Below are 121,896 nucleotides of genomic sequence, written 5' to 3' on the forward strand. Positions count from 1 at the left end.
TTGTACCAAGCACTGACCAACAATTTTTCAACCGCCCAGTAGAGACACCCCCGGTGGTCTCACCTGTAACTAGCTACTCGCGCGGGCGACGGCGACAACTTAGTGCTTTAATCAAGTAATGGCTATCCTAACAACTATCCGGACAAGTGACTCTCTGACTAATCAAAAGTGAAACGTCGAAAAGTGATCACCGGCTTGAAGTACCGTGTGGGAAACCCGTCTATGTAAACCGTTTTTTATCATACACAGTGAAATATTACCGATAACAAGATGACTGTAATAACATAAATAGACTGAACACTAAATATATTATAAAAATTACATGCACTGCGATACGCACATTGGAACGAAATTTTCATGGATAAGTATTTCCAAGTCGTCTTCTTGTTTTTTTTGTATCCATACAAACTATTGGTTTCCTATTATTAGCTAAATAATGTAAATACATTTTGATAGAAACCCGTCTGTCGTCAGGCTAATGTTACCGTGCACTAAACAACTGATTCTTTGAATTTTCAGCAAAGTACCCGTGTTTATTTTTCAACTAGTATTTAATTTGAATTTTCAGCAAAGTACCTGTGTTTATTTTTCAACTAGTATTTAATTTGAATTTTCAGCAAAGTACCTGTGTTTATTTTTCAACTAGTATTTAAAAGAAGTAATGATAAGACGGAACAAAACACTACACATTTTGGTATGTCTAGCTAATTATTTCGAGGAACTCTGGTAAAACGAAAAAAAGTCAGAAAAAACAAACAAAACTCCTTTAACCCTAACGCCAGATGTGTACAAGCGAAGGTGGGCTACACCTATTTCTCAAAAAAACGTAAAATTAGGGTACGGATCTATTTCTTACATCAAAAACACAAGATGAAACTTTCAAAATTCTATTTCGGTGTTTATAAAAGTCTTTCCAGACCAGAGGTATGTTTAGAACTCTCTGTGTATGAGCAATAATTGGTGTTCTTCAACTATTTTCTGTGCTCTCTGTTGGTTGAGGTCTGACCAATCACATCTAAGTCTGTCAACCAATCAGTGAACGATCTAAAATAGTGAGAATGATTACAATTAATAAAAAAAGAAGACATCTTATTCTTTCTATTCCTTCTGTATTACAGTTATATTTCTTTGTTTGTTTTCTTTTCGTTGGATTTCAACATTTTTAGACGACCTCTCTTAGTGATCTCCTCGATTTCCACGGAACCTCATCGTGACTACATTTACAATGTTTGGATTAGTGAAAATATCATACCTTCTAACGTTTCACATGTAGCTAACACTATAGTAAACATGACTTTCAGACATCCTCCCAGTCTATATTGATATTATACCTTCTAACGTTTCAAATGTAGCTAATACTATAGTAAACATGACTTTCAGACATTCTTCCAGTCTATATTGATATCATACCTTCTAACGTTTCACATGTAGCTAATACTATAGTAAACATGACTTTCAGACATTCTCACAGTCTATATTGATATTATACCTTCTAACGTTTCACATATAGCTAATACTATAGTAAACATGACTTTCAGACATTCTCACAGTCTATATTGATATCATACCTTCTAACGTTTCACATGTAGCTAATACTATAGTAAACATGACTTTCAGACATTCTTCCAGTCTATATTGATATCATACCTTCTAACGTTTCACATGTAGCTAATACTATAGTAAACATGACTTTCAGACATCCTCCCAGTCTATATTGATATCATACCTTCTAATGTTTCACAAGTATCTAATACTATAGTAAGCATGACTTTCAGACATCCTCCCAATCTATATTGATATCATACCTTCTAACGTTTCACAAGTATCTAATACTATAGTAAACATGACTTTCAGACATCCTCCCAGTCGATATTGATATCATACCTTCTAACGTTTCACATATAGCTAATACTATAGTAAGCATGACTTTCAGACATTATTCCCAGTCTATATTATTATCATACCTTCTAACGTTTCACATGTTGCTAATACTAGAGTAAACATGACTTTCATACATTCTCCCAGTCTATGTTGATGCCATGCTTTCTAACATTTCACATGTAGCTAATACTATAGTAAACATGACTTTCAGACATTCTCACAGTCTATATTGATATCATACCTTCTAACGTTTCACATGTTGCTAATACTAGAGTAAGCATGACTTTCAGACATTCTTCCAGTCTATATTGATATCATACCTTCTAACGTTTCACATGTTGCTAATACTATAGTAAACATGACTTTCAGACATTCTCCCAGTCTATATTGATATCATACCTTCTAACGTTTCACATGTTGCTAATACTAGAGTAAGCATGACTTTCAGACATTCTTCCAGTCTATATTGATATCATACCTTCTAACGTTTCACATGTTGCTAATACTATAGTAAACATGACTTTCAGACATTCTCCCAGTCTATATTGATATCATACCTTCTAACGTTTCACATGTTGCTAATACTATAGTAAACATGACTTTCAGACATTCTCCCAGTCTATGTTGATATCATACCTTCTAACATTTCACATGTAGCTAATACTATAGTAAACATGACTTTCAGACATTCTCACAGTCTATATTGATATCATACCTTCTAACGTTTCACATGTTGCTAATACTATAGTAAGCATGACTTTCAGACATTATCCCAGGCTATATTGATATCATTCCTTCTAACGTTTCACATGTTGCTAATACTAGAGTAAACATGACTTTCAGACATTCTCCCAGTCTATGTTGATGCTATACTTTCTAACGTTTCACATGTAGCTAATACAATAGTAAGCATGACTTTCAGACATTCTCCCAGTCTATATTGATATCATACCTTCTAACGTTTGAAATGTATCTAATACTATAGTAAGCATGACTTTCAGACGTTCTCACAGTCTATATTGATATCATACCTTCTAACGTTTCACATGTTGCTAATACTAGAGTAAACATGACTTTCAGACATTCTCCCAGTCTATGTTGATGCTATACTTTCTAACGTTTCACATGTAGCTAATAATATAGTAAGCATGACTTTCAGACATTCTCCCAGTCTATATTGATATCATACCTTCTAACGTTTGAAATGTAGCTAATACTATAGTAAACATGACTTTCAGACATTCTCCCAGTCTATATTGATATCATACCTTCTAACGTTTGAAATGTATCTAATACTATAGTAAGCATGACTTTCAGACATTCTCCCAGTCTATATTGATGCCATGCTTTCTAACATTTCACATGTAGCTAATACTATAGTAAACATGACTTTCAGACATCCTCCCAGTCTATATTGATATCATACCTTCTAACATTTCACATGTAGCTGATACTGTAGTAAACATGACTTTCAGACATTCTTCCAGTCTATATTGATATCATGCCTTCTAACGTTTCACATGTAGCTAATACTATAGTAAACATGACTTTCAGACATTCTTCCAGTCTATATTTATATCATACCTTCTAACGTTTCACATGTAGCTAATACTATAATAAGCATGACTTTCAGGCATTCTTTCAGCCTGGTATATCGACAAGTTTGGATTTGAAAACAGGTTTTCCACAAGTAAATTTCTTTTCAAAAGACATGGTTGTAAATAAACATTTGATATAAATGCTCTAAGGTAGGTTTATTTTTATAAAAAAACTTATATTTTGATGAAAGACATGAAACGATGAATATTGTTCTTAACCTCTAAGACTAAACTATCGTTGAAATGCAATTTTAGAGTCTTTGTTTGTTCTTGAGTTATGATAAACACAGCCAGAAATATATGTACGTTTTTATACAATTATGGCACAGAATGGCCCGTTGGTAGAATCCTCGATTTCGGAATTAGCGAGCTAGGTTTGAACCCCAGCGACAACAGAAAATGTTACTGCACTGGCCCGGCATGGCCTAGCGCGTAAGGCGTGCGACTCGTAATCCGAGGGTCGCGGGTTCGCGCCCGCGTCGCGCTAAACATGCTCGCCCTCCCAGCCGTGGGGGTGTATAATTTGACGGTCAATCCCACTATTCGTTGGTAAAGAGTAGCCCAAGAGTTGGCGGTGGGTGGTGATGACTAGCTGCCTTCCCTCTAGCCTTACACTGCTAAATTAGGGACGGCTAGCACAGATAGCCCTCGAGTAGCTTTGTGCGAAATTTCCAAACAAACAAACAAACAAAGTTACCGCACTGTGTGTATGTGCATTGTAATGACAAATCCCTCAGTGTGGGTAAAGTGTGTTAGGGTGTTACTGATTGGCTACTTTCTCGTCGGAAGCCAGCCTTAATGTATTTGCTTTAAAAACATAAATATAAATAATGTTAGATTAATTCTAGTTGTATGGTTTTTTTATATATATATATAATGCTATCTAAACACGAGTTAGTTGGAACGCTGTACGCATGTCGTAAAACAGACATGTTATATATTCGTTCTCTTAATGTATTGACCGGAAGTACTTCGATGTGGTTAACTCTAATAGCATGTACGCACGTGCAAGGCAAAACTTTCTAATGTTGTTTATTGGAATAGGAATAGATTGACGGTTATTAGAAAATAACAGGCGAATGTTTGAAAGTAACAGTAATTTCTCCAAGACACATTTATGAACACATGCGCATGCATTCACTTGAATAAATGTATACTAAATAATTGCATCTTCATTAAAGTTATGATATAAGGAATGTAAATCTGAGGAGGGGTCGCTTGGACCCCCCTAGTATTCTGAAAGGTTTATCCTATCCAGAGTTTTTGAATAAACACTTAACTTTCATGTAGATAGCTGCTATTGTTTGTTTACCACTTCCCCTTACCACAAACATTCTATACTGCTGAATACTCCCGTTGATCAGATTAGAGACGTTTCATAACACTAAATACAAGAGGCAATCAGTATTGTTTCATTAATTAGAAAAGTATAGTCAGCGTCTGACGTGGCTAATAATATTTTGGGAAACTGTTAAGACTAGCGAAGACGTAACTTCCAAATTCTACAAATACTCCGACAACGCTCTTAAAATAATATACCACAAACCATCTTCCAGATAAAATACCTCGATATCGCCACAAAATACTTCAGATATGAAAAACAAACGACACAAGTAACAGTAAGACGTAGCTATGGACACTCCTATTACAAGTAGATTACACAAGTAACAGTAAGACGTAGCTATGGACACTCCTATTACAAGTAGATTACACAAGTAACAGTAAGACGTAGCTGTGGATACTTCAGTTACCAGTAGATTACACAAGTAACAGTAAGACGTAGCTGTGGACACTCCTATTACAAGTAGATTACACAAGTAACAGTAAGACGGAGCTGTGGACACTCCTATTACAAGTAGATTACACAAGTAACAGTAAGACGGAGCTGTGGACACTCCTATTACCAGTACATTACACAAGTAACAGTAAGACGTAGCTATGGACACTCCTATTACCAGTACATTACACAAGTAACAGTAAGACGTAGCTGTGGACACTCCTATTACCAGTACATTACACAAGTAACAGTAAGACGTAGCTATGGACACTTCTGTTACCAGTACATTACACAAGTAACAGTAAGACGTAGCTGTGGACACTCCTATTACAGTAGATTACACAAGTAACAGTAAGACGTAGCTGTGGACACTCCTATTACCAGTAGATTACACAAGTAACAGTAAGACGTAGCTGTGGACACTCCTATTACCAGTAGATTACACAAGTAAGAGTAAGACGTAGCTGTGGACACTCCTATTACCAGTAGATTACACAAGTAACAGTAAGACGGAGCTGTGGACACTCCTATTACCAGTAGATTACACAAGTAACAGTAAGACGTAGCTGTGGACACTCCTATTACCAGTAGATTACACAAGTAACAGTAAGACGTAGCTGTGGACACTCCTATTACCAGTAGATTACACAAGTAACAGTAAGACGTAGCTGTGGACACTCCTATTACCAGTAGATTACACAAGTAACAGTAAGACGGAGCTGTGGACACTCCTATTACCAGTACATTACACAAGTAACAGTAAGACGTAGCTGTGGACACTCCTATTACCAGTACATTACACAAGTATCAGTAAGACGTAGCTATGGACACTCCTATTACCAGTAGATTACACAAGTAACAGTAAGACGTAGCTGTGGACACTCCTATTACCAGTACATTACACAAGTAACACTAAGACGTAGCTGTGGACACTCCTATTACCAGTACATTACACAAGTAACAGTAAGACGTAGCTGTGGACACTCCTATTACCAGTACATTACACAAGTAACAGTAAGACGTAGCTATGGACACTCCTATTACAAGTAGATTACACAAGTAACAGTAAGACGTAGCTGTGGACACTCCTATTACCAGTAGATTACACAAGTAACAGTAAGTCGTAGCTGTGGACACTCCTATTACAAGTAGATTACACAAGTAACAGTAAGACGTAGCTGTGGACACTCCTATTACCAGTAGATTACACAAGTAACAGTAAGACGTAGCTGTGGATACTTCTGTTACCAGTACATTACACAAGTAACAGTAAGACGTAGCTGTGGACACTCCTATTACCAGTAGATTACACAAGTAACAGTAAGACGGAGCTGTGGACACTCCTATTACCAGTACATTACACAAGTAACAGTAAGACGTAGCTGTGGATACTTCTGTTACCAGTACATTACACAAGTAACAGTAAGACGTAGCTGTGGACACTCCTATTACCAGTAGATTACACAAGTAACAGTAAGACGTAGCTGTGGATACTTCTGTTACCAGTACATTACACAAGTAACAGTAAGACGTAGCTGTGGACACTCCTATTACAAGTAGATTACACAAGTAACAGCAAGACGGAGCTGTGGACACTCCTATTACCAGTACATTACACAAGTAACAGTAAGACGTAGCTGTGGACACTCCTATTACCAGTAGATTACACAAGTAACAGTAAGACGTAGCTGTGGATACTTCTGTTACCAGTACATTACACAAGTAACAGTAAGACGTAGCTGTGGACACTCCTATTACAAGTAGATTACACAAGTAACAGTAAGACGGAGCTGTGGACACTCCTATTACAAGTAGATTACACAAGTAACAGTAAGACGTAGCTGTGGACACTCCTATTACCAGTACATTACACAAGTAACAGTAAGACGGAGCTGTGGATACTCCTATTACAAGTAGATTACACAAGTAACAGTAAGACGTAGCTGTGGACACTCCTATTACCAGTACATTACACAAGTAACAGTAAGACAGACTATGGACACTTCTATTACCAGTACATTACACAAGTAACAGTAAGACGTAGCTGTGGACACTCCTATTACAAGTAGATTACACAAGTAACAGTAAGACGTAGCTATGGATACTCCTATTACCAGTAGATTACACAAGTAACAGTAAGACGTAGCTGTGGACACTCCTATTACAAGTAGATTACACAAGTAACAGTAAGACGTAGCTATGGATACTCCTATTACCAGTAGATTACACAAGTAACAGTAAGACGTAGCTATGGACACTCCTATTACAAGTAGATTACACAAGTAACAGTAAGACGTAGCTATGGATACTCCTATTACCAGTACATTACACAAGTAACAGTAAGACGTAGCTATGGATACTCCTATTACCAGTAGATTACACAAGTAACAGTAAGACGTAGCTATGGACACTCCTATTACTAGTACATTACACAAGTAACAGTAAGACGGAGCTGTGGACACTCCTGTTACCAGTACATTACACAAGTAACAGTAAGACGTAGCTGTGGACACTCCTATTACCAGTACATTACACAAGTAACAGTAAGACGTAGCTATGGACACTCCTATTACCAGTACATTACACAAGTAACAGTAAGACGTAGCTGTGGACACTCCTGTTACCAGTACATTACACAAGTAACAGTAAGACGTAGCTGTGGACACTCCTATTACCAGTACATTACACAAGTAACAGTAAGACGTAGCTGTGGACACTCCTATTACCAGTACATTACACAAGTAACAGTAAGACGTAGCTGTGGACACTCCTGTTACCAGTAGATTACACAAGTAACAGTAAGACGTAGCTGTGGACACTCCTGTTACCAGTACATTACACAAGTAACAGTAAGACGTAGCTGTGGATACTTCTGTTACCAGTACATTACACAAGTAACAGTAAGACGTAGCTGTGGACACTCCTATTACAAGTAGATTACACAAGTAACAGTAAGACGGAGCTGTGGACACTCCTATTACCAGTACATTACACAAGTAACAGTAAGACGTAGCTGTGGACACTCCTATTACCAGTAGATTACACAAGTAACAGTAAGACGTAGCTGTGGATACTTCTGTTACCAGTACATTACACAAGTAACAGTAAGACGTAGCTGTGGACACTCCTATTACAAGTAGATTACACAAGTAACAGTAAGACGTAGCTGTGGACACTCCTATTACAAGTAGATTACACAAGTAACAGTAAGACGTAGCTGTGGACACTCCTATTACCAGTACATTACACAAGTAACAGTAAGACGGAGCTGTGGATACTCCTATTACAAGTAGATTACACAAGTAACAGTAAGACGTAGCTGTGGACACTCCTATTACCAGTACATTACACAAGTAACAGTAAGACGGAGCTATGGACACTTCTATTACCAGTACATTACACAAGTAACAGTAAGACGTAGCTGTGGACACTCCTATTACAAGTAGATTACACAAGTAACAGTAAGACGTAGCTATGGATACTCCTATTACCAGTAGATTACACAAGTAACAGTAAGACGTAGCTGTGGACACTCCTATTACAAGTAGATTACACAAGTAACAGTAAGACGTAGCTATGGATACTCCTATTACCAGTAGATTACACAAGTAACAGTAAGACGTAGCTATGGACACTCCTATTACAAGTAGATTACACAAGTAACAGTAAGACGTAGCTATGGATACTCCTATTACCAGTACATTACACAAGTAACAGTAAGACGTAGCTATGGATACTCCTATTACCAGTAGATTACACAAGTAACAGTAAGACGTAGCTATGGACACTCCTATTACTAGTACATTACACAAGTAACAGTAAGACGGACTGTGGACACTCCTGTTACCAGTACATTACACAAGTAACAGTAAGACGTAGCTGTGGACACTCCTATTACCAGTACATTACACAAGTAACATTAAGACGTAGCTATGGACACTCCTATTACCAGTACATTACACAAGTAACAGTAAGACGTAGCTGTGGACACTCCTGTTACCAGTACATTACACAAGTAACAGTAAGACGTAGCTGTGGACACTCCTATTACCAGTACATTACACAAGTAACAGTAAGACGTAGCTGTGGACACTCCTATTACCAGTACATTACACAAGTAACAGTAAGACGTAGCTGTGGACACTCCTGTTACCAGTAGATTACACAAGTAACAGTAAGACGTAGCTGTGGACACTCCTGTTACCAGTACATTACACAAGTAACAGTAAGACGTAGCTGTGGACACTTCTGTTACCAGTACATTACACAAGTAACAGTAAGACAGACTGTGGACACTCCTATTACCAGTACATTACACAAGTAACAGTAAGACGTAGCTGTGGACACTCCTATTACAAGTAGATTACACAAGTAACAGTAAGAGGGAGCTGTGGACACTCCTATTACCAGTACATTACACAAGTAACAGTAAGACGTAGCTATGGACACTCCTATTACCAGTAGATTACACAAGTAACAGTAAGACGAAGCTATGGACACTCCTATTACCAGTAGATTACACAAGTAACAGTAAGACGTAGCTGTGGACACTCCTATTACCAGTAGATTACACAAGTAACAGTAAGACGTAGCTGTGGACACTCCTATTACCAGTACATTACACAAGTAACAGTAAGACGTAGCTGTGGACACTCCTGTTACCAGTACATTACACAAGTAACAGTAAGACGTAGCTGTGGACACTCCTATTACAAGTAGATTACACAAGTAACAGTAAGACGTAGCTGTGGACACTCCTATTACCAGTACATTACACAAGTAACAGTAAGACGTAGCTGTGGATACTCCTATTACAAGTAGATTACACAAGTAACAGTAAGACGTAGCTGTGGACACTCCTATTACAAGTAGATTACACAAGTAACAGTAAGACGTAGCTATGGATACTCCTATTACCAGTAGATTACACAAGTAACAGTAAGACGTAGCTATGGACACTCCTATTACAAGTAGATTACACAAGTAACAGTAAGACGTAGCTATGGACACTCCTATTACCAGTAGATTACACAAGTAACAGTAAGACGTAGCTGTGGACACTCCTATTACCAGTAGATTACACAAGTAACAGTAAGACGTAGCTGTGGACACTCCTATTACCAGTAGATTACACAAGTAACAGTAAGACGTAGCTGTGGACACTCCTATTACCAGTACATTACACAAGTAACAGTAAGACGTAGCTGTGGACACTCCTATTACCAGTACATTACACAAGTAACAGTAAGACGTAGCTGTGGACACTCCTATTACCAGTACATTACACAAGTAACAGTAAGACGTAGCTATGGACACTCCTATTACAAGTAGATTACACAAGTAACAGTAAGACGTAGCTGTGGACACTCCTATTACCAGTAGATTACACAAGTAACAGTAAGACGTAGCTGTGGACACTCCTATTACCAGTAGATTACACAAGTAACAGTAAGACGTAGCTGTGGACACTCCTATTACCAGTAGATTACACAAGTAACAGTAAGACGTAGCTGTGGATACTTCTGTTACCAGTACATTACACAAGTAACAGTAAGACGTAGCTGTGGACACTCCTATTACCAGTAGATTACACAAGTAACAGTAAGACGTAGCTGTGGACACTCCTATTACCAGTACATTACACAAGTAACAGTAAGACGTAGCTGTGGACACTTCTGTTACCAGTACATTACACAAGTAACAGTAAGACGTAGCTGTGGACACTCCTATTACCAGTAGATTACACAAGTAACAGTAAGACGTAGCTGTGGACACTTCTGTTACCAGTACATTACACAAGTAACAGTAAGACGTAGCTGTGGACACTCCTATTACAAGTAGATTACACAAGTAACAGTAAGACGTAGCTGTGGACACTCCTATTACCAGTACATTACACAAGTAACAGTAAGACGTAGCTGTGGACACTCCTATTACCAGTAGATTACACAAGTAACAGTAAGACGTAGCTGTGGATACTTCTGTTACCAGTACATTACACAAGTAACAGTAAGACGTAGCTGTGGACACTCCTATTACAAGTAGATTACACAAGTAACAGTAAGACGTAGCTGTGGACACTCCTATTACCAGTAGATTACACAAGTAACAGTAAGACGTAGCTGTGGACACTCCTATTACCAGTACATTACACAAGTAACAGTAAGACGTAGCTGTGGACACTCCTATTACAAGTAGATTACACAAGTAACAGTAAGACGTAGCTGTGGACACTCCTATTACCAGTACATTACACAAGTAACAGTAAGACGGAGCTATGGACACTCCTATTACCAGTACATTACACAAGTAACAGTAAGACGTAGCTGTGGACACTCCTATTACAAGTAGATTACACAAGTAACAGTAAGACGTAGCTATGGATACTCCTATTACCAGTAGATTACACAAGTAACAGTAAGACGTAGCTGTGGACACTCCTATTACAAGTAGATTACACAAGTAACAGTAAGACGTAGCTATGGATACTCCTATTACCAGTAGATTACACAAGTAACAGTAAGACGTAGCTATGGACACTCCTATTACAAGTAGATTACACAAGTAACAGTAAGACGTAGCTATGGACACTCCTATTACCAGTACATTACACAAGTAACAGTAAGACGTAGCTGTGGATACTCCTATTACCAGTAGATTACACAAGTAACAGTAAGACGTAGCTATGGACACTCCTATTACCAGTACATTACACAAGTAACAGTAAGACGTAGCTGTGGACACTCCTGTTACCAGTACATTACACAAGTAACAGTAAGACGTAGCTGTGGACACTCCTATTACCAGTACATTACACAAGTAACAGTAAGACGTAGCTGTGGACACTCCTATTACCAGTACATTACACAAGTAACAGTAAGACGTAGCTGTGGACACTCCTGTTACCAGTACATTACACAAGTAACAGTAAGACGTAGCTGTGGACACTCCTATTACCAGTACATTACACAAGTAACAGTAAGACGTAGCTGTGGACACTCCTATTACCAGTACATTACACAAGTAACAGTAAGACGTAGCTGTGGACACTCCTGTTACCAGTAGATTACACAAGTAACAGTAAGACGTAGCTGTGGACACTCCTATTACCAGTACATTACACAAGTAACAGTAAGACGTAGCTGTGGATACTTCTGTTACCAGTACATTACACAAGTAACAGTAAGACGTAGCTGTGGACACTCCTATTACAAGTAGATTACACAAGTAACAGTAAGACGGAGCTGTGGACACTCCTATTACCAGTACATTACACAAGTAACAGTAAGACGTAGCTGTGGACACTCCTATTACCAGTAGATTACACAAGTAACAGTAAGACGTAGCTGTGGATACTTCTGTTACCAGTACATTACACAAGTAACAGTAAGACGTAGCTGTGGACACTCCTATTACAAGTAGATTACACAAGTAACAGTAAGACGTAGCTGTGGACACTCCTATTACAAGTAGATTACACAAGTAACAGTAAGACGTAGCTGTGGACACTCCTATTACCAGTACATTACACAAGTAACAGTAAGACGGAGCTGTGGATACTCCTATTACAAGTAGATTACACAAGTAACAGTAAGACGTAGCTGTGGACACTCCTATTACCAGTACATTACACAAGTAACAGTAAGACGGAGCTATGGACACTTCTATTACCAGTACATTACACAAGTAACAGTAAGACGTAGCTGTGGACACTCCTATTACAAGTAGATTACACAAGTAACAGTAAGACGTAGCTATGGATACTCCTATTACCAGTAGATTACACAAGTAACAGTAAGACGTAGCTGTGGACACTCCTATTACAAGTAGATTACACAAGTAACAGTAAGACGTAGCTATGGATACTCCTATTACCAGTAGATTACACAAGTAACAGTAAGACGTAGCTATGGACACTCCTATTACAAGTAGATTACACAAGTAACAGTAAGACGTAGCTATGGATACTCCTATTACCAGTACATTACACAAGTAACAGTAAGACGTAGCTATGGATACTCCTATTACCAGTAGATTACACAAGTAACAGTAAGACGTAGCTGTGGACACTCCTATTACCAGTACATTACACAAGTAACAGTAAGACGTAGCTGTGGACACTCCTGTTACCAGTACATTACACAAGTAACAGTAAGACGTAGCTGTGGACACTCCTATTACCAGTACATTACACAAGTAACAGTAAGACGTAGCTATGGACACTCCTATTACCAGTACATTACACAAGTAACAGTAAGACGTAGCTGTGGACACTCCTGTTACCAGTACATTACACAAGTAACAGTAAGACGTAGCTGTGGACACTCCTATTACCAGTACATTACACAAGTAACAGTAAGACGTAGCTGTGGACACTCCTATTACCAGTACATTACACAAGTAACAGTAAGACGTAGCTGTGGACACTCCTATTACCAGTAGATTACACAAGTAACAGTAAGACGTAGCTGTGGACACTCCTATTACCAGTACATTACACAAGTAACAGTAAGACGTAGCTGTGGACACTTCTATTACCAGTACATTACACAAGTAACAGTAAGACAGAGCTGTGGACACTCCTATTACCAGTACATTACACAAGTAACAGTAAGACGTAGCTGTGGACACTCCTATTACAAGTAGATTACACAAGTAACAGTAAGACGGAGCTGTGGACACTCCTATTACCAGTACATTACACAAGTAACAGTAAGACGTAGCTATGGACACTCCTATTACCAGTAGATTACACAAGTAACAGTAAGACGAAGCTATGGACACTCCTATTACCAGTAGATTACACAAGTAACAGTAAGACGTAGCTGTGGACACTCCTATTACCAGTAGATTACACAAGTAACAGTAAGACGTAGCTGTGGACACTCTATTACCAGTACATTACACAAGTAACAGTAAGACGTAGCTGTGGACACTCCTGTTACCAGTACATTACACAAGTAACAGTAAGACGTAGCTGTGGACACTCCTATTACAAGTAGATTACACAAGTAACAGTAAGACGTAGCTGTGGACACTCCTATTACCAGTACATTACACAAGTAACAGTAAGACGTAGCTGTGGACACTCCTATTACAAGTAGATTACACAAGTAACAGTAAGACGTAGCTGTGGACACTCCTATTACAAGTAGATTACACAAGTAACAGTAAGACGTAGCTATGGATACTCCTATTACCAGTAGATTACACAAGTAACAGTAAGACGTAGCTATGGACACTCCTATTACAAGTAGATTACACAAGTAACAGTAAGACGTAGCTATGGACACTCCTATTACCAGTAGATTACACAAGTAACAGTAAGACGTAGCTGTGGACACTCCTATTACCAGTAGATTACACAAGTAACAGTAAGACGTAGCTGTGGACACTCCTATTACCAGTAGATTACACAAGTAACAGTAAGACGGAGCTGTGGACACTCCTATTACCAGTACATTACACAAGTAACAGTAAGACGTAGCTGTGGACACTCCTATTACCAGTACATTACACAAGTAACAGTAAGACGTAGCTATGGACACTCCTATTACCAGTAGATTACACAAGTAACAGTAAGACGTAGCTGTGGACACTCCTATTACCAGTACATTACACAAGTAACAGTAAGACGTAGCTGTGGACACTCCTATTACCAGTACATTACACAAGTAACAGTAAGACGTAGCTGTGGACACTCCTATTACCAGTACATTACACAAGTAACAGTAAGACGTAGCTGTGGACACTCCTATTACAAGTAGATTACACAAGTAACAGTAAGACGTAGCTGTGGACACTCCTATTACCAGTAGATTACACAAGTAACAGTAAGACGTAGCTGTGGACACTCCTATTACAAGTAGATTACACAAGTAACAGTAAGACGTAGCTGTGGACACTCCTATTACCAGTAGATTACACAAGTAACAGTAAGACGTAGCTGTGGACACTCCTATTACCAGTACATTACACAAGTAACAGTAAGACGTAGCTGTGGACACTCCTATTACCAGTAGATTACACAAGTAACAGTAAGACGGAGCTGTGGACACTCCTATTACCAGTACATTACACAAGTAACAGTAAGACGTAGCTGTGGACACTCCTGTTACCAGTACATTACACAAGTAACAGTAAGACGTAGCTGTGGACACTCCTATTACCAGTAGATTACACAAGTAACAGTAAGACGTAGCTGTGGACACTTCTGTTACCAGTACATTACACAAGTAACAGTAAGACGTAGCTGTGGACACTCCTATTACAAGTAGATTACACAAGTAACAGTAAGACGTAGCTGTGGACACTCCTATTACCAGTACATTACACAAGTAACAGTAAGACGTAGCTGTGGACACTCCTATTACCAGTAGATTACACAAGTAACAGTAAGACGTAGCTGTGGACACTCCTATTACAAGTAGATTACACAAGTAACAGTAAGACGTAGCTGTGGACACTCCTATTACAAGTAGATTACACAAGTAACAGTAAGACGGAGCTGTGGACACTCCTATTACAAGTAGATTACACAAGTAACAGTAAGACGTAGCTGTGGACACTCCTATTACCAGTAGATTACACAAGTAACAGTAAGACGTAGCTGTGGACACTCCTATTACAAGTAGATTACACAAGTAACAGTAAGACGTAGCTGTGGATACTCCTATTACCAGTACATTACACAAGTAACAGTAAGACGGAGCTATGGACACTTCTATTACCAGTACATTACACAAGTAACAGTAAGACGTAGCTATGGATACTCCTATTACCAGTAGATTACACAAGTAACAGTAAGACGTAGCTGTGGACACTCCTATTACAAGTAGATTACACAAGTAACAGTAAGACGTAGCTGTGGACACTCCTATTACCAGTAGATTACACAAGTAACAGTAAGACGTAGCTGTGGACACTCCTATTACAAGTAGATTACACAAGTAACAGTAAGACGTAGCTATGGATACTCCTATTACCAGTAGATTACACAAGTAACAGTAAGACGTAGCTATGGACACTCCTATTACAAGTAGATTACACAAGTAACAGTAAGACGTAGCTATGGATACTCCTATTACCAGTAGATTACACAAGTAACAGTAAGACGTAGCTGTGGACACTCCTATTACCAGTAGATTACACAAGTAACAGTAAGACGTAGCTGTGGACACTCCTATTACCAGTAGATTACACAAGTAACAGTAAGACGGAGCTGTGGACACTCCTATTACCAGTACATTACACAAGTAACAGTAAGACGTAGCTGTGGACACTCCTATTACCAGTACATTACACAAGTAACAGTAAGACGTAGCTGTGGACACTCCTATTACCAGTAGATTACACAAGTAACAGTAAGACGTAGCTGTGGACACTCCTATTACCAGTACATTACACAAGTAACAGTAAGACGTAGCTGTGGACACTCCTATTACCAGTAGATTACACAAGTAACAGTAAGACGTAGCTGTGGACACTCCTATTACCAGTAGATTACACAAGTAACAGTAAGACGTAGCTGTGGACACTCCTATTACCAGTAGATTACACAAGTAACAGTAAGACGTAGCTGTGGACACTCCTATTACCAGTAGATTACACAAGTAACAGTAAGACGTAGCTGTGGACACTCCTGTTACCAGTACATTACACAAGTAACAGTAAGACGTAGCTGTGGACACTCCTATTACCAGTAGATTACACAAGTAACAGTAAGACGGAGCTGTGGACACTCCTATTACCAGTACATTACACAAGTAACAGTAAGACGTAGCTGTGGACACTCCTGTTACCAGTACATTACACAAGTAACAGTAAGACGTAGCTGTGGACACTCCTATTACCAGTAGATTACACAAGTAACAGTAAGACGTAGCTGTGGACACTTCTATTACCAGTACATTACACAAGTAACAGTAAGACGTAGCTGTGGACACTCCTATTACAAGTAGATTACACAAGTAACAGTAAGACGGAGCTGTGGACACTCCTATTACCAGTACATTACACAAGTAACAGTAAGACGTAGCTGTGGACACTCCTATTACCAGTAGATTACACAAGTAACAGTAAGACGTAGCTGTGGACACTCCTATTACCAGTAGATTACACAAGTAACAGTAAGACGTAGCTGTGGACACTCCTATTACAAGTAGATTACACAAGTAACAGTAAGACGGAGCTGTGGACACTCCTATTACAAGTAGATTACACAAGTAACAGTAAGACGTAGCTGTGGATACTCCTATTACAAGTAGATTACACAAGTAACAGTAAGACGTAGCTGTGGATACTCCTATTACAAGTAGATTACACAAGTAACAGTAAGACGTAGCTGTGGATACTCCTATTACCAGTACATTACACAAGTAACAGTAAGACGGAGCTATGGACACTTCTATTACCAGTACATTACACAAGTAACAGTAAGACGTAGCTATGGATACTCCTATTACCAGTAGATTACACAAGTAACAGTAAGACGTAGCTGTGGACACTCCTATTACAAGTAGATTACACAAGTAACAGTAAGACGTAGCTATGGATACTCCTATTACCAGTAGATTACACAAGTAACAGTAAGACGTAGCTATGGACACTCCTATTACAAGTAGATTACACAAGTAACAGTAAGACGTAGCTATGGATACTCCTATTACCAGTACATTACACAAGTAACAGTAAGACGTAGCTATGGATACTCCTATTACCAGTAGATTACACAAGTAACAGTAAGACGTAGCTATGGACACTCCTATTACCAGTACATTACACAAGTAACAGTAAGACGGGCTGTGGACACTCCTGTTACCAGTACATTACACAAGTAACAGTAAGACGTAGCTGTGGACACTCCTATTACCAGTACATTACACAAGTAACAGTAAGACGTAGCTGTGGACACTCCTATTACCAGTACATTACACAAGTAACAGTAAGACGTAGCTGTGGACACTCCTGTTACCAGTACATTACACAAGTAACAGTAAGACGTAGCTGTGGACACTCCTATTACCAGTACATTACACAAGTAACAGTAAGACGTAGCTGTGGACACTCCTATTACCAGTACATTACACAAGTAACAGTAAGACGTAGCTGTGGACACTCCTGTTACCAGTAGATTACACAAGTAACAGTAAGACGTAGCTGTGGACACTCCTGTTACCAGTACATTACACAAGTAACAGTAAGACGTAGCTGTGGATACTTCTGTTACCAGTACATTACACAAGTAACAGTAAGACGTAGCTGTGGACACTCCTATTACAAGTAGATTACACAAGTAACAGTAAGACGGAGCTGTGGACACTCCTATTACCAGTACATTACACAAGTAACAGTAAGACGTAGCTGTGGACACTCCTATTACCAGTAGATTACACAAGTAACAGTAAGACGTAGCTGTGGATACTTCTGTTACCAGTACATTACACAAGTAACAGTAAGACGTAGCTGTGGACACTCCTATTACAAGTAGATTACACAAGTAACAGTAAGACGGAGCTGTGGACACTCCTATTACAAGTAGATTACACAAGTAACAGTAAGACGTAGCTGTGGACACTCCTATTACCAGTACATTACACAAGTAACAGTAAGACGTAGCTGTGGATACTCCTATTACAAGTAGATTACACAAGTAACAGTAAGACGTAGCTGTGGACACTCCTATTACCAGTACATTACACAAGTAACAGTAAGACGTAGCTATGGACACTTCTATTACCAGTACATTACACAAGTAACAGTAAGACGTAGCTGTGGACACTCCTATTACAAGTAGATTACACAAGTAACAGTAAGACGTAGCTATGGATACTCCTATTACCAGTAGATTACACAAGTAACAGTAAGACGTAGCTGTGGACACTCCTATTACAAGTAGATTACACAAGTAACAGTAAGACGTAGCTATGGATACTCCTATTACCAGTAGATTACACAAGTAACAGTAAGACGTAGCTATGGACACTCCTATTACAAGTAGATTACACAAGTAACAGTAAGACGTAGCTGTGGATACTCCTATTACCAGTACATTACACAAGTAACAGTAAGACGTAGCTATGGATACTCCTATTACCAGTAGATTACACAAGTAACAGTAAGACGTAGCTATGGACACTCCTATTACTAGTACATTACACAAGTAACAGTAAGACGGAGCTGTGGACACTCCTGTTACCAGTACATTACACAAGTAACAGTAAGACGTAGCTGTGGACACTCCTATTACCAGTACATTACACAAGTAACAGTAAGACGTAGCTATGGACACTCCTATTACCAGTACATTACACAAGTAACAGTAAGACGTAGCTGTGGACACTCCTGTTACCAGTACATTACACAAGTAACAGTAAGACGTAGCTGTGGACACTCCTATTACCAGTACATTACACAAGTAACAGTAAGACGTAGCTGTGGACACTCCTATTACCAGTACATTACACAAGTAACAGTAAGACGTAGCTGTGGACACTCCTGTTACCAGTAGATTACACAAGTAACAGTAAGACGTAGCTGTGGACACTCCTGTTACCAGTACATTACACAAGTAACAGTAAGACGTAGCTGTGGACACTTCTGTTACCAGTACATTACACAAGTAACAGTAAGACGTAGCTGTGGACACTCCTATTACCAGTACATTACACAAGTAACAGTAAGACGTAGCTGTGGACACTCCTATTACAAGTAGATTACACAAGTAACAGTAAGACGGAGCTGTGGACACTCCTATTACCAGTACATTACACAAGTAACAGTAAGACGTAGCTGTGGACACTCCTATTACCAGTAGATTACACAAGTAACAGTAAGACGAAGCTATGGACACTCCTATTACCAGTAGATTACACAAGTAACAGTAAGACGTAGCTGTGGACACTCCTATTACCAGTAGATTACACAAGTAACAGTAAGACGTAGCTGTGGACACTCCTATTACCAGTACATTACACAAGTAACAGTAAGACGTAGCTGTGGACACTCCTGTTACCAGTACATTACACAAGTAACAGTAAGACGTAGCTGTGGACACTCCTATTACAAGTAGATTACACAAGTAACAGTAAGACGTAGCTGTGGACACTCCTATTACCAGTACATTACACAAGTAACAGTAAGACGTAGCTGTGGATACTCCTATTACAAGTAGATTACACAAGTAACAGTAAGACGTAGCTGTGGATACTTCTGTTACCAGTACATTACACAAGTAACAGTAAGACGTAGCTGTGGACACTCCTATTACAAGTAGATTACACAAGTAACAGTAAGACGTAGCTGTGGACACTCCTATTACAAGTAGATTACACAAGTAACAGTAAGACGTAGCTGTGGACACTCCTATTACCAGTACATTACACAAGTAACAGTAAGACGGAGCTGTGGATACTCCTATTACAAGTAGATTACACAAGTAACAGTAAGACGTAGCTGTGGACACTCCTATTACCAGTACATTACACAAGTAACAGTAAGACGGAGCTATGGACACTTCTATTACCAGTACATTACACAAGTAACAGTAAGACGTAGCTGTGGACACTCCTATTACAAGTAGATTACACAAGTAACAGTAAGACGTAGCTATGGATACTCCTATTACCAGTAGATTACACAAGTAACAGTAAGACGTAGCTGTGGACACTCCTATTACAAGTAGATTACACAAGTAACAGTAAGACGTAGCTATGGATACTCCTATTACCAGTAGATTACACAAGTAACAGTAAGACGTAGCTATGGACACTCCTATTACAAGTAGATTACACAAGTAACAGTAAGACGTAGCTATGGATACTCCTATTACCAGTACATTACACAAGTAACAGTAAGACGTAGCTATGGATACTCCTATTACCAGTAGATTACACAAGTAACAGTAAGACGTAGCTATGGACACTCCTATTACTAGTACATTACACAAGTAACAGTAAGACGGAGCTGTGGACACTCCTGTTACCAGTACATTACACAAGTAACAGTAAGACGTAGCTGTGGACACTCCTATTACCAGTACATTACACAAGTAACAGTAAGACGTAGCTATGGACACTCCTATTACCAGTACATTACACAAGTAACAGTAAGACGTAGCTGTGGACACTCCTGTTACCAGTACATTACACAAGTAACAGTAAGACGTAGCTGTGGACACTCCTATTACCAGTACATTACACAAGTAACAGTAAGACGTAGCTGTGGACACTCCTATTACCAGTACATTACACAAGTAACAGTAAGACGTAGCTGTGGACACTCCTGTTACCAGTAGATTACACAAGTAACAGTAAGACGTAGCTGTGGACACTCCTGTTACCAGTACATTACACAAGTAACAGTAAGACGTAGCTGTGGACACTTCTGTTACCAGTACATTACACAAGTAACAGTAAGACGTAGCTGTGGACACTCCTATTACCAGTACATTACACAAGTAACAGTAAGACGTAGCTGTGGACACTCCTATTACAAGTAGATTACACAAGTAACAGTAAGACGGAGCTGTGGACACTCCTATTACCAGTACATTACACAAGTAACAGTAAGACGTAGCTGTGGACACTCCTATTACCAGTAGATTACACAAGTAACAGTAAGACGTAGCTGTGGACACTCCTATTACCAGTAGATTACACAAGTAACAGTAAGACGTAGCTGTGGACACTCCTATTACCAGTAGATTACACAAGTAACAGTAAGACGTAGCTGTGGACACTCCTATTACCAGTACATTACACAAGTAACAGTAAGACGTAGCTGTGGACACTCCTATTACCAGTACATTACACAAGTAACAGTAAGACGTAGCTGTGGACACTCCTATTACAAGTAGATTACACAAGTAACAGTAAGACGTAGCTGTGGACACTCCTATTACCAGTACATTACACAAGTAACAGTAAGACGTAGCTGTGGACACTCCTATTACAAGTAGATTACACAAGTAACAGTAAGACGTAGCTGTGGACACTCCTATTACAAGTAGATTACACAAGTAACAGTAAGACGTAGCTATGGATACTCCTATTACCAGTAGATTACACAAGTAACAGTAAGACGTAGCTATGGACACTCCTATTACAAGTAGATTACACAAGTAACAGTAAGACGTAGCTATGGATACTCCTATTACCAGTAGATTACACAAGTAACAGTAAGACGTAGCTGTGGACACTCCTATTACCAGTAGATTACACAAGTAACAGTAAGACGTAGCTGTGGACACTCCTATTACCAGTAGATTACACAAGTAACAGTAAGACGGAGCTGTGGACACTCCTATTACCAGTACATTACACAAGTAACAGTAAGACGTAGCTGTGGACACTCCTATTACCAGTACATTACACAAGTAACAGTAAGACGTAGCTATGGACACTCCTATTACCAGTAGATTACACAAGTAACAGTAAGACGTAGCTGTGGACACTCTATTACCAGTACATTACACAAGTAACAGTAAGACGTAGCTGTGGACACTCCTATTACCAGTACATTACACAAGTAACAGTAAGACGTAGCTGTGGACACTCCTATTACCAGTACATTACACAAGTAACAGTAAGACGTAGCTATGGACACTCCTATTACAAGTAGATTACACAAGTAACAGTAAGACGTAGCTGTGGACACTCCTATTACCAGTAGATTACACAAGTAACAGTAAGTCGTAGCTGTGGACACTCCTATTACAAGTAGATTACACAAGTAACAGTAAGACGTAGCTGTGGACACTCCTATTACCAGTAGATTACACAAGTAACAGTAAGACGTAGCTGTGGACACTCCTATTACCAGTACATTACACAAGTAACAGTAAGACGTAGCTGTGGACACTCCTATTACCAGTAGATTACACAAGTAACAGTAAGACGTAGCTGTGGACACTCCTATTACCAGTACATTACACAAGTAACAGTAAGACGTAGCTGTGGACACTCCTATTACCAGTACATTACACAAGTAACAGTAAGACGTAGCTGTGGACACTCCTATTACCAGTAGATTACACAAGTAACAGTAAGACGTAGCTGTGGACACTCCTATTACCAGTACATTACACAAGTAACAGTAAGACGTAGCTGTGGACACTCCTATTACAAGTAGATTACACAAGTAACAGTAAGACGTAGCTGTGGACACTCCTATTACCAGTACATTACACAAGTAACAGTAAGACGTAGCTGTGGACACTCCTATTACCAGTAGATTACACAAGTAACAGTAAGACGTAGCTGTGGACACTCCTATTACCAGTAGATTACACAAGTAACAGTAAGACGTAGCTGTGGACACTCCTATTACAAGTAGATTACACAAGTAACAGTAAGACGTAGCTGTGGACACTCCTATTACAAGTAGATTACACAAGTAACAGTAAGACGTAGCTGTGGACACTCCTATTACAAGTAGATTACACAAGTAACAGTAAGACGTAGCTGTGGACACTCCTATTACAAGTAGATTACACAAGTAACAGTAAGACGTAGCTGTGGACACTCCTATTACCAGTACATTACACAAGTAACAGTAAGACGGAGCTATGGACACTCCTATTACCAGTACATTACACAAGTAACAGTAAGACGTAGCTGTGGACACTCCTATTACCAGTAGATTACACAAGTAACAGTAAGACGTAGCTGTGGACACTCCTATTACAAGTAGATTACACAAGTAACAGTAAGACGTAGCTATGGACACTCCTATTACCAGTAGATTACACAAGTAACAGTAAGACGTAGCTGTGGACACTCCTATTACAAGTAGATTACACAAGTAACAGTAAGACGTAGCTATGGACACTCCTATTACCAGTAGATTACACAAGTAACAGTAAGACGTAGCTATGGACACTCCTATTACAAGTAGATTACACAAGTAACAGTAAGACGTAGCTATGGATACTCCTATTACCAGTAGATTACACAAGTAACAGTAAGACGTAGCTGTGGACACTCCTATTACCAGTAGATTACACAAGTAACAGTAAGACGTAGCTGTGGACACTCCTATTACCAGTAGATTACACAAGTAACAGTAAGACGGAGCTGTGGACACTCCTATTACCAGTACATTACACAAGTAACAGTAAGACGTAGCTGTGGACACTCCTATTACCAGTACATTACACAAGTAACAGTAAGACGTAGCTATGGACACTCCTATTACCAGTAGATTACACAAGTAACAGTAAGACGTAGCTGTGGACACTCCTATTACCAGTACATTACACAAGTAACAGTAAGACGTAGCTGTGGACACTCCTATTACCAGTACATTACACAAGTAACAGTAAGACGTAGCTGTGGACACTCCTATTACCAGTACATTACACAAGTAACAGTAAGACGTAGCTGTGGACACTCCTATTACCAGTAGATTACACAAGTAACAGTAAGACGTAGCTGTGGACACTCCTATTACCAGTAGATTACACAAGTAACAGTAAGACGTAGCTGTGGACACTCCTATTACAAGTAGATTACACAAGTAACAGTAAGACGTAGCTGTGGACACTCCTATTACCAGTAGATTACACAAGTAACAGTAAGACGTAGCTGTGGACACTCCTATTACCAGTACATTACACAAGTAACAGTAAGACGTAGCTGTGGACACTCCTATTACCAGTAGATTACACAAGTAACAGTAAGACGTAGCTGTGGACACTCCTATTACCAGTACATTACACAAGTAACAGTAAGACGTAGCTGTGGACACTCCTATTACCAGTACATTACACAAGTAACAGTAAGACGTAGCTGTGGACACTCCTATTACCAGTAGATTACACAAGTAACAGTAAGACGTAGCTGTGGACACTCCTATTACCAGTACATTACACAAGTAACAGTAAGACGTAGCTGTGGACACTCCTATTACAAGTAGATTACACAAGTAACAGTAAGACGTAGCTGTGGACACTCCTATTACCAGTACATTACACAAGTAACAGTAAGACGTAGCTGTGGACACTCCTATTACCAGTAGATTACACAAGTAACAGTAAGACGTAGCTGTGGACACTCCTATTACAAGTAGATTACACAAGTAACAGTAAGACGTAGCTGTGGACACTCCTATTACAAGTAGATTACACAAGTAACAGTAAGACGTAGCTGTGGACACTCCTATTACAAGTAGATTACACAAGTAACAGTAAGACGTAGCTGTGGATACTCCTATTACCAGTAGATTACACAAGTAACAGTAAGACGTAGCTGTGGACACTCCTATTACAAGTAGATTACACAAGTAACAGTAAGACGTAGCTGTGGACACTCCTATTACCAGTACATTACACAAGTAACAGTAAGACGTAGCTATGGACACTCCTATTACCAGTACATTACACAAGTAACAGTAAGACGTAGCTATGGATACTCCTATTACCAGTAGATTACACAAGTAACAGTAAGACGTAGCTGTGGACACTCCTATTACAAGTAGATTACACAAGTAACAGTAAGACGTAGCTATGGATACTCCTATTACCAGTAGATTACACAAGTAACAGTAAGACGTAGCTATGGACACTCCTATTACAAGTAGATTACACAAGTAACAGTAAGACGTAGCTATGGATACTCCTATTACCAGTACATTACACAAGTAACAGTAAGACGTAGCTATGGACACTCCTATTACCAGTAGATTACACAAGTAACAGTAAGACGTAGCTATGGACACTCCTATTACCAGTACATTACACAAGTAACAGTAAGACGGAGCTGTGGACACTCCTGTTACCAGTACATTACACAAGTAACAGTAAGACGTAGCTGTGGACACTCCTATTACCAGTACATTACACAAGTAACAGTAAGACGTAGCTATGGACACTCCTATTACCAGTACATTACACAAGTAACAGTAAGACGTAGCTGTGGACACTCCTGTTACCAGTACATTACACAAGTAACAGTAAGACGTAGCTGTGGACACTCCTATTACCAGTACATTACACAAGTAACAGTAAGACGTAGCTGTGGACACTCCTATTACCAGTACATTACACAAGTAACAGTAAGACGTAGCTGTGGACACTCCTGTTACCAGTAGATTACACAAGTAACAGTAAGACGTAGCTGTGGACACTCCTATTACCAGTACATTACACAAGTAACAGTAAGACGTAGCTGTGGATACTTCTATTACCAGTACATTACACAAGTAACAGTAAGACGTAGCTGTGGACACTCCTATTACAAGTAGATTACACAAGTAACAGTAAGACGGAGCTGTGGACACTCCTATTACCAGTACATTACACAAGTAACAGTAAGACGTAGCTGTGGACACTCCTATTACCAGTAGATTACACAAGTAACAGTAAGACGTAGCTGTGGATACTTCTGTTACCAGTACATTACACAAGTAACAGTAAGACGTAGCTGTGGACACTCCTATTACAAGTAGATTACACAAGTAACAGTAAGACGTAGCTGTGGACACTCCTATTACAAGTAGATTACACAAGTAACAGTAAGACGTAGCTGTGGACACTCCTATTACCAGTACATTACACAAGTAACAGTAAGACGGAGCTGTGGATACTCCTATTACAAGTAGATTACACAAGTAACAGTAAGACGTAGCTGTGGACACTCCTATTACCAGTACATTACACAAGTAACAGTAAGACGGAGCTATGGACACTTCTATTACCAGTACATTACACAAGTAACAGTAAGACGTAGCTGTGGACACTCCTATTACAAGTAGATTACACAAGTAACAGTAAGACGTAGCTATGGATACTCCTATTACCAGTAGATTACACAAGTAACAGTAAGACGTAGCTGTGGACACTCCTATTACAAGTAGATTACACAAGTAACAGTAAGACGTAGCTATGGATACTCCTATTACCAGTAGATTACACAAGTAACAGTAAGACGTAGCTATGGACACTCCTATTACAAGTAGATTACACAAGTAACAGTAAGACGTAGCTGTGGATACTCCTATTACCAGTACATTACACAAGTAACAGTAAGACGTAGCTATGGATACTCCTATTACCAGTAGATTACACAAGTAACAGTAAGACGTAGCTATGGACACTCCTATTACTAGTACATTACACAAGTAACAGTAAGACGGAGCTGTGGACACTCCTGTTACCAGTACATTACACAAGTAACAGTAAGACGTAGCTGTGGACACTCCTATTACCAGTACATTACACAAGTAACAGTAAGACGTAGCTATGGACACTCCTATTACCAGTACATTACACAAGTAACAGTAAGACGTAGCTGTGGACACTCCTGTTACCAGTACATTACACAAGTAACAGTAAGACGTAGCTGTGGACACTCCTATTACCAGTACATTACACAAGTAACAGTAAGACGTAGCTGTGGACACTCCTATTACCAGTACATTACACAAGTAACAGTAAGACGTAGCTGTGGACACTCCTGTTACCAGTAGAATACACAAGTAACAGTAAGACGTAGCTGTGGACACTCCTGTTACCAGTACATTACACAAGTAACAGTAAGACGTAGCTGTGGACACTCCTGTTACCAGTACATTACACAAGTAACAGTAAGACGGAGCTGTGGACACTCCTATTACCAGTACATTACACAAGTAACAGTAAGACGTAGCTGTGGACACTCCTATTACAAGTAGATTACACAAGTAACAGTAAGAGGGAGCTGTGGACACTCCTATTACCAGTACATTACACAAGTAACAGTAAGACGTAGCTATGGACACTCCTATTACCAGTAGATTACACAAGTAACAGTAAGACGAAGCTATGGACACTCCTATTACCAGTAGATTACACAAGTAACAGTAAGACGTAGCTGTGGACACTCCTATTACCAGTAGATTACACAAGTAACAGTAAGACGTAGCTGTGGACACTCCTATTACCAGTACATTACACAAGTAACAGTAAGACGTAGCTGTGGACACTCCTGTTACCAGTACATTACACAAGTAACAGTAAGACGTAGCTGTGGACACTCCTATTACAAGTAGATTACACAAGTAACAGTAAGACGTAGCTGTGGACACTCCTATTACCAGTACATTACACAAGTAACAGTAAGACGTAGCTGTGGATACTCCTATTACAAGTAGATTACACAAGTAACAGTAAGACGTAGCTGTGGACACTCCTATTACAAGTAGATTACACAAGTAACAGTAAGACGTAGCTATGGATACTCCTATTACCAGTAGATTACACAAGTAACAGTAAGACGTAGCTATGGACACTCCTATTACAAGTAGATTACACAAGTAACAGTAAGACGTAGCTGTGGACACTCCTATTACCAGTACATTACACAAGTAACAGTAAGACGTAGCTGTGGACACTCCTATTACCAGTAGATTACACAAGTAACAGTAAGACGTAGCTGTGGACACTCCTATTACCAGTACATTACACAAGTAACAGTAAGACGTAGCTGTGGACACTCCTATTACCAGTACATTACACAAGTAACAGTAAGACGTAGCTGTGGACACTCCTATTACAAGTAGATTACACAAGTAACAGTAAGACGTAGCTGTGGACACTCCTATTACCAGTACATTACACAAGTAACAGTAAGACGTAGCTGTGGACACTCCTATTACAAGTAGATTACACAAGTAACAGTAAGACGTAGCTGTGGACACTCCTATTACCAGTAGATTACACAAGTAACAGTAAGACGTAGCTGTGGATACTCCTATTACCAGTACATTACACAAGTAACAGTAAGACGTAGCTGTGGACACTCCTATTACCAGTAGATTACACAAGTAACAGTAAGACGTAGCTGTGGACACTCCTATTACCAGTAGATTACACAAGTAACAGTAAGACGTAGCTGTGGACACTTCTGTTACCAGTACATTACACAAGTAACAGTAAGACGTAGCTGTGGACACTCCTATTACAAGTAGATTACACAAGTAACAGTAAGACGGAGCTGTGGACACTCCTATTACCAGTACATTACACAAGTAACAGTAAGACGTAGCTGTGGACACTCCTATTACCAGTAGATTACACAAGTAACAGTAAGACGTAGCTGTGGATACTTCTGTTACCAGTACATTACACAAGTAACAGTAAGACGTAGCTGTGGACACTCCTATTACAAGTAGATTACACAAGTAACAGTAAGACGGAGCTGTGGACACTCCTATTACAAGTAGATTACACAAGTAACAGTAAGACGTAGCTGTGGACACTCCTATTACCAGTACATTACACAAGTAACAGTAAGACGGGCTGTGGATACTCCTATTACAAGTAGATTACACAAGTAACAGTAAGACGTAGCTGTGGACACTCCTATTACCAGTACATTACACAAGTAACAGTAAGACAGACTATGGACACTTCTATTACCAGTACATTACACAAGTAACAGTAAGACGTAGCTGTGGACACTCCTATTACAAGTAGATTACACAAGTAACAGTAAGACGTAGCTATGGATACTCCTATTACCAGTAGATTACACAAGTAACAGTAAGACGTAGCTGTGGACACTCCTATTACAAGTAGATTACACAAGTAACAGTAAGACGTAGCTATGGATACTCCTATTACCAGTAGATTACACAAGTAACAGTAAGACGTAGCTATGGACACTCCTATTACAAGTAGATTACACAAGTAACAGTAAGACGTAGCTATGGATACTCCTATTACCAGTACATTACACAAGTAACAGTAAGACGTAGCTATGGATACTCCTATTACCAGTAGATTACACAAGTAACAGTAAGACGTAGCTATGGACACTCCTATTACTAGTACATTACACAAGTAACAGTAAGACGGAGCTGTGGACACTCCTGTTACCAGTACATTACACAAGTAACAGTAAGACGTAGCTGTGGACACTCCTATTACCAGTACATTACACAAGTAACAGTAAGACGTAGCTGTGGACACTCCTATTACCAGTACATTACACAAGTAACAGTAAGACGTAGCTGTGGACACTCCTGTTACCAGTACATTACACAAGTAACAGTAAGACGTAGCTGTGGACACTCCTATTACCAGTACATTACACAAGTAACAGTAAGACGTAGCTGTGGACACTCCTATTACCAGTACATTACACAAGTAACAGTAAGACGTAGCTGTGGACACTCCTGTTACCAGTAGATTACACAAGTAACAGTAAGACGTAGCTGTGGACACTCCTATTACCAGTACATTACACAAGTAACAGTAAGACGTAGCTGTGGATACTTCTGTTACCAGTACATTACACAAGTAACAGTAAGACGTAGCTGTGGACACTCCTATTACAAGTAGATTACACAAGTAACAGTAAGACGGAGCTGTGGACACTCCTATTACCAGTACATTACACAAGTAACAGTAAGACGGAGCTGTGGACACTCCTATTACCAGTAGATTACACAAGTAACAGTAAGACGTAGCTGTGGATACTTCTGTTACCAGTACATTACACAAGTAACAGTAAGACGTAGCTGTGGACACTCCTATTACAAGTAGATTACACAAGTAACAGTAAGACGGAGCTGTGGACACTCCTATTACAAGTAGATTACACAAGTAACAGTAAGACGTAGCTGTGGACACTCCTATTACCAGTACATTACACAAGTAACAGTAAGACGGAGCTGTGGATACTCCTATTACAAGTAGATTACACAAGTAACAGTAAGACGTAGCTGTGGACACTCCTATTACCAGTACATTACACAAGTAACAGTAAGACGGAGCTATGGACACTTCTATTACCAGTACATTACACAAGTAACAGTAAGACGTAGCTGTGGACACTCCTATTACAAGTAGATTACACAAGTAACAGTAAGACGTAGCTATGGATACTCCTATTACCAGTAGATTACACAAGTAACAGTAAGACGTAGCTGTGGACACTCCTATTACAAGTAGATTACACAAGTAACAGTAAGACGTAGCTATGGATACTCCTATTACCAGTAGATTACACAAGTAACAGTAAGACGTAGCTATGGACACTCCTATTACAAGTAGATTACACAAGTAACAGTAAGACGTAGCTATGGATACTCCTATTACCAGTACATTACACAAGTAACAGTAAGACGTAGCTATGGATACTCCTATTACCAGTAGATTACACAAGTAACAGTAAGACGTAGCTATGGACACTCCTATTACTAGTACATTACACAAGTAACAGTAAGACGGAGCTGTGGACACTCCTGTTACCAGTACATTACACAAGTAACAGTAAGACGTAGCTGTGGACACTCCTATTACCAGTACATTACACAAGTAACAGTAAGACGTAGCTATGGACACTCCTATTACCAGTACATTACACAAGTAACAGTAAGACGTAGCTGTGGACACTCCTGTTACCAGTACATTACACAAGTAACAGTAAGACGTAGCTGTGGACACTCCTATTACCAGTACATTACACAAGTAACAGTAAGACGTAGCTGTGGACACTCCTATTACCAGTACATTACACAAGTAACAGTAAGACGTAGCTGTGGACACTCCTGTTACCAGTAGATTACACAAGTAACAGTAAGACGTAGCTGTGGACACTCCTGTTACCAGTACATTACACAAGTAACAGTAAGACGTAGCTGTGGACACTTCTGTTACCAGTACATTACACAAGTAACAGTAAGACGGAGCTGTGGACACTCCTATTACCAGTACATTACACAAGTAACAGTAAGACGTAGCTGTGGACACTCCTATTACAAGTAGATTACACAAGTAACAGTAAGACGGGCTGTGGACACTCCTATTACCAGTACATTACACAAGTAACAGTAAGACGTAGCTATGGACACTCCTATTACCAGTAGATTACACAAGTAACAGTAAGACGAAGCTATGGACACTCCTATTACCAGTAGATTACACAAGTAACAGTAAGACGTAGCTGTGGACACTCCTATTACCAGTAGATTACACAAGTAACAGTAAGACGTAGCTGTGGACACTCCTATTACCAGTACATTACACAAGTAACAGTAAGACGTAGCTGTGGACACTCCTGTTACCAGTACATTACACAAGTAACAGTAAGACGTAGCTGTGGACACTCCTATTACAAGTAGATTACACAAGTAACAGTAAGACGTAGCTGTGGACACTCCTATTACCAGTACATTACACAAGTAACAGTAAGACGTAGCTGTGGATACTCCTATTACAAGTAGATTACACAAGTAACAGTAAGACGTAGCTGTGGACACTCCTATTACAAGTAGATTACACAAGTAACAGTAAGACGTAGCTATGGACACTCCTATTACCAGTAGATTACACAAGTAACAGTAAGACGTAGCTATGGACACTCCTATTACAAGTAGATTACACAAGTAACAGTAAGACGTAGCTGTGGACACTCCTATTACCAGTACATTACACAAGTAACAGTAAGACGTAGCTGTGGACACTCCTATTACAAGTAGATTACACAAGTAACAGTAAGACGTAGCTGTGGACACTCCTATTACAAGTAGATTACACAAGTAACAGTAAGACGTAGCTATGGATACTCCTATTACCAGTAGATTACACAAGTAACAGTAAGACGTAGCTATGGACACTCCTATTACAAGTAGATTACACAAGTAACAGTAAGACGTAGCTGTGGATACTCCTATTACCAGTAGATTACACAAGTAACAGTAAGACGTAGCTGTGGACACTCCTATTACAAGTAGATTACACAAGTAACAGTAAGACGTAGCTATGGATACTCCTATTACCAGTAGATTACACAAGTAACAGTAAGACGTAGCTATGGATACTCCTATTACCAGTACATTACACAAGTAACAGTAAGACGTAGCTGTGGACACTCCTATTACCAGTACATTACACAAGTAACAGTAAGACGTAGCTGTGGACACTCCTATTACCAGTAGATTACACAAGTAACAGTAAGACGTAGCTGTGGACACTTCTGTTACCAGTACATTACACAAGTAACAGTAAGACGTAGCTATGGACACTTCTGTTACCAGTACATTACACAAGTAACAGTAAGACGTAGCTATGGACACTCCTATTACCAGTACATTACACAAGTAACAGTAAGACGTAGCTGTGGACACTCCTATTACCAGTACATTACACAAGTAACAGTAAGACGTAGCTGTGGACACTCCTGTTACCAGTACATTACACAAGTAACAGTAAGACGTAGCTGTGGACACTCCTGTTACCAGTACATTACACAAGTAACAGTAAGACAGTAGCTGTGGACAATTCTGTTACCAGTACATTACACAAGTAACAGTAAGACGTAGCTGTGGACACTTCTGTTACCAGTACATTACACAAGTAACAGTAAGACGGAGCTGTGGACACTCCTATTACCAGTACATTACACAAGTAACAGTAAGACGTAGCTATGGACACTCCTATTACCAGTAGATTACACAAGTAACAGTAAGACGTAGCTATGGACACTTCTATTACCAGTACATTACACAAGTAACAGTAAGACGTAGCTATGGACACTTCTGTTACCAGTACATTACACAAGTAACAGTAAGACGTAGCTGTGGATACTTCTATTACCAGTACATTACACAAGTAACAGTAAGACGTAGCTGTGGACACTTCTGTTACCAGTACATTACACAAGTAACAGTAAGACGTAGCTGTGGACACTCCTATTACCAGTACATTACACAAGTAACAGTAAGACGTAGCTGTGGACACTCCTATTACCAGTACATTACACAAGTAACAGTAAGACGTAGCTGTGGACACTCCTATTACCAGTACATTACACAAGTAACAGTAAGACGTAGCTATGGACACTCCTATTACCAGTAGATTACACAAGTAACAGTAAGACGTAGCTGTGGACACTCCTATTACCAGTACATTACACAAGTAACAGTAAGACGTAGCTGTGGACACTCCTATTACCAGTACATTACACAAGTAACAGTAAGACGTAGCTGTGGACACTTCTATTACCAGTAGATTACACAAGTAACAGTAAGACGTAGCTGTGGACACTCCTATTACCAGTACATTACACAAGTAACAGTAAGACGTAGCTATGGACACTCCTGTTACCAGTACATTACACAAGTAACAGTAAGACGTAGCTGTGGACACTCCTGTTACAAGTAGATTACACAAGTAACAGTAAGACGTAGCTGTGGACACTCCTATTACCAGTACATTACACAAGTAACAGTAAGACGTAGCTGTGGACACTCCTATTACAAGTAGATTACACAAGTAACAGTAAGACGTAGCTGTGGACACTCCTATTACCAGTACATTACACAAGTAACAGTAAGACGTAGCTATGGATACTCCTATTACCAGTACATTACACAAGTAACAGTAAGACGTAGCTGTGGACACTCCTATTACCAGTACATTACACAAGTAACAGTAAGACGTAGCTGTGGACACTCCTATTACCAGTACATTACACAAGTAACAGTAAGACGTAGCTGTGGACACTTCTGTTACCAGTACATTACACAAGTAACAGTAAGACGTAGCTGTGGACACTTCTGTTACCAGTACATTACACAAGTAACAGTAAGACGTAGCTGTGGACACTCCTATTACCAGTACATTACACAAGTAACAGTAAGACGTAGCTATGGACACTCCTATTACCAGTAGATTACACAAGTAACAGTAAGACGTAGCTATGGATACTTCTGTTACCAGTACATTACACAAGTAACAGTAAGACGTAGCTATGGACACTTCTGTTACCAGTACATTACACAAGTAACAGTAAGACGTAGTTGTGGATACTTCTGTTACCAGTACATTACACAAGTAACAGTAAGACGTAGTTGTGGATACTTCTGTTACTAGTACATTACACAAGTAACAGTAAGACGTAGCTGTGGACACTCCTATTACCAGTACATTACACAAGTAACAGTAAGACGTAGCTGTGGACACTCCTATTACCAGTACATTACACAAGTAACAGTAAGACGTAGCTGTGGACACTCCTATTACCAGTACATTACACAAGTAACAGTAAGACGTAGCTATGGACACTCCTATTACCAGTAGATTACACAAGTAACAGTAAGACGTAGCTGTGGACACTCCTATTACCAGTACATTACACAAGTAACAGTAAGACGTAGCTGTGGACACTCCTATTACAAGTAGATTACACAAGTAACAGTAAGACGTAGCTGTGGACACTCCTATTACCAGTAGATTACACAAGTAACAGTAAGACGTAGCTGTGGACACTTCTGTTACCAGTTACATTACACAAGTAACAGTAAGACGTAGGTATGGACACTCCTATTACCAGTAGATTACACAAGTAACAGTAAGACGTAGCTGTGGACACTCCTATTACCAGTAGATTACCTTCACAGTGAAAATTCCGACGAGATCGGTCTCAAAACCCTTAACTAAGCTTGAATATTTGTATCTAGTTTGTTGACTATATACACAGAAAGTCCACCTATGAAATAGCGGTAAGTTTTCGGATTTATAAGGCTAGAATCAGCGGTTCGATTCCTTTTGGTGGACACAGCAGATAGCCCAATCTAGCTTTACTGTACGAAAAGCACAAACACACACAGAGATAATCACACACACCGGAGACAAAACTCATGAACCACCTGAAGATGCAACATCCTGCAGTACCACAGCAACTTACATAAAACATTCCGCAATACCACAGTAGTTTATATAAAATATCTTGCAGTATCATAGTAGCTTACATAAGATATCCTGCAGTACCACAGTATCTCACATACAGCATCTCGCGGTACCACAGTAGCTTACATAAGATATTCTGCAGTACCACAGTAGGTTACATAAGATATCCTGCAGTACCACAGTAGCTTACATAAGATATCCTGCAATACCACAGTAGCTTACATACAAAATTATAAAGCCTCCACGGCTGAAAGGGGGAGCATGTTTGGTGTGAGGGGATTCGAACCCGCGACCTTCGGATTACTTCGCCTTAATAACCTGATCATGCCGGTTCTCTACAAAATGAACAAGATTAGTAGCAGCATGCTAATCAGAAAGTAGGAAAAACTGTATAACCTTCCTTAAATATGAACTCCCACAACATTTCACTGAGAAAGCATCAAGAATTATCAGAAAGAAATTACAAAATCAGTAGCAATAAAACCATTTTTATTATATAATTAGGAAATAGTGCACCTTCGAGGATTTTGGTTTATTAACTCTACACAGTGTAATCAGACGTGTACCATATTTCACAGATACGTTAAGGTTGAGACTCTCATCAAACTATAAAAACTAATCCGGACCCTTGATTAATCTGGATCTCAGAAGGATTTTCTGAGACTGCGAAGGTGAAACTTGACAGTATTTAATATAAACACACGAAATCTCGTGAAGGTGTGGTGGGGCGAGGGTATATAATCTCTATGATTGATTTTGTTTTCCAACAGAAGGAAACAGGAAAACATCAATGTCAAGCGTCAGGAATTGACCTTGGAGATAATTCAACTTTATCAACTTCTCAGGAGGGTTCAAGCCCCCCTCACCTCTTGCACCTTCCGATATTTGTTCATCTGGACCCCCTTTTCTGAGTTCTCCAGTGGCACAGCGGTATGTCTGCGGACTCACAACGCTAGAATCCCGTGGTGGGCAGAGCGTAGATAGCACTGGTACAGCGGTAAGTCTACAGATTTACAACGCTAGAATCAGGGGGTTCGATTCCCCTCGGTGGATTCAGCAGATAGCCCAATGTGGCTTTGTTATAAGAAAAACACACATGCACACTTTCCAGTTAATGTAAGAACTTATCTACATTTCAACGTTAAACTTACAAGCTATTATTAATTTCTGATCAGATCAAATTACTTGCTTAAAACAAAACCAAAACACAACTGCTAATGACTATAGCTAACTAAATATACTATTCTTACTTATAAATACCTGAATGTATTGTTTCATCATTTTGGTACCGTTGTTGTCAATGATATTTTATATGGTTATTCTTATGGTAGTTTTTAGCTATTTATACATTCAGTGGTAAATGGTTACTGGTTAATTTTAACACTTTGAATAACAATCTTTCAGTAAAATGACAATAGTTGAACATAGTAGCTCAAAACAGGCAGCAATACAACCCTCATGATTATATACTTATTTCGAACCAGAGAGTGGATATTTATTATAATTAGTTGTTTTTTTTTCTATTTATTGACTTACAACATGTAAGAGGATTAAGTGGGAAATTTTGTTTAATAAATAATTTATTCAAATTTAAAATAACAGTTAAAAATTACGTATGTATAGTTTAATCAAAGGCATAATTTACAGAGAGTATATTTTTGTTTTCAGAAGCAATAATGTTTTTTGTCCCTCAAGAGCATATAGGAACCATCCTCCACAACCCCAATGGATATGTAGATTGTCCCTCCAGGCATATAGGAACCATCCTCCACAACCCCAACGGATATGTAGATTGTCCCTCCAGAGCATATAGGAACTATCCTCCACCACCCCAACGGATATGTAGATTGTCCCTCCAGAGCATATAGGAACCATCCTCCACCACCCCAACAGGACATGTAGTTTGTCCCTCCAGGCATATAGGAACCATCCTCCAAACCCCAAAGTGCATGTAACTTGTCCCTTCAGAGCATATAGGAACCATCCTCCACAACCCCAACGGATATGTAGTTTGTCCCTCTAGAGCATATAGGAACTATCCTCCACCACCCCAACGGATATGTAGATTGTCCCTCCAGGCATATAGGAACTATCCTCCACCACCCCAACGGACATGTAGTTTGTTCCTCCAGAGCATATAGGAACCATCCTTTAAAACCCCAAGGTGCTTGTAACTTGTCCCTTCAGAGCATATAGGAACCATCCTTCACAACCCCAAAGTTCATGTGGTTTGTTCCTCCAGTTATGAACTTTTTTTCGGCTGGGCATGGCATAACGATTAGTATGCTCGAATAATGAATCTGAGGGTTTATGGTTCGCGTCCTACAGCCCCAAAAATACTATTCGCATTTTGGAGCCTTAAGTGTTTTATAAGAATGGCAGTAAAGTCCCAGAATTCGGTCACAAAAGAGCATCCTAAGACAATGGGTTTTGTTGACCAGCTACCTTTCGTCTAGTCCGGAGATTATTAACCAGTGATCCATAAGAGGACTGCAGGGAGCACGTGAACTGGAGGCAGATAAACAATTATTTTTCAAACATTATTTTGTGCATATGCATGCGAATATTTTTATGCGAATTTTTCTGGGAAGGGATGTCCATAGCTTTTGAATTATATTTTCAAATCGGTCCGTGGCTCAAAAAAGTTAAGAAATACTGTTCAACTTTGAGTTCAGAATTACAGACCAGTATGCACTGATAGCCCATTGTGTAGCTTAATATCGAAATCCTGACACCAAAACACAAAAACCTGCACTAAAATAAAAAGAGCTTTGAATTTATAATAGCTTTTGAAATATGGACTGTTTCAAACTAAAATTATCTTAAATAGCTTCCTGCATCTAATATATATATATAGTAACTAAACGCTTAAATGATAAGGCCAGGAATAGCCAGGTGGTTAAGGCACTCGACTCTTAATCTGAGGGTCGCTGGTTCGAATCCCGGTTGCACCAAACATGCTAGCCCTTTCACTCGTGAGGGCGTGATAATGTGAAGGTCAATCCCACTATTGGTTTGTAAAACAGTAGCCTAAGAGTTGGCCGTAGGTGATGATGACTAGCTGCCTTCCTTCTAGTCTTACACTGCTGAATTAGGGATGGCTAGCTTTGTGCGAAATTCAAACTCTCTCTCTCTATTTTTTTTACATTAAATATTAAAGAAAACCTATAACATTTTAATGGACAATTCACATCCAGTTGCCACAAAATCACACTCTGCACTTTGGGTTAGTGGTTGGGCTGCAAGAATGGCCGTCAATTTCCGATATTCTATCAGATAAGACAGGTGCTCTTGACAAACTGCCTGTAATCTATAATTTGTGAATTCGGAATTTGGAACAACCCGTGTAGCTTCGCGTGAGCATTCTGAAACAAACAAATCAAGTGCAACTGACACGATCAATGATTTTGTTACGTTGTCTAATATTTACTATAGTTAACCAAATAAATATCCAATTATATAAACTGCAAGCGCTAAGATCCACATACGGTTTTAGCTAAAATGGTACAGCTGCCATTAGAATATAATATTGAGGGCATGTGAAAGTCTGTTTTTATATAGAGCCATGTTCTATTACAGTGGATCTTAACTTCACTTTAGATTACTGAACATTATTGTTTATTACTGTGGATAAAAATGTTTTAAAACACGCACACATACAGTAAACATTAAAATTAGCACCAGTTCGCATTGTGTCCCAGAGTTGGAGGATGTTCAGTTCTGGGATTTGATTTTACACATTGAACACAGCAGGTAATTTGTTTGTTTGTTTCGAATTTTGCGCAAAGCTGCATAAGAGTTATCTGCGCTAGCTGTTCCTAATTTAGCAATGTAAGACTAGAGGGAATTTCGCTAGCTATCACCACCCACCGCCATCTCTTTGGCTACTCTTTTTACCGAAGTATAGTGGGATTGAACTTCAGCTTATAACGGCCCCACGGCTAAAAGGGCGAACATGTTTGATGTGACGGGGATTCGAACCCAGGATCCTAAGATTGCGAGTCTAGCATCCAAACCACTTGGCCATGCTGGGCTCACAGCAGATATCTCAATATGGCTTTGATGTAAAACAAACAAACATTGCATTACCATGTATATTTGCTTTTTTTCAATGTCCCCGCTGGAAAAGCAATAAGTCTTCCAATTTACAGCTCAAAAAACAAGCATTCGATTCCCCTCGGTGGACACAGCAGACAGTCCGATTTGGCTGCGCTATAAGAAAAGTACAAACAAGCGCTTTTTTAATATCTTGTATATGTATGTACCTACAGTGTAGGAATAGTGTAAAGTGTTGATTTATGACAATCAACATTACTGTACAACACAATCAAAAATAAAGCTTTACGGTTAACATTGTTTTATTAATTCATTCAGAGTGAATCAGTACTGAGCTATGTAAACAACATTGTTGTCTTTCACTAGGTTACTTTTACCTGAAATGAGAACGAATTGGGACGAATTACCGAAACAATGACAAAATGACCTTTCCGCTCAGTCACATTTCATTAACAAAAGCTTGGCATGCCCAGATGGGTTAAGGATTTTGACTCGTGATCTGAGGGTTGCGGGTTCGAATCCCGGTCGCAACAAACATGCTCGCCATTCAGCCGTGGGGGCGTTATAATGTTACAGTCAATCCCACTATTCGTTGGTAAAAGAGTAGCCCAAGAGTTGGCGGTGGGTGGTGATGACTAGTTGCTTTCTCTCTAGTCTTACACTGCTAAATTATGGACGGCAAGTGCAGATAGCCCTTGTGTAGCTTTGTGCGAAATTCAAAAACAAACAAACATTACCGAAAAGGTATAAATGGCTTTTCCCTTCCCATATAATAAATTATTCATGTATACATAGCATTTCATATTTACACACCATTATCACTCACTCGCTTAGCCCCCTTCGTGCCTGATGGCCCTTGGGGTTTCATGAAGCGCCCTCACTCTGAAGTCTGTTCTCCAGCTGATTCCCAAATCAGGTTCCATTCTTTCAATTATCTCTTTCCACTGTTCTTCTCCAGGTCTCTTATGGACAGCTTGTTTCCTTTCTTCACTCGTGGTGTCCACCAAAGGGCTGTTTCAGGGAGCAGGAAGGATGGCTCTTGGCAAAAGTCCCCCCCCCCACACACACATCCATCGTTTTCTCTACATGTGTAGCACCAGAGGTTGTTGACATCATTATGAAGAGAGAGTAAATTAACGCTGTTTTACTAATTGTGCCACACATAGGTGGGTGGGTGTATGACGTCAGAACAGTTTATTAGTGAATAATATATTATTATTATTACTTATTAACATTGGAATATTGCTTGCTTCGTTTAGTGGAAAACTTCACAACGCGTTGTCTGCTCTCAGAGGTCAAGTTTCAACTTCTAGCGTCATAACCGTAAAGTTTAACTCTGAGAACGGGCAAGGAGTGATTCTGAAAAAAACATAAATAAATGAAAACTAGAAATGTTGTGTAAGAGAATTGGTGTATAACATCTTAAATATGGTCACATCTCAGTAAACCACGCAAGATTGAACAAAACCGAGTTAATGGCCTTATTTGGAAATGAGATTCATTCTAAATACACGATTTCAAAGAGAAGCGACACGAGGTGGCGCTATTTATTAAGAAAATAATCCGATAAATAAATCGATATTAAGAATACCTTGAAATATCAAGTTTGTCCTTGTCCACGGTTTAAAAATTCTTCAAATCTTTTCACCCACAGACTAACTTTATTTGTTTGATTCTAATAATAAACAACAACATAACGCTTAATTCTGAGGCAATAACGGGTTTATTATTATTAATGATAACGCATTGGCTTTAGTTTTTACTTCTAAACGTTTTGACGATACCAAGTGTAACATAGTTGTAACAGCTTTCTTACAGTGTTTCACATGATACAGTAATATAGGATTATTTTATAAATCTCTCTACGTCTGTTTGTTTGCAGTTAAACACAAAGCTATACAATAGGCTATCTGTGTTGTGTTTGCAACGGTTATCGATACAAGATTTTAACATTATAAATCTACTGACTTAAAGCCGAGCCACTGGAGTGGTTGTTCTACATCATTATCTTGATTTATGTACATACACACACAAACATATTTTGAAACGTAATTTTCAAAATCACATCAGAGCTTTCACAACAGTTTTGCAGAACATTAATAATGTTAATAACGTTAATGATGTTAACATTAATTATAAACCGAAACGCAATAAAAAGTTTCAACTCAAGAACAAAATATCTTCCCAAATCTATCCATCCTCCTGTGTTTCCCAGATATGTCCATCCTCATATCTTTCCCAAATATATCCATCCTTCTTTCTCTTCCAAATATATTCATCTTCCTAACTCTCCCAAATATATCCATTCTTCTTTCTCTTCCAAATATAACCATCTTCCTAACTCTCCCAAATATATCCATCCTTCTTTCTCTTCCAAATATATCCATCCTTCTTTCTCTTCCAAATATACCCATCTTTCTAACTCTCCCAAATATATTCATCCTTCTTTCTTTCCAAATATAACCATCTTCCTCTCCAAATATATATCTTCCTAACTCTTCCAAATATATCATCATTCTTTCTCTTCCAAATATATTCATCTTCCTAACTCTCCCAAATATATCCATCCTCTTTCTTTCCAAATATAACTCTTTCTAACTCTCCAAATATATGTATCTTCCTAACTCTCCCAAATATATCCATCCTTCCAAATATATCCATCTTCCTAACTCTCCCAAATATATCCATCCTTCTTTCTCTTCCAAATATATTCATCTTCCTAACTCTCCCAAATATATCCATCCTTCTTTCTCTTCCAAATATAACCATCTTTCTAACTCTCCCAAATATATGTATCTTCCTAACTCTCCCAAATATATCCATCCTTCTGTCTCTTCCAAATATATCCATCCTTCTGTCTCTTCCAAATACACCCAATGATCTGCGCTTGGAACTGAATTTTCCTTTTCAACAGTAAAGACTCTACAGACAACTTAGCTAAAGAGAAAAACAAATAAACCAACCACTGAAACAGCCTCGTTCACAAATAGCTTTTTATGTACAAGAATTATTTTATTTTTTCGTCTCTCTAGATCTCTCCAAGGAAATTTAAAGTGAGTGGTTGCACAGAATAGTTCTATACGATTTTAGTGACTCCAACTTCAGCAAGAAAATTCATTATTTACCCGTTACTAAAAAACAAAAAAATTCAATATCAGTGAAAGGAACCGACACTAAATTTATTAATTAGGTATAAAATAAATAGCAAATATACCTCTAAAATAAAAATAATATTTTTAAAGTTATCAACATGAAACATTAAACAGCCCGCTCAGTAAAAAAACATTAAACAGGTCATTTTATATAACAAACTAACGTCAGGAGGCGTTGACTTAGACGTTGTTTAGCGTAAACCTTCAAAATGGGCTAACTTTTCTCTGCCCACCTCAAACATCGAGTTTGTGTGTTTTCTGATAGCAAACCCACATCGGACTATCTGCTCAGTACACCGAGGGGAATCGAACCCTTGATTTTAGCATAGTAAATACGTAGATTTACCACTGTACCAGCTGGGGACTCTCAACCACTGAAAGACAACCAGGAGGCAAAGCTTGAAAGAATAACTGTTAAAAAAAAATACAGCTGTAACAGAAGTAACATGAATCCAGAACATTATTCTGTCTGTCTTAAATGGAAATCTACACTTTGCAATGCGGATAAATTCATTACTTCAGTTCAACTTAAACTATTTATGCCCATTAAATAAAAGTCCTAGAGACATGTAAGAATAATGCAAAAGTCTTTGTTGTCCTAATAGGTGATAATTATAAAATTGATATAGGTAATAATTTGAAAGGCATATCTATCTTAACCGATAGTATAATCAAAACAAAGCAATTGGTTTGTTTTTTGATATCGCTCAAAGCTACACAAGGGCTATCTGCGCTAGCCATCCCTAAGTTAGTAGTGTAAGACTAGAGGGAAGGCAGCTAGTCATCATCACCCACCGCCAACTCTTGGGCTACTCTTTTACCAACGAATAGTGGGATTGACCGTCATATTATAACGCTCCCACGGCTGAATGAGCGAGTATGTTTGGTGCGACGGGAATTCGAACCAGCGACCCTCAGATTACGAGTCGAACACCTTAATCCACCTGAACATGCCGGGCCAAAAGCAATTAGAAAAAAAAAAAGACTTTTACTGTAAAGTTTGCTGGTAGAACTGAAGCCAGAATTGGTAGCTGTGTGTACATTAGATATAGTATTAGCAATGTGATTTATTAAAATACATCTAAACAACTTTTTTATTGAACCAAAACAATGTGAAAAGCATAAAAATGACTTGTTTGTAACTTTGGGCGTACTTGCACACCATTCTAGAAAATATGAAATGTATCGAAGTTGAGATTTTGCAAACCTTTTGTGATATGCAGATCAACTATGCCTTTTCTTCCCCCTAAGATACAGAGTATATATCGGTGTATACCAGGTTTTGTTTTTAAACTGGAAGATCAGACGATTAAGTTTACCTCCACTTATTTACTTACGGTACTGAGTGAGTCATCAAGGACATCACGTATGTTTTTCATTAGGGGAAATCGATGTATCATGAAAGATGCCACCGATTTAAACGTTGCTGGCAAACTCTGCAATATTCAAATATTGTGACACTCTTGTCTATATGAAGTGGCCCCCAGTCACGTGGATGATGCGTGTGCCTTGAGAGAAGAGAGCTTTGTATGTATTTTCATGTTTTCTTTGTTCTTTTATATGTACTTTGATTGACAGCAAAATTACTTTGTTAGTGAATACGACATCATTTGAATCTGTATGAAAAACTGGAAATTATTGGGATGTTTTTTTATTAAAGATAACTAAGCGTTAAAATGATTTAATGCCCTAGTGAAGAAATGAAACTTCCAAAGACGAAAAAATGTTTGAAGTGTTATGCTTGAACGGCTTGCATATTACTTAAATCAGACTATTAATATCGTGTAAAAATGAATACAAGTTATATATGTGTCGGTTTTTGACCTTCTCGTGGAAGGGAAAACACAAGAAATGATATAATACGTAAATATTTCAACAATTAAACAGTTACAAGTCTTAGTTTGGTTTGAATTTCGTGCAAAGCTACACGAGGGTTATCTGTGCTTGCCGTCTCTAATTTTGCAGTGTAAGATCACAAAGAATGCTGGTCATCACCACCCACCGCCAACTTTTGGGCTATTCTTTTACCAACGAATAGTGGGATTGACTGTCACATTATTAAGCCCCCACGGCCAAGAGGGCAAACATGTTTGGTTTGAAGTTGATTCGAACCCGCGACCCTCGGATAATGAGTCAAGTGCCTTAACCACTTGGCCATGCGGGGCCAGGTTGCAAGTCTAAACATAGGTATGTAAAATGTTGAAAATACATACTATTGTTTTTTGTTGTTTTTTTTCAGAGAGCGTCCCTAATAACCACTCAGCAGCACTCTTCCACCATGTACCTGAAGGCATTGACTGTCATTTTTAAACGCGTTTACAGCTGAAAGTGTAAAGGGAATATATTCCATCAACAAGGGTCCAACTAAATTTCAGTCATAATTATACTTTGATCTTTCATGTTGTAACAACAGTCGGTCATATATGTCAAAAATTAATAGTTTTAATTTATTAATAAATGTGTGAATTTATCTATATAAATATACCTGTGTGTGTGTGTTTATGGATCAGTTTGACACGTGGTTCAATTAACCCGATGAGAAATAATCAGAGCGACAGGTAGGTATGGCGACATGTGCAGACATGCTTTTACTGTTCGATGTTTTATAGGCCCGGCATGGCCAGGTGGGTTAAGGCATTCGTTTGTTTTGTTTGTTTGTTTGGGAATTTCGCACAAAGCTACTCGAGGGCTATCTGTGCTAGCCGTCCCTAATTTAGCAGTGTAAGACTAGAGGGAAGGCAGCTAGTCATCACCGCCAACTCTTGGGCTACTCTTTTACCAACGAATAGTGGGATTGACCGTCACATTATACATCCCCACGGCTGGGAGGGCGAGCATGTTTAGCGCGACGCGGGCGCGAACCCGCGACCCTCGGATTACGAGTCGCACGCCTTACGCACTAGGCCATGCTGGGCCTAAGGCATTCGACTCCTAATCTGAGGGTCGCGGGTAAGCATCCCCGTCGCACCAAACATGCTCGCCTTTTCAGCCATGGGGACGTTATAATGTGACGGTCAATCCCACTATTCGTTGGTAAAAGAAGCGCCTAAGAGTTGGCGGTGGGTGGTGCCTTCCCTCTAGTCTTACATGCTAAATTAGGGACGGCCAGCTCAGATAGCTCTCGTGTAGCTATGCGCGAAATTCAAAACAAACCAAACAATTGTACTTCTAAATTATCAGAGACGTTAATTTCAAGTATTATAAACTCATATGCTTTCTGCTGTGTGCTTTGTTCGTGCAGAGTTAAGACTAAGAGACATATTAATGTGGATACAGATATAAGAATTGGAAGGTTGGATCAATTTTTCTGTCCAAATACGTCTTTTCTATGACGTTTATGGTACCACACACTGGTTGGAGAATACGTGAAACATATCACTGACAAAGTTTTTTTTTTTTAGTTTTAGCCAAAGTATCAATTTCATCTACTCTTTCCTATCAGTTTATGACTTTATGTTATAATGACATTTTTCTAACGAATTAGCTTCAACAACGCGTTACCGTACGCGAATGTCGTGATGACGAGAAACGCACTCGAAGTAAAAATGTATTCTCAAGACGTCTTGGGAATACATTTGTACGCGAATGCGTTAACATGAATTGTTAACGTTAACTTACAAGCAGAAACTGTGCGCGAGAGTAATTGGGTACAACGTTTGGGTTTGCTGTTCGTGTTATTATTTCCATCAACTAGTTCCCTGACTCGTTTCGCTAATTTTCAATGCTGTAAGTTATACCTGCAGAAACTCTTGTTACCCGAGTAGATCGCATTGTTCACTTCTTGGGTGGACTTCCTGCAATTGTATACACCCCACGTTACCCTGAACGATGAAGTTAAAGAAAGTCTATTCGATACTTAGATATTTATTTAAGTTGGACAAGGCGTGGTCTAGTGACTAAGCCACTAGGGTGTCAGTCTACGGAATAAAGAGTCCATGGTTCGAGATTTAATATTAATGGATACGCTTTATCTAAAAACTGTGGGTGCATTATAAAGGTGACAGCCAATCACTAGTCTGAGCGAATAATGATAATTTTGTGTCTTATGTAGCTTGATACTGTATAGATGGAGCGAGTGTGAAAATAATAGCAAATTACACAGACCTACGATGGTTTTATTGTCTTTAAATGTTTGTATGTTCTACATTAATTCCTGAACGGTGAATCCGAAGATGATATTCATTTTGCTCAGTCACGTAGAGTTTTTTACAAAACGTTATATGTATTTTTACATGATTGAATATTTGTCGTTGAAATCGGGTCACATTTTGTAACGTTTAAAATGTTGACAACCACTGGCTGTAGATTTCTCTAGACCAATCGCGACGTGAGAATCGTATCGATTGTTCCAGAACCCAAACTTAATAATGTAAAAATGTTCGTTGTGGTAAGTAATAATAGCAATTTGAACTAAGTAAGAGTTGTTTTTGTTCCTGATTTGTGGACAAAATCTTACATGATAGAAAAATATATATATTATTTTCCACATCTACGTAACTGAATTATGGAAAATCCGTTATTAAAACGAAAAGAACTTATATAAGATTTAAATTCACATGACTATGTAATCAACGGATTGACATGAATCGTGCAGTCGTAATTAATACGTGTATCATTTACTGTAGGTGTATCACATTAAACGTTCTCTGTGTGTAAAATGGGTAACCTAGCTAGTTGTTTATAAAATGGATTCGTTTCTGATGTAATTAGATACAATCCAATTGCATATTGTACATTTCTTTGGCCACAGACTCGGATATGTTGTATATACATGCATACAAAGGGGTCCTGCCAAAATATCTGTGATATAAGCATGAATTGATGTTTTAAAGCTTTCTCTAAACCAGCCAATCCAGTTATTTTATAAGAGATTTGACTGTTAGTTTGTAGTTGAGAACAATGCTACATAATGGGCTATCTGTGTTCTGCCCACCACATGTATCAAAACCTTGTAAGCCCACAGACATACGGCTGTGTCTCTAAGAGGCTTTGTACAAAGAATAGCAGAGAGCCCTTATAATGGAGAGTGTTTGTTTGCTTGTTTTTGAATTTCTCGCAAAGCTACACGAGGACTATTTGCACCAGCCATTCGAAATATATCAGTGTTCTTACTAGTCATTACTACCTACCGCCAACTCTTGCGCTACTCTTTTACCAACGAATTAGTGGGATTAAGAGAAACATTATAATGCCCACACGGCTGAAAGGACGAGTATGTTTGGTGTGACAGGGATTCGAACCCGCGACCTTTAGATTGCGAGTCCTAACTACCTGGTCATAATGAAAAGTGATGGTGGCTTTTTTTATGCTCAGTATTTCGTAAAAAGGATCCTCAAGACTTCAGATATAACCGTGTAAAAGGGATCCTCAAGACTTCAGATATAACCGTGTAAAAAGGATCCTCAAGACTTCAGATATAACCGTGTAAAAGGGATCCTCAAGACTTCAGATATAACCGTGTAAAAAGGATCCTCAAGACTTCAGATATAACCGTGTAAAAAGGATCCTCAAGACTTCAGATATAACCGTGTAAAAAGGATCCTCAAGACTTCAGATATAACCGTTTAGCCAACGTGCAAGTCCATCAGTTGAACACTCCAGCGACTCAGTTAATTTTGGAAAAAAAATATTTAGAACGCCGTTTTTTTCCAAGCTGAATAATATTTCAAACATATACAAATATAAATGATCGATAGTTTATTTTTTATTGATAATTATATTGGTACTTTTCTAGCTCAATATTTTAGTTAAACCTGTACGTAGTTGAGATGTATATGGAGTACTTTAATTGAAGAAAAATACTGAAGATTAAATTAGACTTTAGGGTTGCGGGTTTGAATCCCGTCACACCAAACACGGTCGTTCCATCTGCTGTGGGGGCATTAGAATGTTTCGGTTAATCCCACTATTCGTTGGTAAAAGAGTAGCCCAAGAGTTGACGGTGGTTGCTGATGACTAGCTGCCTTCCCTCTAGTGTTACATTGCTAAATTAGGGATGGCTAGCGCTGATAGCCCTCGTGTAGTTTTGCGCGAAATTCAAAACAATCAAACACTTCGAGTTGTTTGATGTGTTCAGATTACAAAATGCGCTCGCCCTAAAATCAACGTACGAAGTTTTTTTTTGTTTCCACGATTTAATATACAGCTCTACTTCAATCTGAAGAAGTTGTAGCAAACGTTTTATTATAATACAATTTTCCATGAAGCTCTTTAATATATTTGCAAATTCCGCAGCTGCAAAGTAAAGGCAAAGTTACGGTTACGAAAGAGAATCCTGCAACCCAAAATCACATTACGGTAAAGTTGAATATATCTGCTTATACCATTAGCAAGATGACAAAGTAGGTTTCGAAGATTACTAAAGCTCACAGTTTTAAAACTTCCAAGTTTTCAATCACATTTAAACCAATCGTTTTATTTTCCATGAAGATGGTGGCCGAAGAAACTGGAACCACAGCAACCATATCTGACCACACATGTGTTGAATTATACAGAATCACACACGTGTTAAATTCCCAGCTGCGATGAACTTTGGTGCGTTCAAGTTACCTAAGTCATCAATGTCCTTGTACAATAGAGGGTCTGCGAAAAGTGGTCATGATACATAGTATAATCTACGACCTACTTCACTGCCCTTTGACACTTGTTAAATTGAAAATTGTAACATCGAGTAACAGCGGGTAATAACAGTCATCGACCTCAGTTTGTTGTGAGGGTGGCTCAGTTAGGCTGACAACCACCTGTAGGCTTAACTTCCAAATTATTCTCAAGTCAAGGAGAATAAAACAATTTATTTAAGGCTGCAAAAGTGAAAGCATCTACAATCAGTTGTAAATGTTTAAGATTGGTGTAGATCGTAATATTAAATGGGCAGATTTTAAAACAAATGGCATTACTTTTAACACAATAACAACTCTTGTTTGATATCCAACAATATTCGGTTTTCCTGGATGACGAGAAACCCACTTGAAATAAAAATATATCTCAGAACTGCCGTTAACCTGGAGATGACCTAGGAAGGTCGAAACGTTGTTCTCTGCTTTTCAATAAAAGTGTTAATACCCATACCAGCCGTTCTGAGATACAAATATCCAGTTTTATTGTTCTCAACGTGCGATTTTAAGGTAAGGGTCTGTCAGAGCCGTTCAGATGTTTGAAACTATGAACACATATTTAGTAACTTATTACAGTGTTCACAGATCCTTAGTGGAAAAATTGAATGAAATAATGTGCGTATCGTCCAAGATCTTATTACATTAACTTTCCATGTTTATTTTCTTCCATATATGTAGCGTACGCATGTGTGATGTAGGAAAATAATTACAAAACGCCCGAGCCTAACTGTATTGCACATTGTATATTATATGGTGTTATTACAAACATTAAATTAGTTATAAGCTATCAATAGACCATTAATTAACAAAGTTATCTATAATTGTATACCACAAATACAATGTTATCATGCTACTGTAAATTATAACGTGTGTTTTTTTCTTACAGCAAAACCACATCGGGCGATCTGCCGAGTACACCAAGGAGAATTTAGCCCCTAATTTTAGCGTTGTAAATCCGTAGACTTACCAGCGGACGACAATTATAATGTAAGTCACTCATAAGATAAAAGTACAGTGACGTAACGAAATAGTTCTTTAAACAGTTTATTTGCTTTCTGGTCTAAGAATAATAATCTAAAACTACACTAGAAGGAGTCAGCAAACATTTGACATGATCTGAAAAACTACACATGAACTGAAGAACACGGGAAGCAAACGACAGTATAACACCAAATGTGTTATTTCTTCTTTAATTAGACACTCAACGTTCCGATTCAAAACTTCTTCAGAAGCGTTCCACTAAAACACGAACCGAAACTTACAGAACACAACTTCACAAATTAAATAATGAGAACATCTAAATGTGCAAATATCAAAACCTCATCACTTATACGGACGTCCACGTGCCCAGTTCGCACGTGCAAGCTTCGAGTTGCGGATTTGAATCTCGTTCTCGAACTTTCTCGCCATTTCAGCCGTCAGGACGTAATAATGTGTCGGTGAATCCTACTATTCGTTGGTGAAAGAGTAACTCAAGAGTTGGCGGTGGTTGATATTGACTATCTGCCTTCCCTCTTGTCTATCACTTCACAATTAGGGACTGCTAACGCCGGTTGCCCTCGAGTAGCTTTGCACGAAATTCAAGACAGCTAACCAATCAGTTCTTACCTTTCAAAGACAGCCAACCAATCAGTTCTTACCTCTTAAAGACAGCCAACCAATCAGTTCTTACCTCTCAAAGACAGTCAACAAATCAGTTCCTACCTCTTAAAGACAGCCAACAAATCAGTTCCTACCTCTTACTCTTATAGAATTTTCAGCGCTGTTAACGGTATGTTGGGCTATTTATTGTAAAATAGATAAACCAAATATACATAGATATGTACAAATAGACTTGATATGTGATATTTTAGCCACAAATTCAACATCACACAAATTAAAATAGTGTTTTTATATCTGTTTGCCAGCAAAACTTTGGCTATTTATACACGTGATTTCTTCGAGTATCTTTTTTATTTGTCAAACTTTGCCAGCTGACAAAACCAAAATGTGTGTCTTGATCCGTCGGCAAGTACTCTGTATTATCAACTTTCTTGATAAGAATGCCCTAAACTATGATTAACGCTAAAATTCAGGACTCGATTCCCCGCGGTGGACACAGCAGATAGTTCAATGTTGCTTTGTTTAAAAACAACCAACCAACCAACTAAATCCACGAAAACACACTTGTTAATATTGGGCAGTGGTTACGTTATAAGAGTGACTGTCAAATCCTGCTATTCGATCAGACAAGAGTAGACAACTGGGGCTGTTAACTAACTGCCTTATATTATATCGGTTCAAAACTAGGGATAGCCCCTTTGTAGCTAATACAGTTAGGCGATAAATGTTTTATACAAACAATAACTTAAGTAAGATTACATTTATATTTTATATTTCGAGGTTCTTGATGAAGAAGTTTAACGGACATATTTATGTGTAAATGAAATTATCGGTCATATATCTTAGATTTTCTTTAAAAGTGTAACAGCCACACGTCACACAAATTTGTCTAACATCATTCTAGTTTGGATGCTTTTATTCAATACAGAACTACACAATGGTTTATCTGCACTGTACTTATTGCATGGATCGAACCTGTAAGTGAGCATTCTTTGATTTCACGTTTACTTTAATTTCATAACTACAAAGCTGTCTAACCATTTTCTTTAAATCATGAGGGTAAACAAACATAAAAACATAATTCTGTCAATATCCAGAAGATGATGTTAATTGAGGAGTACCCGCTGTTTTGTTACAAAATTTGTTTTGGTGAAAATTTAAAATAAACGTTATTAGTATTTGTAAAATTTTGAGTTCTTATTAAAGATGGACCATCTTATATGTTCATAAAGTAAGACTTTTTCATTTGATTAATCGTTACATAACTGATTGTCATCTTTGCTGCTGTTGTATGTTCTAATTTTGAATTCTTTCGGTATAATTAGGCTTACTGCGTACTTTTCGCTTTGTTTGATCTTCCAACTCTCATGAAGCCTACTTACCGACTAGCCTGATAAGAAAGAAGGTTCCGTGTTTGGTTTGTGACGTTTTATCAACAACATTACGACGTCCAAACTGATTCAAATCAATATAAGTGTGAATAGTCTATTATGTTGAGATGCACTTGTTATTCAAAACACTGTGTTTTGCTTCGGCTATTTACCCATCTTTCTCTCTACGACAGCTGGCAGATGGTCGGTATGATCTCGTCCCAGTGGGAAGTCGCGGGTAAAATACGCCATCTGCCACGTGGCCAGTGTGTGTTAGTATGTTTCAAGGCGTGAACGCGAATTTTAAAATTTACTGTTAGCAGAAGAACGAAGATGTAATTCATTCATCTTAATTATTACATAATAAGTTTTCATTTATAATAAAATTAAACCATGAAACTGACTTTTTGATACAGTTAATAAATAAAATCGTGTTTCATGTGATGTTTTTTGTCGATGTTATTGTCGTAACCGCTTTATCCACTGAAATAACAATAATTACAATAAAAAATATTTTTCTTCGCCTTGTCTTTGCACAGTGACAGCAAATTTACCAAACATATAACGAAAACGGCCCACTTTGTTTCAGTATAAAGTAAGTAATCCGTCTGGCGTTAGTTTATAAAATTTATAAGAATTTTATAAGAAATGAAGAAGAAATAAGAAATGTGATGTACCATTGAAATATGTGACATATCTAATATGTGTCACGATGGATACTTTTTAAAGTTAATAAAATATAGTAATTTAATGTATGAAATCTTTATTTTTGTCCAATAGGGTATAAAAATCACAAGACCAAATATAGTTTAAGTGAAAAAAAGACAAAAATATTGATTATGTGAATCAAAAACACCATCTTTGATTTATTCACTTAGCAACAAGTACTTAATGAAATCGTCAGGTGGTTAAGGCACTCGACTCGTAATTCGAGGTTTCGCGGGTTCGAATCCCCGTCACATTAAACATACTCGCCCCTTCAGCCGTGGGGGCATTATATTGTGACGATCAATCCCACTATTCGTTGCTAAAAGAGTAGCCCAAGAGTTAGCGGTGGATGGTGATAACTGGCTGCTTTCCCTTTGTCTTACACTACTAAATTAGGGACGGGTAGCGCAGATAGCCCTCGTGTAGTTTTGCACGAAATTCACGACAAACCAAACAAACTTAATAAAATCTCTGAATTATGACAAATCTTTCTATTTGTATATAAGCACAAGTGCTTAAAATTAAAATTTGCTATTTACACGTAGACGTTTCCAAATCTTTTTATAAAATACTTACGCACTTACGATAGCAACATACGCAATTACCAAAATCAGTTGGTTTCGTAAAAAGTAAGCCCTTAATCTTTAAATTGACTCTTTATATAATAAATAACTAGATATACAACTGCATGTGAAACACGGAAAGCAATCTTCCCTTTGAAATTCTAATTCAGACGGTGTACTAAGTAATGTTATTAATGGTCTTGACTCATTAAGATGGTCATTTTCAAATTGGCACCTGATGTATATTCACTGCTATTTAAACACGTAATATGCTAATAAATATCCCAACTATCTCGAGAACCTGCTTTGAATGTTAAAATACATACACGAAGAGCAGTTGAAATAACGCATTTGTATATTCCCCACTAGATGGCGGCAGCATCCAGCTTCGAAACTGACTGTTCAAGATCCAGTGGATAATCTTGACATTTAGATTAATTATTATATATGTGTTTTGTTGACCGCTGCAAATCTATACAATTTTAATTTAATTATAACAGATTGATACGTTACTAAGTAACCAATCCTTATCATGTGCCATGATACATATATTTCCTAACCATCTATGAATGACGTCTATTCCAGTAAGTTTATTTCTATGCACATTTCGCGGAGTTACCAATGATATGTTAAAAAAACATCGAAGTCTTTTATTACAGTATAGTTGCTGATTGGGTTTATTCAACATTTCGGTTTGTAGAGAGACTGATATAACGACTGTTTTTTGGTTTTTGTTTTTTTAATGTCATTGCACCTAAAAATAACATTTGTGAAATATGGGCCCGGCATGGCCAGGTGGGTTACGGCACTCGATTCGTAATCCGAGGGTCTCAGATTCGAATCCCCGTCGCACTCAATACGCTAGCCCTTTCAGCCGTGGAGACGTTGTAATATGACGGTCAATCCCACTATTCCTTGGTAAAAGAGTAACTCAAGAGTTGGCGGTGGGTGGTGGTGACTAGCTGCCCTCCCTCTAGTCTTACACTGCAAAATTAGGGACGGCTAGCGCAGATAGCCCTCGTGTATATGTATTGTGAAATATGTCTCCCATTTCTTAATATAAAATTTATTGTAAATACAACAATGATTAAGTTGATTCTAAATACCAAAGATACAACTTTAAAATAGGTAAGAAAATATATTTCCACTCATTTGTACAATAGTATTAGTAAATAATAGAGCCCCACGTGTTGAGCAGTGCATCATTTAGTTGTAAACCATATAAATGTTAATAATATATTGCATGTATCAGGAGTAAGTTAGATACGGACTTATTGGTCACTTAATTATGGCCCATCTAATATCCGGTTGGGTGTATAGATAAAAGAAGTTCCTGTTACAAGCAACTGACGATCTATTTATTGATTGGTAAACGTATAACGTTTCGATTGCAACTCTTGGTATACTGTTACTACAGATAAACAACTGGTCGAAACGGAGGAATATAATATATGGTGCTCTTACCAGAGGGATACCATTTTAAAATTCGTGAAACAGCCAACCACTAATTTCATACACAAGTAAATAAAGTGTTATGTAAATATGTATTTGGAAGAGGTGGTCAAGGTAACGCTCAAACAGACACCATCCAACAACACAACATGTCTCGTAAGCTGAAAACTATAATATTTGACAGAAATAAAGGTGGCAGTATGAAATTTTAGCACTTAATCAAATTAATTTATTTACATAAATATGATAAAACTATCTATTGTCTGTCAGTGCAGATAGATCTTCACCAAAATTGATATGGGCGATTCATAAGGCTCATGGGGAGATACATACAATTTTTTGTTTCGCACTTTATTGGTTTTATGGGCATTTTTCGCCACTACTTGGCCCCCGTTGATGGATTATCATCAAATTTCGTGTTGAGATTTGTTAGGTCCAAGTGGAGACACATGCAAACTTGCAGTTACACATTTAGTGTTTTGCAGTTTTTATTGTAGTTTTTACAATTGCTTGTAAGCAAAGCAACTTTTCATGTACTTTCATTATTTATGGTGTTTGGTTTGTTTTGAATTTTGCGCAAAAGCTACACGAGGGCCATCTGCGCTAGTCGTCCCTAATTTAGCAGTGTAAGACTGGAGGGAAGGCAACTAGTCATCACCACCAACCGCCAACTCTTGGGCTACTCTTTTACCAACGAAGAGTGAGTTTGACCATCACATTATAACGTCCGCACGGCTGAAAGGGCAAGCATGTTTGGTGTGACGAGGATTCGAACCCGCGACCCTCGGATTTCGAGTCGAACACCTTAACTTACCTGGCGATGTCGGCTATATATATATAGTGGGAATGAGAGAGACACAAACCAATAAAGCGTTTAGTGTTAGCAAAAACAAAGTTATTTGAGAAAAACTTAGGTCAAAGTAACATCAGAACAAATGGTAATGACAACGAAAGAAACGTGCTATCAGAGGCTGGGTTTCCATTTCTGAAATATGTTGTTAAATGGTAAGCAAATACAGAACCAAAATGACAAGTTTCGCAAAATATTATAAATATCCAGTATTTTAATCCAATGTTTTAATAAAACAGTACGACATACGTATTGAACAAGATCCTTCTACACGGTACGACCCTGAAGTTATTTTCTTCTATGTTTCTTGTTACCATCACCGTGTCAAATAAGTAGACATTACAGAGTAGAAATGAAACATATACTGAAATATGATTTATCCTGAAGGTGGATAGCTTGAAACAACTAGATGTTAAACATTATAGTTCCATACAATAGTTCGTACCATGGTCTTTATTTCATACAAACCTTAGTTCTGTGGATAGCTTGAAACAACTAGATGTTAAACATTATAGTTCCATACAATAGTTCGTACCATGGTCTTTATTTCATATAAACCTTAGTTCTGTGGATAGCTTGAAACAACTAGATGTTAAACATTATAGTTCCATACAATAGTTCGTACCATGGTCTTTATTTCATACAAACCTTAGTTCTGTGGATAGCTTGAAACAACTAGATGTTAAACATTATAGTTCCATACAACAGTTCGTACCATGGTCTTTATTTCATACAAACCTTAGTTCTGTGGATAGCTTGAAACAACTAGATGTTAAACATTATAGTTCCATACAACAGTTCGTACCATGGTCTTTATTTCATGTAAACCTTAGTTCTGTGGATAGCTTGAAACAACTAGATGTTAAACATTATAGTTCCATACAATAGTTCGTACCATGGTCTTTATTTCATACAAACCTTAGTTCTGTGGATAGCTTGAAACAACTAGATGTTAAACATTATAGTTCCATACAATAGTTCGTACCATGGTCTTTATTTCATACAAATCTTAGTTCTGTGGATAGCTTGAAACAACTAGATGTTAAACATTATAGTTCCATACAATAGTTCGTAACATGGTCTTTATTTCATATAAACCTTAGTTCTGTGGATAGCTTGAAACAACTAGATGTTAAACATTATAGTTCCATACAATAGTTCGTACCATGGTCTTTATTTCGTGTAAACCTTAGTTCTGTGGATAGCTTGAAACAACTAGATGTTAAACATTATAGTTCCATACAATAGTTCGTACCATGGTCTTTATTTCATGTAAACCTTAGTTCTGTGGATAGCTTGAAACAACTAGATGTTAAACATTATAGTTCCATACAACAGTTCGTACCATGGTCTTTATTTCATATAAACCTTAGTTCTGTGGATAGCTTAAAACAACTAGATGTTAAACATTATAGTTCCATACAACAGTTCGTACCATGGTCTTTATTTTATGTAAACCTCAGTTCTGTGGATAGCTTGAAACAACTAGATGTTAAACATTATAGTTCCATACAACAGTTCGTACCATGGTCTTTATTTCATATAAACCTTAGTTCTGTGGATAGCTTGAAACAACTAGATGTTAAACATTATAGTTCCATACAATAGTTCGTACCATGGTCTTTATTTCATATAAACCTTAGTTCTGTGGATAGCTTGAAACAACTAGATGTTAAACATTATAGTTCCATACAATAGTTCATACCATGGTCTTTATTTCATATAAACCTTAGTTCTGTGGATAGCTTGAAACAACTAGATGTTAAACATTATAGTTCCATACAATAGTTCGTACCATGGTCTTTATTTCATATAAACCTTAGTTCTGTGGATACCTTGAAACAACTAGATGTTAAACATTATAGTTCCCATACTTGAAACAACTAGATGTTAAACATTATAGTTTCCATACAATAGTTCGTACCATGGTCTTTATTTCATGTAAACCTTAGTTCTGTGGATAGCTTGAAACAACTAGATGTTAAACATTATAGTTTCTATACAATAGTTCGTAACATGGTCTTTATTTTAGTTTCATTTCTGGATGTTCATTTTGATTGGATATAGACACACCCATATAAGTACATTTATGCAAATAGAAAGGAATAATAGTTGATTTCACAAAGTATTTAAACAGCATGCATGGACTGTTTGTTTCTGTGGAAACATCGAGCCAGATATAGCATTACATATGTACATTAGAAAAGAGAAAACATTACAAAAATATTTTTTTTTTTGCATCTATATTTGATTTTGTAACCCTTTAAACCTAAATTAGCCTTTGGTAAAACCTTGAATACAACCACAAGTAAGAAACCAGTAAACATTTTGAGGTTTTCTCAGAGGTGACTTAGATAACCATGTAAACTTGAGTCTATCTACTCTATATATACAGATTCTTTAATACGTACTTATTCTATTATTCAACTTTAGAATATTAATTATTTTAGCTGCTAAAAAGTAGTTAATTAAATATTACTATAACTAAACTAAAGATTATTACATGTAGTAAAATAAAGTCAAGTTGAAAACAAAATATTGCGACTGGTGGTGTTACATGTGATCTGATATTTATATTATATTAAAATATATATTATAAATTATATATTAAAGTTTAATTTTAATACAGACCTACTCATTAAATATCAACATATTTCTCATAAAAATGTAACCTGTTTTCTTTAATTTTTTAAAATAATTAGTTGTATTAATAATTATGTATCTCATCCAGATTCGCTTTCGTCTTTATTATTTTGTTGCAGCTCTAACATAAAAATCAGAGCTAAGTGAAAATGAATCAGATTTATAAGTAATATAGGTCATGAGTAAATATTAAATTAATTAACATAAAATAGTAGCAGGTTTCAGTGCTGTAATCACAAAAACTTTTGATAATTAACTTAAAACGTTATGTTTTTCCTAAAACAAGAAAACCAAGTGTGGTCAAGATAACCTAAGGGTTAACTCAAATAAAGCACAAGTTGTTTTATAATAATAACTGAAAAGACATCTATACATTTTTAAAAACTTAATACTGTTGTCAGTATAGAAATTACCATGTTAGAACTTTATTACGCATTAAAACATCACATTATGTAAATGTTCAGGATTCAGAAATGTTGCAATTTTATTTAAACTGACTTTAAGGAAATGTTCATAAAATTTTAAGAAGAAACTAATTTCATAATTGTAATATTTCGTGAAACGCCAGTAAATGAGCCACTACAAATAAACAGTTTTACCTTAATATTTGAAAATACTTTCAATGACCCCAACAAGACATTATAAAGTTTGTATCCCATTAGTTAAACTTCTGATGACATGTCTTGATATTTAAAATTAAAATGAGGATGAGACTCAAAGGGAACTATACAGCCGTTGATGATACACTGAACAATCCATTCTGTTGACACGAGAGGAATGGTTATTTGATGAGCTGCTTTTACCACGTAATCTGGACACGAAGAATCCGTTACAATCACATCAGTATGGAATATACCTGAGAGGTGTTAAACAAAACTATTCAGAACACACTGTATAAATCATCTAACAAAACTATTCAGAACACACTGTATAAATCAGCTTAAACAAAACTATTCAGAACACACTGTATAAATCAGCTAACAAAACTATTCAGAACACACTGTATAAATCATCTAACAAAACTATTCAGAACACATTGTATAAATCATCTAACAAAACTATTCAGAACACATTGTATAAATCATCTAACAAAACTATTCAGAACACACTGTATAAATCATCTAACAAAACTATTCAGAACACATTGTATAAATCATCTAACAAAACTATTCAGAACACACTGTATAAATCATCTAACAAAACTATTCAGAACACATTGTATACATCATCTAACAAAACTATTCAGAACACACTGTATAAATCAGCTAACAAAACTATTCAGAACACACTGTATAAATCAGCTAACAAAACTATTCAGAACACACTGTATAAATCAGCTAACAAAACTATTCAGAACACACTGTATAAATCATCTAACAAAACTATTCAGAACACACTGTATAAATCATCTAACAAAACTATTCAAAACACACTGTATAAATCATCTAACAAAACTATTCAGAACACATTGTATAAATCATCTAACAAAACTATTCAGAACACACTGTATAAATCATCTAACAAAACTATTCAGAACACACTGTATAAATCAGCTAACAAAACTATTCAGAACACACTGTATAAATCATCTAACAAAACTATTCAGAACACACTGTATAAATCATCTAACAAAACTATTCAGAACACACTGTATAAATCATCTAACAAAACTATTCAGAACACATTGTATAAATCATCTAACAAAACTATTCAGAACACACTGTATAAATCATCTAACAAAACTATTCAGAACACACTGTATAAATCAGCTAACAAAACTATTCAGAACACACTGTATAAATCAGCTTAAACAAATAATGCAGTCCAATTGTCTTATGTCCATTTTTCAAACTTCATGGGGTAATTTTATTGATAGGAATTTGCTGGCTTACTTTTACTTAAATATGAATTGTATATTAAAGTTGGTTATGATAGAGTCTTACATATCTTCACTTATTAATTACATATTTGGATGTCCTCAGTTAAATAATGTTATTTTAATACAAAAGTACACAATGTACTGGTGACTTACCAGAGGACTAACCGAAAAGTAGAAACATATGGTTAACATTGAACATCTTTAATATGGACACTAAGCCTCACATAAAGCCCAAGATAACAGTTTAAATATACCAAGAACAAACATTTAATCTTATATAAAACCTCCTTAAAAATATCTCAAAATGTTCTGTTTTTCTTATACAAGCATAATACACGTAATTATCTAAATCAAAAAGTTCACCAAATATCATATCAATTCTGAAACCTGTGGAAGACATTTCTTTGAAAAATTGTTTCATTACACATATCAATGAACTCTGACAAATATATCACCCAAGTTCAAAAATTACTGGTAGTTATTGAACGTTTTACATCTGGAAACCTAACCAGTAAATTACAGTAAACCCACAACACCTATTACACAGCATGTTCTTATTTTCTTTTCTAAACTGCTGCGTCTAGCTAATAAAATGTACAGATGGTAATTTCTAAAGCTCACCTGAACGATCTTCCAGTTCAGTTAGACACTGTACCACCTCTGATTTTGCTGCCAATAGTGCAACTATCCAATTTGTGATAGACGATCTGTCGTTGGCAAACACAAGAAGTACACGACATCTTTCAAATATTGAAGTCTGGAAATGCCTACAGTTTCAGGAAGGTTTATATTAAGAGATAAAAATGTAAAGTTCCACGTTTCTTAATGATATTCTAAGAAAACTAGACATTTTTTATGAGGGATAAATTGAAGTAAGTGATAAACAGTACTTAATGTAAAAACTCTTGTCACACAATTACACACTCACAATTCTAAGAAAGTCAAGTTGTTGCCCACCCAATATAAAGAGAAAAATTCACATCTTCTTACCATTCAATCAATTTCTTTTCAATGACACTGTAGCCTGTGGGAAGGAGGTAGGAGTGGTAGTCTAATAAGGAATTCTGCATGATAAATGTTCAATAAGAGTTAATTATGACACTGCTATCCAGAGAGTAAATATTATAACACCACAGTTTGTACAGTAGTATCTTACATCTAACAGAAACACAAGGGATATGATTTATAATTACTCTGATACCTATCATGCATATATATGTAACACCTGAAGAAACTTTAAACTTCCCCTAACTTTAAAAATAAAATAGTGTATTCAAACAGGCACGTAGATTGGAAAAAACTGTGAGGGAGATAGGTTTTGTAAAAATAAAATAGCGTATTCAAACAGGCACGTAGATTGGAAAAAACTGTGAGGAAGATAGGTTTTGTGAAAATTATTCAAGATGGTTTTCTTTACTAATTGGTCAAGGAATCTACAAGAAACAATTTTATTTTAGATTCATTGCTAACTTATTATATAGAAATTGTTAAGAAGGTGGAAACTGGAGAACATCTGGGTACAAGTGATAACTGCTTTATTAGGTTCAATGTTTTACTTTGTACGGAGATCAAAAATTTCAAAAGAGCAAATTTTGAAGATATGCAACAAGAACTATCTGTTGTTAGCTCAGTTCTTTGGAGGCACTGATAAAGTGTGGAAGTATTTAAGAATAAGTTTTTAAATATTCAAAATAAATATATTGTTTATAGAAAGAAGAGTGAAATACCAGGTCACATAAAGGATACAAGATAAATTAGAGAAAGGCTTAAAAATGTATATTTACTGGTATGACAGGAGATTTAAAAGGTAAAGAAAGTTGGCAAAACAGGATATTAGGACATCAAAGTGAATGCATATATAAAAAAAAGGTTGGTTGAAAATTAATAGTAAGAATTTCTTTAAGCATATTAAAAATAAACAATGTTAATAAGGTAATGGAAACCTTGATGGATAAAGGAAGGTAAGTATCTCATCATCATGAGATGACTGGGTTATTAAAACAATCTTTTTACTAATGAAAGTGTAAGCAGTATTCCACATTTTTATAAGACTCCTGGGCCAGATAATATTTACCCAAGGGTTTTAAAAGAATCTGAAGATGGGATATGTGAGTCACTGATACTGTTTTTTTTTGTAAGCATTTCAATAGAGGGCAGGTACCACAGGATTGGAAGTTGGTTAATGTAACTCCTCTTTTCAAGGGAGGGGATAAAAGTTGTCCCAGTAACTATAGACTCATTATTCTTACATCAGTTGTGGAAAAGGTTTTGGAAAGTCTGAGAAAAGATGCTTTATAAAATCATTTAACAAAGCTTATAATTTTATCAGATAGTCAACATGGTTTCACAAAGGAAAAAATTCTTGCCTTACAAATCTTTGGACATTCTTTGAAAAGGTTACTACTCATGTAGATGAGGGTACAGGTGTAGATTTGGTGTGTCTGGATTCTTAGAAAGCACTTGACAAAGTGTCACATCAAGAGGTTGTAAAACAAATTACCTCTACATATGTGAAGGATAAGTTACCTCATTGGATAGGAGAGTGGTTGGATGGAAGAAGGCAGAGGGTTGTCACAAATAAGAGTTCAGTCAAACTTGATTAATGAGGATAGATCCAAATCTTTGAAACTGTTTTCTCTTGAGAAAAGAAGAATTAGAGGGGATCTGGTTGAGGTGTTTAAAACTGTGGAGGAAATTGGTAGTGTTGATACATTTTGTTTTCATACTTAATGGTGGGAACTGGGGGTCACAAACATGAACTTTGACAGGATGAAAGTGATCTTCAGCTAACACAGTTTTATTTTTCTAACAAGGTGGTTAGCCACAGGAATGTGTTGCCTTTGGATGTAGTGGAGGCAGTGAACTTAAGAGAAAGCTGTCTTCAAGACTTTTGTGTTATTCAAAATAGTTTAGTTTAGAGGATGGGACAGCCAAAATGGACTAACAGATCCCTTACTGTCTCTGAACATTAAGTTATGTTAAACACTAGAAGAGATAACTGTTCAGCATATGTACGACATGTTTACAGATTGAGTAGAAGCTTAACTATCATATAAAAACTCAGAAAAAGTAACATTCTTGATTTTACTATATTGTTGACTTACAACCATTATACTATGTAACACAAATTTTGTTCCTGGATAGTGTGTCTTAATTGCTTATGTTGTAAAAGTACAGAAAATGGTCATTATTCCCCTCAAACTTTGCTTTTGTGACCTGGATAATGAAATTTAGAAATTAACATATTTTCTATGTAAAAACGGGCAAATTTGCACATTTTCATTTACATAAGGTCTGAATAAAACAACATATGAATCAAGAATTGCATATTTTTATACCAAAGTTATACAAAAATGTTTAGAAGTGAGTAGTTTTTCGAGACTTGAGATAGTAATGTAAATCACTTTTATGTATCAGCCCCCAAATATAATCTCCCATCATGTTTTGTTATACACTCCTTGGTAGCACCATTCAAAGTTCAGTATATCTTGGTAGAAGAGCTTGCCTTGCTCCTCTGAGTATACTCTCAAGTGGTCCTTGAACTTATCAAGATGAGCATCAAGGATATGGACTTTCAGGGACATCCTGCAACCATAGTTCTTCAGCAGAGCCTCAACCATTCCACATAATTTTCAGCCTTGTGATTGCCCAAGAAGCCCTGAACCACTGAACAAAATTGCCCCAAGCTTTTTTTTTCCTTTCTTACTGAGGTTCTTGTGGAATTCTTTGCCTCAGACAACTTAGGGAAGAGGTCTCAAAGGTACCTGAAGGTTGCAGACTCCTTATCAAGACCTGTGACAAATTGTTTCATAAAACCCAACTTTATGTGCAATGGTGGGAACAACACCTTCTGGAGGTCCACTAATGGCTCACACTTGACATTGTGCCTCCTGAACTCGGTCTGTTGTGACCAGTGCTTCCTGTTGTAGTGTGCTGTGGTGTTATTATGAAGAATACATTTATTTCATCCACAACTAATGTGTAAGAGGTTCATGCAAAATATTTTACATGTGATATTTTTTCTATACTATTGGAAATTAAAAAATATATATAAATTAAAGATATTTAAATTTTAAACGATCTAAAATTTGTATAATATAAAATCTTACTATTCAAGCAAGCAAAAAATTGTTTGTCTTACTTTCTAGAGTTTCTTTGCAGTGCTCACAGGTAAAATGAGGTGCCCAGGGTTTATCTTGATCCCGGAAAGGGATGCCAAAATATGTCTTTCCGGCTTCACACATTTTAACAGATGCTGCCAGAGAGTACTCTTGTCTTGATAAATTGGCCACATACATAGCAGAATGCTTGCAGCTTCTTGATGCCATCTCTGATAAAATCAGATAGGTCTATGTGTTCACTTAGGCAGCTAGAACTAAACTGAAGTGGTAAGTAGTGAGCCCCTGTATATATATATTACTGTGGAAAGCTCTAGAAAATTCTTGTAAGTTCGAGAAAATTCTCTATCAGCTACTCGGCACTAAATCTGTCTGGAATGTTTTGAAAAATTGGTAAATTTGGATATTTCATTACCCAGGTCACAAAAGCAAAAGTCTGAAGAGAAAAATAGGTCTTTTCTATTTACTTTAGGCATAAGCAAGTGGGAAATAACACTTTCTGCCCAGGAACAAGAAAAGGTAAAAACTTTGTTACATGGTGTTATTAGCTTCAATATATCATACAAAGTGCCAATAATAATAACAAGAAATATAGAGTTTCTGTGTACAACTCCCTAATAAGAGAACATTAAGTTAGATCCATAGAAAACATTATAATCATAGCTAGTATTTGAGATGATTGTAAGAGTTAAAACAAGCTGAAGTGCAGAAGCCAGCTTACCGTGGAACAACAGTTATCAACCCAGACATGTGATACACAGGGAATACCTGCAGCTATGCTTTGAATGTATTTATATGTTTCTAGATAGGTATCAGCGATGAGAAAGACTTGCTCCAGTTGAACAATCTACAGAATAATAAATATTAGTAGTGATATGACTTTTATTTACTCATTGTGTCACTCTTACTTTCATAAGTCTTATCAAAAAGTTGTCACATCTCTTTAGAACAGGGGTTCCCAACCTTTTGGCACTCGCGACTTGAAAATGTAATTGATGAAATAAAATTAATGTTACCCAAGCTACTTCTAACAAGGCTACGTGACTCCCCTGCCAAGGCTTCGCGACCCCCTGTGGGTCACGACCCACTGATTGGGAACCCCTGCTTTAGAACTATCTTCATAGACTGGAATAAATCAGTATATATATATATATCAGTTATACAACTATATTATCAACGTTTCAAGTTAATTTTGTATACCAGCACCCTGGAGGCTGTTATAAAAACAGTTTTAACAGTATCATTTTTTCCATGTTTGGTATGAACATACTAATGGATAGTATTTCAAGGCTTGTTGAACAAGCCAAGTGAATATAAACTTTCTGAACTGTCTTTTACAATTTTTACCATCTTTGTCACCTACATAGAAGGCATGTTTACACTTTACTAAAATAGTAAAAAAATATCACTGTTTAGGACCCAACAATAAAAAAGTCCTAAAGAGCACATGTGTTTGAAATACGATCCTTTCTTAATAAGAGGCAAAATACCTAACCTTATTAAACTTAATGAAACTGTTAAGAGGTTACTGACTATGTTTGTTGTATAATGCAACAATGACAAGGCTTTAATAAACTACTAAAAGCCTAGAAAGCTCTCCAAGTACACACATTTTTCTATGACTAGAATTAATTACAAACATCATTTTCATAAATATATGGTATGTTATATGTAAAATAATGGAGAGTTTGAGGAACTAATCAACCAAATAATATTTTAATATTTTTCTCAATCAGTTATTTTGTAAAAAATAATAAATAACATAACAAAGACATCTCAGTCGTATATTCAAGAAAACTTGTTTATCACCTTAATTTAACATCTGTACATAGAGATATTTGAAACAATTTAATCCGTAAAATTACTTGAGAAGAAGAAAATGAACTTATGATAACAAAGCTGAATGTACTTAATTTGTTGTCAATCATAAAGCTATATTTGTAATCTGAGGGTCTCAGGTTTGAATCCCTGTCCCACCAAACACACTCGCCCTTTCAGCCACAAGGGCATCATAATGTGGTGGTCATTCCAGTTATTCTTTGGTAAAAAATTTAGCACCAAGAGTGGCAGCAGGTGGTGATGACTAGCTGCCTTCCCTCGAGTCTTTCACTGTTAAATTAGGGACGGCACAGATAGCCCTTATGTAGCTTTGAAAGAAATTCAGGACAAACAAACAGAGCTACGTAACAAGCTGGTTGTGCTCTTCCCAGCGCAGGTACAGAAATTCAATGTTTAGTGCAAAAAGCCTTCAGACTTTACAGATAAGTCATTAGGTGGCATGTACTTAGTATAAACAGAAATCAAAATACTTTGAAATACAACACTTCAGGCAGAAAATAAATATGGAAAACACAATTAAGATTTCACAAAATAGTATTCAATACAAGTAAAGAGAAAAAATACTTTTTAATAAATGTTTTGAACACAAAGAAATATTACAATATCCATCAAATATACCAAGACTGGAGAATTTTGTACCTTCGAAAGCTAACACGAATCTCTGTCTCTTATACACCCACTAGTAACTTATTTATACTTGGTTATAATTTCACTAGAAGCACCTATTAAAGTAATTACAAACCTGTGCTTCTTCAAAGCTGTTAACCCAAATTCCTCCAGACTTTTCTATTTGTTCTACAAGTCTATTCTTGTCAAAAGCTGGTAGATTAGCAAGTGAATCTTCCTCTAAGACAAGCATTATTAAAGATTACAATAAATACATTTTTATTTTCAAGTACTTATTATGAGAAACAAAAAAGTATTAAAAAAACTATGAGTCAACTAAACACAAATCTTCCAGGAAGATGACCCTTCATGTAGTAATGACCCCACAAAGTACATAAAATTCTTACTCATTCTGGTCTTTATTTCAAGAGATGCAAATATTACACTTACAGAATTTGTCATAAATATCTGTTATATTCACGAAAACCATAAATATGAATTTCCATTATGTGATCAACCTTTCTGAAAACAATATTTTTATGAGAATGTTAATTTTATACAAACAGCATATTTTCCATACTCATAAAAAGCTTTAAAGTTTTTAAGACCATCATTTTTAATTAAGAATAAGTAAAATAGAGACATAGCACACATAGAGTTCAAGATACTTGAGTAAGATATGCAAGTATTGGTGTAAGATTTTACAGTTGTCAGATATGTCTTAATTACCCTGAAAGAGAAAACTAAACCTATTTTTAGTAACTGTTTTTTTTTAAGCAAAAGTATACCCACTGGGCTAATTTTGCCCTGACCGTTGCAGGTACCAAAACTCAAATTATAGCCTTATTAGCTTCCATATTTACTGCTAAACCACCAGGAGGATTATTTTGTTAATGAAGATCTATTTATATTCTATGAGAGCTAATTGTCAGTATACACAGTAAGCTGTTGACAAAATCTAACTGGTTCCTACTTATTGTTACTCTTCATCCTTAGTTATTTATCTAATGTTCTCACCTTCTTCATCACTGGTTTCTGGATCAGAGATCTCTAAATGTGATGTTCCACTTCTGTTCTTTCTGGTTTTGTTACCTTCACTGCTACAAGTCAACAAAAAAGCCAAACCTTCAAAGAGCATTCCTCTGTTGGGAGTAGCACATGTATCTATTTTTTTGAAACGATTAAAAATAGAAAAGGAAAATAAATAAACAGTGTTTGTAATTTCCCGTACTACAATGTTTTGGACTTGAGCCATGTTAAATACTCACTACAGTTATATAAAACATATTTCATTTTGTATAACTACAAAAGATAGTGTTTAAATACAAAGAAAACACTTGAGAAAACATTAACTTTTTTGAATCATTTCGTGTTTACAAGGAAAGTGGCCCATGGACAAAAGGCCTGTAACAAGATTGAACATTTTCCAAATGGAAAAAGAAGGCAACCAAGGTTAATCCCTTATGCAAGATAAAAACACGTAAAATAGTTCCCAATCGTATATTTATTTAATTCAAACATTTGAGTCTAATGGACACTGAAGGTTTTGTTAGAGCAGGTCACTCACTGCATAAGTTAGTGAAAAACACATTTAATGTGACTCAAGTTTCTTTACACTATAAAAATGGCATAGTATTTTCTTTATGGTTCATCCATACAACAGTATTTCTATAAATTCATCTGAAAAGTATTTTCCAGGCCTACTGAAAAGCATTTTATATACATCATCACTAGGATAAATTAATCTCAAACTAAGGAGTATATAAAGCATGGTAGAAGCATTTTGTAAATAAATTTTACTGGTACTTAATATATGAAAGAAGTATATGTTCTTAAATAATTGAGGTACTATGATTCAGGCCACCTAGTGGACATACTGTGAACAATCATTGTCAGTTATGCTTGTACGAGATAAAATTTCTCCTTAGCTTTAGAAAAATTTAAAGAAAGTGTTTTCACAACTATTGAATTTAAATATTATAATACAATATATTATAAATAAGTTAAATTTATTTCCATGGAAATTTTCTTTATTTTCCATCAGAGTTTCCCCTTCTCAACTTATTTAAAAATAGTAACATTACAGTAATGTAAAACCTCCATATATTGGATTTAAAATAATTCATAACAGCAGATTTACCTTTCTTTTTCTTATTTAAATCAAATATTTAAAAAAAAATTATTTTTCAACTTTATCAGCACTTTAAGCAACACAAATTACATGGCTACATCAAAAGCCACACGGTTCAGGCATAGCCATCCTTAATTTAGAATCAACTGGTACCACCTTCCACCTTCATGGCTACTCTTAGGTTGTCATTTCTACAAAGCACTCACAAATAAAATGTAGAGCACATTTAGATAAGAAATATTAGACAGACGTGTAATTATTATTCTGTAAAATGTATTAGAAATTGATATAAAGTTTGTAAAAGCACTTTGTAAATGAAGAACATTTATAGACCTATTATCAATGCTCGTATAAGTGTTTTACACTATACACAGAAATCTGGAAATGATAAAACTTATTCTGTGAGAGCTTACCATCATAAACACATGAAGTGGCAGGTTCTTCTTGAAATGAAAGTCCATCAACTTGGTCTTGAGACAAAATTATTAACGATTTTGCAAATCTAAAGGAAGAATACAAAATTCAGTAAAGAGCACAGTGAATATGTTTTTTTAATATTTAAGCTGTTTTTTTTTCATCTTACAAAAGAACTTTAAGCTAAATATTAATCAAGATAGTTAGCCTATCCAAGAAGTGAAACTTCTAAAATCTGACAACAAAGTAAGATTTATATAATTCTTACATACCTAAAATAAATATTAGTATTGAAATATGTACATCCTAATTAATGTTGTGAAAGAAAATCACTCTAGAAAACAATCAGTGTTATTGGGAGATTTTTTTTTTTTGTAAAAATGTATAAAAAGAAATACAAACTGTTGTTTTCTCCTTACTTGATTGACTGTTTGTAGTTAAGCACAAAGCTACACTATGGGCTATTTGTGCTCTGTCTATCACAATTACTGAAACCCAGTTTCTAGAAGTGTGAGTCCACAGACATACCATCGTGCCACTGGAAGGTCCTTACATAGATGGCACTTGTATTACTAAGGCAGTTATGAATAAATATGCTACCACAGGTTTACAACAATATGTTTTGAAGTTAAGGAGAAATTTAAATGTATCTCAGAATGGCTGGTATGGGTATTAACACTTTTATTGATAAGCAGAGAACAATGTTTCGATCTTCCTAGGTCGTCTTCAGGTTAAGAAAAAAAGAGGTTGAATTTGATCATTGACAGACACGTCTCAGGGACAAGAGTATAAATGTGTACAGGACTGTAGAGGGCGTTGCAGGTGGATATTAAATTATTAATTAGTATAGGTATAAATGTGTTCCTTTATATTGATTTAATAACTACAAAAAACACCTTCACACGTTTTTGAACACTGCAAATCAAATAAACACAACATAACCAAAGAAAACTCTCAGATACTAAGTAGGGAAACAAATATAAACAAACGCAAAATCAAAGAAGCCCTACTTATACAGCAACTAAAACCAAAATTAAACCAATATAAAGAAACACCTTTATACCTATACTAATTAATAACCTAACATCCACCTGCAACACCCTCTACAATTCTGTACCCGTTTATACTCTCGTCCCTAAGACGTGTGTCCGTCAACAGTCACATTCAAACTCTCTCTTTCTTAACCTGATGATGACCTAGGAAGTTCGAAACGTTGTTCTCTCCTTATCAATAAAAGTGTTAATACCCATACCAGCTGTTCTGAGATACATTTTTATTTCTTGTCATCAAGAATAAATAGAAACTTATTAAAATTGGTAGCATCTGACTGAATTGTTTTGATCAATAATGACAAAGTATTCCACGTATTTTACTGAATTTACAAAAAACATATTGTTTATTGTTTTTTTCATTTTTTGCATTGAACTGATAGGAAAACAACAGCAGTAAATTAATTTTGTAAATGTTTTAAACAAAGAACAATATTTTAAATATTGTACTTTCATATTAAGTTTAACTAAAGCTAATAAAACAGATTCAACTCCAAAATGTTTATCTCTACAGTTTATGAACATTGAGTTTGGTAACATATCAATTCATATATGGTGTATCTTTATTATATGAATCATATACTCCACAATAGAGTTAAGCTGTATTGGGTTACTCTATTAGAACAGTCACATAAGTTATCACTGTATTTTATGAAAATGTCTTAGACCAATTTGACTGCTATTTTATAAAAAGATACAAAGGAAGTTGACTTTATTTAATTAACTTAATCAAGAAAAAGTCCAATTTTTATTGGTGGATGGGTACTGGGTATGTTTGTATTTACATTCCCATATCTCAAAAACTAACTGTTTCTTTGTTTTTGGAATTTCGCACAAAGCTACTTGAGGGCTATCTGTGCTAGCCGTTCCTAATTTAGCAGTGTAAGACTAGAGGGAAGGCAGCTAGTTACCACCACCCACCGCCAACTCTTGGGCTACTCTTTTACCAACGAATAGTGGGATTGACCGTCACATTATAACGCCCCCACGGCTGAAAGGACGAGCATGTTTGGCGCAAAGGGGATGCAAACCCGCGACCCTCAGATTACGAGTCACACGTCTTAACACGCTTGGCCATGGCGAGCCTCAAAAACTAACAGACCAATATATAAGAAAATTCTATGCAAAAGAGTAAGTCAGTATGGAACAGTCCTCTGCAAACTTGATCGAGATTCAGATCTGGATCCCTTTGAAGCATTATTTTTTTATAATGGGGAGATAGAGGACTGTTGTAGTTTTGGGTAAATGACTTTGTAAAGTGTAATCAGATCTGTACCAAATTTCATGGGCACATTAAAGTTGAGACCCCTAATAAAACTAAAAAAACTACATGGATCATTAATCATTCTAGATCTGAGAAGGAATTTCTAAGCTTTCAAAGGTGAAATTTGATGTCTAATATAAACGAATAAAATATTGAAAAGGAGTGACAGGTGATGGTGTGAAGTTTCTCTGATTGTTCTTGTTATTACATTAGTCTATAATTTTAGCTACAATCGATACGAGAGTACACCATACCAATGTGGTATGTAATTGCACTGATGTCCAACATTAATTTTAAAAGGATCTGGATTCTGGAACGAGGGGAAAATATTAATAAAATTCAAACCTACATAAGGCAGTGACGAAGAAAATTCTGTTTAATAGCACAAAATTCAGAAAAAATATTGAAGTGTCGTATACAGAACTCAACACTGCATAATGTAACCAACTGTTCCAGACAACACTTATAAGGCAGATAAAAACCCTAACTCATACCAATTTGTACAAATACCAGTGTGTTCCCATCAAGATGGGTTTTCCCACTCAGGAAATGAAAACAGGCAGAAAGCCAGAGTAATCAAAGTTGATAACCTGAACCTGAGTAAAGGGACTAGTTCACATTTATAACTTTATAACATATCATTAAAAATAAAGTCACAGTTTATACAGAACACCTGCATGAAAAGTATGTGACACTAAAGATAAATTCCAACGTATTTAGGACAAGATGAAATTTACAACTGAGCTATAATGCCATAACAAACATGCATATAGTATCTGCACTCTAAACTAATTCTAGCTTTATTTAATGATAATCTTATAATAAATAACAATTACAAAAAGACATGTCTCAAAACAAATGTTTCATTCACTTTACTTTCCTTATGTTACTTTAAAAGAAAAAGTCACCAAAATAAGTAACTAAATGTATTATAATTGAAGAGAACTGTTTTTTCATTTGTCTTACAGTTTACACTAAACTTGAAATTTTCCATGTTGTATCTTTTGATGTCTTTATTACTTAGATTACAACTTGAGTGTTTTTATCATATTTGTTTATTACGAATTTTGTACAAAGTTACACATGGGCTATCTGCCCTAACCTTCCCTAATTTAGCAGTGGAAGACTAGAGGGAAGACAGATAGTCATCACCACTCACTTTCAAGTTTTGGACTACTCTTTTACCAGTGCATAGTAGGATTGACCATAACATAATAACAGTCTCATGGCTGAAAGAGTGAGCACGTTTTGTGAGGCAGGGATTTGAGCCCATGACTCCCAGATTGCGAGTCGAGCACCCTAACCACCTGGCCTTGCATTTTTCATATTAAACACAGAATTACTGAAAATATCCAAGTGTACCATATCAATTTTCTGTAATACATTTTACACATCCTACTATTTGAGGGTCCATAGCTTTGTTTCTTACAGGGTTCTTAATAAAATATAAGTCACATACACAAAAACAAGTAAATAAAAACATTGTCGATATTGCTAGTATATCCACTGAGATCCCCTTATGTATTTTATGTAGAGAATAAATGGTTCCGCATAATTTTTTTAATCAGTTTCTTGCAAGTGAATTTTATGAAATTGCTCAATAAATGCAACATGTGAACTCTACCAGAAATGAACAGTATGAAAACTGTTTAACAGTTAATGTCTCAGTATAGTGGTTTAGTGATACTGAGAGGTAAATGGTATGCTGATCTGCTTTTACTATTAATATATCAACTCAGTGTAAATAAGTTTTGCCTGAGACATGCTACACTTGAGTTCTTATGTTTTGAGCAACATATCATTAAATCCAGTAACCACTAAACTTATTACTTGCACATACGAAAGAAAACAATAATACTGTATTTAAATATTAAATATAGCCTTTATCAAACAATTATATCCATGAAAAGACATGTTCACTACATATAGGTACCTCTGGAATGTTTTATCCTCTTGTTTAATTATATAATCAACATTACTGCCATCTCTGAGGTAACTGTAAATCACTCCCTGGTCAGCATATCCATCTTTTGCGAGAGTAAACACAGTCTGTCCTTTTGGTAGTACAGAAAGAGCTAAAAGCTGATTTTCATATAGTACCCTCATATCACCATCATGAAACTTCACCAGCCAACTGAAAGAAAAATATATTATTAAGTTATACTGCTTACGAGAAAATTAGTGTGCATTTATTAACTTAAAATACTTTAGTGTGTTGTTACTTTACCACTAGAGATGTCTTTAAATGTTTGAAAAGTTATTTTTTCGTGATATATAAATTGTAAAATGTATCATACGATATATGATGGAAGATATGTAATATATATAAATAATGTAAACATCTTATTAAAATTGTATATCTACTACTTGTTAAAATATTTACAAATTTCTTAAAATATTTCTATGATCAGACTAAAGAAATCACAATGACTGCAAAGTAAAAAAACCCAAAAAAACAGATTACAGAATATGGCCAAACAGAAAACACATTACAGAAGACGGCCAAACAGAAAACAGATTATAAAAGATGGCCAAACAGAGAACAGATTACAGAAGATGGTCAAACAGAAAACACATTACAGAAGACGGCCAAACAAAAAACACATTACAGAAGACGGCCGGCCAAACAGAAAACACATTACAGAAGACGGCCAAACAGAAAACAGATTATAAAAGATGGCCAAACAGAGAACAGATTACAGAAGATGGCCAAACAGAAAACAGATTATAAAAGATGGCCAAACAGAGAACAGATTACAGAAGATGGTCAAACAGAAAACACATTACAGAAGATGGCCAAACAGGAAACAAATTATAAAAGAGGGCCAAACAGAAAACAGATTACAGAAGACGGCCAAACAGAAAACAGATTATAAAAAATGGCCAAACAGAGAACAGATTACAGAAGATGGTCAAACAGAAAACACATTACAGAAGATGGCCAAACAGAAAACAGATTATAAAAAATGGCCAAACAGAGAACAGATTACAGAAGATGGTCAAACAGAAAACACATTACAGAAGACGGCCAAACAGAAAACAAAAGAAGATGGCACAAATTACAGAAGATTACAGAAGACGGCCAAACAGAAAACAGATTATAAAAAATGGCCAAACAGAGAACAGATTACAGAAGATGGTCAAACAGAAAACACATTACAGAAGACGGCCAAACAGAAAACAGATTACAGAAGATGGTCAAACAGAAAACATATTACAGAAGATGGCCAAACAGAAAACACATTACAAAGAGAAAACAAAAAACACATTACAGAAGACGGCCAAACAGAAAACAGATTACAGAAGATGGCCAAACAGAAAACAGATTATAAAAAATGGCCAAACAGAAAACAGATTATAAAAGATGGCCAAACAGAGAACAGATTACAGAAGATGGTCAAACAGAAAACATATTACAGAAGATGGCCAAACAGGAAACAAATTATAAAAGAGGGCCAAACAGAAAACAGATTACAGAAGATGGCCAAACAGAAAACAGATAATAAAAGATGGCCAAACAGAAAACAGATTACAAAAGATGGCCAAACAGAAAACAGATTACAAAGAATGGCCAAACAGAAAACAGATTACAGAAGATGGTCACACTGATGTGTATGCATGAGCTGAGAGATGTTGAAAACGAAGTGATATCCAACACAAATTAGTAGATTTTCAAAACTTACGAACACTAGTATGCTAACAGTGTGAATATTGATTTAACAGAACTTTACTTGTTGTTTATTAATTCCTTATACCTCTTGGATACATAAAACCTTATGTTATTATTACTAAAATAAAACTATATTCTTATTATTTCATAATATTTTAAAACTAGTTATAAATTACTAATCTCAAACCAGTGACTTAAACATTTAAAAAGCAAGAACATTTATTACCATGAAACAAATATCACACAATACATGCATGTTAGTTTATTAATAACAATTAATTAAGATTGTCTTTATATTTTAAGTAATAAAAATAATAAAGTTTATTTGTAAATTGAAATAAATAGACTAACCGTCCATCTATACTTTGATCTAAAACTCTGCCAGGATAGAAATAGCCATCATGCCATTTGATCATAACATTGATCCCTAAGAAATTAAAAACATTTTGTTAAATTTAAGACTTGTATTACAACTGTTTTATTGTACATAAAATTAAGGTTGAGGATCCTGTAACAAATTACTCAAATAGTTCAACTGTTATTTAAAATAAATCTGTAGAAAAGTATATTTTTCATTAATTCTACAAATCCTTCACTAAATATCTCACCTCTACTGTAACACATCCAGTCGACATACCCTAATCTTTGTTAAATAAAAATATGATTTCAATCATTTATGTGTACAGATTTTAAATAAAACTAGAGAGCAAATCTAATGAATGCAACACTGTATAACTTTTTTCATGACAAAGAAAATGTTTAGATTACAATGTAATACACCTTTTATAAGTAGTGTCTTTGTATTATTTGTATAACATTCATTGACTGTGAAAAGCTCATAAATTCCAACCATACACCACAGTAGTAACAGTGTTCATATTTTACAGAAGTATGTGTTTTATTGTAGCAAAGCCACATCGGGCTATCTGCTGAGCCCACCGAAGGGAATCAAAGCCCTGATTTTAGCATTGTAAATCTGGAGACTTACCACTGTACTAGCAGGATACATTTTACAGAGCAAGCCTATACACACATATTTAATCAAACAAAAATGTATGGACTACTAGAAAATTACCAATGTAATCTATTAGCACAATGTAATGATTCTTCTTGAATGATTTAGAGTAACATACATGAAAAATTATGTAAATTCTATAGCATTTACATGGTAATAGTGACTTCAACTGATTTAAAACATTTGACAGCTATAGTTAACAGATCATTTATTGAAAGAGACACAAGTTTAGTTATAACTGAATGATGCAATCACAAGAAAATGTCATTCTTCAATAACAAATAAAAACCACTGCATGCACAAACATTTTCATCAAAACATGTGTCTCACATGGAGAAATATAATGCTGAGAACTAATTGAAATTTATTAACCATGCTTTTAAAGTATGTATGTCTTTTTTTTAAATATAGGGTGTTCAGAAAGTCACTATGCACTTATATATTTAATAACAGACATGTTTCAATATAGAATACAGGAGGTAAATATGAACAACATTTATAAACAATGTTGAGAGTGACCTCCGTTGGCATCAATACAGGCTTGGATTCTTCTTATTTTGTTTCTAAACACCGCTATCAGTTGCTGGCTTGAAATAGACTGAATAAAATATGATTACAAAACCGGACACACTGTAGTACTCACCTTGGATGAGATTTTTAGATCTTTAAATCTTGTATTTTGATTTTTTTAACTATAAAAACTATTCAAATATAGAAGTTTCTTTGATTTTTACTGAACTTTTTAGAATACTATATCTTTAAATACACAATTATTTGTGTTTTCTTCTTTAATCAGCCATTAATACTTAAAATACAAATATGTTAAAATTGATTTAACAACATTCATAATTAATGTTTAAGTATTGTAAAACTACATTTGTGGTTTATCGGTCCACACAATCTCTTCTGAAAGGCTGTGACTTGAAATATCAGCTTAATTTGAATGTACCCTGATACTGTGAGAAAAATATAGGTTACATTTATTAAAGTTTCTCTTCACTTCCAGTAACTTTGCACCCATCTCATTAGTAGAGTTCTCTTATTTTAATCCTGGATAAGTTATAACAGTTTCATATTTTCAAGTTTGCATAAATATATGTGAAAATTGCAGAATATATATGTTCACATCCAATCTGACTAGGAAATATCTCTTTATCAGTAGTTGCAAAAAAAATATCAAAACCATTTCCCAAAATCATCTTGACTTAATACTCAAGTGTTACTTTGAGGAAGTTTGAAACAAGATGACAAGTCATAATGTTGTTGCTAGTTATGTTAATCTGATTGTATTTATTTTCATTTTCTTAGCATTTCTTTTGTATTTTATAACTGTCTGAATAAAGAGCATAATTTTCATTAAAACCAGTCTAATATTTGTGTTTACACCAATTAATGTAGCTTTATTAACAACTAGTTGGAGTATCTGTACCCTGGATGAAAGTTATGTAAATTCATGATTAATAAAAGTTATCTTAGAACATGAAATGCTACTTCCCCCACTTGTAACTGTAAAAATTGCACTTAGAAACTGCAAAACATGTAATGTGAAACCACAAGTTTGTTTGTATCTCTGCATGGAGCCAACAAACCATACCAAATTTGGTGAACGTTGATCAAGGGGGAATAGTGACAAAAATGTCCATTAGAATAACAAAATGCATAAGTGAAAATATGTATGTATCTCCCCATGGACCAACAAGCCTTCATCCAAATTTGGTAAAGATCCATCAAAACTGCAAGCCACAACATGAAAAATTTATATGTATTTTCCCATATACTTCATACCATATTTGGTGAAAGTCTATCCATATGAAATGAGATAATAATAAAAAATGAAAAAACACCCATCATACTGCAAAATGCAAAACTAATAACTTGTATGTACCCTTGTTTGGATCTAATGAACCTTCATATTAATTTTGTTAAAGATCCATCTACAGCTTGTGAAGTAGTTACTTGGACATACAAAAGGCAGTATTATATTTATATAGATGTAACTGCTATATACATGTATAAGTAAAATATGCTGCCATAAAGCTGTAAGACAGACTTTGGCTAATGAAAATAAATATTTTGGGGTATTTATACAACATGTATAAAACTACTATACACCTTTTAGTGGAAAATGAAATGACAAGTGTAAGAGGACACATGTAACCAGCTGTTAAACTTTCACCCTAAGCAAGATTTTCCATTCACTGTTTATTCATATAAATTCGTTTTTCTCCTTGTAAAATTTACGTTAATGATTCATAGCATTTTTCCTAAAATTGTAGTCCTACAGCCCACTTAAAAGTATAACTCCTGATGTCATTCTATATTCTTTATTAATGTAACATTCAGGAGAGCTGTTCAGTAGTTTTCCGTAACTAGAATCAGCTGATAGAATACTCATAACTGGAAATTGATAATAATCTCTGCGATTTAACTAAAATTATTCTCATAGAAACTAAACAAAAACAATGTTGTCTATAAGGGACTACAACATTTTATTTTCTCACAGACTATAAATGAAAGATGTTCATAAAAACAGTTCCCATTTATAAAAGTTATTGCAGTGTTCATATAGCCCAAAACAAATGGCTAAAAAAAACAAACCATAAAGGTAAATTTTATTTGTTTTAAAAATATAAGCACAAAGACTTTGAAAAGTTCCGTTTTATTTGTTTTTTGAACTTCACACAAAGCTACAAGAGGGCTATCTGCACTAGCCATCCTTAATTTAGCAGAGGGAAGGCAGCTAGTCATCACCACCCACCACCAACTCCTGGACTACTCTTTTACCAATGAATAGTTGGATTGACCATCACATTATAATGCCCTCATGGCTGAAAGGGCAAGCATGTTTGGTGTGACAGGGATTCAAACCCGCGACCCTCAGATTACAAGTCGAACATCTTAACCCACCTGGCCGTGCTGGGCAACTTTAAAAAAGACATTTTATAATTAACTTTACAGTTTATGATTACAATAAAAAATATTTTTCTTCTTTGTAAAAATTCAGTTTTATCGATATCATTGGATAAAGAATGAATTAACATTTTCTACTGAGCATGGATAAAAAAAATGATAGTTTTTGTAGTATAATAAATATGTCATACAAATTAAACAAATGATACCAAAGTTTAACATCTTCAATGTACAAAATCATGTAAAGATATTCTGGGTTAGACTAATTGTAATTTGATTAATTGTAATCAAATGCACATTAAAATATGTGTGATGTGAATCTACATCACAGAGCTGTGTTATACATGTGATATAATCTTTGATTCTTTTAATATGTAATTCAAGATTATTTAACAAACTTGTATGTCATTTTAATAAATACTAAATTAAAAGTTTCCACTTACAGAGAAAGTATACAATACATAAAGTTATATTTAAATTTTAAAAAATGATAGAGAACAGTATGAAAGTGATACACATACCTGTCTGTACTGTAATGACATATGATCCATGGATGATGGTAATTAATAAAAATATTATTCTGAGACATAAATACTACACATAAACAATGAATGAATGAAGAAATTACATTTATGGGTGAGAAAATAACTATAATGAAATCTTGATACTTAAACAAAAAACATTCTAAGTGGACTCACCAGAAGAAATGGGATATTTATATACATTTATCCCTTGTTTCACAGTTTCATGATTTGTTTCCTTACAGTAATCTGTGCTATAAAGAAACAAAGATTTTTGTGGGTTAGTGTATTACCATGGTAATTCTGCTTTTATAATTATGTGTATCATCGATTTATTGACATAAGAAAATTTGAAAATATTCACTGCAATTCTTATGAATTACATGTAAATTACAAACTATTTAACTTTTAAAACTTACATTATTTGAGTTTTCAAACAATGCAAACATAATTAATTCCTGCTGATTAATTTTACAATAATTAATCAAATTACAAAAGTTGTTGTTGAATAAATAAGATAAACAGTCTTTATTAATTTTATTTTCAAAACACCTATATGGCTGAATTATGATTAAGTGCTCTGTACAGAAAACACACTTTTTAGGCTTAGCAGTTCATATCTCTTTCACATTATTAAAATTTACATATAAATTGAAAGAAATAAAAAAAACAACCAAAAAATAATAATATCTTGTTCTTAATATCTGAAAAGCATGGACAAAATTCCACAAACTAAAGTTACAGATAACAACAGTATATGATTAAATACAATGTATCTTCAAATTATAGAAAACCACAGAGGTACATTTGACATATATTATTTGTTTTTGTAATGGTTAGCCAGCTATAACACACAGGGTTATCTTGTTTTGAAGATTTTCTGATCAAACACATTAAAAATATATGTAGTATTCTACCTTTATTGGTTATTTAAACTGAAATACTGAAATCTAATGCAATTAAGTGCACCATGACTTATAAAGAATTGGTTTATACTGTGTTTGGAGTTTAAGCCATAATATTTAGAAACCTGTGTATTCTATATTTACATTAACTATTCCAGGTTTGACTGGAAGTACATATCAAAAATAACATTGCTCCTTATTTCTGTTCATTGTTTTATCTAGCAATGTTTAATAAAACATTTTTATGTTTCTAGTACAAGTCATTATAAAATTTACGAGTGTGTAATTCCTTTACAGAAAAGTACACATATTTGAGTTTCTCATTTTTCAAGCACTAATAATATTTAATAAAAGATTGAAAACTACCTGAAATCAACAGTAATCTTCATATGTTTATGTGTAAACATAATCTGACTTTTAAAATGTTTTAACAAGTACTTTTAAAAAATTCTAGTTCATAAAAAACATTATTTACTATTAACTGATAGAAAATAGAATAAACTTAATCTCTCTACAAAATTATATGTAAAAACCATTGTTTTGTCTATTTTGTACACAGCAAATAATTTAAGTTCAGAGTAATACAAACAAACCATTACTGTTTACAATCCTTAAGAGTAATACAAACAAACCATTACTGTTCACAATCCTTAAGAGTAATACAAACAAACCATTACTGTTCACAATCCTTAAGAGTAATACAAACAAACCATTACTGTTCACGATCCTTAAGAGTAATACAAACAAACCATTACTGTTCACAATCCTTAAGAGAAATACAAACAAACCATTACTGTTCATGATCCTTAAAAGTAATACAAACAATTACTGTTCACGATCCTTAAGAGTAATACAAACAAACCATTACTGTTCACGATCCTTAAGAGTAATACAAACAAACCATTACTGTTCACGATCCTTAAGAGTAATACAAACAAACCATTACTGTTCACGATCCTTAAGAGTAATACAAACAAACCATTACTGTTCACAATCCTTAAGAGTAATACAAACAAACCATTACTGTTCACAATCCTTAAGAGTAATACAAACAAACCATTACTGTTCACGATCCTTAAGAGTAATACAAACAAACCATTACTGTTCACAATCCTTAAGAGTAATACAAACAAACCATTACTGTTCACGATCCTTAAGAGTAATACAAACAAACCATTACTGTTCACGATCCTTAAGAGTAATACAAACAAACCATTACTGTTCACAATCCTTAAGAGTAATTCAAACAAACCATTACTGTTCACGATCCTTAAGAGTAATACAAACAAACCATTACTGTTCACGATCCTTAAGAGTAATACAAACAAACCATTACTGTTCACGATCCTTAAGAGTAATACAAACAAACCATTACTGTTCACGATCCTTAAGAGTAATACAAACAAACCATTACTGTTCACGATCCTTAAGAGTAATTCAAACAAACCATTACTGTTCACGATCCTTAAGAGTAATACAAACAAACCATTACTGTTCACAATCCTTAAGAGTAATACAAACAAACCATTACTGTTCACGATCCTTAAGAGTAATACAAACAAACCATTACTGTTCACAATCCTTAAGAGTAATACAAACAAACCATTACTGTTCACAATCCTTAAGAGTAATACAAACAAACCATTACTGTTCATGATCCTTAAGAGTAATACAAACAAACCATTACTGTTCATGATCCTTAAGAGTAATACAAACAAACCATTACTGTTCACAATCCTTAAGAGTAATACAAACAAACCATTACTGTTCATGATCCTTAAGAGTAATACAAACAAACCATTACTGTTCACAATCCTTAAGAGTAATACAAACAAACCATTACTGTTCACAATCCTTAAGAGTAATACAAACAAACCATTACTGTTCATGATCCTTAAGAGTAATACAAACAAACCATTACTGTTCACAATCCTTAAGAGTAATACAAACAAACCATTACTGTTCATGATCCTTAAGAGTAATACAAACAATACTGTTCACAATCCTTAAGAGTAATACAAACAAACCATTACTGTTCATGATCCTTAAGAGTAATACAAACATTACTGTTCACAATCCTTAAGAGTAATACAAACAAACCATTACTGTTCACAATCCTTTCTAAACTTTTTTAACATATTCACCTAATATTTAAGGCTTACAAACGTTTGATAACTTGTATGTGAGCTACATAAGAACTGAAGGTAATTCATGTAATATAAAAAAGAAATTATAGAAAATAAACCTTAAAAGTGAAATTTTTTTATATGCATTCACTTACCATGAGCTGTAGGTTCTTTTATTGCTATTGGAGCTGACTGTTACTTCATTAATACAGCAGGTTTTCTCGGAATACTGTTGTTCCTTCTTGTCATACTGGAAATAACTGGTGAAGAGCCCATTGTCTCGTTGACAAAAAACACACTGACACGTTTTCAGATTACAAGCAGAAGAGAAACCAGGTGATTTATCCTCCTGAAAAAGAAACACGTAATTTAACTGACTCTTAAGAGGTACATTTAAAAATTCATAAGTATTTTAAATTACATATTGTTGACATGTGAAAAATGAGTTGTAATAAGCAGATAAATTAATACAGTATGAACATGCAAGCCATTTCAATTAGAACTTACACGTGTCTCTTTACGATTGTATATAGTTTCCAAACAATTAGTTTCTACAGCTAACACTTGAGGCAGTTTAATGCTTTCATTAAAGTTGGTTAGATCCTCTCTGTTAACTTTCTGGTTGCAAAGAATGACTGGAAATGATGATTCATCTGGCCTGAGCTTATCAGTTGAACCATATGAAACCTGCATATGTTTCTCAGATGGTGGTACAAATATATGACTGACAGACAGACCTGGTACTAATGCATGAAAAGAAGGTAATGAAGTAAAATAGTGACTATCTGGAGCACTTGAGTCTTCATTATCCCAAATACTACAATTACTGATATTTTCAGTCTGTGTAAGATCTGTTTCATGTAATGTTCTATCAGGTGGTGTTCCCGAACAGTTGCTGGATGATGAAATATGGAAAGAAATGGCAGACTTCATCTTCTCCTGAAACAATAGCAATGTAGTTCTATAATGTTCAAAGAAATAATATTAATACAGTCAACATATGAAAATAATTTACCTAAAATTATTGGCTTTAAAAAACAAATGTGATTTTTTTCTATGAAAATTATTTACCTAAAATATTTAGCTATTAAAAAACAAATTTGATTTTGTTATTTCTTCTGAAAACATAATATACTATCTTCTATATTAGAATAATACATACATGTAAAGTGTAATTTCAATTTCTTCTAAAAATACTTAAAAGTTACAATAATAAACACACAAGTGCTCTACCTCAGTCTATTCATGTTTTTTTATGTTTGCATGCAGTTTTGTTACTACAGTAAGAGTTTATACAATTACACTATGAAATTAGAAACTCCTTTTTAGCATGGGATCACAACCTGTAACAAAGCTTTGCAAATTGGCTTTAATCAAATACAATGTCCACTCTGAAAGTCCATTTATAGTTTCCAAAATGTAGAAATATAAAGATATAGAAATCCAAGATAACAATACAATCTTTAACTATACAAGTCTAAAAATAAAATTAATGTACATTATATTTTATGAGTGACAAAATAAAGTTAAAATTGTCTTATGGAACAGTATCTAATTTTACTTCTAACAATCAATTCTACTTCACGTTTTCACTGTGATGGAAAATAACAACCCAAAAGTAACAAAAAATACACCCTTACAAACCTGATAGTTTGCACTACATATTTTACTAAAACATTGAAATGTATTACTGATAATTTATTTATCTTTGTTCACAAAGGAAATAACTGTTTTTTTCTTTACTTTTAACCGTTATATGATAAGAATTTGTTAGATCCATACGTTAATAGTTTTAATCTTCAAAAGGTAAATACATACCACTTAATTCAAAACTAATTACCTTTATGTCATTGAAAATAATTTCAAACTTCAATTAACAACACTGCTCAACATTTAACCCATAAATTTATTCCAAATAGATAAAATAATGAAAAATTAAAATATGTATGTTTTTAAAGCATTCAAAAAATACACATTTTAAATAACATATCAAGAAAACTGAAACTAATAATTCTTTGTGATGATTGTAGAGAACACATGTAATTTTTATAAAGGTTTAATAAAAACCTTACTATTTAACACATGCAGGCACTACAGTTTCTCTTTCCTTCAGTATTACAGGTTTCTGTTGTTGTATTTCAATAAATACTGTGCACTTCTTTTCAAATTATGATTCTAAGATTACACTTCCTGGTTCCAGAGGTAATTCTAACACAGACTGTTTAGCCACTCATATTTCATTCTACATTTTCTCAGCCATATCTGTCCAGAAAGTATAACAGTACCTGTGAAACTAAAAACCAAAAACCATAATTATTTCTTGACCTCAATGTTTAGAAATACCTTCCATTTGTTTGGTAAATGAGCACTGCTCAATAAACTGAACAATCCTCTATGTAATCACAGAGTTATACTTTCTCACAACTGTAATTAAATTTCACAGTTTCAATAATTTACGGAGAGGTGCTATTAGTTATACTAATTTTTACATAAAAAATACACACATCTATAATATTATGTTGTAAAAGATATTAATTAAATTTTATTTATACTATTTCATTCTTGAATATGTAATAATGGTTTAAGATAATTTAATGCTAGTAATGAAGTAACATTTTATATTATTTATAACATAAATGATCAAGTATTAAATCAGATTAAAAATTTTCAATAACAATTAATTTTTTAAACCTAGCTCTAAAACAATTTAATTCATGCTAAAAAAACAATACCCTTGAAACAATTAATTCTTTGTTTTATTTTTATGCCAGTAGAACAATTGTTAAAGAAAAATATATTAAACTTTAGAAATACTTCCCCAGTAAGCAGACTTCATCTTATAGCACAAACATATACTTTGTTGCAGTACTAAAATATTTACATATCACTTTATATTATAAAACAATCACTTCAACATAAGATAGTTTGTATGGGTTCCTTATGGTACTTAATTACTTATCTGAAATGAGCTTACCAGTTATGTTGGGAAATCTTTTGTGGCTAAAAAGCTACAGTAAACCTTCAACCTCAGACAGGAGGTGGTACTGATTGAAAACATTTTAATGAACTCAGTGTTCTGGAAACAAAAATAGGAAGCTAGGGGTCAATAGGGCCCAATTAGTGTGATAAAATAAACATGTACAGCTAACTTAATGAGATATGTACAGGCAAACAGACTTTCATACACAGGTTCTTAGCTGTTAGTTAATAGGCTGGCCAAGTTGTACTGATAAAAATTGTATTAGGTCTTCCTGCTTCCAGTTCCGCTCCAAATCCCTGGAATTCCAAGTATATTCTAACTAAGAGAAATAGACAGACCAAGGTCACAGCCTTCCATGTGGCTGAGTTTCTTGGCACTCTTATGTCACTTCTTGATGTATATTATTCATCCGAAAGACTTAACAAATATCTAGTATCTTCATAACACTAGAAAGTGAATACCCCATAAGTTAGCATACACTTTTAAAAGACTAAAAGAAATCTCAATCTCAGAAGATATTATACATGATTTATCAGCTCTCTTCCACTGAAAATTATGATTCCATATAAGCCCAACCACAAAAATACGAGGTTGAAATGACATTAGGTTACAAGTCTTCCATGATTTAGCTCGTAAAGTTACAGAAGTTATGGAAGATAAATATGATACATAATCAACTGCTTTAAATTAAGAAACACAAAAGTAAGCAATTATTAAGACACTGAAAAGCTCTAGTGCCTTGTTTTCCATCATATTTGGTACTCTAATGTAGCGCCATCTAATGAACAAACTATTAAATACACAGACGGTGGACAGTTCAAAGTTACTTATCATTCACTATAGCTGCAAAATATTAAAATTAATACATAATGTAAATCCAATGATAATAAAAATGAGGTGATAAATTATTATAAACTTTATTTACAATGCTAACACAATTAAATATGTGAAATTGAATAATTCAAAAGCATAATTACATACAGTATTTTTTTTTTCACTTAAATAATTTATGGATTATACCTTAGGCCTAAAATAAATCAAAGAAAACCAACAATACCAAATTTATCATGACAACAGTTTGCAAAATGTAGCGATAAACCGATGGCATAATTGAATTAGGACTAACTTATCCTTACAGCACGCAAGTTTGATCTGTAACATCTAAATTTACTACTGGCAGTCCAGATGTTACAGTGTATTGAGTAATTTGTATTTTTTATCTGCTATGATATTCAATGTAAATACTGACCAAAAGGTACAAATAGCCTAATTGCTTTGTGCCATAAAACACCAAACCAACTAACCTAACCAAAAATCGGGTAAGATCACTCATTTTCCAGATAAAATTCTCAGAAACTCCCAGCAGTAATTAGGGGAATGTTGTAATGTTGACCATAATTATCTTAATGTTTTTATATGGCTTATATATTAATAGCAATAATAAGTTACCAAAACATGACCACATTACCTGATACCTATGAGTACAGAAGCCATTGGCCAAAATCATGTTCATACAGTGGTGAACAATTTATTCCAATGCATATGTTGTCTTTTGCAAGGTCAAAATGATCAACACATCAACTTTCAGTACACTATCCATCAGTTTTCCTGAACACAGCCATTAAGCACTGGAAGTGAATTTTGAAATATCAAGTGTTTATTTTGATTTTTTTTTTATTTCAAGTAACAAAACATAATAAAAATGCAGATAATTAGGTGTCATTAAAAGAAAAATAAGTTTAAATTATTAAATCAAGTAACAATGACATAATATTTGAATAAAATGTCTATGCACTTACATGAATTACTCTACAAATAAAAATTATTTTGTACTATTGGTAAATGCATATTTTGTTTCCAAATATATGGAAAATGTATGAGGATATTCTCCCTTAGGATAAAAAAATAAATTGATTTGTTTTTAGATAACTGGATAGCACATAACTAATACAAGAACATTTTGGGGAAATTTTCATAAAAAATAAAGGTACATCAATTAACAGTATTTGATGATCCATTAGCAACCTATAAAAATAACTATAAGATTGGTAAGTTGACATACTTTAATATTGAGATTACAACTCAAATTCTTAACTTAAAGATACCTATAATAACGATATACATATGTCTATATAAAATAATGTTCAACATTATGAACCAGCTTATAAAGTTAATCAGTCTAACATAAAAACCAAATTACACTGTACAAAAAATTAGTAGTGTACACATAACTGTATTATGTAATTGGATAAAAATAATATGAGTCGATCAAATTAATATTCAATATTTAGGTATTCAAAAAAAAAGAAAGAACTGTATGCCTAATTAAATACAAAATCCACTGTGGATTAGCCCATAAACAAAAAATCTAATGCACATAAAATTATGAGATATTTAGAGTATTTGAACTTAACATTTTTTGGTAATAGAAAAATAATAAAATATTTATTAAGTGTATTTTATATTGACCTAAATAGTTTAAATTTATATGCATTCATACTCAATTTGAGGAATTCCTTCACTCTATTCATTTCATATTATGCTTACTTATATCACAAGTCACTCCATATCTAAAAATAGCTGAAGCATAATCAAAATTATTAACTGAAAATAAATATATCAAATAAACAAAAATATAATGAAATGAACTTCTATTTATGACTTATTTTCAGTTTTGATAGATCAAGACTGAGTGACTGATTTGAAGCTATCCAAAATGTTTTAAGTAAAATGATTAACAAGTTAACCAAACACCATTTTATGGCTTAGTGTCAATAAACGTTCTGTAAAATTATGATTAAATCCCCAAATTGTTAGTTTCCTGCTATATATACATACATTTCAAACTAACTTCCTACAGTTTTCATAAAAACAATAAGTAATTTTGTACTCAAGGCTATCCTTTCACACTCACCCTTGAAGAAATTAAACATATGAATTCTTCTTTTAGTTTTTCAGAAACTTACCACTTTCCTCTTAAGTCTTATGGAATGCTAAAATATGCATATGGCAACCAAATGAACTTTACCCATCTCTCATTCTAAAGTTAACCTAATACAAAAAAAATGAAAGTGAAATATAGAAAATGGGGGTCTGTAAAATGGAATAAAAAATTAATGGATTTTTGAAAAAGGTAACAATCAGAATTAGTATTTCTTACTTTTACACAATAGATGCTTTTGTCTATATTTTCATTTTGTATTAATTAGAATTAGAATACACCTCTTTATTAATTCCAGCTATACGTAGGCCTACCGTTAATTGTTTTTCTATTTTGTTATTCTACCACAGTTTAGGTTTCTACCTGTAAACTAGAAAACAAAGCAGACTGTACTATACTGTACTGTAAGAGTGGAAAACCTATTTAAATTATATATATATTAATCAACGATCTCATCACGTTATAATAAACATGAACCGGAAAATAACTGAACAAGAGCTGGGTACAAGCATAACATGAAATTAATACGAAGTGTTTTCATGAAAATCATTAATAAAATTTTAGGCCTAACTCACTCCTACAAAACAATGCTTCGTGTTAAAAGTTACAGTTTGAACGGCTAAATCTGGCATAAAAAATTATACTAGTAAATCTAAAATTTGTGATAACAAAAAACTGTAGTCTACCGTAATTTTTGTCAGAAATATTATTAGGCTTGTTGCTTCCAATGCTCCAAGTTTGTAAAACATTATTAGGCCTATTGAACTCTTTTTTTTTTTTTCCAATGTTTGTTGACAGCAGTTGCCTAGCACTAACAAATCTTTTCTAAATATACGGTAGGTGTCGAAGAGACTTCTCGCGTATATCGGGAACTCACGTGAAATAACTTGTTCTTTTCTGGTGTATTCATGGCAGTGTGAGTTGGAAAAGTGAGAAATGAAGGTAAGATCGTAATTATTTTACATATTTATAAGCTTTTAGAACAAAAATAAACTTTCATTACAATTTATTGTTTCATAGTAAGTGTAAATCAGATGAAGATGAATGTGTTTATTAGAATAATAAATGTCAATTTATATGGATTTAAACATAGCTTTTAAAGTTGGCGTGATCATATTCAGATGTTAACGTATAAAATAATTACAACTAGCGTATATGAACTTGATTGTAATGTTTATAAGTAAAAGTATATTATAGATTTATGTTTGTAGTTACGATAAAAATAAAATGTGTATTAGTAAGTTTCTAAATAAAATGTATATAATGTTTTACAAGTACTATTTAAATAGCAAAACGTTATATTTTTAAGGACTTAGTTTAGCCTAAAATTAGTATATTAACAATACTTTTAGCGTATCTGCGTTCTGGGTTGGATATTTGACCTATTAAAGAAAAATTATCGGTCAGTTGCTCAATCTAGTACTATACATTTATTCTATTTTTTTAAATCTTAAATGCATGGGTATACAAGTATATCAAAGTTTACTCATTTTAATGTTAAACATGTGAAAATGCTCACTGTAAAACAGATATTGCTGTATTAAAAGAAAAAAAAACATAATTAGCTCCAAGTCTAAAGAGCATAATCATGCAGTTTTATTTTTGACCACGTTAACATCAATATACATTGTAAGAAAATGTTAAATTACTGTAAAAAACAAAACATCATGACCCTCTGTTATTTCTTTGCTGCTGACCCAAAAGCAAACAGAAATCAAGCATTTAAATAAAATATTAACAAAACTATGTGGCCAGTTGTAGAGCTAATAATAGAGATGTAAAAACATTTTGAGGTCCATTAGTAAAGGTATGGTTTTAAAACTCGTACAAGCTGCAAGAACTAAATTCATAGTCCTTATATGATATATATGGGTATTTATTTAAATCTGTATTCTATCATTGTGTTGTCTTCAGAATATAGCACAAAGGAATTATGGCTCTTTATCATAATGATACCTGTGAACAGTTTTTCAAGGGAAATAAATTTTATATCATATGTCCATAGTTTATTCTGATGGTATGTAGACAACTTCAAAATATTACAGTGACTGAATCCTTAATTATTGAATGTTATTTTTAAGTTTATTATATTCCAACAGTTCACATAAATTATTTTTTTTTGAAAAGAAATTGTATGTATTACATAAAACAAATTATCCTACCAAAGAGTATTGTCACCTAGCTTAACAAAGGAAATATGATACCATTTTGAAAGGTGAGGTCCAAGGCCCCAAGTAGGTTAGTTTCTTGCTATGTTTTTTACAATTTGTAGCATGAAGCAGTTACATGTAGTCAGCAAATAAAGTATCGGATGAACTTCAATAAATGTGAATATACAAGATGGAACTTTCTGATTAACTATCAAAAAAGTCTCACTGCAAAATATTAGATATTTGCTAGCAACACAGTAATAAAGTAGCAAATCAAATTATGTGCTTTCTTTAGCCTTAACCATTTCACAACAGGCTCAGTATAATGCACACAAGTTTGTATATACATTAAGAATTTATCTTATAACTTTTGATACAGTATGTGTACCTTCACAAATAATCTTATTTTTAATAAAATATTATAATTAAAGATTTGTGAAAATATCAAGTCCGTGTGGATGCTAGTTCTAAGTGCAAAGTGATTTCATGTTATGATTTAAAAACTGTTCATCCCAACAACCTTAAAAATTTGTGTAATCTGTAAAACCTAACTACTTTTCAGAAAGATTTTGTATTTTCTACACCATACGTGGGATCTATCAACTGACTTACGTTGTAACCATCATAAAAAATTAGGGAATATAATTTTTTCTCGTTATAATGACTACATACAACACAAATACAGTCTGAGTAGCTTAAGTCTTATAATGTTGTATATATTCATTATCTTTTATTATGTTTACTTTCTAGTTGAGCCTAGTTAACATTATCTAACTTGCATTGACATGGTGCAAGTGGTCTTGGTAGTGTTTTAGTGGACTAATATTTTTTATTATAAGGTAACATTTAAATTATACATGCCATAGATTATTACTATTTAGGAATAAGTTAAAACTTATTTTTCTAATAATGTAGATCAATAAATGAAATCAAACAATTCTCTTATTGTAACAACCTCTGAACTTGGATGCTGAGGCTTTTAAAATTTTGCACTTGGAGGATATCAAACACATTTTTTAGGTTTTATATATACAGTTGAATAACCAAAAATCATAAAAAAATAACTTGCGCTTAGTAACCAAGCTGTATTTAAGTTTAGAAACAGTATGGATTTTTAGCATACTAAAGACAACTTATGTCTTTGAAATCTTGGATCAGAAGAACATTGTAGCCTGTTTGTGGATTAAAGTGCTGAGAAAATTACCAGGGGGAAATTCTAAACTGTTGGTTGGTTATTCATGTCATATATTATGGTAAAAGTATATAAGGGACCATTTCTAAAAATGGAAAGAGATGTGTGGGGCCCACTGTGTTTGGTTCAGTACCTAAGTTATATCTCAGCAAACTAAAATGATATGAGGCTTTTGTTCTATATTTAGCTTGTTAGTATTGGTAATTTGAGTTCATAATTTCTACTCAACAATAGGCTTAGTAATTTAACATTGCAAGCATCTCATTTAAACCAGTGTTGCATTCAACATACCATGTGACTCATTAGTCTGTATTTAGGTGTGTTATTTTAATATTTAAAGTAAGAAATAAATTTGTATCTTAAAATTTAAATTATAATCTACAAGTTGATTCCAATGTTATGATAACTTCATAAAATAGTTCAATAAAATATTGAATGCAAATTGACAAATGTGGGGACATAACTTTTGACCCATCATGAAGTATTATCTAAATAGTATTTAGTATGTTTGTTTTAATATAATATTGAAGTTTGAATTATAATCTATAATTTTATTCCATACTTACTGACATAAATTTATACTATTTCAATATAATTTTGAATGCAAGTTGACAAAACGTGATGATATGGCCTTTGACCAGTGACCCATTGTGAAAATGCTCTCAGTAAGATTGTTTGAAGCTTAGGGGCTGTTTCATGAATGGAGAGCTTAAACTATCACTTATAAATTTTCTTAAACAGAAAAGATATACATTTTGGAAAAAGAGTAATTAACCATATAATAAATATAGTAAAATAATTTTTCCCATCCATGCTTAAAGAACTCTTATGTGTTGTCATGATGAGAAGTAATGTGACATATTCTTCTGCACTGTTGTAAACACAGAAATGCCAACCATTACGATTTTGGTATATACATTACGACTATATGCTCATACAGACAAATATTATGACTTGTTGTAACTCCCAAATTATTATATATTATATAGGCCTATACAATAAAGTGATAAATTGTTCCCTCAGGGCTTGAAAGGGATGAAAAGAAAATTTCTAGTGAGATACAAATAAATTTTGATAATAAATAAAAGACATAGTCCAAATGACTACTTGAGATTATCATGTTTGTGCTTGAAATAATAAAAAATATTTGTATCTCCGACGTCTACCAATAGTTTGAGTGTGGTGCTTCTCCACACTGGGTACATGGGGGAATTCATAGTTATGTTATCAGTTTGTCAGCCAATCAGAGCTCGTGTAGGTGTGTATTTCTCGTTTTCTAAGCGGCATAGAAACACCAATGCATCTTTCACAAGATGGAAAAAAAGAGGCCTCGTTCACCAGATTGTCTTGTTTCTGTCAAATCTAAAAGGACTAAAACTGTGAATCAAAAATTTAGGAAAGAGTATAGTGCAAAATATCCAGTCATTGCATCAAAAGTCAGTAACAGTCATGCGTTTTGTACAGTTTGTCACATTGATTTTTCTGTGGCACATGGAGGGATAAACGATTGTTCCAGACATACAAAATCGGCATCTCACCAACAAAAGGCTGAGGCAAAGACAAAAACGATGCAGATAACAACATTTATGAGTGAGAATTAAGAATATGAAAAAGAATTTTTTTAAATTTATTTATTAAATACACAAAATACAGTCATAAATGAGCAATCTATAGCAGCAATAAATAATAATAGTTATAATAATATGATAATAAACAGCTTAGAGACATTGGTCAGGCCTAGTAGCTGCAAATGATAAAGGGCTCTGTCTACAATCATTACGCTCAGTCATTTGAAACAGTTGGCATCTCTGTGAACAGTACGTATTCAAAAATTAAAAATGGTTTTGTGTTGTATATAATAAAGAATAGTTGTGGTGTTAACTAACCTTTGAAATGCAAAATGTACTTGAAGAATGTGAAAGAAATGCAAGTTTCATTAGAAATGTTGTAGACGTGTTATTCTACTATAACTTAACATTTATAATATCTATTTTTGCATTACATACATGTACCTCATTGTCACAGCATACTGACTTCATGACTATTTCTGTTGTTTTGTTGTGTAAATAAACACTATATATATAATGCAGTGAAATATGCTGGTGTTTTTGTTTTTTTTACAATACATTTTTCAGTTTGCCCAGTGTGTATTACTGAATAAAGACTAATGAAGTGTTGTGTGACAGTATCAGTTTTTTAAATAAATTTTTAAGAAATACATAAATTTTGGAAATTGAACAACTTGTATTAACTTTTTGTTTCATTTGACTGTAAGATTTTCAAGTTTAGCTAGAAATTTGCAAACTAGATTAGTCAAATTGCTACGAAATAGACCTTACCTAAAGCAGTTTTCCCGTAAAGCTATCTATTTCTACCTTAAAGTCAGCAAGCTAACTTTTTCATAAGTGCAGTGTAGTGTGTCTTTCTTAGCCTCTTGAAAGTTGCAACAGACCTACAGTTTTGAAACATAACCAGTCTTTGTACCTATTGCATCTTATAAGTCCTATCATGAACCACCTCTAACAATTTTGATACTTATGTTATTTATTGCCATAAATTTACACATTGACTCAGTTAATAATTGCATATTTAACTTAAAGCTATTTCAGTGTTTAAGTTCATATAAATGTAAAATCAAATATTAATTACTAATATAGTATTGCAACTTAGAACTGCTGATTTAAATTTTCTGAAGTATTAATTTCTAGAAAGCTACTAAACAGTAAAAAGAGTAATTTCAACTCTTAAATAAGTTCTTTCCACAGTGCTTGTGGTATTCCTATTTTTAATTTATTATTTTAGTTCTTTATAAACTCTTAGAATCGGAAAGTAATAGCAGGTTTTAAATTTAATAACGTTGTAGCATACTTAACGTAACTTATGGTTTAGTTGTACCTGCAGATACCTTAAATGTTCGGTTTTAACTAAACTAATTAATTAAATAATAATAGTTTAATTCTTGTCTTCTCCAGAAAAATAATACAATCTGTAAATAAAAGTACTTATGGCTTGTGTGTTTCAGAGTTCAGAAATATTAAATCTATTACTTTAGTTCCTTTGGTAAAAGTGTGATCCATCACAACCTAAAAATTATCCAACAGAATTTTAAAGTAATTTAAACTACAAGTATGCATTCTACAGGGTGTTCAGAAAGTCACTGTGCACTTGTCTATTTATTAACAGACATGTTTCAATATAGAATACAGGAGGTAAATATGAATGACAATTATTATGTCTTTCGATATTAAAGATTTTTCAAATAATATCCTTTCACTTCTCTCTTAAACATTGTTTACCAAAGATTTTTAAAAAGTATCTAAATCAGATAATCCATATTTCTTCATATCTACGAATCTTCCTTGTGCCAATTATTAAAGAATAAATTGATAGTAAAAAAAGGAATGTGTGTGTTGAAGTGTATGGTTTTAATCTGTATGTTTTTCTTTTAGCTGAACATAGCGTACCCAGTTACTGGTTGTCAGAAGCTCATCGAGTTTGATGATGAACGTAAAGTTCGCATTTTCTACGAAAAAAGTATGGGTCAGGAGGTCGAGGCCGATGCTTTAGGTGATGAATGGAAGGTAATGAATGTTACTCATCTTTCTAACATTTGAACTAGAAATAATACAATGTGTGTTAATTAGTTTTTGAGGTGTTAAATTCATGAAAATGTCACAGTAATTATCTACTTGTTTCAGTTGCTTTATTAATTTCTGAAACAGTCTGACCTCCTTTCACTCAAAGCTGTTGTGAGCCTTTTTTGTCCTCTATGCATTGTTAACAAAATTTTTGCTGATAGCACATCTATCTTTACAACCAATCAATTTTGTACCATTTCTGAGCCATGTACACATGTAACTAATCTTCACCAAGAGTATTGCACCATTTATATTGGTGCAGCTAGCACCCTCTATTATTCTCACTCTCTTGGTTGCTTAAATTTTCCAAGTGGTGGTTGTGGTTGTGGTTGTTTGTTGTGTTTTTGCATTACTTTCGTGTTGCCTGAGTGAAGAGTATACCTATTCCAGAAGTAGTGCTATACCCTGTTGGTGGGTTTCATTTTCATCCCGTAGCACTCCCGTTTATTCTCAGTGGCTGCTTTCCCCTTGGTTTCATATTTGTACGTCTAAACCAGCCCTCCTTCCACCTTTGCAGTGTGGAACTCTAGCTTTGTGTTTCTGATAGGTACTTAACATCTCTCACACACTTCCCTCTGCGGGTGTTAGCACCTTGCAATTCTCAAAAGTGATGATTAAGTAGGAATAACAGAGATTATAGATTGCACAGTACTATTGTTGGACAGTATTCACATAATTTATGGATTTTCGTAAATGGCTCAAATTTGATAAGGTGCAAAAACTGGTGTGCTGGTGACAAAAAATGTTTTTAGCAGTGCATGGAGGGCAATCGACAATCAAGATAGCTTTGAGTGAGTAAAGGTAAGTATCAAAAATACATTTTTGGCATAACAAAATGTTAACTTTCATTTACTATATCAATTTCCCCATTTTATACGTGAACTTTAATATGTGTTTTTCATAAGTAACACGCATGATCCACAGTTTTGCATCTGCTAAATTAGAGCATTAAAAGTTGGAAGGATATTTGATTCATATTTAATCTCTGGAAGCTTAGATGATAGCTTATTGTTCTTCAAAATCAGCTTGAAGTGAGGACTAGGATTTGTATAATGGTTTATCTGATATCGTGTGATTGGGTTGGTGGATGTTTAATTTTGATTTAACGGTATTTTGGAATAAAAGTTTGCCTTGATTTTCAAAAGTTTTCTTCTATGTTTGCTAAGTAAATTGTCATTTTTTGATGACTGTTTTGCCATTTTTAGATAACAAATGGCTATTATTTCATAATAATATTTTATATGGGGCCTCACCATTATTACAGTAACTTTATAACTCTCAAATTCAACATATCTGGAAATAGATCCAATGCATTCAGTATATCTATCCTAATTTCACCACATCTACATTCTTTGGAGAAATATTCAACCTTTACTGAAAAAGATGTCCCTTATTATCAGTGCAAATGTCACTCAAAAAGTATACAGCTTTAAACTTCTCAGTTAAATCTATTTGCCATATTTTGAGTTGTCTGCTAAGACTCCAAATTCTTATGAATAAGAAAGTTTAAATAAACCTAATTATTTTAACCTAGAACATAGTTTTAGAGTAATAAAATCTTATCTCAATGAGACATACATTGTATTAAATACAATCCAGTATTTGGTAAAAACAAAAATTGTAACACTAGGTTCTTTGATGAACTGAATGTAGTACAGTATAAGACAGTTTAACTGTATGTTACCCATCTTGATACATGTTGCCAGAGAGAAAATTGTACTATTGATTTGAAACATTTATGGAAAAGTTATAGGCTAATGATTAAACATATAATGAGGGCACTTTCATTTCAATTGTGTAATCTCTATTGCTGGTTTTATTGTTCGAGCTGAGACTTGACTAGAAAAAAAGGTTAGCTTGATGATATATTGATAAAATTACTGTACTGAAGTTTGTTAAACATGGCTTTACCATTTCACTCATCAGTTACATTATTTTGTAGCATTATGATAAGAAAATAAATATTTTATCCAGAGCATGGTAAAGTAGGTTTACTTAGATTGTTTTGCAGTCATCAGCAGTGGCTATATGACAATAAATAAAGTGTTGTGTATTACACCTGCACACATTCTCTGTAATAGTGAGGAGTCTCGACACGTTTTAATAACTGGAAACTGGCCTAAATAATGAGCTGCAGTACAAATCAGTCTAATGATCCAATAGGGTTGGCAATCTTAAAATACTCCCTGCCCCTAGAAGAAATCCAATAGGGTTGGCAATCTTAAAATACTCCCTGCCCCTAGAAGAAATCCAGTAGGGTTGGCAATCTTAAAATACTCCCTGCCCCTAGAAGAAATCCAATAGGGTTGGCATTCTTAAAATACTCCCTGCCCCTAGAAGAAATCCAATAGGGTTGGCAATCTTAAAATACTCCCTGCCCCTAGAAGAAATCCAATAGGGTTGGCAATCTTAAAATACTCCCTGCCCCTAGAAGAAATCCAATAGGGTTGGCAATCTTAAAATACTCCCCCCTGCCCCTAGAAGAAATCCAATAGGGTTGGCAATCTTAAAATACTCCCTGCCCCTAGAAGAAATCCAATAGGGTTGGCAATCTTAAAATACTCCCTGCCCCTAGAAGAAATCCAATAGGGTTGGCAATCTTAAAATACTCCCTGCCCCTAGAAGAAATCCAATAGGGTTGGCAATCTTAAAATACTCCCTGCCCCTAGAAGAAATCCAATAGGGTTGGCATTCTTAAAATACTCCCTGCCCCTAGAAGAAATCCAATAGGGTTGGCAATCTTAAAATACTCCCTGCCCCTAGAAGAAATCCAGTAGGGTTGGCAATCTTAAAATACTCCCTGCCCCTAGAAGAAATCCAATAGGGTTGGCAATCTTAAAATACTCCCTGCCCCTAGAAGAAATCCAATAGGGTTGGCAATCTTAAAATACTCCCTGCCCCTAGAAGAAATCCAGTAGGGTTGGCAATCTTAAAATACTCCCTGCCCCTAGAAGAAATCCAATAGGGTTGGCAATCTTAAAATACTCCCTGCCCCTAGAAGAAATCCAATAGGGTTGGCAATCTTAAAATACTCCCTGCCCCTAGAAGAAATCCAGTAGGGTTGGCAATCTTAAAATACTCCCTGCCCCTAGAAGAAACTGGTAGTGGCACATTGCAGAAATCCAATTGGTACTGATGAAGAAACTGGTAGTGCACATTGCATTGGTACTGATGCGCACGAAGAAAATTCATTTTGTGCAGTGACTAAAAAGTTAGTTGTAACATTAGTCATGTTTGTATAATTTTATTAAGCCAACAAGACCACTGTTTGTTAGGACTAACTGCTTCACTCTTATAACCATTTTGTTAAAGTTTCCTTGGTATAACTTTGAATACAGTATATGTATTTCCATGAAATTTTTCAGATTATCAGTAAACATTTATAAGGCTTTCTTACACAAAAATTTTGTTTCATTAAGTTTTAAGATTTTTGGGGTTAGTGATTTCCTTGTATGTTTTACTTTTTTGAATGTTGACTATCCAACATGCAAAGACTAAAAACATTTTTCTGTATCATATTTCACAGGTGAAGTTCTTATAGTCTCAACATAATTCTCAATTATGTTGTTATAGAGCTGTTTTATCTGTTATTTTCACTATTGTATATGTATAGGTTTGGTCGATTTGGCAAACCTCATAACCTACAAAGCATAATTTAAAATAAGTTCTTAAATTTCAATTAATTTTCTTAATACATATGAGAGCATATGGAAGTACAGAAGACAGTCATCTCTTATAGCTAGAAATTTTGTGATTTGCTGAGCCATATCAAATTTCGTGTGTGAAGAATGAAAATAAGAATGTTTTTTAGGTTGTATATATGGATATCTGAAATTTAAAAAAATTATTAATTACTATATTAATATCACAGAATTCCATTAATTTATCAGGCTTGATAACTAAGCTGCAGTTGGGTAAAAAAATATGATTTTTCCAGTCGGATGATGTTTCACTTTATCTCTTGAACTCTGCCTTATAAAAACAGGGTTTCCTGTGTAAATACTTTGCAGAAGCTGAGAAAGCCATAAGGGAAACCTTCTGCACTTTTGTTTAGTTATTTACAGGTCACAAATAGAAGTAGGTATATGTAAGAGAGTATTTCTAAAAATGAAAAGTTGGTGTGTTTCATTCAATAAATGTAGGGGATACCTCATCAAAAAGAAAAGGTAGGAGATTTGTATTTTATATTGTTGCTTGTGAATATTAGTAATTTGAGTTTCTGATTCATAAGAAACTATTGAGTTTGTATCTAGGCATTATAAACACCTAATTTGAACTAATGCTCCATTCATTCTACCACATGACGTACACAGTTCAATCCACGTGATGTGCACAATTCAATATTTAGGTTTTTTTGATATTTTAAATTAAGAAATTGACTAATGTGTAATATTAAAGTTTGACACCAAACTTAATGATATATATTCATAAAATACTGTTGAAAATAAGCCCATAAACAAAATGACGTGGCTTGTGACCCCCCAAGTATGGAAAGACCTATCTCGGTAGGATTCTGTGGACAAAGAGAATCACTGAAAAGAAATGTAAGATATGTATATATAGATTGAAATAAGTTTAAAATCTGTTACATTTATGAAACGTTTTGATCAGAATTTTAAGAATTTACTTGCTTATAACTTTGGTTTTGTAAAAATGTTATTTTTATTTTGTGTCAGGGATCATAAGCACAACGAAACTGTAAAAATTTAATTTTGTAGAATAAAATCTGTGGAAAGTTTCAGTAGTTAAAAGCTACAATAAAGGAAAGTGTTTTTTTAATTGTTTCATAAAAAATACAATAAGACCTTTTTACCTCTTCAAACTGAATTCCTACAAATATCACAAAAATAGTTTACAAATGTTGCATAATTTGTAGAAAATTTGTCTTAAGTTTAGAACAGTTTCTTTTCTACAGGTTTGGTATGCTGTATTAATAATTCTGGAGCCTCACCACACCCTGTCGTATTCTAACATCCGTGAAACTTGAGAACAGCGTTATCGCATAGTTTCCATTGTATAAAGCTGTTTATGTGCAAGCATGTTTCAACTGTTTGATCACACAGAATTCATCGGCACTACACCTCTTGACAAAACTAATATGTCTGTGTGGTTAATATAAATTTACATTTCATTCTTTATCATTTTGCATGCTTGTAAATTGTATCAATTTTCCAGTTGAAAATCTTTCTTTTTTTAGCTGTTGTTGCTTGGGGCATGTGGATGACTTTTGCTTATCTTTGTGTTGAAGGACTTTCACCTTTGCAAGACGACATGCTTTGCATATCAAGACTTGCATTAAACCTGATGCAGATTTCTGTTTATATTTGAGCCATATTCTGTTTTAGAAATTACAGATCTGTGATTTGAATGTGTGATGTATGAATATTTGGTTTTGGAAAGGAATGTTGCATAACTTTTCCAGAAGTGGTAACATCACATAAAGCTGATCAGTGTTAAGATGTTGTTCTGATATATTTTGTTCCACCAAGACTGTCAGCTGTGGTTATTAAGCAATTTACTAGTTTTTGTATATTCTAAGTCCCAGATCAGAACCCATCTTTTTGACTTGAATGTATGAATAAATTTGCACCTGAAAACGATTGTTACTTACCCGTCTTCAAAATGGTAACTTTATGGTGATGTCACACGAACTGTGAAACACCAAATAATATTAAAATGTATTTCTAACACATGCTATTCCATTGCTATTTTATATTGGTTGTGGTTGTCTTGTGACATATTCCAAATTGGTTAAATAAAACACATTCAGTTGTCTCAAGAAGTATGCTGTATATATACACATTATATAGTAAATTATAGGCTTAGATTACCTGTAAGCATACACAATTTATATTTTATTCTTTCAATATAACATCCATAGAATAGTGAAATTAATCTTGTACAGTTGAAATTTTGTTTCTAAAGATAGACAACAGTAGTTGAAACTCTGTATAATTCCTTCTTTCTTTAATTACTTTTTAGGGTTACGTTGTACGAATAAGTGGAGGCAATGACAAGCAAGGGTTTCCAATGAAACAGGGTGTGTTAACAGCTGGTCGGGTGAGACTCCTCCTATCAAAAGGGCACTCCTGCTACAGACCTCGTCGAACTGGAGAAAGAAAACGGAAGTCAGTGAGGGGATGCATTGTGGATTCTAATCTCAGTGTAATATCCCTTGTTGTTGTTAAGAAAGGTAAATAAAGTAATTTTTGTAATTATCAAGCATTCCTAGATCTGGCTGATATTTGTGTAAGTGCAGTAATTTAATACTGTTGTGAACATTGTTTACAACCAAGCACATAACCTTTAATATAGCTTATAAGAAAATAGAAAGTTTACAAGTAATTTAAAAATGACATTTGTGTCAAAGATCTGTGTACGATTAAAATCTTGGACAATAGGGCCCAGCATGGCCAGGTGGTTAAGGCGCTCGACTCATAATCCGAGGGTCACAGGTTCGAATCCTTGTTACACCAAACATGCTCACCCTTTCAGCTGTGGGGGCATTATAATGTGAAACTTAATCCCACTATTTGTTGGTAAAATGAGTAGCCCAAAAGTTAGCTGTGGGTGGTGATGACTAGCTGCCTTCCTTCTGGTCTTACACTGCTAAATTAGGTACGGCTAGCGCAGATATCTCTTGTATAGCTTTGCGTGAAATTCAAAACTGACCAAACTTATACAATAAATAATTATTATAAACATTGACTTGTCCTAAAAGAATCTACATAGACAAAAAAATGCATAGTATTTTAAAGCAAGTCCTGAATTTCAATAATTATATATTGTGTGATAATTTAATGTTGTATTGCTTTTAATTGTAAATAGAAGGTTTGCAACTCTAAAATTAATGTGTGTTATTGAAAAGTTTGAAGTTGAAGGTTTTATTAATAATTTTGATATCTATATCTATGTGTATTTTGATTGCAATAAAAGTTTGTTGTTTTTTGAGGCTATATTCTAGTGGGTAATTTTTTTGGGTGTGCCAAACAATCTTGACAAGTTAAGTAAAAGACTATTGGTGTGCATGTAAAATATGGCTAATGTGTAAAGTTATGTTACTAAGACTTGTATGGAAATTCAAATTTGAGTAAATATAAATCTATTACTTTTGGAATGAAATTACCTCGCATTTGAATTCCTTGTATTTGTTGGGAGATATGAAGTTATAAAAATATGTGGTCAAGGAAACAATCAATGCATTATCTCCAGTATTAAGGTTTTAAGAGCTACATTTTCTAAGAAGTTTCTTTACTAATGTAAATCATTAATTTAATGTACTTACTGGAAAATTTTAAAGTTGTTTCTGGGAAGATTTTTTTAATTAATAAGAAAGTAAGACTGGATTAATACTAGTGGTGATTTTACAATGTGTTTAAAACCATTGTAGTTGACAGGTCCTTAGTTGTAGCCTTTTTTAGCACTGGCAATAAATCTGTTTCATGTAGTTCTGTAATTCAAATTAAGTTAGGTATCATAGGATTTTTACATATTGTGTGCATTTGCCTGATAAACCTGACGTGTTTCTACATGAGTCACTTACTTGTATATTTCAGTGTGTATACGTACCTCATTACCTGAAGGTTATTGTGTTTTAAATTTAACTAGAATTCCTTAACCTTTTCTCCAAAGGTTCAGTGTAATTTACACAAGTTCATTAATACAGTTCCACTGTAACGGTTGATACAGCAGGTGTATCTTCACAAAGTTTGGTAGATTTTTAGTAAAGACTGAGCATTTTGCTTACAAAAAATTAAGATATTTTTATGAAAGATTTCTTTGTGAAAACATTTTTTGTTTGTCACTAGTCTGGGTGTAAAGTGATTTCATGTTATGGTTTTAAAACAAACGAACCATTCTTCATCCCATATATCACGAATATTATTTGCATAATCTCCAGAAACTCCTAAATACATTTCAATTGTTTGTTTTCAGTAAGACTTTATATTTTGTTATTTTCTATACTCTAACTGTGTTGGGTTTGTCACTTGAACAACCTTACAGTCATCATTAAAAAAATTAGGAAGCATTTCTTTTTTCATGCCACAATAACTACATATTATAAGATACAAATATTGGTTTAAGTAGCCTAAGTCTCATAATTCTATATATTTACATATAATTTTGTTATTACATTGACTTTCCTATTATGCCCAGCTAACATTACATAACTTGCATTGGCATGTGGTGCATGTGCACTTGTTACACATCCAGTAATATAAAACGTCATGGGTATGTTTTAGTGGACTAGTATTGTGCAATATACAGTGACATTTAAACTATTATACATTATATGTATGTATATAGATTATTGCTATTTAGAAATACATTATTAATCCTGTTTTTCTTAAAATGTAGTACAGTAGATCAAGACGTAAAGCAAATTATTATTTCTCCTTGTTACGACATTTGTGACAAAAAGAAATCATTTGCTGAACATAGGTTGATAAGCCATTTAAAATTTCACATGTGGAGGATATGAAACAAAATATTGTAGGTTTTATTATTACAGTTGAATAACCCAAAAATTGTGAATGACTGTACTGATACCATAGAATTCCACGATAATTTATAAGGCTTAGTAACTGAGATGTATTCAGATTTAAAAAAAAAAACATGAAACTTTGGGCAGACTAAAGACACAATATGCCTTCTTCTGTTTTTTATTTGAAAGAATGTGGAAGCTTTTTCACAGATTAAAATGGCTATGAAAACCACTAGAGGGACATTCTAAGCTGTTGATTGGTTATTCACATCTCATGCACTGAAGTAAGTGCATATAAGGGACTGTTTTCAAAAACAGAAGGATATGAATAGAGCCACTGTGTTTGATTCAGTACAAGAGCCACATCTCGGCAAAATAAAGATATGAGGCTATTATTTTATATTTTAACTTGTTAATATTAGTAATTTGAATTGAGTAGTGACTTCTTTTCTCTTCATAATATTTTCATATTTTATGTGTATGATTATCTTTTCCTGTTTAACAATTTTTTAACAGAAATAATTTTTAAAACATTCTAGAATTTTGATCCTTAGTTTAATAATTATCGTTCATTAATGTTTGTGTATGTTTGTGGTGCTGTCTTGATTCATTTAATGATTCATATTTTTACATGTGTGAAGGATTTCTTTCAATTAACATAAAGTATATTGATCATAGTTTTGTAATGGTAATTATTAATGTCTAAATGATTGTGTAAGTTTTGTTAGAACTTAATTTGTTTGATTATCAAATGCTCAAGTACCAAAAAATCCCACCAGGGTTGCATTTCTATCATCTCCTTGATTTTGGAGACAACAGTTTCATTGGGCTGTGATCTCCATCCCCATGGCTGATGTCATATGAATTCACTATTGGCAAGTGTTCTTGTTGAGGAATGGCACATTAGTAGTGATTGTTTAATAATAAACAATTATTGAAGAAATAAGTAAATAATTCAATATTGATGAAAATCATAATTACAATGTGTAATTACCTAACACAATATTTCTTCCTCGACCAGAGGTAAAGAGATGTTTTCAGGCGGCAAGGCAAGAAGCACAAATTTTTTTAAATTGTTTCTTCAAGCCATTAGAAAGTCCAAAATCTGCTGTATTTAAATATGCAGTCCATATGAGAATAATATATTTTAAATTGTAGTTTTGGAATGGTTGCAGTGATAGTGTATGTGAATTGATTGTTCCTTATTGTTTTTATTAGTTTTAAGATCAAATTATGCAACCTCTCCATTTTCTGGTTGAGGTTGTAGATCTTCTGATGTAGTAAAATGCCACAATTGTTCCTGTCAGCATGAATCCTATTTTTAAGTGCCACTACAGCATCTTGGGTTTATTAGTTGGACTTGCCTCAACAAAGGTTGACAAAAATCTGTTGATCACATTTATAGCAGCTTCAAAGGTTGTGGAACATTTTGGAACCTTGCACATGCAGGTGATCAAAGAAATGATGGTGATAAGCTAGAATTGCAAAGTCAATGTTGCTTGGAATCATAACACCTGGCATAAGTTTAACCAAAATCTGATAAATCCTGACTTTATTTAACTTCTAGTCTCTGCTACCAGGAAGAAATCCTGTGTTAATAGAATTTATACAAATTAACAGTTCAACTTAATCTGTATCACACTGAAACAGTTGTTTCGACCAGTTTATGGTATAAAAAAGTCTGTCAACAACTGATCTGCTAAGCTTTGGATTTTGGTGAAAGACCTCATCATTAATAGACTGTACCCCACTAATACAGTGGTAAGTAGGGGTTTACAGTACTAAAATCAGGGGTTCTATTTCTCTTGGTGGACACAGCAGATAGCTCTATGTGGCTTTGCTGTAAGAAAGCGCATGCAACTAGACCTGGTTGATATATTATTACAATCTTTGTTACCTTCACTTGTAAATATGTTTTATAAATATCCATTAAATGTGTGTTTAGTAAAGATGGTACAGTTTCTTTTTTGAAAGGCGTGTGATAAGTTAAATGAGGTTTATGAATTGAGGTCAAAGAAGTGTGGTTATCATGCGCACTTCTTGGTGTTCTCACTTTGTTTACAATCAGTTAAAAATTAATACGACCATACTTTTCATCATAAGTCTATATTAATCAGACAAAGCTGTACTTTAAGTTAGTGTACTTTATTTAATACAGGGGAGCAAGATATTCCTGGTCTCACTGACACGACCATCCCTCGTCGTCTTGGTCCAAAGAGAGCCTCAAAAATACGAAAACTCTTCAACCTTTCAAAGGAGGATGATGTACGTCAATATGTTATTAGGAAACCTCTTCCCCAGAAGGAAGGTTTGTCATTCTTTGTCTCAAATTGATCATATTATATTAGTAAGGCATTTTAATTGTGTGCAGTTTAAAATATTTGGTCAAATTTGTACATGGTAACAAATTAAAATTACTGGTATTTTGAAAGAACTTGCACATGTCAACATGAATGTCGTATTAAACGTGTTGATGTGTTGCTCTGGATTCTTAAGGTCACATACAAATTAAACTTGTTTAAGACCATTAGATTGTAATTAAATGATGCTTCCTAACCACAGTTTGTATTTGAAATGTTTGGAACTGTAATGTGGCTAATGACTTGTAATCTATACAGAGATGGGATATTTCCTCATAATTTAAGTGTTGCGGAGTTTGTTTTAACCTGATGGTTAAAAGGTGATTTTTCTACAAGTTTTTATGTTCACTGTAAGCCAAGATCATCGTAACTCTCTTGGAAAACCTTCCGAGACGTGGCCTCTGCAAAATTTGAACTGTATCATCAACTGGTCAGTAATAAATTACACAGAGGTTCTTCTTCCAAGTTTGATAAGGTTATTCCATTTCTTTTATCAAATGCCACTCATCCAATTTTTAACAGTTGAGGTTGAATTCAGCTAAATGGTTTGGTTAAAGCTTATGATGTGCCTTGTATTACTCTTGTAAACCTAAATTTATGTAAGTTGTGGTTTTAAGAGATATTCATACTGCCCCTGCAATAAACAACTGTGTTCTTCGATTCTTTTTTCAATGAAGCTACGTAATGTGTTCCTCTGTCTTCAGTGTACAAACAGTAGCTGGTTGTATAGTATTTTTCCACTTCTTTACAAATACAATGAAACTTTTTTTGAAATGCTAAAATTTTGTGATTTGCATGTTTTCATAATTACATACTCAAAGAACTTGTAAAAGAGGTCAGTTATAGGTTCCATCTGCTCTTTCAAATCATTACATAACTGAATCACAACAAAATGAAGAAGTCACGAGGACAAGGGGATTGGTTATGCATGTTGTACAACAGAAGATTCTGAACGTAAGACTAATGTTTTGTGGCTTTTACGTCACCAAGTATCATAACATAAAATACATATTTTGTGTCTAAAAAATTTACCATTTTTAATAATATTAAATGTCTTACAGATATTAATATTTTAATGAATGTACGAGGAATGTTTGGTCAAAGTACCCTTTACTTCTGCATAAGGCTGTCTGTGTATCATATTTGGTTTTTTTAATTTGTCACAGTGCAAAAGAAATAAGTTACATGTTCTTTCCCTGAGACTGGTTGATTATAAACAGTGAGATATTAGATCAGCTACACACACACAGTTTATGAAACTCTTATCTAACATGGTTATTTTTCATTAAAAGTTCAGTTAGACTTAAAGCACTCTGTACCAACTTTAGCACAAGGACTGGTGTTACAGGATGATAGCCAGTGTTTAGTGAACGTATAAATAGTTATTACTGAAAGTACAGTATAGAAACAAGAGTTGATTCTGCACTTTAGATGATGCATATCCTATGAGATGTGTAAATGCAAGACTAGTGGAACAAAATTATAGAACTTGAAAATTGAATGTTTTTGATGACACTACTCGTATGTACTTGGGTGAATAAGAACACTGATTGGTTAATAATGGAGTTTTATAACCAGTAATGTTCTTATACTTGGAACATACTTGTGAGGAATATAAATTGCTTCCTTAGACAGCTGAACACGTGGCATAACATCGTTGTTAGTGCTGGTTTTTCTAACTTTATTCTTGAGTACTTAGGATTTATTTGTAGGTGGTTTAGTTTGTATATGATGGCATTGTGCCAAACGCTGTCGAAACATCTAGGAATACCCTGATACTTGATTGTTGTTGTAAGCTTTGTATTTTTGTCACCAGGTATCATTCGGAAAATATATGTTTTGTTTAGTGTTTTTTTGACCGTATAAATTAAACAGTTTAGAAACGTATCATCAAAACCCATGTTTGTAGGTTTGAATATATTGCAGTATTGTTTAATGCTGTTTTTGTTGACCGTATAAATTAACCACAGTTTGTTTTTCTTTTGCGTCAAGTAATTAACATATTAGCCTTTCAAACATTAAATGTTGAACATTTAACATTAAACTTGACTCGTAATCGGATGGTCGCTGGTTTGAATCCCCGTCACGTCAAACATGCTCTTTCAGCCATTGGGGCATTATAATGTAACGGTCAATCCCACTATTCATTGGTAAAAGAGTAGCCCAAAAGTTGGTGATGACTAGCTGCCTTCCTTCTATCTTCACTGCTATATTAGGGACAGCTAGTGCAGATAGCTCTTGTGTAGCTTTGCGCAAAATTCAAAACAAACCAAACCATTGAAACGTTGAATCGTTTTTTGTACGTTATCGTGTAATGATTAGGTACTGAATATAATTATTACGTATAAGCTTGTGTTGTCAAAACATTGCCCTGAGATCAAAATCAGTTTTGTAGGAAGAACAATTTTTTTTCAGGTAAAAAACTCCGTCACAAGGCCCCCAAGATCCAACGATTAGTGACTCCTCAAGTCCTCCAACGTAAGAGACACAGAATCGCTTTGAGACGTAAACGTGCCCAGAAACGTAAGGACGAAGCCTCCGACTACGCACGACTGTTGGCTCATAGGGCTAAAGAAGCCAAGGAGAAAAAGCAGATGGAGTTGAGACGTCGTCGTTCGGCGTCACAACGAGAGTCGTTGTCGACAGGGAAAGGTAGTACAAGCAAGTGATGGGAAAGTCGATACTGTACTTGGAATGTAGGGAAAAATAAAACTTGTATCTGACGTCCACGAGTGTTGTTTGTCTGTTTGAACAGAGTATGATTAATATATTTCAAGAGTTGTTTACTTTCAGAATATATGTGTTGGATACGTGATGGTGAAACAAGTAGTGCATTCGGTTATTAATAGCTAGATATAAACATTAAAGTTTGTTGCAAAACCAAATCAACTTTTATACACAGGATTGTAAACACTTTCTGCGCATGAGTAACATGGGAATAAGTAAGACAAGTAAAAGTTACATATTTGATGTGTACAGTAATTGTATAATTCGACATTCACCACACAAACTTTTGACAAACACTTTCGTTACTTTACAGACTTGACATGATGTGTGTCCCTCTTGAAATCATAATTTTAAAAAAGAAAAATATTTCCAACAAGTTATCATTACGTAAAAGATACCGAATATTTGTTCGCATAAGATACATTGTAGTCTTTTAGACACTTTGTTTTGTGAAAGATAAATGCGAGGTAACTACCGGGTACTGTATGACGTCAGTGCAACTGGTCCATACGGGTCCTGGAGAAAGAAAAGAACAAAATTTCTATTTAAATAAATACTGTCTTTGAGTTTTCAACTTTAAAGACGTATATATTTTTTCGCACATCAGAAATATATTTTGTTGTTGGGTAACTAAGAGTTTATATTTAAACCATTGTAAAGTATAAGATATACCAGAGTTATTCATGGTGTTAGAGAATCGTGAAGATTCAAGAACTTCTGATAGAAATGAATAAAAACCTTACAAACTCGAGCGCTTTCGAAAGGTGGTTATTTCTTTTCAATTTGCTCCTGAAGTTGAAAGGTTGGTCTTTCTGAAGGGTTATAGGGTTTTTATTTATTCTTTTTGTGTATACTAAAGTTATTTGTGCAGAAATTGTGGCCCTCATTGTCCATGAGATTAAGGCACTTGACTCGCATTTTGAGGGTCTTGGAACCCACGTCCCACAAAAGTACCATTTTAGTCGTCCGAGTGATAATGTGACATTCAATCCTTTTATTCATTGATAAAACAGTTGGCTTTAGGTGGTGATGACTACCTGCCTTCTCTGTAGTCTTACACTGCTAAATGAGGGACGTCTAACGCAAATAGTTCTCGTGTAGCTTTGCACACAGTTAAAAAAACAAAGAAGCAAAGGTTAAACAGAAAAACTATTTCAATGGCCCAGAAATTTTGCGTCAATGTAATAACGGTATCGAACTACAGAGTAGCACCTTGTTTGGCAACAGTGCAGGCGTTGTAGTGATAGAACACGCATCTCGTAACCAGGGGGTTGAGGAACAGCCGTTGGGTTGTTTACAATGTCATGGCCAATTCCACTTTTTATTTATAATGAGTGGTTAGTGTTGACTGGCTGTCCTTCCTGTAATCTATCGTTTTAAAATTAGGGAGACAGGTCACAGTAGCTTAATTCGACGGAGAAGCGCCTGCCATACATTCAGTTTGGCAAAGATGACCAAGGCCAGATTGTCAAGGCACGCGCCTCGTATCTGAGAGTCGCAGTTTGAATCCCCGTCACACTAAACATGCTTTCAGCCGTGGGGACGTTTTAATGTAACGATCAATCCCATTATTCCTTGGTAAAAGTAGTCCAAGAATTGGTGATGACCAGTTGCTTTCCCTCTAGTCTTAAACTGCCAAATTAGGGACGGCTAGCGAAGATAGCCCTCATGTAGCTTAAATTGAAATTCATTTAGGCAGAGTAGACGAAGCCATGTGAACTTGAGAGTGATGAAATATGTCACTCCGGAGTCCATAACTAATTAGGTCTCAAATGGGTCAAGAAGTGGGGCTGTGATCTAAATACCTCAGTTATTCTGTGAGACGCAACTAAAAACGTTTGAACATAGGATGAGACTGATTTATCGATATAGAATAGCATACGTTGGCCTTACTATCTTGAAAACATGTTTACAGAAGTTACTTCGAAGACAAAGGGAACGTTTTTTTAGAAATTCCTGGCTATAAATAGTACTTTTAATTGCCGGTAGAGAGCCAATCACACTTCTATAAACTTCCTGTTTGTCATTACACTTCCATATTTTATCACCAGGGGGAACTGAAAGTGCTATTTTATATTGGAAAGAAAGGCAGCTAAAGTTTAATGTATTCTGAAGTGTACGTCTACTGAAAAGGTAAGACCTGCTAACTGACTTGATTTTTAAATTACTAAGAGTTATTTGGTGCGTACATACGTATTATTTATATATATAACCTTATTAACCTATATCGTGTCATTTTGTATGAAAATTTCTATTAATATAACAAATTATTAAACATATGATTATCGGTATATCAATCTTTAAAACATTATTATTTGCCTGTTACTTTTACCGTTTCCGGACTTGTTTATAAAATAAATGTTAAAAGCTCGGATGAAAAATTAATTTTGGTTGATTATTTTGTTTCTTAAATTTAATCTATTTGTGTAGCTGATAAATTAACGGATATAATTTTGTGTTGGTTGAGACGAGCGGTTACTGTACGAATTAACTTTGGATTTCGGGGGGCACATAGTTTTAGCCCCCTTTAGTGACTCGGCGGTAAGTTTGTAGACTAAAAAAACAAGTTTATATGCCCCCTTGGGAGACAGAATATATTGACAAACAAACAAATATAAACTTTTATTTCGTGCAATTAAAATTCAGCAACTTATTTGTAAATTTTAGGACATAAGTTTTTCTTCAGAAATTTTGTCTTAAGTTTATTTACACAAAGAGGTTATTTTTAAGACAACTATTTATCCACTTTAAGCAAGCAATTGAATGAAGTTGAACTTCTGAATAACAGTAAAATTGGGTCTTCTAAAGTATGACTGGTGTCGTATGTTTTGAGTAAAATATTTTATTCTCAACTTATAGCAGGTAGTTTTGTCTTCCAAGGCCAACAATTAAAAAGCTAAAGCTATGGCACTACTAGACGTCATATAGTGGAATATACCATTTCAAAGTTACCAAGAACTTTGTGTTATTTTGATACATTCATATGGTGTCAAACCTTCCAGAAGAAATGAGTACAAAAAACAACCAATAGAGGTGTTACACGTCAGCCCTGAAAAAAATGACTGTTCACAATATTACAGAATCATTAAAAATGTTAGTCTTTAATCAGTGATCGAATAGTCACAACTGTTTTTAAAATATCCTTAAAAGCTGTAACTTGTAATGAAATAATAGATTATGCTATTGTCAGGAAATTTAGATTATTGTAATGTAATATTTAAAAATATTAAATATTATATATCTAGAAACGACAACAGTTAAAGACTGTATTGACCCTCTAATTAGACAATGAGAAATTTACCTAAAATCAGGGTTCGATTCCCCTCGGTGGGCTCAGCAGGTAGCCCAACGTGGCTTTGCAATATGAAAACACACACACATACCACATGGTGCTTCTACAAGGACCGCGCTCTGATTCTGCCGTGCAGTCTCAATTAAGTTATTTTACACTTCAAATAATTTCGTCTTTAGCCAGCTCCATAATGTTTTAAAGATGGCTATAAATTAGTTTACTTATTCATAATAGTTGTTTACTAAGATGTTGAGATTTTGATGCGTATAGAGTGAATAGCGACTTTTTAAATACGTCTTATTCTGCGTATATTTTGTCTTTAATACAGGTTTCTTAGAATGAATACAGTTCCGTTGTGTTATATTTTATCTATATTGGTCGCAGTCACTGTTTCTATTGACTATGAAACGCAGTGGGAAAATATGAACATCGAAGATAATCTCTTTTCGCTAACAAAGAGCTCAGATGAACTCTCGCATAATGAAATGGGTGAATACGACATGGATAACAGTGAAATTAATAAAGACTACAAATGGGATACTGACCACAGTCATCACTTCCACGCTAGCTATGACCACCATTTTGGACATGACATGCATAGCAAAGAGGGTAAGATGAAATAGACTCATTTAGCAATTTTTCCGATCTTTGATTTTTCATTTGTCTGTTTCTCTTTTGATTTGCAATCCCACTATTCTTTGGTAAAAGAGTAGTCCAAGAGTTGGCGGTGGGTACTGATGACTAGATGCTCTCCCTCTAGTCTTACACTGCTAAATTACAGACGGCTAGTGCAGATAGCCCTCGTGAAGCTTTGAAAGAAATTCAGACCAAACATTTTGATGACGAGAAACCAGCTTGAAGAAAAATATATCTCAGGACGGCTGGTATGGGTATTAACTCTTTTTGTCCCATGTTAGTACAGCTGTAAGTCTACGGATTTACAATGCTGAAACCAGGAATTTGATTCTCCTCGGTGCACTCAATAGATAGCCCGATGTGGCTTTGTTATAAGAAAACACACCCATATATTAACACTTTTACTAATAAAACAGAGAACTCTCTCTTTGTTAACCTGAAGATGACTTAAGAAGGTCGAAATGTCGTTCTCTGCTTTATTAATAAAAGTGTTAATACCTATACCAGCCATCCTGAGACCAAACCTTTCTGATCGATTTTTTTATCAAGTGACTCGGACCATTTCTGAAGGATATTGAAGAATAAAATTCTAAATACGTTCACCAAGTTTAACCAAAATCCAATTACTTTTGACTGATCTATAGGGCAAAACGGTACGAAAAATCGGCTCCCATGTTAACATGTTGACAAACACACATAAACAGGGTGAAAACACCCCGTAACTCTCGGTGGCGTAGGTAACTATGTTACGAAGTTACAGAATATTTTGTTTCATCGAATGAAGTGTTGAATTCTGTAAATAGATGTTACACATTCACACATGGATGTTATACGAGTTTGTTTAGTTTACTGGCTGGGACTCCTTATGCTAGTATAATTTGTCTACTAAATAGTGCCTTACCAACATTATGTGGGCTGGAATACTGACTTCAGCAGGTAAGTTTATTTAACTTACTTACCCCCAAGTTGTATATCTTATTATTTTTGTACTGTTATTTATTTTGATTGTATCTTCTTTTTAGTTTGGAGACCAGTCACCATTTCGCAACTGTCTATAGAAAGTAAAGAGTGATATAAGGGGATCCTTTCGATTAGTACAGCGTTGTTTTATTTTTTTGTTTGGGCTTGTTTATATATATGTATATATATAAATATAACATCGGCCTGTTTCAAGAACTAAAATATTTGAGTATAAGCTTACTTTATAATTTGATAGATGCCGCTCTTCACATACAACTTGTAATGGACGCAAGAGTCGGTGCCTGTTTGTTGTTGTTTCTATGCATTGGGTTGTATTAATCGTTAATGGATAGAAATTCTATTAATCATAAGTATAGATGAAAGTAAGCTACTTTTGATAAGTATATACTAAACCGGGAAAGGGTTTTCAAAATACGATTAACTTGCATTTGTTAAAGTTAGAAGAATTACTAAAGAGTTATAACTCGGTTATTCTCAGAATAAACGCTTAACGAGATATCCTGCGAACCAGTTTGCAGAAAACGTTTTCATGTGACTGTTTTTATTTGTTTCTTTTACATTCCTTCTTTAGAAAATAGTTCAAATGAGCCGTGGAGAAATGAAATGGATAAACACGATACTCATGAGAGTACCTATCGTTTGGGTAAACAATACAACGAAAGAGAACCTAAAACTGGCAACAGTGACGAAAATAACAACAAGCTGAATCATGACCATGATAATCTGCATGACTTCAACCAAGACTCTCATCATGCACATGGTAAAGTCCTTTCAGTGCCTTCTTTCATAGAGTTATATTTATACCAGAGCGAATACACATAATAAACAAATACAGAATTTACGTATAGAATACAAACAACCCGTTCACCCAATACTTATACCAGGACTTTGAAAGATGTTGACCCCCTCTTAACCAGATTTATCCTCATCTGTTTCTGTAGTATATAAAACAAAATAAATTAACTTTATCTTCACTAGAAACAGGGGTTTTTGATACTCCTGGAGGACAGCACAAATAGCTTTGCGCTCAATAACAAACAACGTAATATTATAGTATTTAAACATAATACCATAAATCTGTTTAAAATATTTGTCCCCCAGTGGCACAGCAATACGTCTACGGACTCATACCCCTAGAAACGGAGTTTCGATACCCGTGGTTAGTAGAGCACAGATATCCCATTGTGTATCTTTGTGTTTAATAACCATCCTTACGGGAAAATATATTTACTTTTGAAGAGACCCGACATGGCTGAGTGGATTAAGGCGTTCGACTCGTAATCTGAGGGTTGCATGTCCGAATCCCCGTCACACCAAACATGCTCGCCCTTTCAGCCGTGGGGGCGTTATTATGTGACGATCAATCCCACTATTCGTTGGTAAAAGAGTATCCCAAGAGTTGGCGGTGTGTAGTGATGACTAGCTGCCTTTCCTCTAGTCTTACATTGGTAAATTAGGGACGGCTATCGCAGATAGCCCTCGAGTAGCTTTGTGCGAAATTTAAAAAAAACAACTTTTGACGAAAAATATTTGTTTTGAATAAAAAAAAATTCACAGCGATAAAAGTATCAACAAATAATCAATTTCTTCTGAGAATTGTACTTAAGTGTGAATTACTAGAGCCAATAGATGGCGCTAAATTATTTTTTTTCTTCAAAACACTGCTTTCCAATTTAACATTTTAAGAGACAACAGCACGTCGTACTTCCTGTTGTGCAAAGATATTTTGTTTGTTTTTTGTAAAACTGGGTCGTTTCATACAACGTTGTTTGGTCACGCACAGGGAAATAACATTTTTTATTTGTATTTGTTGAAAATAATTTAGTTATATGTAATAATCAGATATATCTCAGATTTTACATTCATTTTGCTCAAACTGGGATAAATCTAGCTAATATGTAACGAGACAAGACTAGTTAAACCATAAAATAAGAAACAAGTCCAAATTAAACAATAAACTTACATGCTACGTTACATGTAACTTATTTCAGTTAGTTAATTTTAATTAAAAAAGTAGAAAAAAAACGTATTTATTGATAACTTCTATTTAAAAGTACATTAAGAAAATGACGAAAGAAACTGGTAAAATTAGTCAATGGGGGGCATCTATAGAGTATATATAATAAAGCAATTGAAATAGCATGCATCTCGCTGTGCCCGTCTGTGCATCCGAGGGTTCAAGGCTCGTTTCTCGTCGCCACAGAATCGCGCTCGACACTTTGAAGAAGATAATAGGTTATAAAAGTGATGGTCAAAATCTATTACTTGATTAGAACAGGTAAGCTGAGAGTTAGAACGGATGTTGTTAGCTGGCTACACTTTCTCTATTCAGTCAGCTTAAAATTCAAAGATAGGCTACAGTTCAGTTTGTATAGCAGAACTATCCGAAACAAACCAAATCTAAAATTTGCCTATAATCATCAAATGGTTCACAGCCAATGAGATGTCTTTATTTTCTTTTTCGTGTAACTAATCATTAATCAGAAAAGTCGAATCTCATTAACTCCACATTGAAATTCACAAATAAGTCTGAACCAAATAACCAATTAAGTAACTATCCACGTGGTCACTGACTTATATTGTAAGAAGAGTCTTTACCGAGTACTTAATTGCACATTAAACATATTAACTACTGACGTATGACGACCTTTGCGACCACAACTTGAATAGGGTTATAATCACTCTCAAGTTCTGTAAGATATGTAGGTTAAAACTGTAATTTGTTATATGTTTAACGTTGTAAGCCTTCACTCAAACTTATCGACGAGTCAGTGGAAGTCAAGAATATACTAACTACTTGCACGTATTAAGTAGCAGTACAACAGAATATGTTTGTTTGTTTTTGAATTTCGCACAAAGTTACGAGAGGGCTATCTGTGCTAGCCGTCCCTGATTCAGCAGTGTAAGACTAGAGGGAGGCAGCTAGTCATCGCCACCCACCGCCAACTCTTGGGCTACTCTTTTATCAACGAATAGTGATTGACCGTCACATTATAACGCCCCCACGGCTGAAAGGGCGAGCATGTTTGGTGCGGCGGGGATGCGAACTCGCGACCCTCAGATTACGAGTCGCATACCTTAACCCACCTGGCCTTGGCGGGCCACAAAATATGTCCTTGTTGAATGTTCTCACTGCGGTCACCAGTCACAACCACTTCTACCACGACTATACAGTGCTGAAGATTAGCACGAGATCATCTCTTCATTTGTTAAGGTATTAGAAAATTCACTCCTACACTCAAGACAAAACTTGTAGTTAATAACAGATGTTACACAGCCTATTGCCAGACAGAAAGACTATTACCTGAAAATCGTGAGCACAGAAATCGTCAAGTTTGAACTTGAAAATCCGCAAAGCCAGCTTGTCACGTAAAACTTGACAAAATTCGATCTTTCGTCTCGAAAATGCAACGAAACTCTCGACATGTTGTTCTGTAGCTCCCAAAGCGAGATTAGTTCTGGTCAGAGTCATTCCATTTTGACGTTGACCTGCGCTCTAAAATGATTTTAAACATAACGAAAAAAAGCAGTAAAACGTTTCTCCTCTTGTTGGGAGAGGTTTAAAAATTCGGGTCGAAACGTTCTAAAAGATTGTTAGCTGTTAAATGAGAAATAAAACAAAAACAAATTACCCTCTCCTTCTTGTCGTCTTTTGATTTGATACCAATGTTTTCAGTGACGTTTTTATCGTTTTAACTTTAATTTAAATCCACTCGTTACAGTTCGGCATGGCCAGGTGATTAAGGCACTCGACTCGTGATCCCAGAGTCGCTGGTTCGAATCCCCGTCACACCAAACATGCTCACCCTTTCAGCCGTGGGGACATTATAACGTGACCGTCAGCCCCACTATTTTCGTTTGTAAAGGAGTAGCCCAAGAGTTGGCGGTGGGTGGTGATGACTAGTTGCCTTCCCTTTAGTCTTACACTGCTAAATTAGGGACGGCTAGCACAGATAGCCCTCGTGTAGCTTTGCGCGAAATTCCAAACAAACAAACCAATCGTTACTTTATCCACAACGCGCAACCACCACACCTTCATGCCTTGTACGTGTATTTAAGACTGGAACAAATATGAGACATTTTATCGTTGGGTGTTGACTAATTTAACAAACAAACCAATCGTTACTTTATCCACAACGCGCAACCACCACACCTTCATGCCTTGTACGTGTATTTAAGACTGGAACAAATATGAGACATTTTATCGTTGGGTGTTGACTAATTTAACAAACAAACAAACCAATCGTTACTTTATCCACAACGCGCAACCACCACACCTTCATGCCTTGTACGGGTATTTAAGACTGGAACAAATATGAGACATTTTATCGTTGGGTGTTGACTAATTTAACAAACAAACAAACCAATCGTTACTTTATCCACAACGCGCAACCACCACACCTTCATGCCTTGTACGGTGAACCTGACGATGACCGAAGAAGGTCGAAACGTTGTTCGCTCTTCTATGTAAAGTGTTTTCTCAGCCCAAACGAGCCGTTTTTGCATATAAATATGAGACATTTTATCGTTGGGTGTTGACTAATTTAACACGGTGTGTGTATGTTTGTGTGTTTTTCTTATAGCAAAGCCACATCGGGATATATGCGGAGCCCACAGAGGGGAATCGAACCCCTGATTTTAGCGTTATAAATCCGCAGACTTACCGCTGTACTAGCAGGGGGCAATTTAACACCGAAAACAGGTGTTCTTTAAATAAATTGCCTTTTAAAATGTGATGGTCACACCAAAAATTTGACACAAACGAAAGGATATTTTATTTTCAGAGGAAGATTTCTCTGTGTGAAGTGATCAATTATCGTAAAAATGGTAGTTTGGAAACACTAATACTAGCCTGGTAGTTAGAGGGCGCTGGACTTACAATCTGCAAGTTGCGAGTGCGAATCCTCTTTACTAAAACATACTCGTCCTTTCAGCTGTGGGGGACTTTATAATGTGGCCGTCAATTCCACTATTTGTTGTTTAAAAAGTAACCCAAGACGTGGCGGTGGGTGGTGTTGGCTAGCTGCTAGTCCATTGAGTAGCTTTGTGCTCAATTCAAACAACTAGTCTATCACTGCTAAATTAGGGACGTCTAGTGCAGATAGCCCTCGAGTAGCTTTGCACGAGATGCAAAAGAACACTAATGGTAAATTATCGTTGAAAGGCATCGATTGCAATGTTTTTATTATCATTGTTTATTGTCTATTGTGACGACCAAAACAAACACTAATATCTGTCTGATCAATTTCCAATTTAAGGAACAAAAAAAACAAACTCACTTCTCTCTTTTTTCTTTTTTTTCGCAGATGATGATGGCCACAAATATCACGAGGAGCATGAAAACGAACATGCTATAAGAAACGAAGCTGGATCTTTCCACAAAACCATACCATGTTTCGTTGTAGCCTCGTGCGTTGTTCTTATGAAGTAAAGGACTCAAATAGAAATACACCTGACCTTTCAGGTCTAAACTTTATACACAGCTGATAATACGAACATTTACCAACATTAATGTTTTTATTGTCACATCACCGTTACTAAGACCTTTGTATTTTTAATAGAAAATCTTCGAATTACGGCGCTGAAATTAAAGAAGAAAAAATATTTGATTTGGTGTGATATACCGATGCTAAGTTCTTGATTTGATGTGATATACCGATGCTAAGTTCTTGATTTGGTGTGATATACCGATGCTAAGTTCTTGATTTGGTGTAATATACCGATGCTAAGTTCTTGATTTGGTGTGATATACCGATGCTAAGTTCTTAATTTGGTGTGATATACCGATGCTAAGTTCTTGATTTGATGTGATATACCGATGCTAAGTTCTTGAGCTATAAATATACTTTTGGTCATTAATTGCAAAAAAATCGATAGTTGTTTTCGTTTCTAAAATGTCTAGGGAGAAAATTCTTCACAAGTCTGTGTGTGCATATTTTGACACGGAGTTGATAAAATATTTCGATTAGCCAAAGTAGACGAAATGACAAACGTGGAAAATTAGAACTGAGAATCATCAGATAAGCAGCCTACTTTATTTTATCTCTGATATTTTAGAATAAGTCCTTTACATATGGGTATATGTCTGTGTATGAATAAATATATATATGTATATATAACTGTGTCCATCGAGTATATTAACGTAGTAAAAATGTTGCTCTCGTATTTAGTATTAGTTATGTTTATACAATTAATAGATTAATTACATGTTGATAATTGCTGGTTTTTACTTATTATATTTCTGATGAATTATCGTTGATAATAATAAAAGTGTTAATTGTTAGAATTTATAAACCTAGAAGATGACAGATGTCGTTTCTGAATATATGTATCACCTTACTAGTGCAAAACTGACGTACTTACCAAAGAGTTATGTTTTAAGAGTAAATAAACCCAAATTAACAGTAACAAATGTTTTCATTTCTTGCTTTTGAAGCTCATGTATCATACGGAGTGCATAATTATTCTCGTGGTTCATGGCACGCGCACGTTTCACTGACGTCACGACAATACATATTGCAACTTTAAGCGTCCCTCATGTGACGTCATCTTAGTGTCTACTGACTTGCCGACAGACAACATACTACTGTATATTGGTGCAAGTGGTTAAAACATGTGACCTCTATGTGAACCAGTTCTCATATTTGTTCGACGTTAAAAATGTGATAACTCGCGCTGTACACACGTTTTCTAAATCAAGATAAAGGATATTGTAATACAAGCTGGTTACTAAGGTAGCAATTAAACTATGAATGCTGGTTACTAAGGTAGCAATTAGACTGTGAATGCTGGTTACTAAGGTATCAATTAGACTGTGAATGCTGGTTACTAAGGTAGCAATTAAACTATGAATGCTGGTTACTAAGGTAGCAATTAGACTATGAATGCTGGTTACTAAGGTAGCAATTAGACTATGAATGCTGGTTACTAAGGTAGCAATTAGACTATGAATGCTGGTTACTAAGGGCAGCAATTAGACTATAAATGCTGGTTACTAAGGTAGCAATTAGACTATGAATGCTGGTTACTAAGGTAGCAATTAGACTATGAATGCTGGTTACTAAGGTAGCAATTAGACTATGAATGCTGGTTACTATGGCAGCAATTAGACTATAAATGCTGGTTACTAAG

At 35.0% G+C, this 121,896-nt stretch overlaps 3 protein-coding genes and 1 long non-coding RNA gene across 6 annotated transcripts; 2 read left to right on the forward strand and 2 right to left on the reverse strand.

Moving 5' to 3' along the window:
- Positions 1–58,303: 58,303 nt before the first annotated feature.
- LOC143231781 (TP53-binding protein 1-like) lies at positions 58,304–86,508 on the reverse strand. Of its 2 annotated transcripts, none has more exons than XM_076466426.1 (14): positions 86,358–86,508; positions 85,456–85,676; positions 83,891–84,322; positions 83,539–83,732; positions 80,530–80,606; positions 76,258–76,333; positions 74,170–74,370; positions 69,923–70,011; positions 68,396–68,542; positions 67,515–67,618; positions 65,655–65,780; positions 61,806–61,879; positions 61,437–61,582; positions 58,304–59,792 (listed from the first exon to the last, which is right to left on the reverse strand). In XM_076466426.1, exons 3-14 carry the CDS (start codon positions 84,314–84,316, stop codon positions 59,599–59,601), a joined length of 1,854 nt encoding a protein of 617 aa, XP_076322541.1. In that variant the 5' UTR covers positions 84,317–84,322; positions 85,456–85,676; positions 86,358–86,508; the 3' UTR covers positions 58,304–59,598. The 2 variants fall into 2 exon arrangements, with proteins under 2 accessions (XP_076322541.1, XP_076322542.1); XM_076466427.1 differs by having other exon boundaries at positions 83,891–84,344.
- Positions 86,509–87,852: 1,344 nt separating this feature from the next.
- Positions 87,853–90,124, reverse strand: LOC143231783 (uncharacterized). Its single transcript, XR_013017185.1, has 3 exons — positions 89,991–90,124; positions 89,330–89,414; positions 87,853–87,991 (listed from the first exon to the last, which is right to left on the reverse strand). It is a non-coding gene; the product is annotated as an uncharacterized LOC143231783 (long non-coding RNA).
- LOC143231782 (small ribosomal subunit protein eS6-like) lies at positions 90,110–109,856 on the forward strand. The gene is made up of 5 exons (XM_076466428.1): positions 90,110–90,246; positions 96,096–96,227; positions 102,267–102,477; positions 106,928–107,077; positions 109,545–109,856. The coding sequence occupies exons 1-5, from the start codon at positions 90,241–90,243 to the stop codon at positions 109,796–109,798; spliced, it is 753 nt and encodes a 250-aa protein (XP_076322543.1). The 5' UTR covers positions 90,110–90,240; the 3' UTR covers positions 109,799–109,856.
- Positions 109,857–111,841: 1,985 nt separating this feature from the next.
- Positions 111,842–121,177, forward strand: LOC143231786 (uncharacterized). 2 transcript variants are annotated; one of them, XM_076466434.1, is made up of 4 exons: positions 111,842–111,989; positions 113,477–113,757; positions 115,337–115,525; positions 120,668–121,177. In XM_076466434.1, exons 2-4 carry the CDS (start codon positions 113,487–113,489, stop codon positions 120,715–120,717), a joined length of 510 nt encoding a protein of 169 aa, XP_076322549.1. In that variant the 5' UTR covers positions 111,842–111,989; positions 113,477–113,486; the 3' UTR covers positions 120,718–121,177. The 2 variants fall into 2 exon arrangements, with proteins under 2 accessions (XP_076322549.1, XP_076322548.1); XM_076466433.1 differs by having other exon boundaries at positions 111,845–111,989; positions 120,072–121,177.
- The last annotated feature ends 719 nt before the right edge of the window (positions 121,178–121,896 follow it).

Source organism: Tachypleus tridentatus, chromosome 11 (genome assembly GCF_004210375.1).
Source record: "Tachypleus tridentatus isolate NWPU-2018 chromosome 11, ASM421037v1, whole genome shotgun sequence".
Lineage (NCBI taxonomy): Eukaryota > Metazoa > Arthropoda > Merostomata > Xiphosura > Limulidae > Tachypleus > Tachypleus tridentatus.

Bases quoted from the DNA above. Each gene is read 5' to 3' on its own strand.
- LOC143231782 (XM_076466428.1), top strand. The intron at 96,228-102,266 runs GTAATGAATGTT...ATTACTTTTTAG, and splicing joins CTTTAGGTGATGAATGGAAG to GGTTACGTTGTACGAATAAG. The intron at 102,478-106,927 runs GTAAATAAAGTA...TATTTAATACAG, and splicing joins CCTTGTTGTTGTTAAGAAAG to GGGAGCAAGATATTCCTGGT.
- LOC143231781 (XM_076466426.1), bottom strand. From the start codon at position 84,316: ATGAAGTCTGCCATTTCTTTCCATATTTCATCATCCAGCAACTGTTCG. The intron at 74,371-76,257 runs GTTAGTCTATTT...TTTTTCTTTCAG, and splicing joins GATCAAAGTATAGATGGACG to TTGGCTGGTGAAGTTTCATG. The intron at 65,781-67,514 runs GTTTGTAATTAC...ATTATTCTGTAG, and splicing joins ACAGCTTTGAAGAAGCACAG to ATTGTTCAACTGGAGCAAGT.
- LOC143231786 (XM_076466433.1), top strand. From the start codon at position 113,487: ATGAATACAGTTCCGTTGTGTTATATTTTATCTATATTGGTCGCAGTC. The intron at 113,758-115,336 runs GTAAGATGAAAT...TTCCTTCTTTAG, and splicing joins TGACATGCATAGCAAAGAGG to AAAATAGTTCAAATGAGCCG. The intron at 115,526-120,071 runs GTAAAGTCCTTT...TTTTTTTCGCAG, and splicing joins AGACTCTCATCATGCACATG to ATGATGATGGCCACAAATAT.